The sequence below is a fragment of the Choloepus didactylus genome, chromosome 24 (assembly GCF_015220235.1).
Source record: "Choloepus didactylus isolate mChoDid1 chromosome 24, mChoDid1.pri, whole genome shotgun sequence".
In the NCBI taxonomy this organism is placed as follows: Eukaryota; Metazoa; Chordata; class Mammalia; order Pilosa; family Megalonychidae; genus Choloepus; species Choloepus didactylus.
The window spans coordinates 8,315,364-8,437,259 of record NC_051330.1 but is presented as its reverse complement, the minus strand read 5'-3'; the positions used below and the strand labels follow the sequence as shown (position 1 = coordinate 8,437,259).

The following is a 121,896-nucleotide window of genomic DNA, read 5'->3' as shown; positions in this document are numbered from 1 at the left end:
TGGAGCCCCAGGAGTTGGGGAGGGGAAGGCTGTACCTGGCCCACGCAGGGCAGCTGCTTCTTTGAAGCTGCCCTGACTTTGGAGGGAAAATACTGCCAGGCACTGGAGCAAACGTCCCCAGGCCCCACGGGCCGGCAGCTGTCCTGTCAGGTGGGCCGCCACCTGCTCTGACCTCCCTCTCAGCCTCGGGCCTGGGGTCACCCGGTGCCCAGGCCGCCAGCTTCTCAGTGCAACAACGTGGAGATGTGCCTGCCCGTGAAACCACTATCGGTGTCAGCTACAAAAATTCCACCCCGGCGGGGCAGGTGTCTTGCAACCACCAGCTACGGATGAGGTGATGAATGAGCCAGAGCCTCTCTTGCTTCAGAAATGGGGGGAGAGAAGACGAGGGCTGATGGAGGACAGGGCTCCCAGTGGGGCTGGAGATGGAAACCAGCTCACATCTTCGCCCTCCCCAGCCTCCCACCCACCCTCCCGGCACCACCTGGAGACCCAGCGGCCCTGACCCCTGAGAGGGGTGACGGGCACCAGCTCCGGCTGGGCGCTCCTTCCCCAGCCCCCTGGCAGGGCCCATGCCCATGGTGACGACAGGTCACAGCTGGCTCCCCTCTCGTGCCCTGATGCCCTTCGGGCTGCATAGCTGGGGGAGGAGGTAGGAAAAGGGAGAGGATATAGCTCCTCTTTCCAGAAACTTGATTTGTGATTTTTTTTTTTTTTTTTTTTAAAAAGAAACCTTGAATCCCCACCCAAGTTCTCCATCCTTTGTCTCGGGGGCTTTCTTTTGGCCACAGGCAAGATGTGCTCATCACCTCACTAGCTGGCAGACGCTGCCTTCTCGGACAGCAGCCAACTTCCGTGGCGAGACTCGAAAAGTGGGAGACCGGATTTCACCAAGCTGGGGCGGTGGCTTCAGGGCCCACATCCCCCTGGGGTGTCAGACCCCCGGATGACGGACAGGGTGGGATCCCTGACGGGGCCTGGGGATGTCACAGGAAGCATGCTCAGAAGCTTCTGGGGACGCGGGACCATTCTGAACGGTGGTTTGTGAGCAGCTGGGGTTGCAAAGAAGGTGGGCTGGAAGCCAGGGCCGGGGCAGTGACACAGACAGGCGAGCTGGACGCCGGGGACTCGCAGAGGCCTGTGCACCATCTCGCCCTCAGGGAGACCATCTCCCAAGGGGTCGGCGGCCGAGAGAATCCAGGGCTCTCTCTCCAATGTCTGGGCCCAAGGAAGACATTCCCGTCCAAACGAGAATGAATGAAGTGTAGCTGACAGCTCCTGATTTTCCCGGGAGACTGGACGGGGAAAGCCTTGCTCCGTGCCTTCTGGCCAGTCCTCCCAGAAAGGTCTAGGTGGACACATGAAGGTGGGACGCACTCAACCCTCCGGGGCCAGAGAGGCCCAAGAAGCCAAGCTGCCCTGCCGAGAGAGAGTGGGGGGCACCGAGGCCTCGTGGGCAGCAGGCGGGAAGCTGGGAGTGTCGTGGACAGCAGGGCAAATGCCACCTGGGAGCCGTGAGACCCTGGCACGGGCCTCCGCCTTCCACTGGGCCCGAGGTGCCCAGTCTACACCACAAATTCCTCCGGGAGCCCGTCTCCCCCCAGGAGGTCTAGGGACACACAGTTCATGGACCTCTTGCCGGAGAAGGCAGACTTGGTCTTGCCGTCGGCCGTGGAGAGATCGCAGCCGCAGGCCACCCGGCCATCCTCCAGGGAGCAGCCGAAAGTGTAGCTGTGGGCGGCGGGTGAGGACAGCGTGGCAGCCGGTGGGAGCTTTCTGTGCCGCGGCAGCCGCACGTCGTCCACACTCTGGCTGTGCCGGGCCGCATCCTCCCTGGCTCTGACCTCACTCAGCTTACAGGACCGGTCGGGAAAGCACAGGGTGAAGAGAGCCCGTGAGGATGGTTTTACCCAAGCCGCCTCTGCCTCCTGCCCACGCCCGGAGCGCCCACTTAACTCAGTTCAGGTGTCACTGAGCTGCCTGGTGGCTGCCTTCCTGCTGAGTGTAGACACCACCCTAACCCTTGGCAGGTGAGCCCCTGACAGGCTTCCCCTGCTCCACCCGGGCCCAACCCCAGGGCCTTTGCACGGCTGTTGTCCCCTGGGCTGGGAACGCCGGCCCTCAGATATCTGCAAGGCCCCCGCCCTCGACTCCTTGGGGCTGCAGCTTGAAAGCTGCCTTAGCCTGGAAGTTCTTCCTGTCCTTCTGGTGAAACCGTGCTGCGCTCAGCCCCACCCGGCCCCCTACTTTATGTCTCTTACCAACACTCTCCCACCTGACACGCTACTTGTTATCCGCCACCCCACGCTGGTGGGCGAGCTCCCCGGGAGCGGGGCCTCCATGAGTTTGGCTCATCGTTCTCTCGCCCACATCCGGGGCAGCACCCAGCACCTGACACGTGCACCGTAAATACCGGTGTGTGTGCCAGGGCCTCGCCCGTCCCCTCCTGACCGTTCACGGAGTGGCTCCGGGGAGCAGCTGAAGCGCCCGTGGCACCCACCAAGTGCTGCTAAGTAAACCAGCCGCCTGGCTGCTCCGGGGCTTCTCTGGGCCGTGTGCCCACCCCTATTCCGAGTGGCTCTCAGAGTCCTCCAGGAACAGGAGGTGGGCTCGGTATGTGTGGGAGATGGTGGTGCCCCCACTGGGTTTCCCGAAATGCATCCAGTTACCAGGTGACCCCACTTACAGGAGCACTTTGCAGCCGCCACAAACCCTTTGCCCTCAGCTGTCAATCTGGTGCTAGACGCCGAGAGAGGGACAGAGCGAGGGAAAGGGGGGACGGCAGGGGAGGGACGGGGTCCCCTGGGGGAAGGAGGGAGGCCGTCAGAGGGACAAACCGCCAAAAGGAAGGTCGGCCGCAGTTAGTGGGGAGACGGCGGCTTCGGTGCCCCTGGGGGTTCTGAGCCCAGAGACCCTGTCCCGGAAAGGGGACCCGGCACTCCCAGGGGCCTGCTCCCCCGCGGGGCCCTCCCTGCGGCACCACCTGACACGACACGGCCCACAGGTTCCGGGGCCCCTGATGGCTGGCAAGGGCTGGGGAGGGGTGCGGCAGGGGCTCGGGAGCCCCCCGGCTGGTTCCCGGTCTGGACAGGGCTTGGCTGGGACAGGTGTCCTCGCAGGTAGAATAAGGCGGCTGCCCCTGGCTCCTGAGGCATTTCCAGGGCTGTTCTACGGAGCCACAGTCGGAGTTGAGTCTCAACACAGATCCAATAACAATAATCAAAGTCCAGTGATGACGGCGACGATGGTGAGGAAGAAGAGGAGGAGGAGGAGGAAGAGGAAGAGGAGGAAGAAGAGGAGGAAGAAGAGGAGGAGGAAGAGGAAGAGGAGGAGGAAGAGGAAGAGGAGGAAGAGGAGGAGGAGGAAGAGGAAGAGGAGGAGGAGGAAGAGGAAGAGGAGGAGGAGGAAGAGGAGGAGGAGGAAGAGGAAGAGGAGGAGGAGGAAGAAGAGGAGGAAGAGGAGGAAGGGGAAGAAGAGAGAGAGGAAGAAGAAGAGGAAGAAGAGGAAGAGGAAGAAGAGGAGGAAGAAAAGGAAGAGGAAGAAAAGGAAGAGGAAGAGAAGGAAGAAGAGGAAGAGGAAGAAGAGGAAGAGGAGGAGGAAGATGAGGAGGAAGAGGAAGAAGAGGAAGAGGAAGAGGAAGAGGAAGACGAGGAAGAGGAAGAGGAAGAGGAAGACGAGGAAGAGGAGGAAGAAGAGGAAGAAGAGGAAGAGGAAGAAGGAAAAAAACCACCTTGCTTTGTTTCAAGGACTGTCTCTGGGCCCGGAGCCCCCGTGGTGCCGGAAGGCGCGTCTCCCACACTAACGGGGGCTGACCCCCATCCTGCGGTCTGTCCGCTCTCCACACCCCGTGGACCCCAGGCCTTTGTGTCCCCCCCTCTTTGCTCTAGCTCTATCCCTCTCTTTTGGAGTCTACTATCAGATTTATGGGTCACAGCACACCCCGATATTCTTTCTTTTTCAGGGGTTTCCTTGGCAGGGATAACTCGGGAGGGAACGACCACCCCGGGCCTGGGTCCCCACGTCAACACCCAGCCGTGCCCGGGAGACCCAGGCCCATCCCACTGGCCCCACTCGCCGTCCTGGAATCACCAGCTCTGGGCCTCAGCTGCAGCCCCTTGGGGAAGCCCCGACAGGGTTTGGGGAGACCCTGAGGTGGCCCCGGCACAGCCCACCTGGACCCTAAAACTGCTCGCTGCTCACCCCGAGAACGGAGGAGGCCGCTGAGGGGAAAGGAAGGGGGCACTGCCACGGGCCTGACGCCAAGGGCACCACCAACACCCCACTGCCTCCTCCCTTCCCAGCCACACGCTCCCGGCCTGCCCTGAGCTTCTAGAACCTTCTGGAGGACCCAGGGCGGGGGTGGTGGTGGCTGGGAGTCCGCGCGGGCTCAGGAAGGCTCGATGGCCGCCGGGAGGGGCCTACCTGGTGCAGGGCCTCGTCGCTCCGGCCCCGCGTCTTGACCAGCGCGATGTGCACCACGGCCAGGGGCTGCCGGGGGGAGGCTGCGGAGGAGGAGAGCGGGTGCCGTCGGGGAAGGGACGGAGCGGCCACCCCAGCCCCCATCCTGGGTGCCCCCTGGGCCTGGGTGCGAGAAGACCCAGGCCTGGGAGACTGGGGACGCGCCCCTGGGGAGACGAGGGGGCTCTCGGGTCGTGTCCAGACGCCTCCACTCCATCCGCAGCCTGGGCCACTCCAGCCTTCCAACCCCGCAGTGCTCCGAGGGACGGGCACGTGGGGAGGATCTAATCTGCGTGACGCCCCATCTAACCCATGATGGCCGAGCGCCGTAAGCCTGCCCGTCCTCTGGGCCTCCGGGAAACGTGCCCCCTCCCAGGCTGCCCTGGAAAGCACGGCCCTTCCCCAGCTGTGGGAAGCAGGTGGCAGCCTGCAGGGGCTCCCCCTTCCCAGCGGACTGCAAGTGGGGGTGCTGGCGAGGGCCACCGGCCTGGCGGGACATGGGGCACGGCCCTGACGTGCTGGGCCCAGCTCTGGCCGTCCCAGGAGCTTTCTGCACCGCGACTGCCTTCCTTGTTGGCACCGTCGCCCTGTGGCCATGCTGGAGCCCCCCGGCCTGCCCACCGAGGCTGTCCCCAGGCCCCCCAGGGGGAGAAAAGGTGGGCAGGGCGGCCGGGGTGGCATGGCCGCTGTCTGGCACCTTCTGGACACCTGGTCACCGCGGCTCTGTGGGGGTGGAGGGCAGGGGCTTCCCTCCTGTTCACCGCTCCATCAGGGACCGCCTGGAATAGGCGAGCAAAAGGATTGGGGGACAAGAGTTGGTCCTGCTTTCACCTATTTTAAGGCTAGCGGCACCTTTAGTGCTAAAATCGCCTCTTGGAAGGTAACAGCCGCCATTTACCCAGCCCTTTTCGCGTGCCACGCACTGTGCTGAAAGCAGCAAGTCATAGCTGCATCTCGAAGGGACGCCACTGACAGGAGCGGAGACGGGGAGAGGCAGGGCGAGGCCACCTGTCCAAGGCGGCACAGGGCTGTGGCTTGAACGTGCCCACCTGAGCCCTGCGCACAGGTTGCCAAGGCCCCGCCGGCCCCACAGCCCGTCGTCCCCGGGCAGGGGCCCTCCTGCCTCATCACCATCCCTGGCAGGCACGAGCCCCTCAGTCTCCCAACTGTGCAAGGCATGACTGAGCAGCCGCTCTGCTCCCCCAGACCTGAGAGGCCCTCAGGGAGCTCCCCGCACACCCCCATCCTGCTGGGGCCCCTCTCCGCTGGCCCCCAGCCCATGAGGGGCCCCTCAGCCAAGGACCGGATGTGGGATGGAGGTGAAGTGCTTCTGGAAGGGAAGGGAGTGCTACTTCCAGTTGCTCTGGAGAACAGACGTGAACTGGGGCCCCCGGGGGTGGTCAGTCTCGTGGGAAGAGCCCCCTCGGGTTCTCCAGATCCTCTGGGTGGGCTTTGGGCGTGGGTCGGGGGAGGCAGAACCACCGACAGCTACTCTCTTCGGTTGTCTATGAGCAGGTGTTGTCCTGGGGTGAGGACTCGGGGTTCTATCATGGGTATCTCCAAAAGAGTCGGTTGACCCAACAAACCAAGCCCCAAGGGCCACTCGTCGGGGACCCCAGACCCTCTCCAGGGCCGCAGTGTGGAAGGAATCTCAGGACACTTCAGGGGAAAGCCCACCCACCATGAGGGCCCCAGGATGCACAAGGAGGGGACCGCCATCGGCCCAGGGTCCTCACGGAGCAGACCGAGCCCAGGGCGAGCCGGCTCGGTGATCACCCCAGCTTTCTAACTGGTGGCTGGCCCCAGCCCTCTCAAAAGGCTCGCGAGCCTCTCCGGACCCCACAGTGGCCCCCAGAGCTCCTGATGGGTTTGCCCTGTCACACCCAGGCCCAAGAGCAGAACCAGTCAGATGGAAGCATCTGGAAAGACGCTGGGCTGACTTGGGGAGCCCTCACGGCCATCTGCTCCAACCACCACTTCCATCCATGCCGCTGAAGCCAGCGCTCCCCTGCAGGAAGGGGGTCCCCGAGCGAGACCACACAGGGACAGGAGCTGAGGCCAGCGCTGGCTGCGGCTTCTGGCCGGGGCTCCATGGAGAGAGTCCTGGTGAGCCACCTCTGCCGTGGGGGGCGAGAGGGAGGGACGGAGGGGCAGAGAACATGGCCCTGCCCTCCTTCAGTGCAGCCTGTGTCCTGTGGCCTCGGACGCCACCAGGGCCCCGTCTGCCCCATGAGGTGCCCACACATGGGGATACATGGACATAGAGACAACCTCACTCGCGGCCCGGCAAACCCGGGCCTGGCACCAGGCGTATCCAACCAGCCCCAGTGGCAGGAGCTGTTCTTATCTTGGCACATGAAAGAGTGTTCACCCAGAGTCCCCAGGGAACGGCAGTTTTGGCTAACGGAATGCGCTGAAGTCCAAGCCCACCCGACTCACGCTGCGTATCCTAATTCGCCGCGGATCTGTAGGGGAGACGGCCGACCAACCCGTTCCTGGTGGACCTGACACTCGGGGTGTGTCCCCACCCCACGATCGCCCCTGTCCACCATCAAGGATGGAGCAGCTCCTGGGGTGACAGCAGGGCCTACGTGAGCCTTTCTCGGGGTGGGGGTGGGGGATGCATTCAGGGCCCCTGAACCCCAGGAGCAGAAGGAGGTGCAGCGCTCAAGAGGAGGAGCTGCAGACGGAGCCCAGGACAAGCTGGAAAGTGCTTCTTTGGAGACACACGCGTGCCATAAGCTGGCTCCTGGTCACCTGGCTTTTCCTAAGCCTCAGTGTAAGAAGGAAAAATACCTAACGGATCAGCTCTCTGGTGCCTTGGATTATAAACCAGGGAAGCTGATGAGGCTGGGCACGCCGAGATCCTAAGGCGCCTCCGGCGACGGCTGCAGGGGAGGCTTCAAGAGAACCCACACAGAGGGGGGCCTGTGGACCCCCGTCTCTCTGACTCCAGGGAGAAGGGCGTTCCCTGGCACGCCCTACTGGGAATCCCGGCTCCACGGACCCTGCCGCTGCCTCCCAGCCACCCACACTGAGAAGGAAGACGTGGGCCCCCGTGGAGCTCACACTCAGCCCGCATTGGCACTCGGCACACTCACCGTCACCCCGGCCCGGGGCGGCCCCCTCGGTGCTGCCGGAGCTGCCGAGGCTGCCAGTGGAGCTGTCCGACTGCCCCTGGCCGGTGGCCACCTCCATCCCGAAGGGCTCGTCCACGGACATCTCCACGCACACGGGGTGCCGCGCGTCGGCCTCGATGCCCGAGGTGTGGGAGCTGCCGTGGGCTCCCGGCGGAAGCGCTGGGAGGTCCGGCTGGGGTCGGCTTCCGGCCGCTGCCCGGGCTTGCTGCCACTGCCGTGGGACTGCTTGTCGGCCGGGTCCAGGTCCACATCCAGCGCGTCGCTGACGTAGGACTCGCGGTAGCGCTTCTTCTCTTTGTGGGAGAAGAGGGAGGGAGGGAAGAAGTAAGAACGGGTGTGGGGAGGTGGACGGAGAACCCCCTGGTTTCCTGCCCCCCACCCTGGGCGGCACAGAATGTTCCGGAAGAGGATGCAGGAGAACCAGGCAGCCCGGCGAGGCCTCCACTGTCCATACTTTCCACCACTGAAACAGGCCACTGTTTCAATGGAACCTTCCACCAGTAGCCAGTAAACCCCTGACCTGTTGAAGAAACACATGCCCTCGGTAAAGATGAACTTCTAGGGCTCTCGTCATCCCCAATTTCCAGGTGAAGGGAGAGAGGGACGTGGGCTCCACAGCCACGCCCTGGTCCTATCTGCCCGGGTGCCCTGGCCTAGAGCAAAGGCTGGGCGGGGGGCTTCTGAGCTGCCCCCATGGGAGAAATCACCCACAGAGGGAGCACATGCTTGGAGAGTCAAAGAAGGCGCAATATTATAGAGCTTGATCTGCCATGCCCCCTTCTCCCTTGGCCACTGGGGGGCCCCCATGTTTAAACACCTGCTCCAACAGAGCTGGAGAAAGGGGGAGACTGCCACGCCTTTGGCATGGACACCTCAAAACCCAAAATGGGGGAGAAGAAAAGGTGTTAACTGGCTGGAGAGCCCCGGGCAGCCCTGCAGACTGGGAGCCAGCCGATATCCCCTCCCACACTGCACCATCTGGGCGGGGGGTGTTGCCCCCCGTACCCCACCTTCCCACCCACCTTCCGCCTCCTCCAGCTGCTGGAGGCTGCCGGAGCAGGGGCTGGACGCTGAGGTAGAGCCGGTGGCTGCTGCTCAGCAGCCGCAGCAGGTGCTGGGAGCGGAACGGGCAGCCGGTGTAGTAAACCAGCTTCCGGGCAGATGGTAAGCCACTGGGCTGGATCTCAAACTTCTTCCCCTGGACCAAAAGAAGAAAAAACAAAAACAAAAACAAAAACATAACTTCCTGTGCCGGTCTGGATATATTATGTTCCCCAAAACGCCATGTTCTTTAATGCAATCTCCTGGGGACAGATGTATTAGTGTTGATTAGGTTGGAACCTACTGATTCAGTGTTTCCATGGAGATGTGACTCAATCAACTGTGGGTGAGGCCTTTGATTGGATAATTTCCATGGAGGTGTTATGTCACCCATTCAGGGTGGGTCTTAATTGAATCACTGGAGCCATATAAAAGAGCTCACAGACAGAAGGAAGTGCTACAGACAAGAGAGAGATTTTGAAGACGGCCATTGAAAACTGATGCAGACATTTTGGAGAACGCCATTTTGAAACGTAACCTGGGAGCAAGCAGGTGCCAGCCACATGCCTTCCCAGCTAACAGAGGTTTTCCGGACACCATTGGCCATCCTCCAGTGAAGGTACCTGATTGTTGATGCATTACCTTGGACACTTTATGGCCTTAAGACTGTAACTTTGCAACCAAATAAACCCCCTTTATAAAAGCCAATCCACTTCTGGTGCTTTGCAAAACAGCAGCATTAGCAAACTGGAACATTTCTTCCCACTTTAACAATTGCAACTCTATTTAAGAAACATGAAAGGAGTATTTTCGAAACCAGCTACAACCACCGCTGGAAAGCAGCCATTATTTTCGTTTGGCAAATTTAATTCCCCCATGCCCCAAAATTTTACAGTTACTATTATCAGGGCACATGCTACCTTGGACTTGGTTGTGTATTTAACTACGAGTAAAAAGATGTTAAAAGGTAGGCCCTTCATGTCTGAGAAGCAGCAGCCCTTCTGGGCTGGGAACGTCTCCTGGGCCTGAGCCTATAGTTCCTTCATGGGGGTGCTGCAAATCTGGGATGGGAGAGTGAAGTTTCTGGTTTCACTCTTCAAGAGAAACAGCCCACAGTGAGGCCCGCCTGCTCACCACCCTCGCTGTCTGCTGCACTCCCTTCAGGAGCACAAGCTAAAATCTGGGGTGCCGACAGCCAGGCAGCTGCTCGGGGACTTTTCCATGGCCCCCACACAGGAGACAGGTCATCTGCTAATTAAAGCAGCTGCCGGAATCCCAAGCCTGGCAACTCGATGGACTAACAGTGTAGACAGACTGCAATGTGCCAGCACAGGGCTCCCGGAGCCAGTCCCCAACCAGGGGACATCCCCCACAGCGTCCTGTATTTTGTAGCATTTACAAGACCTGGAGGGCAGGGACAGCCTGAGTGCACCTCGTGGGACGGTGTCACGCACTAGATCGATGTGCCGTGCCACCCGGGCTCCGTGGGCTCTGTGTGGCACTGAGCCTCTCACCCACCCAGCACTCACCAGAAACGCCAGCTTCCCCACGTGGGACCAGGGGAAGTCGTAGAGCAGCCGCCGAGTGTGGTTCACCTCCTGGAAAGCAACACACAGAGATGGGGCGACTGTCCCCGGAGGACAAGTGTGGGCCATGCCCAGCCCAGGATCCTGGGGTAGGGGGCTGGGCTGGGCATCTCCATCCCATCACCTGGTAGATGTGGATTCCTTTAAGGGTTAGCCCCAGGACAACCGAGGGTCGCTCTTCCTTCTTATCCTAAAAGACAGAGAGTCAGAGACGTCAAGAATTGCACGCCTGCGTGTGGGGTGAGGCTTCTTGTCAAAGGGCCGAGTGTGCGATGGGTTGAGCTTGAGGGTCTTCAAAGCCACCATCCCTCCCCCACCTTCCCGTCTTTCAGCACCCTCCTCCCTGCCATGTTTACCTTCCCAAACCCTAAACCAATTTGTCAACCAGATTTCGGCTCCTTGAACGTCAGTCTCCAATGTCCCTGTCGGGAGGGCCTCCCCCAAAAGGACAGAAGCCAGATTGGGTGTGGACAGATGGTCAGAAAAGCAGGAGGGGCCAAGCCCTTCGCACACGTTGATTCATGCCCAAAATCAGACATGAAGCACCTTGTCTCGTAGAAAAGACTGAATGGGTTCTGGGGTCCCAGGTCAGTCATGAAGATTTAACTTGTAACCCACTGAAGGACCATGGCCAGCCTATTTCCATGAGAAAACCCAACTCTGCACAGTCCCAGGCACCAAGAAAACACTAGTGAATAAGACAAAACTCCGACCCCTGGGAGATTCCACTCCAGCAGGAGAGGGGTTGGTTGTTGCTAAGGCGGCTGGATGAGTGGCGAGAGACCAGAAACCATCCGAGGCCACTCGGGCAGCCACAGAGGACATCGAAGAGTCAACCCAATCCACGTGGACTCCACCCAACCCACAGGGAGCTCGGGCAACAGATCGCATTTGGGAAGGGGGAATCACCCAGATCAGGGCCCGCTGGCAGGTGCCAAAAAGGACCAAATCCACTCAGCTGGGGGAACAGCACCCTCTGCTCACACCTGCTCAGCCTCTGAGAGGCAGAAACCACCCACAACCCACCTGAGCCCCTCTACAAGAGACCCCAAGAAAGAAGCACGCACCTGCTCTGCCACATCACCACCCGGAAAGTTCTAACATCAGTTCTAACCTCCTCGGCGGCCCCCCGCAGTCCGATCCTGCCTTGCTACCATTTAAAGGACAAAAATGACCCTGCTGCTCAGCGAGTGGGGCCCTCTTTTGTACATTATTGGGGAAACTGAGGCTACGAATGCACAGGACTCAGCCTGGCAATGAGGAGAACTGGGCTCTCCTTCCTGGGGAGCCTGCACCCTGAGATCTTAGCAAGCCCCTGCAGAAGTCAAATGGGCAGGAGACGTGGGAGGAGAGGAGCTGGGGGGGACAGGCACGAGGCCAGGGAGATGGCAGGGCTGGCCTCGGGCTCAGAGCCGGAACCAAAACCGCCTGCCCCGACTCGCCCTCGGTGCTCAGCGTCACCAGAGACACCGCTGGGGAGTTTGGAGGGATGAAGAGATGCGTCTTTTAGCTGTAGCTCCTGGCTGGCTGTTTCCAAATCCATAATCCTTGTCCCACACAATAAGGAGATGTGGAAAAACCAGCTGGGGCTGTGACCGTCCCAACAGCTCATGGCCCAAGCCAGCTTGGACTCGGGTTCAGGATCCCCGAGGTTCCCCGAGGACTAAGGCCTTTTACCTGCTCCCCCCGAAGGCTCATCTCTCCGTCAACTAGACACCAGCCTCCTGCACCCCCTCAACCCTGACCCTGGTTTTTCGGAAACTTAGAGAAACAGGAAATTCCCCCAGAATCACTGTGAGCTAGAAAGGACACCATTGATCATCTCCTTTACAAGTGGGTCCTTCTGAATTAACGCCACGCTTTACTTGGGACCGTGCTGAAACTAACACTTTAGGTCCTACGATCGTGTGTGGACATCACCAGCTCAACATGGATAATACTCCAGGAGCTGGGGTGTGAGACTCGGACAGATCTGGCTCTGCAACTTGGTTCTGCTGCTTCCTTGCTGTGTGACCTCCATCCACCTGCCTAACCTCTCTGAGCCTTGGTTTCCTCTTTAGAAATGTAGGGGGAAATAACAGCCCTCCCACGGGTTGGACGGGGAGGATGCACACAGAGCGGTCCACAGCCATCGCCTCTGGACGTCCACCCCGGGGTGCCTGACCTGTGCCTGTCCTGCAGGCAGGGAGCCTGGCCTGTCCACAAACACAGCTGCTCCTGGGCCCATGGCCGGGCCTGGATCCCCTCCAACGGCAGCAACCGAGAGTCAGGGCCCCCACCCCCGTGGCCCGCGCTGGGCTTGACCTTCTGCAGCCGGAAGAAGTGGACAGGCACGTCCTCCAGCCGGCAGGCCTCCCTGATGAACCGGAGCACGGCCTCCTTGGGGTTCAGGCCCCGCTGCTCACGGTGCATGGCCGGCGCGTGCCGGAGGATGTAATTGCTGCCCCTCTTGGCGATGATCTGCGGAAGGAGCCAGAAAGTCAGGTCAGCCTCTGCTCTACCTTCCCCAGTCTTCTGCCCACATGGTCACCCCCTTCCTGCACGAGGCTCCCCCAGGGCCTCCTCCTAGGGGGTGCAGATGGTTCCGGGCAGGAGTCTGTCTCTCCGGTGGGGAGGGGGCTGAGGACGGGGCCTGGAAGCCCCCAAGGAGGCCAGCCGCTGGGAACAAACCCCCTGGCATCTCGAGCTGCTGCCCCTCGCCACTTGTCTTCTACGTCTCATGTGCAGCTCCCCTCCCCACCAGGCAGCCAGCACAGAGACCTACGGACAATGAGCCCTTGACCAATGTCTGCAGGTGGGAACTTTATGCCCAGGAAGCCAGGGGCTGCTCAAAAACAGCTCCCTGCAGGGACGGGCTGGAGCCACAGCTTGTGCGCCAGGCTGCAAATCAGAGAGGAAGTGAATCATGGGGAAAAAAAGAGTGCCCAGAGGCAGGACAGACTGCCTGGCATTGACAGAGCTTTAAGAAATGTTGATTTCCAACAAGCCCCGGGTACCTGGGTGGAAAATTACCCAAAGAACCAATGCCAAAGAGATGCAATGGAACAGGGAAAGGGTTTGGAAAAAAGAGGAGGAAAAGGATGGAAGATGTGTGCGCTTCCTTCCTTCTCCCTCTTTCTGCAGCCGCAGACGTCTTCAGCCTGCTGGAAGGCAAAGTGGAGACAGAGGCTCCAGCAGCCACGTCCATGCAACTAGGATTGATACTTTCCAACTCGGTCACTGTGTCCTGGGGGGAGCCCAAGTCTCCACAGCTGGGGCTCCCTGGGCTTTACCCACAGATGAGAAGTGGGGGGCAAGGAAGAGCCCCCCAGGTGAGAAATTTATGACCTTGCCCCAGTAGCAGGGGACCCTGGGATCTCCCCTGGGTCAGTGGCAACGATGACCCTTTGCATTTGCTCCCGTTAGACTGGACACGGAGCTTCGTGTGCACGGAGCAATTGAATCACCCCCACCCTCCAAGGACAATGCCACTCCATATGTTTTTACAGATTGGGAAACTAAGGCATGGAGAGGTCAGATGTTTTGCCAAAAGTTATGCTGCTAGTGCAGTGACAGAACTACAGACCCAGGGCTTTATGGCTTCTTAAAGGATCCTTGGGAGAGCTAGAGAGAACCGTGAGGGTCTGAGCCTGGCTTCCGAGAGGGGATGGGATTTACTGGTCAAGGGCACTGTTAGGTTCAGAAAGACCCAAAAGCCCTTGTCCACCGTCAGCTCTTCCCCAGGCCTCACTGCTAACCCTCTGCACGACAGAAGGGCAGTGTCCTTGTGCCTTTATGGCAGAAAGGAGACTTTATTTATGTGTCCTGCAGTTTCCCTCCCAGCTCCTCAGCCGCCCCACTCTGCTCCCCATGGGATTCCTCTTGGAAACCCCCAACAGTGCCGAGGCAGGGAACTGGACTTCCCAGGTGAGCCAGCAGGTGACCCCCCACCTGGAGGGTGCGGAGCCAAGGGGCCTGTAGCGGTTTGAATGTATTATGTCCCCCAAAATGCCATTATCTTTGATGTAACCTTGTGTGGGAAGACCTATCAGTATTGATTAGATTGTAATTCTTTGAGTGTTTCCATGGAGATGTGCCCCACCCAACAGTGGGTGATGACTCGGATTGGATAATTTCCATGGAGGTGTGGCCCTGCCCATCCAGGGTGGGTCTAAATTAAATCACTGGAGCCATATAAATGAGCTGACAAACAGAAGGAACTCAGTGCAGCTGAGAGTGATGTTTTGAAGAGGAGCTACAGCCAAGAGGGACACTTTGAAGAAATCACAGGAGCTGCAGATGAGAGACATTTTGAAGTTGGCCGTTGAATGCAGACTCTTGGTCCGGAGAAGCTGAGAGAGGACAAATGCCCCAAGAGCAAGTAAGAGTGACATTTTTGAGGAACTGCAGCCTAGAGAGGAACGTCCTGGGAGAAAGCCATTCTGAAACCAGAACTTTGGAGGAGACACCAGCCACGTGCCTTCCCAGCTAACAGAGGTTTTCCGGACACCATTGGCCATTCTCCAGTGAAGGTTCCTGATTGCTGATGTGTTACCTTGGATACTTTATGGCCTTAAGGCTGTCTGTAACCAAATAAACCCCCTTTATAAAAGCCAGTCCATCTCTGGTGTTTTGCATCCCGGCAGCATTAGCAAACCAGAACAGGGCCTTACCCACTGCGGGAAGTAGGTGTAGGGCTCGAAGTACTTCCCCACGTGGGCAGCCTCTCGGTGGTTCCCCAGGTCGGCCTGGAGCCCGTAGGCGGCCAGCAGGAAGTAGCTCTCCTCCTGGTGGACACACTCGGACCTCAGCACCTTCTCCTTGAGATGGTGGTAGTACAGGAGCCGGGCGATCTTGTCACTGGAAGGCGGCAAGAGGGACCCCGCAGCCTGGTGAGACTCAGCAGGAGCACTGCCCTCGGCTCCCGGGACCCCGGGGCCCCTCCTTGCACCCTGGCTGGTCACCCACGGTCTTATCTCACCCTCTGAGTGTCCATTCCTGAGGCCGGGATGGATTTTAACTCCCACAGCACCCAGCATGATACATTTTTCTGGAACGGAGGGGGAATGGACCCCCATGCCACCACACCAGCCGCTGACGCTTTAGGGGTGTCAGCTCTCCACACTTCAGGTGTTGGACACTCCTGTTCTCCAAGCTCAGGCAGAAATCCCAACGCCAAGGCCTTGTTCACCCGTTGGGAGCTGGAAGGTTCTCTGGGATCCACTGAGCAAGGCAGGCTCGGTTTAAATAAGCCAATTTCCTAACAGACGGGCCTCTCCGTTTCTTTTTATTTAATTTTCCAACCTGCCTCAGAAGGAGGGAGACCTGGCCCCGGAGAGCCTTAGACTTGAGGATCTTGACCTAACTCTCCGGGAATCCTTGGCCGGCACAGCCCAGAGGAGTGACCCCCACTCCCCACTCCCACATTCCGGGGCTCCCCTCCATCGCTTCCTCACAAGGCCCCTAGCCCGTGGCCCCACACCCCACCACCTCCGGCTCGGCCTCGGTCCTTCCACCTCTCTACGGGTGACCAGGGGCTGAGCTCAGTTCTTACACCTCTCCCCTCCTCCCCTCATGTTATATACACACACACACACACATATATATATATATATATATATATATATATTTTTTTTTTTTTTCAGTTTTTTTTCCTCTCCTCCTCTCCTTATACCTGACGGTGTTTCCCCTGCTCCAGGTTCAGCTGGGCCTGTGGCCGTCTCCCCCATGGAGAGCTGTGGGGCTCTCATCTACCTGCACCTTCTTGGGGAACTCAAGGGAAGACAGAAGCCCTGCTCACCGTCCCCCAGAGGCTCGGGCCTCGGTGTAAACCCCAGTTCCTTGCCTGGTGCCACAGGAGCTCTTTTGTGAGGCTACACGTGCTCAGGGAGGATCGGGTAAGAAAGCCGCTCCTATTAGTCGGGAATGAAGCCCACTCAGGCCTACAATAAGCCATCCTCTGGCCGAAGAAATGTTTCCTTCCCGGCCCAGGCCCCAGCCACGGGGACAGTTAGCCAAGAAACAAACCCTGCCATGCTCTCTAGAAAGCAGAGCCCCAGAGTAAAATAGAAATCCTCCACATCCCCCCGATACCTACCACAGAGAACAGAAAGCACTTGTGTTTGAAGAAACTCTTTATCTTCATAAAGCAACCTCTACATATTTCAACGAAAGGAATTACGCCCCCTCCCAGCCCCCCAAAAAAGCAAGCAAGCAAGAGAATGTTGTTTTTATAAAATAAACAATTCTAAATGTTTGACAGTCACAGAACTTATGTTTCACCTTGGTAGATCTTCCCTGTTCCAGGCAATGCCCCTTAAAATCAATCCATAATTACCTTATAACCCTTCCGTTTTCCACGTAGTACTGTACCCTGAGGAAGGCAACAAAAGGGGCACTGGATTTCTCGTTTCCCTGTCAGGCAAAAGAGTAAAGAAAAAAGGCCACAGAAATGAACCGGCCGATCGCTGACAACTGTCACCAAGGCACCGTCCACCTCCAATTATTTCATACCCAGCCCTAAACCAAAGCGCAGGTTGTAACAGCTATGGCTGTGATGTTTCATTATTTTTTTCTTTTTCTTTTTAAGGGGAAAGAAAACAAACACAGGGACTGGGACGTGTTATCGATAGCACTCCCGAGCGTCCATGTATGAGGACACGGTTAACCTGCCACTCCGGGCTTCGTCGCCCAGGACACGCGGCATCTGAAACCACGGTGGGGTTCGGTGAGGGTGTCACCGGGCAGGGTGAGCCGTGTTTCTCCGACGGCCAACTCCATGGCACGGGCAGAGCACGGGGGAGCTGTGGCCGCTACAAGGAGCAGCCCGGACTCGAGCACGTCTCGGACAGGCCAGCGGTACCCACTTCAAGGCAGAAAGGAGGGGCCCTGCCAACGGGGCCTGGACCCCAAAACTTCCTATCCAGGCCTCCTAACCTACAACCCCATGACTTTACACTTACCATATAGCCTTCTTTCTTCCAGTCCTTTGAGAAGTATTTGCTGAGCTTCTGATCCAAGTCCATAAACAGATATTCATTGTCTGAAAAGAAAACAAGAGAGGCCACGGTTATGGCCACGTCCTGTGGTTTGTTAAAAGCTGACTTGGGCTTAGCACTAAGGTAGGTACAAAAGAAACCCACGCAAAGTAACGTGGCTTGTGGTTGCTTTCTTGGGGTGACACGCTGAAAAAAAAGCACGTTGAGAGACAACCAGATGACACCTACTGCTTGTTTTACTGAGATGATTTTCAAAAGTGTAGGGATATTATGAAATGCCTTTGAAACTGACAAGTGCTCCTAGGCACACCTTTGGGAAAAAATTTGTCAGCAGGCGTCCAAATGATCTCATCCGTCTCCCAGCTACAGAAAAAGCCATTTAAAAATAAAAATATTTACACAGCTGAAGCCTAATGTTAAGCCATTAATGCAGTCACTCTGGGGACCGGAGTACAGGAGAGGCTAGTTTCTAAACTGCATTTCTACATTTCTAGAATGTTCCAACCATGTGTTTCCTGTATAAGCTGGGGAAAAATAAACAATCATCCTAGAAAGAAATATAAAGCCTAGACAGATTCGGGTTATTGTAAAGGTTGAATGGTTCGAACTGAGGATGCACACGTTCCCCTGAATAAACAAACTTGCAAGGTGATCAGTCACAAAGATCTTCAGAGGTAAAGAATCCCCCGGGAAAGCTGGAGCAGTATTACCTGTGGGATTAGCTGGAGTCTAAATCTGCTAAGCATGAGTGAGGAGGGGTCTTGCAAACAAGGCTAGCATTCCAAGTGTCCCTTTTGAGTCCAGTCTCTCTCACCTTCTTCTGTGGCCACTACAACCCCTAATCCCAGCTGCCACCTTGTAGACACATCGCTGGTAACAAGTAGAAGGACGGAAGCAAAACAACTGAAAATCACCATCCCTGACTCCAGGAGCAGATGTTCTGATGCACAAAATGAGCACGGGGACCCCTAAGCAGGACCCCTGGGATTTTGATCCAGGGGCTAGAAGAGCTAAACCTGCCCTTGTTACTTCCAGAGCCTACGAGACGGGAGGTGCGACAGGAAAGCCCCACTGTGTTTCCCAATCCTCATAGGCAGACGTGTTCCCTGCTTCTAGAAGGGTTCGGCTGTCATGGCCCATTTCAAGCATGACTTGCAAGGTCCGTACGACATCAGCACTGCATGCCACTGGACCCTTCTGGAAAGCGTCTGGCTCCAAGCTGTTATTTCAGAGACCTGGGCTGCCTTCCCCAGGGCTGCAGAGGGTGGCTGGACTCGAGGCCAGCTCGGACGTGGTTAACCGGCTCACCGTGCCCGGCACGGCCACGTGCCCCTGGAGACCCAACAGTGCCCTCTCCTTCCCCTGGTTTTAGCTGTTTCCAGTGACTGAAAGACAAACAGAGCCTTAAAGGGGTGACAGAAAAAGGAAACCACTGTCGAGATCATTCCTTTAGAACTTAGCCCGAGAGAAACAAAAACTCCATCCTGGGCTATGACCTTGGCCAGGTGACCTCTTCTGGGGCCTTACAGCCTTGCATACAGAAGACAGATACTAGATTAAAAAATCCTCAGTGCAGGAGACAGATACTGGATTAAAAAGTCCTCAATGCCCCTTCCAAGTCTAAAGGAACAAGACAAACTTGCAATGCCATCGGTCACAAAGATCTTCAGTAACTGCTTTCCAATGACTTCTGCACAATGAAGACATTGCCTCTAATATTTATGACGTGTCACTCTATTTTTTTTAAAAAAAATAACTTGTCTCAGAAAAAAAAGCACGGCTATTTCCCATTTATTCCTTGCAACTGTCAAGATAGCTGGGAAAGGCCTTGAAAAGACAAGAGAACTCCTCTATAGGTATAAAAAAAACAAAACAACCCTCCTGCCACCCTCCTGGCCCTGGAGAGACAGCAGGCCTGAGGGCTGCACCTGGGGAGGGGAGGTGTCACCCACTGCCACTCCCTCGTGTCCCAGGGGCGGTGGGGATGGGACACCAGGTCAGGCCCCTCCGGATTCCTGGCACCTCCCCTAAGGAATGCAGCCCCACATTCCAGATGTAATGGAATTAACAGAGCCAGGGAAGGCCAGCGGGCTGTGTAACCCTGGGCTGGGGAAACAAAGCCCCTCCTGTGTCCCCTCTGCGGGGATGTCTGGTTGGCGGCTCTCTGATCTGCCCAAGGTATGGCCTGGCCTCCTCCGGTTAAAATGGGGGGACGCCCAGGCAGGTCCTCTGAGCAAAGCGAAAAACAGATCCCGAGTCAGGGCCGCTGTGGTGTCCACCCTCCTGCCCGCTGCGTTGACTCGTGTGCCAACAGCCAGGCCATGGGGACACGCCCGGGTCCTGGAGCCCCAGCCAGCGAGCCTCACATGCTGGAGCTTGGCTCTTCACCCTTCCCGAGAGCAGCGGGGACAAGGGCTGCAAAGCGGGTCCAGATGGGGTAGAGGGGCGGGGCCTGGGGTGGGACGAAGAATGACTTCTGCTCAAACACTCCTTTCAAAATCTTACCCTGTCTGTGCTCTAGTTTCAATATTTTTTAACTAGCTGATTAAGAAAAAATTACTCGGAATGACCAGGCTGAATGAGAGGATGAATTAAATGGGCTTGGGAAGGGGGTAATAAAAGAGTTGGAGAAAGAAGAAAGAAGCAGTGGGAACAGTCAGCAGGGTCTGGCACCAGGTAGAAAAAGAAGAAAGTGCCCTGTTCCAGGTATGGGATGCTGCAAAGCCCCCCGGCCCCCAGCCTGAGAACTGAGAACACTGAAGAGGTTCTGGAGCCTTCTTTACAGCCCCCCCCCCACAACCTTCTTATCCCCTGAGAGCTGCTCTGTGTACAGCTCAGCCTTCACTTCCATACTGAAAAAAGATAACTCAAGATTCTCAACCACCCTGGTAATAATGAGTATAAATAAAAATACGAGAGATCTTTCCGGCTGGATTGAAAATAGCTAATGAAATCCAGCACGTGTGGGGCACACTCCCACCAGTGTGTCTGAGCGTCTAAGACTGTTCTTCATTTCTGCCAGGCAATGTGGTGATAGCAACCAAAATGTAAAATGTATATTTTGTTGAATATGTTAAGTCCACTTCAACAATTTTGATATCAGGATATAATCTCATGAGTGAGGAAAAAAATGAACTATATAAAGACATTCATCAGCACATTTTTCCTGGTAGAGAAACTGGAAACAGTCTGAGGGTCCAGCTGTGAGAAATAGCTACAGAGAAACAAGGACGTTCTCAGTAGCCTGTATAAGTGAGTGTTCCAGTTTGCTAATGCTGCCAGAATGCAAAATACCAGAAATGGATTGGCTTTTATAAAGGCGGTTACTTGATTACAAAGTTATAGTCTGTAGGTGATAAAGTGTCCAAGGTAAGGCATCAACAGTAGGGTACCTTCACTGGAGAAAGGCCATTGGCATCTGGAAAACCTCTGTTAGCTGGGAAGGCACGTGGCTGGCGTCTGCTTGCTCCCAGGTTGCATTTCAAAATGGTGTTCTCCAAAATGCCTGCATCAGCTTTCAACGGCCGTCTTCAAAATGTCAGTCTAAGCTGCTCTGAGTTCCTTCTGTTTGTCTGATCTTTTACATGGCTCCAGGGATTCAATTAAGACCCACTCTGAATGGGTGGGGCAACACCTCCATGGAAATTATCCAATCAAAGGTCTTGCCCATAGCTGACCGAGTCGTATCTCCATGGAAACACTCAAAGGACTCCATCCTAATCAACACTAATACGTCCACCACCACAAGACTGCATTAAAGAGCATGGCGTCTGGGGGGCATAATACATCCAAACTGGCACAGTGAGGATGGATAAACTTCTGGCTCCCGGACGACCAGCACATGTACTTGTCCCTCCCCCTTTCCTGAAATTCTACTGAAACAACCTAGGGCAGAAAGCAGGCAAGATTTTGGAAATGGAACAAAATGGAGCAGGAAGTTTAGCATAATCCAAGGGGAGGGGGCAGCTCCAAATTCACAGTGGGCAGGTCCCGTAAAGGCGGGAGAGGGAAATGAGGCTGGACACTCCACGGCCCCTTAACGAACCCAACAACAATTCTAAAATTGCTGTGGAATGGCGACGATGACACAGGCTGTACTCCCAAGAGCTAAGAGCACCCACCTGAAACGTGGATGGTTTGGGGAAAGGAAAGGTGGTCTTCCTCAAACAGCCCCATCAGCGGCCTCGGGACCCAGGGACAAGAGGTGGGTGGTGGGCAACCGAGGGGCCACACTTGGGCATCACGGGCACAATCCCCCTTGGTGCTGGGGTCCACAGCTTGTGAGTTGCCCGGAACCACCCATGTCCCAAGCTGCCGTTCTGTGATTTCTTCTTGGTGGCAGGATGGGTGGGCCCGTGGGGCTGCCTCGGGGACTGCGAGTCGAGTGTCATGTGCAGACCCCGCACAACACAGGCTCCAGGACTGGGGACGGCCACCCTCATGGCAACATCCCCATTCCCGGCAGAACCTGGCCCGGGACGTGCTCTTCGTCAGCCACGGCCACAGAAATGGACAATGGGTACAGCAGGTACTAAATTGTAAGTATGTGCTCCAATCTCTCAGGTGCCTTGACAAAAAAAAAGTATGCTCTTATTTATACGATTAAACTTCATTGTCCAGAAGATGCCACCATGAGACAAACTAAGAACCACAGATCGCCGGCAGCCAGCCCCAGAACGTCAGCCTTCAGGAAGAAAGCATCGCATTGATGACTCCTTTATTTGGACTTTCTTTTACCCTAAAAAACCTTGAGCAAATAAATTCCCATTGTTCAACCTGACCCATTTCATGATGTTTGTTTGAGCAGCCCAGGAAACTAAAACACATTCTAATAATATTTTGGATATATTGGTTAAATTAAATGTAGTATTAAAGTTAAAAAAAAAAAAAAATGATTGTCCAGAGAATACAATTTAGCCACAGTGAACTCCCAGATAATGCAAAATTCCCTTAAATGCACCAAATCACAGGAAAAGATATCAAGTCACCAAGAGGAGAGCTGGAGAGAAGAATGCTAAGAATTTTGCTCTCTTGGACGGGGAAGGTCCTGAAGCCAGAAGAGCAATTAAGAGCAATAAAGAGCTTAAGGAGTGACGGGGTGGGGACGGAGACCCTCAGAAACTCCCACCAGTGTTAATTAACCGGTTCTCTTGCTTTCCTTCCTCCCTAAGCTCATCTGCTAACCCCTCAGTTTCTTTCTGAGCCAAAGCAGGTACTGGTGTGTTCTGGAGATAAATTTAAGAAAAGTGATGGGGAAGATCCTCACCTCAGAATCTGACCTGGTCAAAACCACCTGCCCGGCTTTGGTCCCGCCTTGCCTGGCTCTCAAATCCTCAAAATCAGGCTCCTCTAAGCCACCTTTAGGCTCCAAGGCTGTGGCGGCTTGGGTGTCTTCGAGCTCCATCTTCTGTGTGTAAAAGGAGGCTGTACACCCGGGTACATCCATGACAACCACGATGACATCCCCACACCCTTGTCAGGCTCTGTGCTAAGGGCTCAGAGCTATTCCTTGTGTCTCTAACAATCTGTCCCCATTTCACAGACGGACAGATGGGGGCTTGGAGAGGTTAGATGACATGCTCATCACACAGCTAATAACGTCCCAGAAGGGTCCCTAGGGGAACCCCCCATCCCTGCCCCCATCCCCAGAATCTGGAAGCCAAGGGATGGCAAATCCAGCTGCACCTGCTTAAGTAAGTAAAGTTTTATTAGAACACAGCCACATTCATTTGTTCACCTATTGTCTGTGGCTGCTTTCGTGCTACAAAGAAAAAATATTTATTCCCTGGTCCTCTGCAAGAAAAAAAAAAAAAAGCTTGCTGATCCCTGATCTAAGCAAACACCCTTTTTGTCTAAATCACCTTGTTTGGCTGCCGCTTCCCTGAAGTGGTTAAAGTCTGTGGAACCTCAACTTCGCAACCTCTTTGTAATCCTGAGTGAGAATTCGGACATCACGCCATGTTTGAAAGTGAGGGATTAAATCTTAGCGATGCTGTTGGTGGATCTGGGAGCCAGCTTTGCCTCGGGAGCCCCCTCCTGGGTTGTGAGCCCTCACACCATGAGACTGCCCGGCCTCAGCAAGGTCTGCAGACGACCCTTTATTCGTACGTATTCACCTGCCCTCTGGCTCTTTAAATTGTCCTCCCACCTTATTGCAACCCCAGTCCCCCTCAAATCCACTGTGAGGGGAGAGAGAAGCAACAGCCTCTGGCCTTCTCTTCCCCTCATGCTCTATAAGAAAAATTCTTACAGTGTCACTAATCTACAAGACAAAGCCACAAGAGATGGATCGGACGCTGTATGGTGTCTGAAATCTAGTCCTGTCCCCTACACCCAAGGACCAACCCTAACATCATGGAAAGTGGGATGGCCATTGTGGATGTGTCTTGATGGAGCACAACAGGAAGTCCCCAACCGTGTTAAATAATTGTAGCAGGAAAGGGACACGGCAGAGGGTGGGACACCCTACAGGACAAAGGGTACATGTTCTACAACACGTCAGTGGCACAGAAAAAAGGGAGGGGGTGACAAAGCTGATCAAGAGAAACTTAAGAACAAAAGAACAAATAGACAACGTGTGGACCTTAATTTGGGTTCTGATTCATATAAAATAGCTACAAAGGCACTTTTTAAAATCAAACTGGGGAAATCTGAATATGGGTTAACTATGAAATGATAGTAAAAAACTATCAACTGTTAGGTATATAAATGACTTTGCAATTATATAAGAAGATATTCTTGTCTTTTTTTTTTTTTAAGCAGTGATGAAATCTTTTAAGGCTAAATTATCATGATGACTGGAGTTTATTTTAAATAATCAGCAAAATATCCAGGGATAGATGGAGCAAATACGGCAAAAGGTTGGTAATCTTTTGAATCTGGGTGAGTGGTTTGGGTTCTATTATACTGCTCTCGCTTCCTTTGTGTACGTCTGAAACATTTTCAGAGCACATTTTCAATGAAATAAGCACTGCATCTCTCCTCTGAGATGGCTTCAGGAGTTTGCTGAACCAAAACCCAGGTGAGCTGGTCTACCCAGGACACGGGGGACGACACTGTCCCCTTCCTCCCCATCCTAGGCCACATGCAGACAAAGAATGGGGCTCCCAACTCCACTGTCTCCCTTGTTCCGTCTTCCGGACAGCCACTCCAGAGAGCCAGCCTGCCCACCCCTCCATCCTTCCTTCCTTCTTTCTGTTGTTTTATTCAACAAATATTTATTAGATGTCCACTGTGGGTCAGACAGGCAGAGCCTGGGTGAATACACTTGGTCGAATGGTGAACCCCCACCTCACCCCCCAAAGTTCATGTTCATGTGGAACCTCAGAATGTGAAATTATTTGGAAAGAGGGTCTTGTTCTGGTTTGCTAGAGCTGTCATTATGCCAAATACCAGAAATGGATTGGCTTTTATAAAGGGGATTTATTAGGTTTCAAATTTACAGTTCGAAGGCCAAAAAGTGTCCAAACTAAGGCATCAACAAGAGGATACCTCCACTGAAGAAAGGCTGATGGTGTCCAGAACACCTCTGTCAGCTGGGAAGGCACATGGCTGGTGTCTGCTGGTCCTTTGCTCCCAGGTTGTGTATCAAAATGGCTTTCTCCAAAATGTCTCTGGGCTTCTGTCTTAGCTCTCCTCTCCCAGCTCCTGTGCATCCTTGCTTCTTTCTCCCAGGGCATTTCTCTAAGCATCTGGGGGTCCTCTCTTAGCTTCTCTAGGGCAAACTCTGGGCTTCATCTCTTAGCTTAGCATCTCCAAACATCCTTCTGTCTGCATCTCCAAGCATCTCTAAGCATCTCTGTTGGCTCCGGCTCCTCTCTCTTCCTGAGCCTCTTAAAGGACTCCAGTGAACTAATTAAGACCCACCTTGAATGGGCAGGGTCACATCTCCATGGAAACAAACTAATCAAAAGGTTACACCTAAATCAAAAGACTAATCAGTCTGCCCCCACAAGATTGCATTAAAGAACATGGCTTTTCTGGGGGACCTAATAGATCCAAACTGGCACAGGTCTTTGGAGATATAATTAGGCAAATGAAGATGAGGTCACACCAGATCGGGGTGAGCCCGAAAGCCAACATGAGCAGTGCCCTTATAAGAAGAGGGAAATTAGGACACAGAGACACAAAGGAGAAGGCCACCTGAGGATGGAGAAGAGTTGGAGTGAGGCCACGACAAGCTGAGGAACACCCACCACCTCCCAAGCTGGCCCTTTCCCTGGAGCCTTTGGAGACCGCATGGCCCTGTCCACACCTTGATTTCAGACTTCGGGCTTCCAGAACTGTGAGAGAATAAATGTCTGTGGTTTTTAGCCACCCAGTTTGTGGAACGTGGTTATGGCCCTGCCCTCAAGGTGCTTACGTTCTCTTGGAGAAAGACAAACGGATCACTGTGGAGTTATGATGACAACTACTGATGCCAACAGACCAGGTCCGAGGATGGTGAGTGACGGTGAGGACAGTGAGTTGTGGGGCGGGGGTGGCCCACGTTCAACAAGGAGCCCCAGAAGGAAGAGCTGGCTGAGTTCCCAGCTGAGGATGACGTGTCTTCTGGGAACTGCTAAAGGACCAGCATGATCTGGGGAAAGGAGAGGGGGCGGCTGGGGAGACAGAAGGACTGGAGAGAACCGTGTCAAGGGTTGGACTGCTCTTCTGAGGGGAGCGGTGAATCCCTTCTGGATGCCACGTCGGTCTGAGGACAAGATCCCTCAGCTGGGAGAAGGGGAGGACTGGCCACCCCAGCTGGGGGTCACCAGGCCCACCTCACACAGGGTGGTGGGGATGGCATCCCGCCCCCCACATGCCTCCCCAACTCTCTCCCCTTCTCAGCCTCATGTGGTCAAACCAGGCACATGAGGAGCCCCATGAATGTCTGCTGACTGCACAAAAGGCCAAAAACCCCTCCACTGAGTCCGTGTAGCCATTTAAACTACTACTGAGGGCATGAAAGCCTGCGGGCACCAAGGGGCTGGCCAGGGGGGCATCGGACTCCAGGGTGACTCAGTTTACCATCACAAGAGCAAACCAACCTCCATGTATGCCGTGCTCACCTAAGGCCGGACGAGGCGGAGCTGTCTTTTGTTGTTGTTTTTAAGCAGCTCATCTTTTGCCTTCCCTCTATATTCAAGCCCCACGTTGCATACTGAAGTCTCAGCCTTTGCATTTTGCCATAGAACTTTGTCCCCCCAATTTGCAAAAACTAAAAGTTATGAGATGACCAAAGCAAGGGATCCAAGACTTTCCTACTTAAAAAGGCCAGATCTCCAAAGTAAGGGCTCTAGCCACAAAGCTGAGAGGGAGATTTCAATTTCCCAGGATGAGCTGGGAGGGATGGACAAGCTGGGAGTGGTGACCCACAGCTTTGCGTCTCTCTTTCCTCCTAGAGAAGGGACAGTCCTGGGTTCACCCTGGGAGTCACAGTAACCCAAGATTCCTTTCTTGAACTTGCCCTGCCCACTTGCGCTCTGAGTTCAGCTAGCTCGGCCACAAGCCATCTCAGATGTCCGGGGTAAAAGGAGGTGGCAAGAAATGACTGGCTGACATGAGGCTGGGAGTCCACCCACTGGGGAACTTCCCCCGCAGAGTAAACACACCTTCTCCAGGAAAACATCAGCTGCTGATAAACCCAACAATCCCCCCTTTGTGTGCCCTCACCTTGCCTGGCTCCCGCCCGACAGTGCTGGCAAGGCTGAGCTATTCACTGGCGAGAATTCACTGGCGAGCTCTCAGCAGCCCATTTCCCCGCCTGCCTGGCAGACACCCCAGTCTGAAGCGGCACCCACGGGCTCCAGGGCTGCCCCAGCTCCTTTCCCGCCACCTTCTGGGTACCCTCTGTGCCAGACAAACCAAACTGCCCACTGTTTTCCACCACGCACCAGGCCACTCGGCCTCAGTGTCCAGGAAGAAGAGCACCAAGTCGCTAACCCAGCTGGGGTGACGTGGGTGTGCATGAGTGTAAAAGATCCCAGAGTGGGGCACTTGGGTCTCAGGCAGCTTGTCTATCTAAATTACACTTTAATAAGAAGTAGATTTTAAAACAAACAGAATAGCACAACTAGGAAAACGTTCTTGCATGAATTGTAAAAAAGGCACCAAGTTAATGGAAGAGGTTAATAATAGGGTGGAGTGTCATGGGTGATGTTTCTGTAAACTCACAACCCTGCCCTCCGTCTGAGAAGGTCCCGACCAGCCTCTCTGGGCCTCGGCTGCCCTGCTCACCCCCCGTGCCCTCTCCACCCGGGCCCAGCTTTGTCTCCGCCGCAGCCGCCAGTTCCTACAGGCAAGGAGAACACTCTTTTGGCTTTCCCCCCAATTATGAAAATCATGCAGAAAACTTGGAATGTAAAGAAAGCAGAAAGGAAGATGAAAACTGAGTGCTCCATCCTGCGAAAATAAGCGTTTTCAACACTTTGGCATCCATCCCTTTACTATTTGTAAGAATGCTTTTTGATCCACACAAAAGTGCTAGATCTATCTCCCCAGATTGTCCAGGATGTTCCCTAGACTTCTCTCCTGATTTTTATTTTTTTGTTATTGTTAAAGACACTTTAAACCCTCAAAAGGTTTAAAGGATCCCAAAGAAGACGGCTGAGGCGGCTTGACTTTCTCCCTTGCGGTTAATTTTCTTTTCATGACTAAAATCATGGGATGACACCAACCACAAAATCAAAGTACAAAAACCAACTCCCTAAAGTAAAACACCCTGCTACTGTTTAAGTGAATTTCACTGCTATTTAAAAGTGAGAGAGCCCTGGCACATTTTGCTTACCCAGAAAAACAGGTATAACAAGATGCAGTGGTAGCTCCCCTGCCCCCCCTTCCCCCTACACACACACAGAATGACTCGACTTCCCCTGGGGGCTGCTGGGTCCTGGAGATCCAGAAGCCCTGGGCTGGGGGACCTGCAGAGAACGGACAAACACGAGCTCGGCTGTGGCCCTGACAAACAAAGCTTCTGGTATTTCTTCATTCCAGAAGAATGAGCCTCTTTCCGGGGTCCAAGAAGGGGTTTGCTGCAAAAACACACTAACCCGCTTCACCTGTGATGGGAAATGTCACCTCGGTCTTAGATGCACCCCACTTCGGGCCCTTCTGCATGCCCTCAGCACCCAGAAGTTCCAGGGGGCTGTGCAGCCAACAAGCTCAGTGGCTGCTGAGATCACGCAGCACTTTAATCTCAACCCCGAGACAGGTCTAACACAAGAGCCCAAGAGCCAACTCTGCTGGACAAAAGATGGGGCCCCAGGAGTGGCAAACCGCTCCACCAAGCCACTTCACGGGTGGCCCCAAGAGACACACGCTCTCCGAGTTTTCAAGTCCTAAAGCTCTGGGAGGAGGATGGCATCAAGCCGCCAAGACTCAGAGAGAGACGGAGGGTCCCCAAATCTGCTTTGCATCTAAACTAGGTTCCAAACATGAATTCGCCAAATATTCACCGCATCCCCCTCTCTAGAAGGCGTGTTTATGACAGAGGCGTTCTGGGCTGCATAAGATAGAGGGTTGGTGAAGCGCGTAGGGGTCACCATCGAATGGCCGTATCTATCGTGTCCCTGCTGACCCCTCCCAACTCAGCCCTCAATCCTGTGGTTCTCAGACACGCTGGAGCGGCAAAGGGCTCTGGGAAGCCAGGCGCTCTCTCTGCGGCACTGCCAAATATCGAGATATTTATCAGTCAAATATAAATATCTTGGCATCTGTCCCTCTACTATTTTTAAGAATGCTTTTTTTTTTAATTAAATTCAATTTAACTGAGATATATTCACATACCATACAATCATCCATGGTGTACAATCAACTGTTCACAGTACCATCATATAGTTGTGCATTCATCACCCTAATATATTTTTGAACATTTTCCTTACACCAGAAAGAATCAGAATAAGAATAAAATATAAAAATTAAAAAAAGAACACCCAAATTATCCCCCTATCCCACCTTACTTTTCATTTAGGTTTTGTCCCCATTTTTCTACTCATCCATCCATACACTGGATAAAGGGAGTGCGATCCATAGGGTTTTCACAATCACACTGTCACCCCTTGTAATCTACATAGTTATACAATCGTCTTCAAGAGTCAAGGCTACTGGGTTGGAGTTTGATAGTTTCAGGAATTTAGTTCTAGCTATTCCAGTGCATTAAAACCTAAAAAGTGTTATCTCTAAGGTGCATAAGAATGTCCACCAGGGTGACCTCTCGACTCCATTTGAAATCTCTCAGCCACTGAAGCTTTATTTGTAAGAATGCTTTTTGATCCATGACAAAAGCCCTGGACTCATCTCCCCAGATTTTCCAGTGCATCCCCTAGATTTCCCTCCTGATTTTTGTTGTTGTTAAAGAACAAGTTTAGAATGAGAACACTTATCAAGAAGATGTCTATAAAGTATAAAACTCAACACTAGCACACACACCCCAGAATCAAGTTTCTGTATCAATATTTACTTGCTACTAGTTCTGGCAATTTGTTATCTATACAGTGACAGGCATCAAATGGTTAAAAACAAAAATCTGTTGTGGAGCAAAATTACAAATCTGGATAAAGCTATCCATTAACCGAGGTTTTCCGGCAAACTGGGAAAGGTCCGCCAATATTAAAATTTAACAGCAAACCCAAAGACATAAACTGAACATGGGGAATCAGGCCTCTCTCTCTAAAGCATCTTCTTTCTGTAATTCCCAAGGACCTGAGTAGCCCGGAAATTCTTCTGGGAAAGAAACAGAGCAGCTGCTGCCTAGCAAATCCAACAGAAAAGGGAGTTTACATGCAAACTCTCCAATCTCCTTGGCCAGCCCGGCTTGGAGAGCCTCTTGCATGGAAAACTCGAACATTCCACTAGCCCTATACAGCCTCAAGGCCCAGAACTTGGTATAACTGGCTCAGTGTCTTTTGTGGAATCAATGAATCAACCTAAATGAATGAATTCAAATTAATATGGGCTGACCCTCTAGACTCCTATTTCGTTCTTTCTTTTCTCCCCTTGAAGTTTTTCCTTCCCTGCAGCCCTCGTTCCAGCATTAGCCCCAAGTTGATCCTGAAATTCCCCAGGCTCTGCTATGGTAACTGTGCTGGTTTGGATGCATTATGTCTCCCAAAACGCCATGTTCTTTGATGCAATCTTGTGGGGGCAGACGTATTAGTGTTGATTAGGTTGGAACCTCTTGATTGAGTGTTTCCATGGAGATGTGACTCAATCACCTGTGGGTAAGACCTTTGATTGGATAATTTCCGTGGAGGTGTTACCCCACCCATTCAGGGTGGGTTTTAGTTAAGTCACTGGAGTCCTATTAAAGAGCTCACAAACAGAAGGAACTCAGAGCAGCTGAGAGAGACATTTTGGAGACGGCCGTCGAAAGCAGACTTTTGCTGACACTTTGGAGAGGCTAGCCCAGAGTTTGCTCCAGAGAAACTAAGAGAGGACAAAACACCCTGAGAACAACATTCTGAAGAACACACAGGAGCTGAGAGAGGAGCTAGAATGCAACCCAGGATCAGCAGATGCCAGCCACGTGCCTTTCAAGCTAACAGAGGTTTCCGGATGCCAATGGTCTTTATCCAATGAGGGTACCCTACTGCTGTTGCCTTAATTTGGACCTTTCTGTGGCCTGCAGACTATAACTTTGTAACCATATAAACCCCCTTTATAAAAGCCAATCCATTTCTGGTATTTTGCGTAACGGCAGCATTAGCAAACCGCAACAGTTACCCTCTCTGGGCCGGTCCATGAAGCAGAATTAAAGGACCTCTTACTCAAAGATTTGGAGATCTGGAGAGCGAGAGGACACACTGGTGACAACCATGCACAATCTGCCTCTGGCCTCTGCCCTTACAACACAGACGGCGTCAGGAGCCCCAGATCCACACGGAACCTGCCTCTGCCCACGTCGCGAGGCCTTCCAACCACCGGCTGCACCTGGAGTGTGCTCAGCGTGTGGAAACTGTGGGGATAAAACCAGAAGCCTTTGTGTGGTAAGTTCTCAGCAAGGCTTTTTCATTCGAAAGACATGTTTTAAACTCTTACTGACTATTACAACTCGGGACAGAGCTGCTAAACATCTCTGTGAGGTGGGGACATTTTATTCCCCAGCCGTCAGGTTTCTGCATGGAGGGATTTTACCCAGAGGGACAGCCCGGGCCTTTTTCCCACTCCTGGGTCACTCTACCTTTAGGAAGACAGCTCGTTCTGACTGGAGAGTTTAGGGAAGAAAGTGAGCTCAGCCTCCTGAGGTGTAAAGCCTAAAATTAACTGTACATGCCATCTCCACACAGGCCCTGAGTGGCCCACGGGCAAGTGTCCGTGGCACGCTCTGCTCCTGAGGATAAGTCCTCCAGCCAAGCAACGATCCTTATACTAGAACCAGGCTTGGTTCTTGCTTATTCCTGCCAGCTGCAGAATTATTCAAGTATGCCCACTACACCCTCCCCAGGAACCAGGGGTCACCGCACCCTCTTGTTACTACAGAGCCTGCCTCCCGCAGCCCCTGCTGGTTTGCTCTGCTCCCAAGAGCAGCCCCCCCACCTTGGCCCCATGTGGCTGGGTGTCCTCCCCTGGGCTGTGAGCATATGGGACTAATAAATTGCCCTTGAACACATCTCTCCAGCATTGGGTGTCATGCGTTGGGCCATCCCCATAACCCTGGGGCACGGCTCCTTATCGACAGAGATGCAGAGGAGCTGATTGAAAGACTTCCCAGCTCCCTTTTCCAATCTGCAGAGCACTGTCAGGGCAGATTCTCTGCTCATGGGGCAGCCTGCAGGTGACCTGAGCTGCCTGGGGCTGGGGGGATAAGCCCACCTTATTCAGGCCGAGACGTCATCTCCAGTCAAGTTTATCAGTGATAAGGCTGACATTTTTTCACTCCATTTGCCCATCTCCTCTGCAGCCTTCTTTCTCAACTTGGTTGGGGAAGAGTGGGCACTATACTGAATAACCCCCAAAGCCCCACGATTACTGATGAGCCTTACTCCTAGTTATTTAAAGGATTATAATTCAAGCCATGCCATGTATTTCTTTGAGCACAGCTACATCCTCAATCTGAGGTCAGCTAAAAGTTAGCAAGCTGCAGGAGGGCATGTCCACACGTGAGAACGTAGACTCGCACGAACTTGTGATTCTCTCTGTGCACAGGAATTGCCCCCCAACTTTTCCCACGTGAAGTTCTCCCATTGGGCTGCAAAGATTCTGCAGAGACCTTGAGAGCTGGGGTCTCTGCAGAAGGAACCCCCATCCTGCCAAGGAGAACAGATGGGGCTCCAGCCCCCACATCCTTCAACCCGCACACTCCACTTTTATGGCTTAATACATTAGAATTCCAGGTAAGAGAGCATTTGGACAAAGGTATGTGCAGCTGGAAAAATGTTTACAGAAACCACCGGTGCACACAGGCCTCAGGAAACAGCAGACCCCGAAGGGGTGACCTCCACCAAGACTGGGGTTTGGGTTCACCGCTTTCTCCAGCAAGAACAAGAGAGTAAAAGAAGAAGGCTGGGGGCGAGTGTGCGTGAGTGTGCACGGGCTTACGATACTGCCAGCAAACAGCCTGCTATCTAACACTTGTAACACATGGCCTCCCCAGGCCAGGCAGTCCTTTAACAAGCTAAGGCGAGCAGGGAACTACAGGGCCTGGGTTTCTCATTCAAGCACAGCCCAGGCCCCTGCTGCCCGGGAGAGGCAGGCTGGGTGGTGAGTGATGGGTCCCGGGGGCAGGTTGGCCCGGGCAGGGGTCCCGAGGCCATACTCACTTCTGACGACGCTGAGGCCAAAGAAGTGGGCTTCTTTCATGCTCATCAACTCACACACTTGCTGGAAAAGCTCCCGACCCGTGGCCTTCACCTGCAAAAGAGGTGGGGAGAGGAGGCTTAGAGAGAAGCAGGGCCACGTCCGCCCCGACAGACCCGTGCAGAGCAAGCCATCGTTTTGGGCAGTGAGAACATATAAAGGAACGAGCCAGGGGTCCACCAAGTGGACTGTAGGGTCCTGGCTCACACTCGAGCATGTCCGCCGAAGCGGTGGTTGGGTCTGAGAGCCTTCTGGATCTCCGCAAAGGATGCTGAAGGACTCTGTGGGATCGGTGACGCCCCGTCTTAGCTCTCACACTTGAGCAGAGTGGTGAAGGCAAGTTGTCTTTGGCTGCAGACAGATTCCAGGGCTCTACAGAGGTTTAAGGCCCCCTCCATTCCATGGCCACAGCCCACCATGCCAACCCGGGGATACAGATGTCCCAAGCTCTACCTGGTGGAGCCCTGTGCGCTGCTCAGAGCACCTTCACAGGGCAGTTTCAGACGAAATGCACGATGCCTAGGCCACTCCTTCAAGTGGGGTTCAAGTTCTGGGAGCCCCTAAAATTGGACTTAAAGGTTGTTTGTGGGTGATGAGCATTTTTTCTGGAGAGAGGAGCCACAGTTTTCGGAACCCTGAGGGCCCCCTGACCCATAATGGGTTAATGATATTTTCCTAGGGACACATCACTCCCCTCCCAGTCATCCTAGGAGGTCTGAGAACCAGGTAAAGCCCACGTGTCTTAGTCCAGCCTTCGGCGTCAGCCCTGGTGACCGTGTCTCCAACAAGCCATCCTACAGGCCACGCTGCCTGCTACTTTGGCTCACAGTCCCTCTGTGAGGTGACATTTACTACCCTAACATACACTTCCAGGGCTGTGTCACACGTCCGTCTGTCAGAAACATTTCTGACCCCTTCACCACCCATCATCTCCTCTCTTCTCCCTGTCAGTCTCCCACCCCTACCCCCATAGTCATATCTCACACTTGGTATCTATATTCTAAATTATTATGTATTTGTGCACTTGTTATTGCCCCAGTAAGTATTTTTCTTCATCTGCACCTGTCCATATAGAGATAAGGCCTCTTTTCATAACTCATCACCCATCTACTTTATGCTCTCCAAACAATCCTGTCACATCTAAGAAACTAACAATAATTCCTTAATATCAAACATCTGACAAGTGTGCAGATTGTCAATTGGCTCATTCCTGTCCATGTTTTTACACTTTATTTATTTGAACCAGGATCCAAGGTCTACAGATTGTGATTGGTTGATGGCCATAGTTTTATCCTCGCCACGTGTTTCTCCCTTGCAATTCAGCTGTTGAAGAAACTGGGTTATTTATCCCGTAGTTTCCCACAGTCTGGATTTTGCGGATTGCACCTCCGAGGGGTCATGTCATGTATTCCTCTGAGTTGCTGGCTGGTCCCAGCAGACTTGAAGGTCCCTGGTGGTAGCGCCCGTGTCTTAGGCATCTATGTGTGAGCCTGCCTTGTGGAAGTTCAGTCAGCATTTGCTGAATGAAAATTATCAGTTTACCACCTGGAAAGTCATTACTCAACTGTAAAGGAAGAGACTAAGCATTCTCAGATAAAACTGCTGTGTTCTAGAGTGGGGATGTACACAGAACACAGAGCACACAGACCAGTGGCTCTCCAAGGATGGCCTGCCAAGGGTCCGCGATGGGCTTCAAATGCAGTCCCTTGTTGGCTCTTAGGAGCAAGCAACAGGCAGCTTTATAAAAGCCCATCATGTCTCCCCCCCGAGTGCCTCTCTGTTGCTCAGACGTGGCCTCTCTCTCTCTAACTAAGCCACCTTGGCAGGTGATCTCACTACCCTCCCCTCTATGTGGGACCTGACTCCCAGGGGTGTAAATCTTCTGGCAATGCAGGATATGACTCCCGGGGATGAATCTGGACCTGACATCGTGGAACTGAGAACATCTTCTTGACCAAAAGGGGGATGTGAAATGAAATGAAATAAAGCTTCAGTGGCTGAGAGATTCCAAACGGAGTCGAGAGGTCACTCTGATGGACATTCTTATGCACTATATAGATAACACCTCTTAGGTTTTAATGCATTGGCATAGCTAGAAGTAAATACCTGAAACTACCAAACTGCAGCCCAGTAGCCTTGAGTCTTGAAGACGATTGTATAACAATGTAGATTACAAGGGGTGACAGTGTGATTGTGAAAACCCTGTGTATCACACTCCCTTTATTCAGTGTATGGATGGATGAGTAGAAAAATGGGGGCAAAAAAAACTAAATGAAAAACAGAGTAGGATGGGGGAACGACTTGGGTGTTTTTTTTTACTTTTATTTTATATTCTCATTCTTTCTGGTGTAAGAAAAATGTTCAAAAATAGATTGCAGTGATGAATACATAACTAGACGATGGTACTCTGAACAGCTGATTGCATACCGTGGATGATTACATGGTGTGTGAATATATCTCAATAAAACTGAAATTTAAAAAAGAAAAAACCCATCATGAGGACATGGGGGGCTGTGTACCAGTGGTCTACACACGTTCCCAAAATTTGGTACTTCCAGTAGAAAATTAGCATGCTATTAGACTCTCGGGAGAACACTGACTTAGTATTCCATTAGGAGTGGGACGTACCAGAAAATAGTTGGAGTGACTGTGATTTGAGAGAAGGCAGTTTCAAATTATTGAATCTGTATCATCTCAAGTCAAATGATGTTTTCTTGCTTTCTAATTTAAGATTACTGTAAGATTGGCTTTTTTACTATTGATTTAATTTGGTGAGAGTTATTTAGTCACCTCTAAGACAAGAGTGATGCATATTTGCAGCAGTGGTATTTTTCAGTCTATAGTTTTCTAACAGCTGGATTTGAAGACATGTACAAGGTTAAACAGGGGCAATTCCTCCCTCACTGCTCATTGCCCAATGAGGAAACAGAGATGGGGAGATTGTGTCACTAACATAAATGCTGGCATTTATTTAAATACAGAAACATATCCTTAAGCAGCTAAGAGACTCCCAAAGGACCTAAACTAAGACACTACTGGCAAGTTGTATTTCATTTCAGATCGTATTCAACCCTGTCCAAAAGGTAACCTGATAAATTAACCATGCAAAACACCATTTTTCTCTGCCAAACCACTACCATCATAATTACCATATTTCTGTAAGTCTCGCTTATTCTTAAAATGAAAATACTGTCTCAAGTACCAGCCAACTTTTTATCAGTTTTTCCGCCCCTTGAAACTCAGCTAAAGCAGGGAGTTAAAATGAGTAGACAGGAAAGAAACAGAGAAACACAAAGAGATTCCATCTGCCCTCAGAATTGGACTGAAGACAGCAGGAGCAGTCAATGATATTTGAACATACGAGATAGGCATTTCCATTTAGAAATCTGTTTCCTTAGTTTTCCCATCAGTGTTCCCAGAAAGGAGATGTTGAAACTATAGATTTATTTCTAACAGTCAGCAATGTTCAGTAAGAATTTTCCTTTCATGGGCCAAAAGAAAAAAACTTACCCCTTCCCACGCCCCTTCCTTCTTAGCCCATTTATACCACTGTAAACATGTTTAATGCAGTGAGGAGGAAGGAAAACGTCATCTGCAGAAGAGGGGAAGCTTCTCCATCAAGTACAGGCCACCTTTTCACGTTTGTAAGGGACACACAGCGTTGTACGGGACAATCCTGGTGTTTTACACGGATGAAGTTTCATGAGGTTGGGTGGCGAAGGGCTCACCGCTCCCCAGCCCCACGGGGCTCCGCTGTTGCAGTTTCCCACAGTTGGTCAAGGCCGTACATAGGGGAAAGGGCTTCACAGTCAGAAGCTCTTGGCCTTAAATCCCAATTTGCCACTTGCCCAGGGCAATGCAGACATGCAATCACTTAACTTCTGTAAAATAAGACTAATAAGAACTAATAAGAACCACCCAGCTGAGTTACGGAAAGATAAATGTATACGAAATACCCAGCAGTGGTCAAAATAGTTTAGCCACCAAGGTAAGAAAGGGAGAAACTTCTTAAGGAATTGACAGATGAAAAGGGAATTGGCTGGAGGTACACTGAAGGCCGCAGGCTTTAGAAAATCCCAAGAGAGAAACAGACATCATTTATGGACACTAGAGAATGACTGGATTAGGAGATCTTAAAAGTCACTCCACTGTCACTCAAAAAAATTGATGAGAAGAACCTATAGTCTAAGTTTCCAAATGGTGCATAGATAAATAGAGGGATCAATAATTAGAATGGTCTATAAGAAAAATCAACAGAAGTTAGTCATGTTCCCAGTTCTTGGATTATTAGTTCAAGGGTAAAAAGTAACCGCTCGCCCATCTCCATCTAAATTAAAAAAAAAAAAAAAAGAAACCCTAGCAGGTAACTGATTTATTCTTTTAATAAATCATTAAAATGACCCCAGAGTAGAGCATGTCAAATGGCCCAGCCCTGCCTCCCAGCTCTTGCTGCCCCTCCCAGGACTTGCAGCTGGGAGGGAGGTGACCCCAGCTGTGGAAAGCCCCCTGCATGGCCACAGTGGGTTTCAAGGTCAAGCTCAGTACGAGACGGCAATGAATGCCACCACCCGTCTTTCACCAAACATGCCCCCACTGTGTCTTGGCCTCAGACCACTCCCCAAGCACACAAGAACCGACTTACCCCTCATCCCCTGTCTGGGGGGGTCTTTTCCTTACTAACAACCAACTCCTTTCCTTCTCAGCACCTCCAACTTCTCGCAAAGCCTGATCCATTTTCCTCCTGGGGGGCACGTCTTAGCCAAGGAAGGGGAGAAGGAAGGAAAAACTGAGTGTTGCAGCAGGATTACATGCTGGGCTGACATTCCCTGGGGACACCCTGAAAATAACTGCTTGGGAATCTCTCTGTCCCTGGGGTAACTGCTAGCACAGGCAAAGAACGTCCATCGTCAGAAGGCAAACTTCATGAAGAGGTCAAGACTGCACACACGTGGCAGGATGGGTGATGTTTCCTTGGATGCGTTACTCCTAATAGAAGTGGAATGTGCAAAGTCTAGGTACACAGTGAAAGACTGTTCTGTGATAGGATAGACAAATCGCAACTTCTTAGTTCTCTATCTCGGATTCTATGACAACTGGATTATCTGATAGAAGTTTCTAGAAGGGCTATAGAAAGCTCCACAAAGAGGGCTTTGGTAGACTCATTCTTCATACCTTTTGCTTAGATGCTGTGCTCCAAAGAAACGTTACCATTTGATTTTTAATGTACATATTAAAAAAGGGTTTTGTGGAGGCTAATAGTTGAGGCAAATGGGACTGAGCTGTGCAAAAATCAATACTAAGACTCTACCTGGTGGCCCCTTCCGGCGTCTATAATATGTGCTCAGTAAGAATGCTTAGTAAGTGTTTGTTGAATAAATAAACGAACTGATATTTCCCAACAAAGGAAAACCTAAGTAATGATAGGCAGGTAAAGGCCCAATAGAGACTTCATACTAGTAATTATTAAGGAGAATCCAAATCATTCTCTGCATCTTTTGGTGTAACACATGGCACTTCAAATGGGGAGGTACACAGGCCCTGGGAACTTACTCGCCCTGTGATGGATTTAAGTTTCTCAGCTGTGTGGGGAGGTGAGATGATGGGGCTTCCCATTAGCCCCCTAGTAGCTGTCTCTGCTGACACGCCAGAGAGTGGCTGGCCCTGGAGCCACGTACAGAGGACACTGCTGGCGCAGTGCTAGGGTGAAGGACACTCAAAATAGTGCTATGTAAACGTTATGTCCTGGGCCAGTCAGACCCCTAGGGACCCAGAGAGAAAATATACTCTTCCAGTGGGCCATTTAGAGAAGATGAGTGTGGATTTTCAGCCAAAATACAGTTTGGTGGATAGTGGCAGAAGAAAAGGAAAGGACCGATGAGCAACATTTGAATTGGGTGGTGATCTTTTTGAACGTCATGAAAGCTTTGGTATTTTTTGGACAGAATGCACGTCAGAAATACAATGCCTTACTTTCTAACAATCTTCTATTGTTTTCCAAGCAGTGCAAAAAATTTATTGCCCTTCCCTAACTAGTCAGTACATCCTCCTATGAGCACAGACATGCTCTCCTCATTTTTCCATCTGGGCTAGTGGCACCCCAGATGTGTCCACACCATCATCCTCAGAGTGGAAAACGATCTGGATTTCTTGTTTCCTGGTTCAGAATCTGATTCTCCAAAACACATTTCTCAGTGTTCATTCCAGGGCTGGCGACGCAGCCAGGCTGCCAACCAACACATCACCCGAGATCAAAGGGGAGTTTTCCAGAGATCAAATCATCCCCTTGGGACGAGATGGCCCAGGGAGTCCCGGCGGGATGAGAGAAGAGGCTGGGGTGAAGGGGCAGCCCTGGAATCTGGCCAGGCCTTGGGGCCAGCGTCTTGTTTGAAAACAGGCACGGGCTAGAGAGGGCAAGGGAACCAAATGGTGTTCTAAAGGGGCGCAGAGCCACAGACAGATGTTAGCTTTCTCTACCTCGTAGACATGGCCAACGGCGCAATGAAAGGAAAATTAATGACAGTCCTGTGGACCGAGGGAAGAGCCAGTGAACTGAGGGGGGGCTCCATTTCTCTCCATTTCCCCGTCACCCTCCCCAGGGAACCAGCCCACTCCATGTGCCTCCTGGAAGGGGGACCCAGGTGGGACTCGACGGTCCCCGCTCACCCCCAAGGCCAGTCCTCAGTGCAGCCCCCATCCCCAGGACTCAGGGACCCCCTCACCCCATCCCCTGTACCCCTATCCCACTCACCCTCCCCGGACCCCCGCCCCACTCACCCCCAAACCCTGGACCCCCTTGGCTCCCACTCACCCTCCCCGGACCCCCGCCCCACTCACCCCCACGGCCAGCCGCAGCTGGTCCCGGTTAGGCAGCAGCACCACCACGTTCCGCCACTCGGCGGCCATCTCTCCTCGCCCGCTGTCCACTCCGAGCTGCGCCGGGGCCACCAGCCCAGGGCTCCTCAGGGCCCTCGCCACGTGGCCTCCATCACCCCCCTGCTGGGAGACAAAGAGCTTCAGTGTCAAGTCCGGGGCACGGGAAGGAAGAAGCCGGTGGCAGCACCCGGCAGCCCACATGGGGCCCAGGGAGGGCGAGGGTGCTGTCCCCTCGGCGGTGGCATTCCCGAGTGGCCGTCACCAGGCGCCGGTAGCCCGGGCCAGCCCTCCCTGCTCGGCCACTGACCCGGGAGTCCTGAGCGCCCGGCTCGGAAAGGGACGGAAGGACAAGCCCAGGAAGGCAGCCTGCGGGTCTGCAGCCGGGAGCAAGGTCCAGTTTCATAAACAGCTGCGACGTGGGGAGCACAGACTGGAATGCAAATAAACAGTCCCAAGCGGGGCACCCCAGCCTCGCCCCGTGCACCCCGCTGCACCTGCCAGCCCGGGCAGCACCACCGGCTGCCCAGAGAGGCCTCCCAGTCCTCCCCGCCTCGGCCATCCCAATGCCCCCCTAAACAGTCTCAGGGGCTCCGAGGAGCATGGTAGCTTCTTGGCTCTTCTCCTTCTTTTCTAGGGGGGGTGGAGAGAGGGGGCCATCAGAAAGCTCCAGAGTGAGCCACCACCCTCAACTGAAAGTAAGTCTGGGGCGGGGCAGTGGCTGGGGTGGGGGCACCCAGGTTACCAGTTTCATTCAATCATGACTAGACCTGTGACAGCCACAAAGAAAGTCAGACAGAGGGGTAATAAGGCAGTTCTTAAAAACACAGATTCTGCTCAAATGGCCATTCCCTTCAGTAGCCCGAAACAGACTATAATTTTTGGGGGGCCCTGGGCATGGTTAATCATTGTACATCTGCTACTAGGAGGGCAAGGACAGTGAAGGGGGCCACTGAGGAAGAGAGAGTAGGATCCCACATGGCCCTCATCTTTTATGATCAGAAAGGGGGCTCGGACCCTTCTACGAAGATTCAGTGGGCTCTGTGCTTGATACTTAAAATCCAGAGAGGAAGGGACCCCAGAAAGGCCATTTAAACCTGAGAACATGCAAAACCCCTGGAGGAGTGTTTGAGCTTCAGGAACACATTGGTTCCTACAGGCACGATCTGTAGATTAAGTGCCAGCTCCATTCTCGGCCAGTGTCACTGAATATGTTTCCTGTTACTTAGTAAACCCAGGGAAATTCTCAGAAACATTTCTTTTAGAGAAAGAAAACACTGAAAGGCTTTTATTTGATAAATATCGGAGGCTCTGGAGATGGGCAGTTAGTCAAATCTTACGAAATTCGCATGCCAGCCGCCCCTCTAAAACCTCTGGCGCGTCTTGGCTTTAGAAGATTATTTAGAATGCAAATAAGGAAAGGAAAATCTGCCTTCTGAATGGTGGCCAACTGAGACTTTATCTTCCCTGGGTCCCTGGTTTCCCCATTTATCTTCCCTTCTCTTACTCTGCTCGGATTTGAGGCCATTCTCCAAGCTGTACCAGCTTACACGTGAATCTGAAGTGAAGACGGTTGTCTCTATTTCTCTCCAGAGTAAATGCAAAGCTCTTCATCATTTGGGCTTATGTATATCCTTTTAAGCCAGCAACTTAATTATTTTAAAATGGCAAGACAACCCTGGAAAACAGAAGCCGGCTTCTACTATTTACTACACTTACATTCTTAATTGGCTGCTTAATTCACTGGCTTTGATATCCTGTGGTTCATTAATTAAAGGTCACAAACTTCAAAATTATAGTGAAGAACAGAAGTCACTGCTCTTTTCCGAGAATATCTGAGAAAGGAGAAAGGACACTACCTGTGAGGTAGCACGTGCCCCTCCACAAAGCATAGCACAAAGCCAGTTTAAAAACAGTCATTAAGAATCACCTGAATTCATGAAAAAGTGAGGGAAACAAAAGTGGAAAGTTACCCCCAAGAAGTGAGACTGAAGAACTCCACTATTAGTATCCTGTTAAGCATGTTGTTAAAGATCAAAAGCAATGATTCATTGGGCTTCTCTGACCCTCAGTTTTCTCCTCTGTCAGATGGGGATGACAGCTCCACCCACTTGCTTCCATGGGGGTACTGGCCTTGTGAGGTGTAATAAGATCTGGCAAATGAGTTTCAAACATCTCTAATGAAAAACACCAAAGGACAGGAAAAGAAACAACTGTGTTCTTATTGATAAACACAATAAATACATTCTTGTGAAATCAAGAAGTCTCTTTTTTCATATCCTTCTTTCCACTCCCAAGAGAACCACAAGACTATATACGATTGTGGTTTAAATCTTTTAGCGAAGGCTAAAGTCCATCCTACAAGTTTGGGAAGTGACTTCACCTCTGCATTCACCGGAGAATGAGGTCATTTCCTGAAAATGTCTAAGTGGCTCCAGTCCAAGCCATGTGTGACTCAGGTGCTTGACGCACCTCAGCCAACCCTGAGAGCCACCTTCGCGCCCCTCCCTCCACCACAGCTTCATGCCTGGAGCCTGAGGGGTCACGGGTCAAGGACCATTGTCCTCTGCTTAATCAAGAAGATAAAACCTTTCCATCCTTTGGGAAAACGGAAAAGAAATGTGGCAAGGTCCCCCAAAATAAACACCACTTCTAAATACTCATTTTCTTCTGCACTGGCTTGGCCAGGTCAGAAACAGGCTAATCCACCCAACTGACAAGGCTGTGATTTCAAATCTCAAGGGGGAAGGAGGCAGAAGGACACCATGAGAAATGATATAAAGCCACTAACTACTCTAAATTCCAGGTAGTCCTAAATGTCCATTGCCTGGGTCTCTTCTAAATTTCTCTGTCCAGTTCCCCTTCTTTCTGGATATTTGGTGTTCATCTTCCATCATTAGATGGGGCTACTAAGAATGTTCTCGAATTAAAGTTTCTAAAATATAAGACTATAAAACACAAGTTTCAAAAAACAATGCAGGAATACTATTCAACAATAAAAAGGAATGCAGTACTGATACACAGGTAAATCTTAAAATATCACGCTAAAAGAGAATTCCAACACAAAAGACCAGTTTACATGATTCCATTATATGAAATGTTCAGAAAAGGTAACATCTCTAGAGACAGAAAGCAGACTGTGGTTGCACAGGGCTGGAGGTGGGAAAATTGCAAATGGGCATGATGTTTCTTTTTGGTTTGAGGGAAATGGTCTACAATTAGATTGTGCCGATGGCTGTGCAATTGTTAAATTTACTCAAATTTATTTGAGTTGTTCACTTAAAATGAATGTCTCTGGTATGTAAGTTATACCTCAATAAAGTGATTAAAACACCTAAGAAGTTATAAAATAGTAGAACACAGATAGTCATTCAACACAGATAGTCATTCAGTGTCTGTCCTGAAATGCAACCTTTTGCCACAGAAGCCACCTTTTCGATGCGTGTGTGTGTGTGCATGTGACAAGGGCCACTGGGGCTTCCAAAACTCTCACCTCAATTCTCTCCACTCCACAAATAGTAGCAAGTATTAATCCTTCCCTATGTGCCGTGTAACTATACTAGAACCCTTTAAAGAACTGCTTTCTTGTGGTCACAATAAGCCATTTTATGGAGGAGAAATCCGAGTTCAGAGGCCAAACTGCTTAGGGGCAGTGACAGGACCCAACTGTGGGGTCTCCCTTCAAATTCCATGTTTGCTGCCTGCCCCCCGCCCCACTCCTGCCCAAGTGTATTTTACTCTCTCCCTTTTGCCCCCGATTCATCTGTCCACTTGGATTGAAATCCAAAAAGAAACATCATATATACTGAAAAAAAGTGTAAATAGGGCCCATTTCTGATCCTCAACCCAGTGCAGGTTTTTCTATCCCATACCATCGTGCTTCCTGAAGTGCGTCGTACAGCATATCTTTTATTCTCCCATTATTCCTGAGAAGGAATGTGTTGGCCAAATGCAACATATTTTTGCTCATTTTCCAAGTAGGGAAATCAAGGCACAGAGGAGCTAAGTGATTCACTCAGGCCCCCGGCTATACATTCCTAATACCCAAAGCTCTCCCTAAACCTATGGAACCCCCTTCCCAAATAGCATTAACAAAACTCCTTCATTGACAATCCCCAGTAGTGATTCCCCTATTCCAGAACGAGAGGACAGTTGTTTGGGGGCAAGTGCAAAGACTTTGACTTTTGCTACAAGGAATACAACGACCTGTAAGCCCACCAAGGGCAGACAGGGTTTGCAAATACTTGGGCACCGGGGCTGCTGGGGAGCAGCAGCTTTGCAAATCCACGCCTGGTTCATACAATGTGGCACGCAACAGAAAGCTCTTGGGGTCACTGGCCTGCATGTGTCCAGTTTCATGTTTACATTTGGAGACCAGAGAAGAATTTGCCAAAAAAAAAAAAGGCAGCTGGGAGAGATGTTCTTTGCTGACAATGCAGAGGCTGTGTTTTTGTTTACCACCTGCTCGGACTTCTTAACCTCAATTAAAACCCCAAAGGCCAACAAACAGAGCATGGAAGGATTAATAAAGGAAAAAGTCAATCATCCTGTCTCTCTGCAGCATGAACTGTGTTCTCCTTTTTATCTGACTTGTGGTGACAGATTCCAAAGGGACACTTTTCAGAAGTAACTGCTGTCTTGAACAAAGTGGCTAATGGCACTATAATTTTATCCATTCCGTATTTATTGAAACGGCAACTTTAACTGCAGCTCGATCGTCCCTGCTATGTGGAAGCTGCCGTGTGGATGGCTGTTGGGATGACTTCCCCACTGAACTTCTCAAACTCGCGGCTGCTCATTCCAACAACCAACCATGCACTCGGCAGATGCCCAAGCACCTCTGGGTGCAAATAGTGGGCTATGGGCCAGGGACATGATGGTGAAAGAATGAAGACGGAAACAGGACCTGGGAGTCCAGTGGGAGATGGGAGAAGCCAGTGGGGGAGCAGAGCTCGGGAGGCCAATGCACAGCTGGTTACGATGCCCCAGACTGAGGGTCGTGAACAGGGATTTCCAGGGACATAGGCGTGCAAGCAGCCAAGGCTCCCTGGGGCCCTGGACCTGCAAAATAAGGGTTTGCCTGGCAGCATGGGCAGCAGGTTCCAGCGGTGGTGGGGGAAGGGGAACAGCCGGGGGCCCATTAGACACCCCCAGCCCCACCCCACGGCGTGCACGAATGCCACCGCACGCGGCTCCTCCCTGTGCAGCACCATAAAACCAAGCCCACTTTCCTGGTAAAGCATCCTGGGTGGACTTTTGCCCCCAGCTCAACCTCGAGACAGACCTGCCCTGCTGGCTTTCTGCCCCTGAGTCGGAGCAAACTGATGAAGAAACTCCAGGTGGTGGAAGATGCTCTAAGGAAAGGGGATTTTTATCCGCTCTCACCCAGAGTCTTCGTTAATCGCCCACTCGTGTGCAACTTGCCTTTTCAGTGCTCAAGTATCTTTCAGAAAAGGGGAAAAGCAAAAAGAAAAATCAGGGAAAGCTTGTAATTGTAAGAAGTGAGTTTTACCTTCATGACTTCTTGTGTGTGTATTCTCATAGAACAGTTTATATTTCAGAGGAAGTTATCACAACGATCAGAATTTCATGCAATCTGAAAAAGTATGCAATCTGTCTGAATAAAAGGTTAAGCTACCTAATTAAATGGAACAAGGAAAAGACCCGAGAAGCACTACCGATGTTAAAATTACAATACGTGAATAATGTGTGATGGCTGGCCCAGCCTTTTAAGAAAAAAACAGATGTCTTCACCCTTCCAAGCCCCAGGTTCAAAACTGGATTTGAACGAATTCACTACTGTGTGTAAAATGGACAAAACAGGGACACTCAGGGTGGCCCCGACCAGATGGTGCTAAGAGCCAGACTTCGGCTGGGCTCGGACCCTAAATCTTTAGGGGAGGCCAATCCTCACTCACACACACCCCAGACAAAGATTCTGGGGGTTTTGAAATGGTTTGGAAGAAAGGGAAATCCATTCATTCCTTGTTTCATGAGAAGACAGCAGAATGAACCAATTTCTTTCACTTTTGTGTAAGGTGGGACAAGACACATCCCCTCTCTGGGTTTTAATGAAAATCAGTTTATTTGTTGCAAAGTGCCAGGCTCCTTGGGCAAAGGTCCCCCATGTTTTCCTCCACTAGGGGGTGTGGAGGCACGGGCATGCCCAGACACGGGCAAAGAACTGCCTGTCGCTTCTAGCACCTTCTAGAACCTTCTACCACCTTCTGGCACCTCCTCCTCCAAGTCCCAGGGGGCTCCGAGGTGAGAGAGAGAGGGCCTAGCAGCTTGGAGCCTGTTTCTGGTAAGACAGTGAGTTCAACTTACTTATTGGAAAGCTGAATTTGCCTAGCAAGACTAGAAGGAAAACCTAACTCTTAGGGTCTCAGCTTCTTCACGTCTGAAATAACCTGTCCGCTACCACTGTAACCAGTTTCTACAAAGATGAGGACAAAACAGTGCTTCTCAAGCCACAGCTTGCTTCCCGTTCCCATGTGGAATCAGCGAAGTTGGTCAGAGATGCACATTTTCTAAAAAGCAAAATAGAACAGAAAAACGTCAGAGCAGACTGCACGTCGTAAGGGTAAGTTATTTCTTCAAACTAAATGTCTGTGCATCTGTGCATATTGGGTTATTTCGTACCATGATTTCAAAAAACCTTTTTTAAATTACTGGATTAAAAAAGCCAGGGGAAAAGGGCAGGGTGGGTGGGTTGGGGACAACTACAAAATGCCCCTGTTGTCCGTTTTACTTAGTTAGAGAAAGGAAAATCACATAAGAAAAAAGGGGGGATGCAGTTTGGGGGGTCTGGCTGGCACCATCTACATCAATAGTGTCTCCCAGAACCACACAACAGGCATTTCCCGGTCCTAGTGGAAAGCCCCGAGCCCCAACTCCTTCAACTGCAGGGGCAAGTCTGAACCGGGTTTCTGCAGCCTCTCCCCTGGTTGCGCCAGGCCACTCGAAAACAAATGCACATTGATATTCTGCATAAGATCCCAGACTCATCTCCTAAAGAGACCTTCAGCAGCTCTCACTTATTAGGATTTTTCAATGGGCAACCCTTCCAGCTCAAGTGATTGCCCTTTACAAGTAGGATTATGCAGGGGTTTAGAGGAACAAATCAAAACCAAACACTGTCACCCCTCTATATTATTCTCCTACAACCCAGTCCTGCAAGACAGAGAGCCAGAAAGCACCCATCTGAGGTCTGGCTTGCCCCAGGGAGCCTTGTAAGGACCAGGGACAGGGGGTTAGAGGGTCAGAAGGCTCCTTTCTCATCTGACTGTGGAGATACGGGATGTCCAGCAATGGCTGGAGGAAAGCCCTGGGGCTCAGGCAGGATATGGGGAAGAAGGGGCCTTTGAGTTGAGCCTTCAAGGAGAGGTACTGGATAACCAGAGACAGGGAACCCCGTGGGCATCCCAACCTAAAGGAGTGTGCCGCTTCCTAATGACCCCCACACTCAAAACCTCCGGAAATTACCGGGGCATGCTTGATGCAACGTATAGGAAATGCAAACCTGAACTGGACTTTCTAGAAGTCAAGAGAGCCTGCAATTTGAAAAGTATGATCCGGAGGACACAATTGCATCTTTGAGGTCAGACGGACCCCAGTTTGCATCCAGCTCTGCCAGCTTACTGTGATTTGGGCCAGGCAGCTCTCCACTCAGCCACAGTGCCTGGCACCCAGTAAGCTGGCAATACAGGGTGGCCGTCCACACCCCCCCTGGGGTCTCAGGATGCCCTCCCTGTCCTCCCCTCTGAACTTGGATTCAGAAAGCATGAAGAGAGAATGTCCTTGCCAGGAGCGGGCGATGTTTATGTACAATCATTAGATTAGCTAAGCGAAGGGGCTGGTGCCTTGTACCTTGTATCTTTCTGCAAACAAAGAAAAACTGCAGCAACAATTTCCCATGGATTTCCAACCTCTTGAAAGATCCAAATTGTTGTTTTTCATGGCAAAGTTATCAAACATAATTTAAAGTACATTGGAGTGTTTTATCAACAGCATCAGGTTACATTAAACACACACACACACACACACACACACACACACCCCACCATTCATGAAATTCTGCCATGTTTAACTGACAACAAAGGCAACCGATGGGGTGGGGGTGGGCAGGTTCAAGAACCGTCATCCGGAGGCCAAGTCACATTTCAGAGGGCTCAGTGGGGTTTCCTCAAACACCCAACGTTTGCTGACCACCCGTGGCATCCTTGGCAGTTTGCAAAGCACCACCAGGACGCAGGGCCTCGATCTGAGTGCCCAATGCGTCCTCTTTCTAGAACCTACGTTTCTAAAAGAACCAGGAGGAAGAATCAAGATGGCAAGCTGCTTTCTGGAATCTAAGAATCACTTACAAAGGAGCACCTGGACAGAGGTGGGCCTGTTACCTGTCAGCGCTGTCTGCTACCTTGATCTACCGGAGGACCAAGACGGGAAGGCAAGGCAAGGCAAGCCTCAGGGAGAGAAGAGGGCCCCAGAAGGCTGATGGAGGCACCAGGAAAGGCCAGGGCCTCTGCCTCCCTCCTCCTGCTCCTGCTATTTACAAATGCTCTGGGAGGGGAAGCACATGGAGCTAGAATCAGTCCTTAACCAATTACCAAGGATTGGTTTATCAGATTAACCAAGGAGACCTCAGGGAGTGGAGCAGAGAAGGGATGAGAGAAGCCAATGCGGTCAGAACCAAGGGGGCCGGGCCCCTCCACGGGGACCCCAGGAAACATGGGGTGTGCCAGCGTGGCAGCCCCTTTAAAAGTTCCAGTCGCCTGCGGCCGCTGCACCAACCCCAAGGGCTGGTCCTGTTTGCCAAAAGGGGGCCTGGCTCTTTCTGGGGCCCAGCAGGTGCAGCTCTGCTCTGTGCACCCGGGACAGAGGAGAAAGACACAGCCTCGGCTTGCGGGGCTCCTGGAATTGATCGGGGAATGCCTGCCAGACTGCCTGAAGCCTCGTTATTTTTTAAGACGGCTTCCACTCTCTTCCCCTCCCCCCTCCAAATCCCTTAGAATAAAACAGCTACTGAAGTTCAAAAAAAAGAAAAAGAATGCAGCTCCCTTCCTCACTGGGGGACAGGGGGTATTGCAATGGGGGAATGGAGGGGGCTGCTTCTGCCCATTACACGGATTCTGCTAACAGGGTGGGGAGAGATTTCCCAGCATCTCTGCCCAGACCCTGGGGGGCAACCACAAAGCAGCTGTAAGCTCCCACCCAACACCCTGGGAGCTGTCTGGTCTTTAACTTGTTCACTCACAAAGTCTGGCCTCTTAGGCATCAGGATTTTTCCAGGCTTGGGGTCCAAGGGTAAACGGGGAGAGGAGGAGTCAATGTTAGATTTCAAGGGGAGCAGCAACCTTCTCCAGGCCTGGGGGGAGGAGTGGGGGGTTAAGGGAAACCTCCCAGAGTGGAGGCTTTTAGCCAGGAAAGACCCCTACCCATCCCCAACCAGGTGTCTCAATGACCATGTCTTTTTTTTTATTATTTAAAAATAATATTGAATACTTAATTTATCAAATAAAAAAACATTTCCAAGCAGAACAAAGCAAAGCAATGGGAAAAACAAATATCCTGAAATAACGTCATTCCTTCCAACATACTCCTACCATTCCAAAAGAATATTAAAGAACTGCAGTCACACCTGAGCATTCCCATATCATTCTATCTTGTCTGTTCTTATCAGATTATTGTTCTCCCTTCACTAGCTGCTATCTCTAGGTCCCCTAATTTCTACAATATGGCACTTATTTTACATTTTTTACAGAGTCTTTTGCATCTACCTTTGCACTTCTGAGAAGCTGGGGGGGCACCTTACAGATATGGTTTCTGATTCCTACCTGCAAAGTACATCACCCCTGATTTGCAGCTGAGCAGAGTGAAGCCTGAAGCTTTAGGAAAGTGCCCGGGGGTCACACCACCGGGAAGCCTGAGCTGGGTTCCAGAGACCCTCACCCCTCAATGCCAGTTTGTTCCAACTTCTTTGATCACTGCCATTAGTGGAAAATACTTGATATCGATACTCAGGACACACATACATGTAAGTTGCTCAATCATTAAAAAAAAAAAAAAGCCACCCGTCTACACTCGCCTTTATCTCGTACAAGGCACTGACGCTACCGGCTCTGATTAAGTGCTGAGCAGCACTGACCCACTTGGTCAAATGCGTGGCTGCGGGTGGGTCAGCACAGCACGTCCCAGGGCACCCGAGCCACCTGGCATCCCCAGACCCAGCCGCAGACACCAGTGTAGTCACAGTAAGTACCCGCTCATGAAATTGCTCCACAGAGCTTTTGTTTTTGTCTGATGTGTGCTCTGGATCACGAGGTCAAACTTCAATTCTTAGGGGTTCTGCGGGAAAAAGCTAGCGCCCCTCAGGCTCTGCTCCCCCAGCACCTTCAGAGAGCTGGCGGGGATGAGGGTGGGGGGCCCAGGCCCTGCTGGGTCTTTGCTTGGCTCCCAGATACTTACCCTGCTTTTAAGCCAAATATATAGTCCTGCGCACTCGGGGAACGGCCAGTGGGGAGCACGTAAGGGGAAGGCACACTGCAGTCCTCTGTCCTCCTTCCAGGACAAAGAACCTGGCTAAGGAGAAAGCAGAGTCCCCTCCAGAAATGCTCTGCCCCCTTCTCTCCCCAGATACCTCGCTGTTTGTTCCTTCCATGTCCTGGGGCCTGCCCTGCATCCTCCCCTCGGCTTCCCCAGCAAAGCCCTCTCTGCCCATTTTGCTGTCACCCCCTGACCTGTAACGCCCCCTTGCTGGGCCACCGAGGCAGCCTCCCCCACTCTGGGCTCACTCCGCAGCAGCCCACAGAGCTCGAAAACACAACCAAACAGTATTTCCTATTTAAAAGTTTAACGGCTCCAACTGCACACCAGATTTAGTTCTAGCCTCTGACCACAATCGAGAGTCCGTCAGAAATCTGGCCCTGCCTTCATCTCCTGTCACCCTCCCTCTCCCTTCTCATTGATCCTGGAATTAACCAAGTTTATCCCGCCTCTGGGCCATCCCATGTGCTATTCCCGCTGCCTGGAATTCAATGTCCTCAAGTCTCAGGGCCACTGGCCCCTCCCTGTGGTGAGCCTGGAAACAGCCTCCCTCCCCTCAGCCCCCACCCACTGTAATTCACCCCAAAGGGCTCTGTCACTAAACATCAGGCCAGTATCTTGTCCCTTTGGGTTTTCTTACCTATGAGCTCCCCACCCCCCCAAACTGGAATGTACACTTCATGAGGCTGATTTGCATATGATTTATCCAATATCCCCAGGGCACATAGTAGCTGCTCAATAAACCTGTAAACCAAATGCTTTTTCAGAGCATCTGTCGCAATTGCAATTTTACTTATAGTTGGATGTGGCAAACGTCTCCCACTAGACTGAGGGCTTTATGGATTTGTTTCTGCATACCCGGCTTAATTCCTGCTCCGCAACAGGTGAAGTTGAAAAGAAATAGTTTACTTTCAAACTTCCAGGGTGCCTTTCAAATGACACTCTCCCCACATTTCCAAGCGTGTGCCTAAGCCTCTCCCCGCTCCCCAGGAGGGGACAAGGGTTGTGCAGTCACAGGGTCAAGTCCTGGCTAGGAAGCTGCACAGTCCGGGACTTATGTTCCTTTCACTCGCCCTTCAGAGTCCAGAGCTCAGAGCACAGCAGGAAGACATACAGAGGATAACGACATTTAGCCTCAAAAGCAGACAGACCCAAGTTCAACAGGGGCAGATCCCTCAGCCTTGCAGACCCTCAGCTCCCCTTCTCCTTGTGGGTGCAGCTATGCCTCACGGTGGCTAATGTCGGGGTTGCACACTGCCCTGTCCATGGGGCTGGAGCTCAGAATCCACCGTGGCAAACCCTGCGCCTTCCGCCTTCAGCAAAACGTCTTTGGAAGTAAGCCGGGCAGCGTTCCCTGGGTGGTCACAGGAAACTGGCCCCAGTCCAGACCTCACGGGTCCCGGGGCCAAAGGAAATGCAGGTGCTGGACTTGCCAGGGTCCCTGGCTCAGACAAAACCCAGAGTACCCCAAGCATCTATGGGTTTCAACGCCAATCCACATGGCCATTATCAACCGGTGGCCTTCCACGGGCTCTTGGGCCACCTGCCAAAATGCTGGCGCTATCACCGTCACAGCCAGATTTGGCACCAAAGGGCTGCCACAAGCTTGAGAAACGTAGGGCTGTCCTTGTAGTTGTTGAATTAAAGGAGCTCACTGGGGAAGGGCTCACACCAACACGTGGCCACAGCACCCACCGTCCACCAGGATCAGCTGCCATCATCAAAACGTGTGTGTGCACAAGAAGGCTATTTACTCCGACCAATTCTCAGCCGTCTTTCTCCTGTCAACTCAACCAAGTCATGAGCAAGCTGCAGTGACAGGAGCAATCGGTGGCTGAGCAGGGGCCTGGGGCAGCAGGGGCGACGGCTGGGAAGTGAGGGGGAGCTTTGCAGTGAGATACTCGTGGGGTAGCAGCCCCTAGACTCACCCTGCTCTTAGTCACCCCACAAATGGTGGAGGTGAGAAACATCCCCACGTGGCTGGGAGGAGGGACAGATTGGAGGAGGCCGTTTTTCACTTTGCAAACTCCCCCAAACCTCCACCCCCAGCTGGGTGCCTGTGTTCCCCTGCTCCCTTGTCCCCAGGCTGGGAGCAGAGCTCAAGCTGGGTGGCTGCAGTGCAATGTGTCTGAGAGCCACACCTGCCCCGGGAAAACAGGGGTGACCGGAGAATGTTCCCATAAGACATGGGCCCTGCTCTGCCATTCAAACTTCATCGCCAAATACAACATGCCCCGTCTGCATCTTAAGAACACTTCACACAGAATTTAAGGAAACATTTCTTGCTGTTTGGGAAACCGGTGTCTATGTCAGAATATTGAGACTTGAAACAAATGTGACAAAAACGACTCACCTCTTTGGTTTCTGAACTGTGTTTGCCAAATGACTCATTCCCCACTGATCTGATCTGACCGCCCCCCTGCCCCTACCTCGCAGTGGGATTGAATAAATACGCACGTGAATGTGCTTTGTAGTGCTTTGTAGGCTTTGAAACGCAGTTCACATCTTCCTTCTTTCAGATGACTTATCTGTCCTGAGAGCTTAACTGTTTGCAAGAGCCAAACCCCACCTCAGAAATCGCAGCTGATGAAAACTCCTCAGGAGTTACGGGAACTGTTTTGTATCTCGGTGTTTAGGATTTCTTCTCTGCAGGGCAGACTCCCTCCCTGTCTTTGTTACGAGAAAGGAGCATATGGCTAAGGGGGTGGCACTGGAGACAGCCCTGAAGTTCCTGTCTTCCTCCATCTCTGAGGGGCCTAGGATTTCCTCGGGTTCAAGTTCATGTCTCTTGTTCTCTTAAGGGGTCTGGTAGGTGCTAGATTGGGATTCCGGAGGATTCAGAGCAGATGACAAGTGTGCTGTCTCTGGAAAGTTCTCAGTGGGGCCTGGATAGTCTCTCCACCCAGGCCTCCCCATTCAAGTCCCAACCTCTTGGGGCGACCCACAGTCCAGGAAAGCCCTGGTCCTCAGACAGGCTGCATCCTGAACCACGAAGCTCATGCCCAGAGGCAGGAGTGAACCCTACAAAATGCCCACCCAAGCCACAAGAGGACTCCAGGTTCATCTGAACAAACCCAAGTCTACAGGTGGCCAGCGAACATCTGACAGTCTGAGAATTTCTTGTGCCTCCACATCACTGGAGTCCCACCTGTACAAAAGGTGACCTGCCATTTCCATCAGATTCCAGGGTGAGGGCAAGATGGGCTAAAGCCCCAGTGAAAAGGGAGGGGATGAGGGCTTGAACCCCTCCTCCCTGTATCTCAAGGGAGGGTCACTGTTCAACTTACTGCAGGGCCTAGTAAGGTGGGGAAAGGGAGGTGTGAGCCCCACCTGGTGACAAGCACATAGACGGGTTGGTTGGGGGCATCCTTAGAGCCTGAGCACCCCCCTACATTGGCCATACCTGCTGCTGCCAATATGGGGCACATCAGAGTGAGATGGGGCTTGGGCCCCTTTTAAGGCCAGGGGAGCCCCCCCCAACCCCCTCATGGGAGCCAGAGGGAAGAGGGGAGGAACAAAAAGAGGCCCCAAACCAGGAGCCCAGACAGTAATGTCCCCACCCCCAAGGGAGTGGGGACCCGGCAGGCGTAGGGTATGGCCAAGTGGAACATTAGCCTTGTCCAGGAGAGCATGTGTGTACGTGTGTGTGTACGTGTTGTGTGTGTGTGTGTGTGTGGGCAGAAGGGTGGCTGGGAACCAAAACCTAAGGAAAACTTTCCCACTGGGCCAACGGGCCAGTCCCCCAAATCCTGGCCACCAGAAAATCCTAGCAAAGCCCAAGGTGAAGGAGCTAGACCCACACACTTATCGCACCTCCTTCTGTCAAACAGGGGGCTGACCCACCTGCCCCCTGCTCTGGGAGGTAAAGCAGAAGAGCCTGTGACTGGCGTTTGCCATTTCAACAAGTGACAGGAGACTGGGCTCAGGCAGGGGCCACTCTCCCACAGCTTCCTTTGGGCATCTACTTCTTCTAATGACTGGATTTGCTCCTGTCCTCCCCCCACACCGCAACCCCGTTGGAATTTGTCGGGCAGGTGCAGGCACAGTTCACTTTTTGTCTCCAGAAACCTTCCTGTTAGTACTTCACGGCGGGGAAGGAGGTGTGCAAGGCGAGCAGGTGCCACAGAAAAAGGCCGAAAGTTCTGCCACTTTAACCGAGGAGGAGGGGGGCAGCCGGAGCTCCCCTGAGCGGCCGCTGGAAGGGCTCGGGTAGATTTCCCTGATAAGTCCAGTTAAACCGAGACAAACTCAAACACACGTAGATACCGAGCGGGGCACCAAAACAACACCTCCAGCCTCAAAAGCCCTTCCTAAGTTCCCCAATTACGCTTTCACCTGCTTTCCACTCCAGTCTTGTTTCTAGGGAAGCCTAATTTTCAAGGATGGAAGGAAGAGCTTTAGAAGACCTTAATGAACAAATGAAATGTTGCCCTCAGTTTTTAATTAAATGCTAAGATCTCATTTTTTTCTCACCTTATTTCAATTATCCACCCACACACATAAACAACGCCCCCCAAACCACAAAAACTTGCCAACTTGACAGTGAGTCACATGCATCTGAGAATTCATTAAATTAATATTCCTAATCACTTCTTAGGCTGTTTTCATTTCCATAGGAGAACATATGCTTTTTGTAGAAACAAGGCAGCTCCCAAAACAGCTGGAAACGTGAACTAAAATCCTCTATTACCTAAGACTTCCAGATCCTCTGGAGCCACGGAGCAGACGTAATCGCAAGAGAAGTGAAAGACCTCGGCTTCACGTTTAGTAAATTTTTAAAACAGTCTAAAAACCTCTTTGGAAACATGCACGCGATTTCAGGGCCCACCCGACCCGGGGTGGCGGGATGGGGGATACAGCTGGGTGGGACCAGGGCTCCAAGCATAAAAGCAATCAGGAGGGGACCCCAGGACAGGTCGCCGGGGGAAGCAAAGCGGTAACCCGCGCCCGGCCGGACAACGGGACACCTGAGCGCCACCAGACCTGGAAGTAAGAAGGCCCAGCGAGGGCGGCCGGACGGAGACCCGCGCTCCCCCGCAGCTCCGGGAGGGCCGGGGCCGCCAGGCGCGACGGGCGCGGGGACGACGAGATGGTGACAGCCGCGTCCCGGCCGGGCTCCCGCTTTCCCCAGCGCCCGAGCGCAGAGCCCCCGCTTCGCACTTGGGCGGCGACCCCCGCGCCCCTGTGCGTCCCCCGGCCCGCGGCGTCCCTGTGCGCCCCCCGCGCCCCTGTCCGCCCCCGCGCCCCTCTCCTCTCCCCGCGCCCCTCTCCGCGCCCCGGCGCCCCTGTCCGCCCCCCGCGCCCCTCTCCGCGCCCCGGCGCCCCTCTCCGCCCCCCGCGCCCCTCTCCGCGCCCCGGCGCTCCTGTCCACCCCCCCGCGCCCCTGTCCGCCCCCGCGCCCCTCTCCTCTCCCCGCGCCCCTCTCCGCGCCCCTCTCCGCGCCCCGGCGCCCCTGTCCACCCCCCTGCGCCCCTGCCCGGCCCGCGGAGACGCGCGCGTACCTCGGGCTGGACCCGGGTTCCGAACCGGCCCCGCCCGCCACGGGAACCCACTCGCCCCGGGCGGCGACGGGCGGTGTAAACACGGCGCCGGGCGGCTCTGTCGCCCTCGGGATGGCCCCACGTGGAGCGGCGGCGGCTGCGGGTAATTCCCCGGAGGGTGACTCATCCCGGGGCTCGGGATTGGCCGGCGCCGCCCGCGCCCCTCCCCGCCCCCCCCAACCCCTCCTGGGCCGCGACGGGGCGGGCGCCGCCGGGTTTGCGCCGTCCCCGGGTCGCGACGTCCCAGGCCCCTGCGGGGGGACCCTCCGCTGGCGCACCCCGCTGCATGCCCGGAGCTGCGGGGGGTGGGCGCACGCTGCGGGCTGCGGGCTGGACCCCGCTGGCGGGGCCCCCGAGTTCTCACCCGCTGACCTCACCTTGGAAGCCAGTTTCAAACGTCCCACCGCGGGCGACCAGACCCGCGCGTCCATCTGCGCTGGGGACTGTCGTGGACGCTGGGAACACAGCAGTGGGCAGCACAGGCGGAGTTATGCCCTCGGGGAGGTTATATTCTCCCGCGAGGAGACGACGAGCACACTTGGGCAGCATACGGGGACGGAGGAGTGAGAGTCTAACATTTTATATTTGTATGGTGTGAGCTGCAGGGCATACAGATCACGCAGTTGTGGGGGCCTCTGCGAAAGGAGGGGATGCTTTTATGGATACAAAATTAGCTACATCGTCTTGGAAGGGGCGGTGGAAGTTTCGTTGGCTTCAGGATTAATCCACCTCTGGGAGTGACGAGAGAAGATTCCTGATCTGATGACATTTGATCAGAAACTTTGTGGCTATTGGGGGAGGTGGGGGAGGGAGAGACGTCTCAGACCATAAAACAGCCAATGCAAATGTCCTGAGGCTTGTGGAGCCCTGGAGAAAAGGCAGCCAGGGCGGCTGAGGGATGAGCCTGTGCAAATCTGAGCCTTGTTTCTATTCATAGGCATGACAGGGCACCTGGTGCTGAACCCTGCAGACTCCTTTCCTAACCAGACTAGGGCATCTACCAGCTTCTCCTGGTAAGGAAGGTGTAAATATGTAGGTGGTGCAGTCCTAGCGATTGCATTACTTCACAGTGAAGCTGAAACTGCAAGCTCTGGATTTAAGGATGGCATCCTCAGTAGAGCCAACCCTTTCGTTAGGAAGGTTTTTATTTCCCACAGTGCTTTATTCTGGTGGTTAGTAAGGATGGTCTAGCCTATGACTGGAAAACTGTCATCTCAGAACCTGAGCCTGTGTGCTCCTAGGTGGATTTCCTTAGCATTCCCTCACTGTGGTGGATTACATTATGTCCCCAACAAAGGCATGTTCTTAACCTTAATCTGCATTCCTCTGGGTGTGGACTCATTGGAAATAGGACTTCGTGAAGCTGTTACTTTTAGTTAAGGGGTGACCAACCGAATTAGGGTGGGCCTTAACCCATGTTAATGGAGGCCCTGTAAGAGACCCCGGAAATAACAGAGGCCAGACAGGAGAGCAAAGTGTTGTGTGACAGGAGGCAGAGATGCAAGCCAAACATTGCTGGCAGCCAGAACCAGAATGTGTAGATTCCGGGAGAAACAAAGCCTTGCCAAAAACTTGATTTTAGACTTCTTGTAGCTTCAAAACTGTGAGCCATTAAGTGCTTGTTACTTAAGCCAACTCATGGTGTTGTAGTTGCCATGGCAGCCTGGCAAACAAAGATAGTTTTTGGTATCGAGGGTGGGGTACTTCTATTAGAAATACCTAAAAATGTGGATGTGGCTTTGGAATGAGGTTTTGGGAAGAGGCTGGAAGTATTGGGAAGTGCTTAGTAGAAAAAGCCTGGATTGCTTTGAAGAGACTGTCGGTAGAGATCTGGGCGTTAAAGGCCTTTCTGGTGAGAGCTCAGTAAGAAGTGAGAGCTGTAGAAAAAGTTTCTATCATCTTAGAGACAACATGATTTATCGTGAGCAAAATGATTGGTAGGAAAAGGGACCTCAGAGGCACTTCCAATGAGGCCTTAGGAGGAAATGATGACTGTGTTGTTGGAAACTGGAGGAAAGGAGATCCTTGTTATAAAGTGGCAGAGAACTTGGTGGAAATATGTTCTCATATTGGGTGGAAGGCAGAACTTGGAAGTGGTCAACTTGGATATTTCGCTGAGGAGATTTCCAAGCTAAATGTGGAAGGTGAAGCCTGGTTTCTCCTTGCCACTTATAGTGAAATGAGAGAGCAAAGAGATAAACCGAGGACTGAACTTCTAAACATCAAGGAACGAGCAATTGATGATTTAGAAAATTCTCAGCCTATCCAGGTAGCATGCTCTGAGTCTTGGGCTAGAAGCAGCTCTTGCAGGGCCCTCTGTGAGCTTCCAGAAAGCGAGTCCCCAGAGAACAGGGCTCTGCCCAAGGATTTAGCTGAACCACTCTTTGCTAAAGAGGGTGCAGCTGAATGTGGATCCAGTCAGCCATCTCAACGGAAGTCTGGATCAGAAACGTATTTGTCTGGGATGGATCTGTGGAAAATCTTTCTGTCTGATAGTCTGGACAGTACACAAAACCAATGAGGTTTTTGAGGTTTCTGTAGGAACAGAAGCACTACCATCCTGGACTGAAGGGACAGAGGTAGAAGAAAATGAAGAAAAAACGACTTCAAGGACAGAACTGTGGATGCACGGTCTGGACTGAAGGGTCTCCTCAGGGTGAGAGAGAGGGATACTTCCACCCAAGAGGTTGGTAGGGAGGATTTCTGGCTTCCTCCTCCCCTGTTCTTGGGAAGGCTTGGCCTTCTGCCCCATTTGGGGAGGGCTCTGCCAACACCCCGATGCTTGGAGAGGTTGGGGCCTAAGCCCTGGCATATGGGGGAGCACGTAGCTGCCCCAATGGTTAGAAAGGCAGGGCTGCCACTCCAGCAGGCCCAGGGGACAAAGCAGCCACCCACAGACGACTCCAGACCTTGGGATCTGTGCCAGTTTGAATGTATTGTGCCCCCCCAACACCATTATCTTTGATGTAATCTTGTGTGGGCAGATGTTATCAGTTTTGATTAGACTTGAGTGTTTCTTTGGAGCTGCGCCCCACCCAGCTGTGCATGATGACTGGTGAGATATTTCCATGGAGGCGTGGCCCCGCCCATTCAGGGTGGGCCTTGATCAGTGGAGCCATCTAAATGAGCTGACGGGCAGAAGGAACTCAGTGCAGCTGAGAGTGATGTGTTGCAGAGGAGCTACAGCCAAAAGGGACACTTTGAAGAAAGCACAGGAGCTGCAGATGAGAGACAGTTTAAAGACGGCCGTTGAAAGCAGACTCTTGCTCCAGAGAAGTTGAGAGAGGACAAATGTCCCAAGTGCAACTAACAGTGACATTTCTGGGGAACTGCAGCCTAGAGAGGAACGTCCTGGGAGGGAGCCATTTTGAAGCCAGAGCTTGGAGCGGACGCCAACTACGTGCCTTCCGAGCTGGCGGAGGTTTTCTGGACACCATTGGCCATCCTCCAGTGAAGGTACCCGATTGCTGATGTGTTACCTTGGACACTTTATGGCCTTAAGACTGTAACTGTGTAACCAAATAAACCCCTTTTTATAAAAGCCAATCCGTCTCTGGTGTTTTGCATTCTGGCAGCACTAGCAAACTAGAACAGGATCTAATGGAGTTTGTCCTGCTGGGTTTCAATCCTGCTTGGAAACTGTGATCTCTGTTTTAGTTCCAATTTTTCCCTTTCTGGAATGGAAATGTCTATCCTGTGTCTGTCCCACTATTGTATTTTGGAAGCAGATAACTTGTTTTCTAGCTTCCACAGGCTCAAAGAGGGAAAGGAATTTTGCCCTGGGATGGACTACACAGCTTAAGGCTTTGGGGATGTTGTGATGGAATGAATGGATTTTGCATGTGGAATGAACAGGTCTTTTTTCTTGTTGTTGTTGTTTTGTTTAGCAGTTTTATTCCCACACCATACAATCTATCCAAACTGTACAATCACTGGCTCTTGGTATAATCAGAGTTGTGCATTCATCACCACAGTCAATTTGAGAACATTCTCATTGCTCCAAAAAGAAAAATCCCATACCCCTTATACCCCCCACCTCCATTATTGACACTTAGCATTGGTGTGGTACTTTTGTTACAATTGATGGCAGACTATTGCAATCTCACTGTTACCCAGAGTCCATAGTTTGCATTAGTTGCATTTTTTCCCGTATACCACCCTATCATTAACACCTTGTAATAGTGACGTACATTTGTCCTAGCTCATGGAGGAACATTCTTATATTTGTACAATTAACCGCAGTCATTGTCCGCTACAGGGTTCACTATGTTATACAGTCCCACGAACATGTCTTTTTCAATCACGTCCCCTGAGCATGTGCTTTAATGCAGGCCAAACTGAGATAGTGGAATTACTAGAATCAGGAGAGGATTAAAACATGCCTGTGTGACACACACACACACACACACACACACACACACGAAGAGGCCCCTGGAATTTCCTTGACCAGGGGTGGACCGGACACTTAAAAGCAGGAGGGGATGGGGTTTGGGGGTGTGTGGTGGTGGTGCAGTTTTGAACTTGTGTGCTCAAAGCACCTTATGTTTGGGAAAAAAAAATGAAAATTGACCATCCCAAAGAATGAAGTAGAGGGGAACTGAGGGGGGTGCTGGGGAGGGGTCTACAGCCCCATCCAGGTCCCCAGCCCATTTGGTACCAGCTCTGGATTAATTGTTGCAGAGTCTTGGACAAGAGTGGCCCACAGAGGCCTGTCCAGCCCCGTCAGTGTCAGGAGAAAAGTCACCAATTCAAGGTAGACCCATCCTCTAAGGTTTATTGAAATAGAAAGCTAGAGGGCGAGCCACAATTTCTAGAGATTTTAAAATAAAGTTATGTGTTCCTATTGACAGCGTCTGTTCTGGAAAGCTTTCTTTTCTCCCACAGTCTGGCTCCAATTTATCCCTCCAGCCTTAAAGTCACCTTTCAATTTTCTTTTCCCCGCTCCTTACCTCTTTCCTATACGCCCCCCAGTTCCCTTCCCACCCTTCCTTTCTTGCCCCTTCCTCCCACCTCCAAATCTCTGCAACCCCCTCCCCACCATCCTCATTCTCAGCTTCTGACCTCACAGAGAAATTGGAAGCAATCAGAGGAAACTTCACCAGCTCCCACCTTGCACGGGCTCCCACCTTTCTGCATGAGCCGGCTGCCACCCAGCTTTCCCTGCTGTTACCCCAGGGACAGGCCGAGCCCCTCTCTGAGGCCAGCACCTCCACCCTCCATCTGTGCACTGGATCTGCCCCCCACCCCGCCCCTTGCCTAATCAAAGACATTGCTCAAAACGTCTCTCGTTCCTGCATCCATCATCCTCCCTCCCACCGTGGACCTGGTTACATTAGGACACTGGAATTATTTCCCCATCCACTGCCCCATTTCTCTGCTCCCTTCCACAGCGTCTGTGCTCCCCTGGAAACTCCTTAAAAGAGTTTCCTGTGCTCTCTGTCTTTTTTGAACATACCACCCCGTGAAATTGCCCCCAGTGGGGTCCCGGTTGACCTTGTGTTACTAAACCCAATGGTCGGTTCTCAGGCCTCACCTTGTGTGGCTGGTGGGCTCCTTCCACACAGCTGTTCTCCCCTCCTGGGGGCACGTTCTCCACTTGGCTTCAGGACACCACATCCTCTCGGTTTTCCTTCTCCCTCCTGTTTGCTCCTTCTTGGTCTCCTCAGCTGGTTTTGCCTTGGGCCTCCCCATTTCCTTAGCATGGCAGGGCCCCAGGCCCACCCTGAGAGGACTGTTCCGGTTTGCTAATATTGCCATTTTGCAAAACACCAGAAATGGATTGGCTTTTATAAAGGGGGTTTATTTGGTTACAAAGTTACAGTCTTAAGGCCATAAAGCGTGCAAGGTAAGGCATTAACAACAGGGTTCCTTCACTGGAGGATGGCCAGTGGTGTCCGGAAAACCTCTTTTAGCTGGGAAGGCACGTGGCTGGTGTCTGCTTGCTCCCAGGTTGCGTTTCAAAATGGCGTTTTCCAAAATGTCAATGTCAGCTTCCAACGGCCACCTTCAAAATGTCTGTCTCAGGTGCAGCTAGCTGTGAGCTCCTGTGTGAGCTCTTATGGTGCTCAGGTAAACTAATCAAGACCCAGGCTGCTGGGTGGGGCCACACCTCCATGGAAACATTAAATCAAGAGGTCGCACCCTAATCAAAGGTGTCACTCACGGTTGGGTGGGTCACATCTCCATGGAAACAACCTAATCCCAATACCCCACAAGATTGGATTAGAAGATCATGGCTTTTCCTGGGGGGACGTAATCTGTATAAACCAGCACAAGGACCTTCTGTTTCCTATCAGAATCTCAACTTGCATATCCTTGTCCAGTTTCTTAAGCATAACTCAGGGTGGGGTCTCCAGCCCAGACCTTGCTCCAGACCCCCAGACTCACCCAACGGCGTGTGGAGTGACCACCTCAGCCCTCCTTTACCCATGGTGTCTCCTCTCCCAGCTAACAGCGGGGCATGCTTCCAGCTCCGCAGGCCAGCAATGTGGTTTCTACTTGGCTCTTCTCTCTCTGGCTCTCACCCCACATCCAACCCTTCGGCAAATTCTGTTGACGCTTCTTTCACATCGTACTCAGAATCCAACCACTTACCACCTCCACCAGGACCACCCGAGCCAAGCCATCGTTGCCTTGCCTTGGCCCATTTGCTGACCTCTGCCTCATACCTGCCCTTCTGCCGTCCACACCAGCAACCAGTATGGCCTTTTAAAACGTGAGGCAGATCGTGTCTCTCTTCTGCTGAAATCCTCCAAAGGCTCCGTGTCTCTCCTAGAGTAAGAGCCTGTGGGTTTTCAGGAGCAGTGAAGCCCTTCCTCTCTGACTTCTCCCCTCCTTCCCTCCTTCCCAGTCTTCCAGCCGCCCTGCTTCCCAGCTGTCCCTTATACACATGGGCCTCAGGACATTTGCACTGCTGTTTCCTCCATCGGGAACACATTTCCCCAGGTAGCCACGTGACCTGCTTCCTCTCCAACTTCAACCCCATACCTGCTTTCTCCAGCCTTCTCAGACTCTTCTTTTTAAAACTTCCCCTTGCTCCCACCTGTCCCCACGCATCTACACCCAGCTTTGTGTTTCTCCGCAGCATTCACCATTAAATATTATTTATTCATCTATTTTTTTATACTGACTGCTCCAGTATAAATATAAGCACCCCCAGGTGCTTATACTTGTGTCTGTCTTGTTTCCGACTGAAACACAAGCACTGCAGATGCATTTGTTGGGTGACTATGTTCATGTATCAGGGCCAAGCTCAAATGCAACAACTCGGGTGACGTTTTCCCAACTCCACTTGGATGCATCTTTCTCTGGATTCTCCCAGAACTCAGTTCAGACCCCCATCGTGCCACAGATTCATTGGCAGTTTAATTACTTACTTTTCTTTCTCCCCCCATTCAATGGTGAGAGCCTCATTGCTGGGTAAAAGCCATAGTCTATTAATGCAACTCTTGGCATTTCAGAGGAGGACGGTGAGATTCAGAGAGGATCAGAACCTTGGTGGGTGATAATGATGATATTATGAACAATTGATTGTACACCTTGGATGGCTTTATGGTATGTGACCATATCTCAATAAAATTTCAAGGAAAAAAACAAACAAAAACAACCATTGTGGGGGTCACATGGCTAAACAAGCAGGGACCCAGACTTTTACCTGTTCCAAAGCTGGATGACGTCTGCCACATCCTGCCATCTCACGTTTGTTATTCAGTATTGCAGACTCAACGTTCAGTTAGTGAGTCTCAGAAGGTCAGCAGGCAGTAAAAATTGTTAAATAAGTGAATTTATTAATAAACCATTTTAAATTATGCCATTATATTTATTTTACATGTATAACCTTTCAAATGCTATTATCTGTTATCTCATTTGATCTGTCCAGAGTAAACACTGACAAAGGAAAAATTATGCAGTGGTTAATCTGCAGCCTGACTTCCTGGCTTAGAATCCTGGTTCTATCTCTTTCTTGCCAGGTAACTTTGGACAGGTTGCTTAAACACACTTTGCCTCAGTTTCTGTATCTGTAAAATGGGGTTAATAATAGTAGTTACTTCTAGGGGTACCTGAGGACTAATTGAGCTAATAGATGTAAAACGTTCAGAAACACGGGACAGAACGAGAGCTCAGCAACATTCAGCCTTCCTGCATTTTTCTGTGCAAAAAACAATAGGCAACGATACAAATTAACATCATAAAACATAAGCAAAACTTCTGGTTCCTTTCCTCGAATACAGGAGCTCTTATCTGGTTTTAATTTTCTTCTCCCTTTCCTCTTCCTTTTTAGCTACCATAGTAATGAAGTAATGAATTCATTTCAACAAAGATGGTCCATGTGATCCAAGATTTGTCCACAATCAGGACAAAATGCATGATAAAGACCTTTTTTGCTGCATATAGGAAGACAGAACCAGCAGAGACCTCTGGGTTTCAGGATGCCTGGATGTTTTATCCATCCTAGTGTTCTCTGGCTGCCTCTTAGCTTGTAGAAGAGATTCGACAACTTCCTTATTTACCCACCCTCACTGCCTGAAAGTACTGCTTTCCTGTCTTGTCATCTAAGTCTCTCTAAGTCACACTGATTTCCAGGAGGCCCTCAAATCAATTTATTTCCTTTGATTCTGTCGTTTAGATGATGCCCTACCTGTATTTGAAGTTGGCCATGATTTCTCTTCTTAGAATTAACTAACTTAATGTTTCCTCCTTTCCTCTTAGATCTTTTTATTCTCTGAACTGTCCCAAAATGCCCCTCCTGCAACAATTATATATCAGTTTGTTTTATGAAAGCTGTCATAAAATGCCAAGGACTGATGTTAATGTATGAAAAAGAGTTACTATACACAGCAACAGGTACTTTACCTGGAGAAGGTAAGTTAAGTTTTATTTATGACCCTTTTCAGTGTCAGAATAATTGAGAAACAGTTGATCTACTTGGTCTGATTTACAAGATGCACAGTTTCATCCATCCTCACTTCATTAGGAGGTGCTAAAAAAGCAAATGTGGACGCTATTTTGAAACACTTTGTCTCTTTACTGTTCTGCTAACCCGGAGATGCAGCTCCTTGCCGTCAACAGTTTTTTTGTGTGACATTTATGTGGTAAAATAGCAAATGCTTCTCATTCTTTTTAGTTGGCAGTTGATGATTCTCACCTCCTCAAAAAGATCTATAACATTTCCTTGCTTGGAGAAGAGGGAGAGAGCAGACAAAAATCACTGCAGATTTCATTGGCGAAGGCATTGAAGTTGATTAAGAATATATGTATTTACCGAGAAAAATGTCTGGATGAAATACATTAAAATGTTAAAAGTTATTTCTGTGTAGTAAGACTCAGATTTTTTTTTTTTTTTTTTTTGATGTTGATACTTTGGGGAAAAATTGAAGTTATTTGTGGAATAAGTATTAATAATAAAGAGGTTGAAAAAATAACCTTGTTGAAATGGGAATATTCAGCTCCGGGAAAGAAGACAAATGGCTGATCGATTTCCCTGTTTTCATTTTGTTGGCTGCAAAAATAGAGTTTGAAAAGGATAACCACACTGCAGGTTTGCCTGAGGATGGTGTTGAAAAGTGACCAGTTTGTTATCAGTAAGGTCTTCAGTCAAATTTGGTGACCACGTATTTTTGTTGCCTTTTGTTTTGTTCTTAAATGAAACTTCCCATTCTTTTCTCTGGATGCAAGATTTTCTGTTTGGACCCTTGTTTGTCCCTTGCCCACCAGAAATTCAGATTCTGGATACTCGAATCTTCTGTGTCTGAGTTGCCAACTGAATTTTCCTTTTTTTAATGCAATTTTATTGAGATATAGTCACATACCCTATAATCATCCACAGTGTACAATCAATTGTTCACAGTATCTTCATATAGTGGTGCATTCATCACCACAATCAATTTTGAACATTTTCATTTGAATTTTCCTCTTAAAGAGAACAACTGTCAAGAAAATGCTTAAAAAAAAAAAGCAGGAAGGGAGTGTACTTTGGGAATATGTCCTTGTAAATAAGCATTAAAAAGGGAGAAGCATAAAACAGAGTATTTAGAAATCCCAGAATTAAAAAAAAAAAAAAAATCATTGGGACTAGTTGAGGGAACTGGGGTGTCCGGGGAGACTTCTCTGAGTGGTTGCTTCCAGGACTGTGTTCCCACCCGGACAGAGGGAGGGGCGGGAGGGACAGAGGTGTGGAAACGTGTTGTATTTTACCCTTAAAGTTCGGAGTCCTGCTTTGGGACATTGCTTGGGAGCTCCTTCTAGCTCTCAGTCCAGTTCCAGGCTGTTTCCAATGCATCAGCATCTCTCTTTTCCATCTTTTTCTTACCCAATTTCCCTACACAGCACCAAGAGTGCATATTACAAGTGCTTTGTGTTTGTAGGGTCATTTGCAAAAGCACAAGGGAGTTATTTCCTCAATGGTTTGCAAATGTCAAAATTGTCGTATCTTCATTTGTTTGTAAGGAATCTTTTCCCTTCTCATTTGCAGACTGTTTATGTGGGTGATAGAGAGGCAAGCAGCATATGATGGAGTGAGTTCTGTTTAAATTGCTTCGCACCATTTAAAGGACAAGGTAAGTGGGGGGGGGGGAGGAGGGGGAGGGGCACAGGGCAAGCCGTGGGAAATGAGCCTATCTGTCGGCAAACCTGTCGCGCTGTGACTCCAGCTAGTTCTCTACTGTGGCTCAGCCCAAAGAATCTGAGCTTTCTTCCTATCAAAGTGAGTAACTGCAATGTGTGTCTAAGGGTGGCATCTTTCTAGAAGGTTGTGTACAAGTGTCTGATGTCTGGATGAACATAGCTCATCTTCTGGAGCATTTCTTGGAGCATGAACAGTCTTATGCACAAGTGTTGGGGTGCCCTGGGACCGAGAGTTGCCTACAGCCAGGCCAGGACTCCCCACGGTGGGGGAGGCTACAGGCTACGATGGGGCAGCTTCTGCCCAGCCTGGTCCAGATGCCCAGGGCCGTGGATGGGCTCACAAGTGACACCATCCTGGTTTCACCACAGCACGTAGCCTCTGGATTCTGGCCGAGGTTGGCACAGATCTGTAGATTGGCAAGCATATTTTATATGTGTGAGCTACCTCAGGGATCAACTGCTGGATTCAGCTGTTAAAGAGGTCAGAATTCATTGTGAACATTTGCAAATAGAAGCAAACACAAATGCACTTTCCGTATTTAGTGAAATATTTTCTGTGAGGAAGGGGAAACAAGGAAGATGTGTTTGTGTGGTGAACATAAGGTCACTTGCCCCAAATTCTGTGTGACAAAAGCAATTCTTTGCCTAATAAAAATCCATGAGAACATTTTATAGTGACTTTTCTTATAAATAAATGCTAGAAGTTGGCAGGGACTTTGGAAGGAATTCTTCATGGCTTTGACAGGGTTCTGAGGCATTGAGCTCATTCAACCAGATATTTCTATTCCTGAGAAATACATACCAGTGGTATTTCATTTATTCATTGCATTAGGTTTGGAAAATTAAAATTTGGGGTGAGTTTAAAAAATTAGTAACAGAATGTGATTAACTACTCCCCCCACAACTACTAGTCTGTCAATCTCACCCCCAATTTTAAATGTTTGCCAAACATTTGAAATGTTTAGCTTTTCAATGAAGCAGATGTTCAAAAACTTTTAATTTTGATTAGTAAAGTCAAAGCATTTTGGTTAACTGGAGAAGTCTTCTTGAGTTTTTCGCAAATGTATTGAAAAGTGGAGGCGTTTCTCTAGGAAATTCCATGAAGACAATTTTTGATGGAGCTCTAACTTTTAAAAGCCACTAGCACTTACATATGTGTTCCTGAGAAGCAAAGAGTGAGAGAGAAAGAGAAATTGAGCAGCTCTGGGGGACCACTGGGGACACGGATTTGGCTCAGGGACTGGTCCTTCACTTTGCCTATATATGTGATCTCCAGATGCCCAGATCCTACCTGGAACAGGGGGGAAGAGGCTGTGGTCTGTAGTGGGTCCAGGATGCCTGGAGAGCTGAATGCTAGCAAGATGGCAGGGAGCTTGGCCAGCCTTGGGTGGTTGATTAGGGTGTGAGCAAGGGAGGTAGTTATGGTTTCAGTTGTAGCAACCCCATAAAAATGTCCCATTCTTTAAATTATCATTCCAGGAGATGGCCGGTGTGGTAGTTTAGAACTATATGCACCCCAGAAAAACGTGTTCTGACAGTTAATCCATTCCAAGGAGTGTGAACCCATTTAAATAGGATGTTTCAATGAAGTTGCTTCAGTTAAGGTGTGGCCCACCTCAACCAGGATGGGTCTTAATCCTCGTAGTGGAGTCCTTTATAAGTAGAATGAAATTCAGGCAAAGAACAGAAGCCAGGAAGTAGAGCAGCCAGTGCTGAACATCAGTAGAACCCAGAAGAGAAAGGAGACAGCAGGAGATGCTGCCATGTGCCTTATCATGTGACAAGCTAAGGACCAAGGATCACCAGCAGCCAGCCCCAGAATGCCACAGTCCTAGGGAGAAAGCATCACTTTGATGATTCCTTGATTTGGACTTTCTTTGGCCTCAAAACTGTAGGCTAATAAATTCCCATTGTTTAAGTCGACTGATTTCATAGTATTTGCTTGAGCAGCCCAGGAAACTAAAACAGTATTGAAGACATTTGCTTTAGACCTCACAAGATACAAACTGCAGCTAGTTGAACACTTAAAAGGGGAGAAGGGATGGTCATTAAAGACTTTGAGTGTCTTACTTAAGGGGTGTTATCTCTAGGACAATGGTGAAAAGTGAGGAAGGGCAGAAAAAAAAAAAGAAAAAAAGATGTTTTCTAGGCTTATTTGATTTATTCTAAGAGAACAGACATTTTTAGACCTAAAGCCGGAGTGTGCAATGTTACTGCCATGAATTGGATGCTGATTTTTCATAAACCAAATTGCCTTTGGGGCAGTACTTTCTAAGCACAGACCTGGCTTCTGACCCAGTTGAGCTGAGAGATTGCCTGTAAGTGGATTTAATTGCCTTTTGATGGTACTTAAGCTTAAGAAGGAGCTAAGTTGGCTGCTTGCCTTGCATTAATGAAAAGGGGTACCCAACTTTTCCCTTTTCAATTTGCTCCACCAGAAGCATAGGGTAACACTTCCAGCTCAGAAACAAAATGACGTTATCAACACCATCAAATACAAATGCTGTCCTTCCAATGGAAAGAGTTCAAAGTGAAATTTAAGTATCCATTACTGAGATGAAGTCCAGTTTTCAACATCTCCAGTATGGAGAGTGACAACAAAGCACAAAGAGTTCCATTTGATTGTCTTCTCATTAAACAAAGCATAACATTAAATTAGGGGTGTGATCTGAGGTTTCATTGAATGCAGAAAACAAAGGAGATGGAGCTAACTACTATCCTCAAATCTAGAGTTTAGGAGATTACGGTAAGACATCCCGGGGAAGTTGGATATTCTGCGTGAGCAAAATGTCGAGGTAATAGATATTTAGTCACTTAAAACTCAAAACTTTAAGAATACTATCCATTATAGATGGGTATCTTTGCAAAATACATGGTATAGCTTCCTGGCAACCTAAAGAGTATATTAACCCTATTGCACATTTTTCCTTGATTAATTAGGCTAATTCTTAAAAACTTGCTGTGTTGCCCAGTGATGCCTTTAGAGAACCATAAATTGCCATGAACTAACTGTACCTGTTGCAATGGCCCCAGGCTGTTACGTTACTTAAAAAAAATATATTTTGTCTTTTATTTTAACTTTTCTTTCTCTATTATTGGCCTGCCAGTTATCATTTCTTCATGCAATCACTGTATCTTCTGTGGCCCTTTCACTCCCCTTTTCTAATCTGCTGTGGCATGAAAAACCAACACAATAAAGAATGTTAGAACTGGACCTTAAATAATAGCAAATTGGCCTTGTGTAAATAGCCCAGCCTTTCTGTGGTAAGTAAAATGAATTACCTTTGTGACTTTTTAAGAAATCATTCACAGAGATCTTTTCAGCCAGTTTCTTAGTTCTTGGTTTTGTTTGGTCAGAGGTGAGCTTATCAAATAAATGAACTTCAGATAAGTTTGAGGTCATTGTACATAGTAAAAACAAGGTAGTGCTTTGTTACTATCAACAGAAAGGGGGAAAGGGTGCAATTTTGGATGATTTCGAGCATTCTCCACTTGACTCACATGTCAAGATTAAGATTGATTTGGTTCCATCAACAATTAATTACAGAACGCTCACTGCCTGCCTTGTGACTCCAGAGAAAGAGGCAAACAGTGTCCCTGACCTTGTGAGCTTTTACCCTTTAATAAGGAAAGTTGATAAATAAACTAACAAAGTCACCATAGATGAAGTATGGGTTAGGAGGGAAAATGGTGGGATGTTATGATAGAAGTAACCCAGGGGATTTACTTAGATTTGTGGTAGAAAATGGAATTGCTTCTCTCTGGTCTGTAAATGAATTCACCAGCCTTAGTTAATGAATATAAAGTTACAAACTGTTCTGTTAGTTAGAGAACCTCAGATCCCGGAGTCCATGTTTCTTCCAGTAGCCTCTAGCAGACATAACTGCAACCTTAGGAGCAGCCGGTTTCTTTGATTAGGGCTAAAAACCAACAGACCTGCTGATGGATCTCATGTAAGGTGAGAAAGGGGTGGATTCCAGAATGACTCAGTTTTCTAAGTTCAGCAGCTGGTGAGGAGTGGGCTGCCATTTGCTGAGATGGGAAAGACTTGGGGAGGTCCAGGTGGATGAGGGTGGCAAGATTTGGGTTAATTTGGGCATCTGTTATGTTTAAGATGCCTGTGAGACATATAGACATTAGGATATATGAAACTGAAGTTCTGAGAAGGGGACTGGGTAAAGGACATACAGAGATGTACACATGGATATATCCAGTTCTGAAAATCATTGAGATCGCATAGGGAGAGAGTACTTACACTAGAAAAAGGCCAAGAATCAAATCCTACAGCATCCAAACTTCATAGATCAGGTGCAGGAAGACTGAAAAGGCTCCCAGTCTCTGTCTTGGTAGTGAACTAACATGGGCTGCTGGGACTTTCAGCCAAAATCAACCCCGGATTCCCAGAACTGAAAGCAGGGACTCAAATCTACTTGTATATTGTGTTCATGACATCAGTATTCACAATAGCCAAAAGGTGGAAAAACCCCAAGTGTCTCTCAGCTGATGAATGGATAAACAAAATTTAGAATATTATTCAGCCATGAAAAGGAATGAAGTTCTGATACATGTTACAACCTGAATGATCCTTGAAAGCATTATGCTAAATGGAATAAGTTAGACACAAAAGGACACACATTGTATGATTCCACTTAAAAGAAGTATCTAGAATAGACAAATTCATGGAGACAGAAGGTAGATTGGAGGTTATCGGGGGTAAGGGAGAGGAAATGGGGAGTTATTGCTGAATGGGTGCAGAGTTTCTGTTTTAGTGTGTGGAGGTGATGGCAGCACATCATGAACGTAATTAATGCCATTGAATTGTACACTTAAAAGTGATTAAAAAGGCAAATTTTATGTTATATATGTTGCTACAATTTAAAAAAAATAAACCCTGAAGAAACCATAGCAGCAAGCATGGATTACTGGAACTAAAAACCAAAACAAAAAAGCAAAGCAAAACAAAACAAAAAAATCTGGGAGAAACCCATGGGAAGAGGGAAGGTTGACTGAAACGGAGGTGAGGTGGAGCTGGTGGCAGCGTCTGTCTGAAGGGGCAGAGTGGGCACCTGGGGGTTGCAGTCAGTGTAGACAGGTGAGAAGAAGGCCTTCTGAGTTCTCTTCTCGTTTCCTCTCAGTGGTGGTTTCAAAACATAGCCACAGATTCTCAGGTGTTCCTTCCATCAAGCATCAGGGTGTATTTCCTCCCCTTGAATCTGGGCTGGCCCCTGTGTTGCTTTGAACCTTAGAAGACCAAGGCCAGGCCTGGTCTTTCAGAGGCCTGGTGATTTCTGCCTTGGTTTCTTGGAGCTCTGAGTTGCCATATGCAAATTCCACTTAGCCATGGAGAGGCTCTGAGACTACACGGAGAGGGAGCCCACCTTCCAGCCGTCCCCTCCAAGGCACTAGGTATTTGAATGAAAGTATTCCTGGGTGCTCCAAACCAGACCAGCCCCCAGCTGAGTAACTGAGAAATCCCAGATGACACCACATGGAGCAGAAGAATTGCACAGCTGATGAGCCCTGTCCAAATGCCCTATCCACACAATCATGACACAGGGTGAAATGGCTGTTTGCTTATAAGTTGTGTTATAAGTTGTGTGGGTATTCTGTTACTCAGCCGCAGACCACCAGAACACCCCTCCCTATTAATTTGTGACAGTCAGTGACGGCCTTTATATGGCACAAATCAGCAGTGAAAAACTCGGTTCCCCCAGACTATTACACCCAGTTGTAATTAGGTGAGTGCAATAGTCCTGAAAGGGGGAAGGCTTCCCTGGAGCTTTCATTTCTTCCCTGGGACTTTCATTCATTCCCTCGTTGCAGGCTCCCAGGGCCTCTGGGGGAGGCAGCCTCCTCCAAGCCCGCTTCTCTCGAAGGGTTTCTTGGGTTTACAGCTGCGGACAAGAGGGCGGCCGGCTGTGGACTGTACGTGGGAATGATCCATTGGCTGTGGGGTTCCCCAGCCCTTGTCGCAGGACTTGTCCTCCCTCCCTTCCCCACACAGGTGACCAAGCGGACCCCTGAACCCCCATGGGAACAAAATCCAGAAGCCAAAATTACTAGATGCCCAAGGGGTGTTCCTACTTTAAAAAGGAAGATAGACAGCAAACTGGAGCAGGGCCCCTGAACTTTCTTTTCAGGGTGAACACTCCCCAAGGTACCATATGTGAGGGGTAACTAGTTACATTGTAGAAATCTGCAATCTTTGAACAATATATTTTTTTGTATTTTATTATAATTCTGTTGGATCCAAAGAGGAGCAATTTGTTTATTTATTATTATGAAAAACAGAAGCAAAATATCTTGTTCTTTCAAGATCAGTATATTTCTTTCTACTTCAACTTAAAAGGAAGGGTGATTTTGAAAACTAAAGATCTTTTTTGGTCTAACATCTAAAATTACCTGTGCTTCTGAACAAGGAGTGCTGTTCCAATTTGCATATGGATTGGTGAGTAGCTTCATCTTAAAATAAAAAATGAAATTCACTTAGTATTTGCCATTTTATTGCTGTTAAAATTTAGTGGCTTCTATACGTATTATATACAAATGTTAAAATTTTGTATTAAGCAAAAGTAATGAATTATTATATTATATCTCTCCAGGTATCAGAGAAATGAAAAAAAATTGATGAGAATCAGAAAACAAAAATCAGGAAGTCAATAGAGAAGAAAATAAAAGAATATTACTTGGAACACTGACAAAACCTTTGGAGAAAATAGTTGGAATGACGAAAAAACAAAACAAGAAAAAAAAATCTGGAAAAGACATCAGTGCTACTTAGTAATAGCAGAATCACCCTGTTCCATCACTGGTGGAGCAGATATAAATATAAATTCTTCCTCCAGTTCAGCCTTAAGTGATAAACTTCAAGGAAAACTGGAAAAGAGAAAAACAAAATGAAACAAAACTCAAGAATCCATTAAATTCAATGTCCTTTTGGGTAATCGAGGTCTGGCAAGCAATTTGAATATTAAGTGATAGGATATTTTATTGAAAATTACCTTCATCAATTAAGAAATCTTTGCTTTCTAAGAGATAATAGAGATAGGAGGTTTGTGGGTGCTTATTATACATATTCTTACAGATAGCTAAAAAAATCACTGAAATTCTAATTATTTTATTCCACTGAAACAAGTTTGTATTTTGTCTGTATTGCAAACTCTGGGTATGGAAAAAAAAAATCATCTGAAGAATTAGAATAGTGCAAAGATGATCACATATTTTCACTAAAAGTGAAGAAAGTAAATGTACATCAGTGATCATGTCTTGTACTCAAAACCAAAGTCTGATCTGTAATATCTATATCAGGAAAAGAGAAAAGTCATTGATATTAATATTGATATCATTATAGCTAACAATGCTGCAGAATGGGAACTGTAGAAAAATGGGAAATAAATATTGTTATTGTGGGCAAGTGCGTTATTTACACATTTTAGTTTTTGTCCAGTGCTGAGAGATCACCCAAGAAACTTTATGAGGATCAGAATGGGAATTTCGTTTGAGTGGAGGAACCATAAAACAACTGATAACTTTATAGCAGAATATTTACACAGAATACAAGCGTCAATACCAGACAAATATATTACAGCAGAGATCATGAATAAAATCATTTTAAATAATGAAAGTGATGCTAAGTATTATTTTAGACATATTTCCTGATATAATCCATGTAGGAATTATATCACTGGATAAAGGGAGTGTGATACACAAGGTTTTCACAATCACACTGTCACCCCTTGTAAACTACATTGTTATACAATCGTCTTCAAGAGTCAAGGCTACTGGGTTGCAGTTTGATAGTTTCAGGTATTTACTTCTAGCTATTCCAATGCATTAAAACCTAAAAAGTGTTATCTATCTAGTGCATAAGAATGTCCACCAGAGTGACCTCTCAACTCCATTTGAAATCTCTCAGCCACTGAAGCTTTACTTCATTTCATTTCGCATCCCCCTTTTGGTCAAGAAGATGTTCTCCATCCCACGATGCTGGGTCCAGATTCATCCCTGAGAGTCATATCCTGCATTGCCAGGGAGATTTACACCCCTGGGAGTCAGGTCCCACATAGGAGGGAGGGCAGTGAGATCACCTGCCAGATAGTTCTCTCCTGAGACCAAACGCCCCTCTCTGGGAAGCCCGGGTCTCGCTCAGCGCCCGCTGCAAAGGCGGGCATTCCCGACCCAGAGGAAGTTTCCCAGACAGAAGAAAAGAGCCCGTTTGGAAACTCTGGTTGGTAAAATCGCATGTGTGAACAGGAGACTCACCAGATTCTGAAACGTCCGGTGTCAGCTGTCCAGAGCCTAATGATGGCACCGTCCCCAAGCACAGTGAGTCCCAAGGGCAGCTGTGTCCAAGGAAAAACTCTGAGTGGTCCCTGGAAAATTAGAAAAAATTAGTGAGTTTTTAAAAAAACAAACTAAATGTGTCTAATTTAAAAACATATCCCTCATTCTGAGATTGTTTCTTTTCATTTGAAATTTGGTCTAAGAAATGTTTGTGGTAGTAAATGACAGTCTCTTTTAACATTTATTTTTAAAAATTTATTATTTTCTGTAGGTGTACAGAAAAATCATGCAGAAAATACAGAGTTCCCATATACCCTCCCCTCCACACACACAGTTTTTCCTATTATTAATACTTAGTGTGGAACCCTTGTTACAATTGATGAAATAATAATATTATGATTGCGCTATTAACTGTAGCCCATAGTTCACGTTAGAGTTCACTGTTTGTATTATACAGTCCTATGGTTTTTAATTTTATTTTAATTAATCTAGGGGTTGCGTCTTTTTAATGTCCTTGTTTACTAAAATAAGATGTTGACAATCTTCTGTTGTCCCTCTTCCTGTGCCACCCCAGCTCCTTTTACTGGCCTGTGAAATGACAAAGTCTGGGAAACACTGGGTTGCAGGGACTGAAAGCCTTGTACATGGGGAACAGAATCATTTTTAAAAATCCCCTCACACGTCAAAATATTTGGCAAATTCCCCTTTAGAAACAGGCAGCCCACGTGGCGGGCCTTGCCCAGTTTGCAGCCATCGCGTTACATCATCCCACAAAGCATCTCTCCTTAGGACCCACACAATAGAGAGGGGTTGGCCGTGTTCCCCAGGGGTGAGTAGTTGTCATGGGGACACTGCATTCCATTCTCAGCTGCTCCTGTGCAAAGCCCACTGCTGAACCTGGTCGGGAGCAGATCTTGGGAAAACGCTTGCATACTTTATGAGACTGGAACAAACCCGCTTGCAAAACACAACGAAGAAACGTAAAGAGGGGGAAGAAAAGGAAAAGAAGAAAGTATGCAACATGTATCTTTCAATGATCAGATTTCGTTTTTGGATTCGAGTTCTCTTTGGGAGGGAACAATGTTGGAAAGTCAGTTTGCAATGAGCACTCAGCCTTAGTTAGTTTGTTTTTAAGCCTTAAGCATCCTATCAGCCCACCTGTGAGGAGGAGGGCACCACTAACTGCAGAAATCTCCATACCTCCCTTTCTAGCATTTCTTTTCTGTGCAGAGCCCCGCCCTGAGAACCACACTTAAAGCCGTGACTTCTCCCTCTGCTGTTTGTAGTCGCCAAGGCCAAGTCTTCCGAAGCTACAAGATGGAAGCAAAGATGTCAAACCATACATTCTGTGTGGCCAAAAGAAATGGAGAGATGAAATAGCAGTGCACCCTGTGGGCTCTCACATCAGCCCAAGAAGTCCATGGAAGGGGTTCAAAATTCTGGCCATTTCGTCAGCCTTTCGGGAGGCTTACTCAGTTCTGCCGAAGGCAACTATATTAGGTCAAAAGCACGGTGGCTTTAAAATGTCTTAGCAATAATGACTTGCTTTGGAGACTCCAGACTCTGGAATTCAACATCTCCTGAGGTTTTGACCCCAGATCCGGTGTCAGTTGAGATCTGGGAACAGGGATGGGAAGTTTGTGGCTAATATTGTGAAATATGTGGTCAGACTATTACTTCTTTTAAAAGTGTGTTTCAGCCTCTGGCTGGAGTTACCCAAGAGATCTGCAGGGCACCTCGAGGGTCAGACAGACAGCTCGGCATCCTCAGATTTGAGAATCTATCTGATATTCCCCAGAGGACTCAAGATAACTTAGAGTTGCTAATCTGACCTTCCGGGAAGGACTTATCTAAATAACTGCTGTCCTCTTTCTTAACTTGAAGCTTTGGGAAAGACAATGAGGTAGAAGGTGGGTCTGCTGAAACTGGGGTTGGCAGATAATCGGAGATTAGAAATTTATTTTTCATATCAGTTCAATTCTTTTGCTGCCTACGGTTTGTGGACACAGATTTTCACAAAAATGTCTTCCTTTTCAAACTCTCAGATGCATATCAATGTGCTCAAAATAGAGAATTCTAAGATAAAGAAGCTTGGTAGCACTCTTTCAAATATTTGAAAATTATTTTTTAACCTAAGTATCCATAGACAACACAAAAGAATAACAAAGTAAAAAAAAAAAAAATCACTCTTATATCACCCAACAATAATCACTACTAATATCTTCTAGATCCTTGTAGTCCTTTCTGTGTGCATATGTACAAATAATTATAGAGAGTATGTATATATAAACATGATTTTTGTTTCAAAAATGGGATCGTACTATTATACAACTTACTTTCCCACTTACCAATAAATTATAAACATCTTTTTGATTAGCACAAGTAGAATAATATTATAATGGCTACAAAATATTCTGTAGAATATAAAGAATGTATGTCAGTCTATAGTTTAGCTAACTGATTCTCCATTTTTGGATGTGCAGGTAATATCTAACATTTTTCTATCCAAAACAATTCAATTTTCAATATTTCTGCATTTAAGTCTTTGTGCAGTTGTGTTATCATTCTTAGCCTTTAACCAACAAATAGAATTCCTAGCCAAATACATATTTTTAAAGCTTTTGATACATATTTCCAGACTGGCTTCCAAAAATGTGCTAATTTGTCATTTCCTCACCTTCTCAGCAGTATTGACCATGCATAATTTTAAAAATATGCATATTGCTCTAATAGGTAAAGAATCGACTCATTTTGAAAATGTTTCTTTGGTTACTAAAGAGATGAAATTCTTAAGCATGTTTATTGTCACTTACATTTCTTTGTTTGTAAGTGGCTTGTATCGTTTGCCTCTTTCTCTCTTGGAGTATTAGCAGCCCTATTGTGTAGCATTCAAAGCATCGGCTAGAAGGAGACTCCCAAGAATGGGAAAAAGTCCAGGCAGCTCTTGGCACTTCAGAGGAACAGTTATAGAAACACTCATCACACAACTCCAAGGCTGGCTCAAAGATTTTATGAGAGGTGACCCTATCATCAAGTTAATGAAGCTTGTGCTTGAAGTGGACCTGTCTATAGCTCTGCAAAGGATCCTTGCATGTGATCATATGGTTTTGTAGCAAAAATAAGACATTCTAACAAAAATGCAGTCTAGTGTCTTTTCACTCTGACTTCCTCTTCTTCCTACTTCCTTTCATGGCCAATGGCATGACATCTGCTAAGGGAAAGTTGAGTTGAAGGTCCATGTAGCTTGAGATAATGTGTGTAGTCTGCAGTCATGCCCGTATACAGTTAAGTTTCCACCAGCTGTCCTGGTGCAGAAATGGCTTCCCAAAATTCTCTTTACCCCCTTTGTGCTGGTGCTTCTCGGTCAGGGCCAGGGGTTGATGCTCCGTGTCCTACAGTGCTCAGCACCAGAGGCATGTGGGTGGTAGAGGAGAAACAAGGCTGGAATTTTCTAGAGAGAATTCTTCCAATTCTTATAGATCATATTTAAAAGAAAGTTGATAGGGGTTTGCCAACCTTGACAACAATTCTTGAAATGTAAACATTGTACCAATAATGATTTCCAAAGCTGAAGGAAACTTTTCTAAACTATTAGTAATAACATACATCTTAAGGAAAGATGGTTTTATCATTTTATAGTTTTTATAGAAAACTTTGCAAACAATCATTGCCATAAGAAGAAGTGATCAAAGAGCAGGCAGTCAAAAAATGTAGGGAAAAAAGTATTTTAAAGGTGTATCAGGCAGTTAATTAATAGACATAGGATGCCATTTTTCTGGATTTGTGGTAGTTGTTGGTGTTTTCCTTTCCTGACTGCTAAATTACCATACAATGGGTTGGCCTAGCAATAGGAATTTTTTGATGTTAGAAGCTACAAGTCTTGCTTCCTCCCGGGGACAGAATCTTCTGGCTGACCATCAATCTTTAGGGTTCTTTGGCTTGTCCATCAAATGGCAATGGACATGGTTGTCTTCTTTCTCTTCTGAGTTCTGTTGGCTTCTGGTTTCTTGCTCTTCCCATGGCTTCTCTTCATGTGTCCAATTTCCTTTGCTTATAAAGTCTTCAACCATATTGGATTAAGGCCATCCTCATCTGATTTGGCCACACCTTAACTAATAACATCTTCAAAGTTTCTGTTTACAGATGGTTCACACCCACAGGACCAGGGGTTGGGACCTGAACATGCCTTTTGTGGGGGACATGATCAATCCCCAACAGTTGTCTTTTAAAAATGTGTCATTTGTTTTGATTTCTTTACCTATTCTAAAAAAAATTTATTTCCATACCTAATTTTCTACACTTGTAATTTTGTGCTCTTTTTCTTAAAGAAGACCTCCAATTGTATGAACCTTAGACCCCACAAAACTTGTGCCTTCCCCTGGCACTCATGAAGGTGTTCAAGTGATGAGGGATCGTGATATCAGAAGCCTGGAGATGGGCTGTCCAGCTCCTGGACCCCTTTCTTCCTCCTCTTGCCAATGAAGCCGCATCCCCATGCTCTTTTCTGCACCCGGGGTCCCTGTGCTGGCAGGCAAGGTTTGACTCGGTACTCTAGGTAGATTTTCTTTGGGTGCTATTTCAATTTTCAAAATACCTTTCATCTTCTCTATAGTTCCAGCTAACTCCCTCTCTGCCATCATGTTAGTTGGCTTGCAGAGGTTCAATTATGGTAAATACATCTGGACTAATAATGTCCCAATTAATAATCTTCATTGTACAACCCATGCATATACATATTTTTAAAGGCTTTATGAACTGGTGATGAAATCATTATAAAGAGTTGGATAACTGGGGAGCATGTGGGTTTGGCAGAGGTGTGTGGAGGTGGCAGGGGTCCAATAAATAAAGCCCCCTCCAAAAATAATCCTCTTGCACAGGGATATGATTTGTCCCATTATGTAGTTAAATCTGTGGTATAGGAAGCCATATACCAGCACAGATTGCTGGTGGGGTCTTGTAGCTTGAATGTCTCCAGGCTGCCTCATTTTTGCTCCCCATCAGGGGTCTTACATGAGAATTTTCTGGGCAGCTTTGCTAGTGACTGATTCTGTCCCAGCTATAAATGGGAGGAAATAATGAAGCTCACACTGCCATTTCTCTAGAAGATGACAGTTAACCTTCAAGACTTGTGGTTCCTGAGCTTGGGTGGGAATTCCAAGAGGCAAATCCCACAGCCAAACATGATTTAAAAAAAAAAATTGTAGTCAAAATTTGTAGTTTGGGGTAAAAATAGTCTCAAGAGATTTCCTTTTCTTCTCAGAACTGCAAATGTCAGCAAATTAGAAAGCCAATTCTTACATTCCTTTATTTAACCCAATGAATTTATTTCTTTAGTCTTACCATTTAACAGCAAAATTTTATTCCTTATGAGGGAAAGTAATGCTGGCTTTTGAGAGGTTGAAGGAAATGAGTGGAATTTGTGCTAATTGTGTCTTTCCAAATGAATCTTGAGAGAACATCCAGTTGAGTCACCTGGGATTTTGGATATTGAGGCAGATGGAATTTTCCAAAGATGGTGGCATCTCCCATCCCACAGGCTCTGCTGCAGTGTGAACTTGCCACTCCCCCTTCAAGAGGTAGAATCTGTGTCTTCACCCCTTGAATCTCGGTGGGCTTGGGACTGCTTCAACCTGTAGAACATGGAGGAAGTGACTCTAGTGGTTCCAGGTGTATCTTCAAGTATCCTGGCAGCTTCTGATTCCTGCCTTCTGAGGTCCGGGGTCACCATGTTGGAAGTCCAGGCTAGTCTGCTAGAGACTCCTCAGTGGAGGAGCACTGAGGGGCCGGACGTGTGAGGAGGAAGCCATCTTGGAAATCCAGCCCCGTTGCTCCTCCAGAGGACTCCAACCCCAGCTTTCATGAGATGCAACCTCATGAGAGATCTCAGATGAAAACCTCCCAGCATAGCCTAGCCAATTCACAGAACTATGAAAGATAATAGTAAATTGTTGTCAGCCTCCAAATTTTGGGGTGCTTTGTTATGTAGAAATTGATGTCTAGAAACAGGTGTGAAGCCAAATAATTTTATTAACATCCTGTGCAGCTTGGAACTAGCAGCATATATATATTTATTTAATCTTTTCATGAATTGTACTCGTTGTTTTCTATTGTGTTCTATTGTAATCTATTGTTTCCACATTATAGAAGATAAAACCAGATTTAGGAACATGGAGCCTTTTGCCTAAACTCACACAGCCAGTAAATGGAAGAGCTCGGATTTTTCCATTACGCCATGCTTCCTCCGCAGATAGAAAGTAATTTGACTCCATTATTTCTAGAAACTGTGAGATTGAAATAATCCTTACTATATCTGAAAGTAAAGTGATAGCACCAAATGGCAAAGAAGCCTGATCCATCTCCTAAGGTCAGATGCCAAAGGTCAACTATTTGGAGGCAGGACAGACACGGGCAGGCATGGCCGATGGGCAGAATCTGTAAGTCAGAACTCTTTAAAGTCCCTTCAAAGCAAACGGAAATATTCTGATTTTGAAACTGCATACAGATTTTAAATGAATTGGGACAATTTATTTAAACTTCTTCCCTGTTTTCCCTACTCTTTGCTTTCCAATTGTCTGTTGAGGATTCAACTTTACACTTAGCTCCCCCATTTCCTAAAAATTGAAAGAGGAGCCTACAGTTCTATTCCCTCCTCCCTCAGCATTGCATCTGATAGTGATGTTGGCTACAACCAGAATCCCGTTATTACTGAATTTCAAGTCTCTGTTTAGGCTGTTATTTGAAGCCTAAACAAACTACTGCCAAGCCTAAGGGCATTGCTTTCTTGCTTAGCCAGCTTGTCTGGCAATTGCTGACAGTTTCATATTCTGTTTCCCAAACAGGATTAGTGTGGCAGAACTAGAAGTCATCTCCACAGGCTAAAACCAGGTTATTCTCAAAATGAGCATTTCCAGCCCAGGGCAGAAGCCATCGTCTTGAGTAGGGGTTAAGTCACTATTCCTGACTTTACCAAGCATATTTGATTTTTAGTGTATTTTGCTGTTGATGCTGAATATGGCAATCTATAAATTGAAATGAAGACTGATTGTGAATGCGAAAGAGAGATTGACTGAAAGTAAACTACAGATAGCAATGGACCAAAAATCACAGATTAATGAGTTAAGGCATATATTGATCTAGGTGACAAAGTATGTCTTTTTTTTTTTTTTTAATCAGCCCTACCTTCTGCAATTATTGGATTTTAATACAAAGTTACATTATATTGGGTTCAAACAACTGAGTTGTGAACACCCAGTTACACAAAAGAATAACATTTTAATTTCTTCAATTATCTAGAGCAACCAAACTAGTTGAGTTCATTGTGCCCTCTAGTGGTAGCACGTGGAACTACTTGATGGGTTTTTTCATGTACATTTATTTACATGTGTAGGAACCCTCTTTTCCTTCTTTCTACAATTCACAGTTGCATCATTTCCTGTCGGGTAATAGCATTGTTCTCCCCCTTGGGCAGAACATCTGAACCGAGAGAAAAGAAAATAGCTTTGAAAAAAAACGAGTGATTAAAAAAGTCAATGCAACGACTTTCTGAGGCCTTGAAATGCCTCATGCCCCCTTCAAGACATCCCCTTTTCTTGTTACACTTGTGTCCTTTCAAAGCCTGCAAAGCAAATAGCCATTTGCTTATTTATTTATGTTTTTACTTTTTACATAGCCTTTTAAATTTATTACAGAAGTAATTTGTGTTCATTGTGGAACGTTTAGAAAATTCCAGAACTATAAAGAACATTAAGAACTTCCATAATCCTAACCCCTGGGGAATACATATTATAATCTTCAATTTGTACAGTTGTTTTCCCATGCACACACGTATACACATACACATTCGTTCACGATAATGAGTTCCTACTGTATACTGCTCTGTAACCTGCTTTTTTTTTTTTAAATAAAGAAGTTGTCGGTTTACAGAAAAGCCACATAGAAAATACAGGGTTCCCATATACCACCCTGTTACTAATCATTTTGATATATATGTATGTATTTTTTCTCTTTTCAATACTAATATTTCTATAGTAGCCTGAACTTTTATTTTTTATTATTTTTTTAAATTCATTTTTGTTGAGATATATTCACATACCATGCAGTCGTACAAAGTGTACATTCAATTGTTCACAGTACCATTATATAGTTGTGCATTCATCACCAAAATTAATTTTTGAATATTTTCATTACCACACAAACAAAAAATAAGAAGAATAAAAATTAAAATGAAAAAGAACAAATAAAGTAAAAAAGAATACTGGGTGCCCTTTTTTTTTTTTGTCCCACATTGTTCTACTCATTCATCCATACACTGGACAAAGGGGAGTGTGGTCCATATGACTTTCCCAATCACATGGTCACCCCTCATAAGCTACATTTTTATACAATCGTCTTCAAGATTCATAGGTTCAGGATTGTAGTTTGACAGTTTCAGGTATCTACTGCCAGGTATCCCAATTCACTAGAACCTAAAAAGGGTTGTCTATATTGTGCATAAGAGTGCCCACCAGAGTGACCTCTCGGCTCCTTTTGGATTCTCTCTGCCACTGAAGCTTATTTCATTTCCTTTCACATCCCCCTTTTGGTCAAGAAGATGTTCTCCGTCCCACGATGCCGGGTCTACATTCCTCCCTGGGAGTCATATTCCACGTTGCCAGGGAGATTCACTCCCCTGGGTGTCTGATCCCACGTAGCGGGGAGAATAGCCTGAACTTTTAATTTCACTATGTACTCAATAAGTAAATTAGCTTAGGACTATATTGATTTTATAGGAACACATTTTAAACACAGCTTTATTTTTCATATGCATAGTGATTTGGGCACTCGTCTAACAGCCTTGCAGTTTTCTAAGGAAGATTCGCTGTCTTTTTTGCCCTCCATCAGCCCGGGAATATTTTCTCCCACCATTACGAGCTCATCTGGGAAGATCCAAGTATGCAATCTCTTGGTCAAACAATTATCCAGAATTGAGCAAATTGGCCTCCGTAATTAGGGCGGGCTTTCAGGTGCATGAAGCCCACGGGCTGTGACTTTAGATGGTGGGATAAACAAGTCTGGCTGCCGTGAGAACTGTCCCACTGTCTGCCTTGCTTCTCACCGGCAAAGTCCAGTTCTCCGAAATTTCAAAAGTGCCCTCTAATGCATTTCTTTGCTTTGTTTTCCCTGCTTTTCACTGTGCAACTAACTTTACATTCCAGCACTAATCCAGAGAGCTCTGTATTTCTGGTCCAGATATTTTTCTTTCCTATGATTTCATTTTGTTTTGACTCTTCAAAACAAAATATTAATGTTCTGGAGCATGTGGACAAAGTCAGTCTACCCAGCTTAAGATGTCTGCCTACAATCCCTTGCTTCCACTTCACAGTTGTGCCATCGTATCATCACTGTCATCATCATCACCGTCATCATCATCACCATCATCATCATCACCATTGTCACATTGACTACTCTGGCTAAGGTCCAAAAGCTGATGAGCAATAGAGTTTGGATTTAAACTCTGATTGTGACATCAGGGTATACACTCTTTATCACTGCGCTATCACTTTTACCTGCCTCCATTTCTTCATCTGTAAAATGAAGATCAAACAGTACCTCCCAAATGAAGTATTTGTGCTGACGAAATGATACAATGTATGTAAAATGCTTAGCATCATGCCTGGCGTAATACACACCCAATACATGCTCATTAAGGGACCCGACAAAGTGGCTGGTAAACTTTCTACGCAGCAGTGACATACTGGCAAAAGTTAGGTCTCTTCATGCATATATTTCAACCTTTCATTTGATATTTTACATTCATTTAGTGCATGGCATTCTTGTTAATCTGAATCAAAGAGATGAGGATTGTGGAAGAGAAGGAGCACTGGACCGGGAGTTTGGAGACTTGGGTTCTCAGCCCTCTTTGCCTCCAAATCGGTGATTTGCCAGAGAGCTCCGAGGGTTGGGCCCAGCAGCCTGGGCTTTAGCAAGCCCTCCAGGTGAGTCTTGCCCCGTGGCTCATCTTGTGACTTTGTCAAGTTAACCTCCATGAACCTGTTTGATCATCTATCAGATGCAGGGCTTGGATGGAGAAGGTTAGTCCCGTCCTCTCCTACTCTGTCCCTCCCTCATCACTTTTTCAAATCCTGTTCTGAGAAATCCTGGATCTTGCATCTGGTGCTGAGCGTGCTGGGGACGGACCCAGGGGACAGAGTTGGCATCTCAGGGCTGCTACCACACTTTGACGGAGCAGCTTTCCTTGAATGTGTGTTTTTTTTAAATGCAATTTTATTGAGATACATTCACACATCATATAATCCATCCAAAATATACAATCAATGGCTCACAGTATCATCATACAGTTGTGCATTCATCATCTCAAATGTGTTTTACACTTTGGATTTCATTTGAAAAAAAATGAAAGGAATCCTTCTACTTACCAAAGTTGATCAACTATTGGACGAGGCAATGTCTAAGGCTTCTTCTAGGGTTTTAGTGTCCACAACACTAAGAATGGCAATGCTGCACATCAGATGAGTGAAAGCCCAGAATAAATTAGGTGGGGGGTGACAGATTGCCATTTTCTGGGCACATGTGCAGTGGGTCTTTAAAGTATTAAGACTATTTGATTCTGCTATGGAAAATGGGAGACATAAACAAAAAAGGAGGAGACTTAAACCTAAGTATGAAAACAAGTAGTCACGTAGGAAGCGTCTCTGTGATGTGTGCTGACCGTAGGTACAAAAAGATGCCCAGGAGACTCTCGATTTTCACTAGACACACGAATCGCCAGATATTCAGGAAGCACCAACTCTTTGTGGAGCTCCTGTATCAGGAGGTCTCACACCGGCCCCCCATTGGTGACATTCACTCTAGCCCACTTGTGTTCTGCCCAAGAACTGCAAGTGAGATCAAGAGCTGCTGCTCTGTCTAGTTGGCGAGGTACAGCTGGGACGGATGTGGACTTGGCCCTGCCTCTCTCCAATGGAGAAGACAGGTGCTGTGTACCCCAGGTACCTTCCCTCTGCTGAGCCCCCTGACTCAACTCTCCATCCTGGTCCTTGTGGAACTACACCATCAGTAGGGAAGGCTGACCCCATGCAAGTTAAGCTACCTCACCTTTTTGTTTTGTTTTGTTTTATTGACAAATAATTCACATACCATACAAATTGACCCATTTAAAATGTACAGTTGAATAACTTCTAGTATATTCACTGAGTTGTGTGTCCATCACCACAGTCAATTTTAGAATATTTTCAGTACCCCATAAAGAAACCCTGCACCTCTTAGCTGTCCTTCCCCAATCCCCATGTTTTCCCAGGCCCTGGCAACCACTATTCTACTTTCTGTCACTAAGGACTTGACCATTCTGGACATTTAAGATAAATGGAATCAAAATCATACAGTACATGGTCTTTTGTGCCTGGCTTCTTTCACTTAGTCTTCAAGTTTCATCCATGTTGTAGCATGTAACAGTACTTTGTTTCTTTTTACTGCCAAATAATATGCCGTTGTATGGGTATACCACATTTTGTTTATCCATTCATCAGCTGATGGACTTTTGGGTTGATTCCATTTGGGACTATTATGAATAATACTGCTGTGACTGCTCATGTGCAAGTTTTTGCATGAATATACATTTTCATTTTTCTTTGTCATACAACTAGGAGTGGAATTGCTGGGTTATGTGGTAACTCTGTGTTTAACCATTTGAGGAACCTGTAGAATGTTTTCCAAAGCAGATGCACCATTTTATCTTCCCACAAGCAGTGTATGAGGATTCCGATTCTCCACATCCTTGTTGCCACTTCTTATTATCTGTCCTTTTGGTTCTAGCCATCCTAGTGGGTGTGAAGTGATATCTCAATGTGGTTTTAATTTGCATTTCTTTGATGGCTATTGATGAGCATCTTTTCATGTGTTTATTGGCCATTTGTATATTTTCTTTGGGCAGATCTTTTGTCCATTTTTCAATTGGGTTATTTGTCCTATTACCTACCTCATCTTTCCCCTCCTTGTTCCTTGCTGTGGGTTCCCTTTTCTGTTAACTGCTGCAAGGAAGGGGATCAAGACATGTTGAAAGAGGAATGTGGTAAGAAAGATTTCAAAAGGCCTCAGTGCCACCAGAGACAAATAAAGGCTCCAAGTTTGACTCAGCCTCTGAAAATTAAAATATCTCTTAGGAAGAGAAGTGTTTACATCAAACATAGCTTTATCCTGTGGTCAATGCTGTATCCATGCATTACAACTGCTATTGCCTGTCAAGACTCTGCAATTTTGAGCCACACTTGTTTCAGAAGTGTTTGCGTTCAAATTAATATTCTCATTTTGAGGGTCATCAACAGTTTCATGTACATTAAAGAGGGGCAGGTCAGGCTGGAAACAGGGTTAGGTTGGGAGAGAATTACACAAATCTTCCATTCCTCTTTGTTTGGAGGACTTTGTCCTTAGACCTAGTACTCTCAGAAGGATTTTCTAAGCTTAACATTGAAACATTATCTTGCATTTATGGAAATAGCCCAGGACTGAAATCCAGGAGACATGGATTCCTGTCTAGTTTCTGGTTCTAATTCACCCACTCAAGGTCTCACTCACTTGCTCATTCAAACGTCACTCATGACAGCAGTGTGCATTCAGCACGTTCGCTGACATCTCTGAGTTTCAGCTCACTCGCCACTGGGTGGTTTCTGGATCTCTTATAGCCCTAACGAATGTAGCTCTGTGCTTATTGAATTTCCAAATGTGTAGTCCTTGAAGGGGATATGGAACCTAATCAATTAATAATGACAGTTGCCTTCAGGAGCATTTGTTTTGTGCCAGGCATGTGTTGAGCTTGTCACGTGCACTGTCTCATTTTGTTCCTCCAGAGCAACCCTACGAGGTAGGTGATCTTTTCATTTCAATTTTTCAGATAGGAAAACTGTCTTAGAGAGGGCAAGCCATCTGAAGTTGGACTTGAGAGTTGTTTGCTCTCCAGGAAGCCCACAGCCAAAACTCACCCGATGTGGAGAGAAGAGTAAGAAGACCTGGGCAAATCTGTACACTACTGACGGATGCTAAAATACAATGCAAATCAGGTAGCCAATGGGCTTTCAACCTGGGCTCACTTGGCAGTAGGTTTTAGAACAAGATATTTCTGCTCACCACATTATATATTTGATCTTCCAAATATAAACATTTGCAGGATTACAAACAATTTATGTGCAGATTCAAGCTTCTATCGTGATTCTAAAGCACTGGCCAAGCTGCTTTGGCACAAATATTACAAAGTGAATGTGTAACAGTGACTTTTAAAATATAACCTAAAACTAAGCAAGCAGAAAATTGTAAATTAACCTTAAAATGTAACCTAAAGCAGCTTCTAAATGTAATCTTAAAATGGGAAGTAAGCAGGGGATGAAAACCTTTAGTCTCACAAAAGAGCAAGATGTAAATGTAAAGTTTGCAGCTAAAACCTAAATAAGCTTTCATCTATGGTTCCTAGACCTCCCAGGTATGAATAAAGCCTTTTCATCTATCTCCCTAGACAGCTGGGGGACAACTTTCACAGGTGTTACCTAGTTCCTAAAGGAAATAGGAAATAACTAAATTACTGAAATTCTCCAAACCTTGGTTACATGTTAACTAAAATAATTAACTCTCTTTGTCCAGCTCTAATGTGTTTAGCCAATTAAAAATTCACTTCCAGGGAGACTGGCCCAAACCTCCCAGGTATAGATAAGCCTGTCTTCTATCACCCTTGTCACATGTTAAATGATCATCTCTCTTTGTCTCTGAACCTGCATAAAAACCAATTGAAGAATCACTCTGGGGAGGCAGATTTGGGAAAGCTTCCCCCTGTCCTCCTGCCGGCGTAAATAAACCCTCTTTTCCTCTTCAGTCTAGTTTGGTGTGACATATTGGCTGTGCTGAGCCTCGAACCCAGATTGGGGAGAGCCCCTTCTACAAACGAAGTGACCAGGGTCTTAAAGGTAGATTCCCCCCAACTTCCTCAAGAAATTAAAAATAAAAACAGATGATTAAATAAGCAAAACAATGAAATACATCCACCCCCAACTCTTCACTAAAAACAGACAAGCACACTAAACATTGAAGAGCAGATCAAGTGATTGTTTAGAGCAAGCTCTTAAAAACTGAATTCCTGAGGGTAGATGTTTCAATGGAGGACCCGTTGCCGGGCTGGGGCATTATCAGAAATTCCCCACTGCTTGAATACTAAGAGGCCTTGCAGGTGGCAGGTAGCTCTCTGAATTCACCATGTTCCAGGTACTGACTCTTTAGATCCAAAGCTGGACTTTGCTCAGTGTAATGAGACAGTTCATCTCTGTGTGCAAGCTGCCAGAAGCAAAGGTGTATCTCCAACGGCCATAAGAGCTGTAATTTTCACAGGGCTTGGGATCTCTCAGGCACACCGAATTTATTTTTCCTTGTTAGCAAAACCATGTGGGAAATCAAATGGTGAGAAGCATGGTTTTTGACAAGCACAAAGGTGGTTGGGTGATTTGAGAGTTTAAGGGCGTATCCTGCCTACTCTGTCTTCATATGGGGCATACATTTGATGCAGGAGCAAGAAAGCCTCCTTTGATCACTGTGCAGATATCCAGATCCCGATTCTGGGTCCCCCTTTCCTATGCTTTAAGCGGACCAATATCCTTCGTTTCTCTATCAGAGGGTACAAATATTGATTTGATTACTGATTACAGCCACAGTCTGTGACCTTCTAGAGACTACACTGGTTTTCCTGGGATGTGTTTGGGGAGGCTCCCCAACTGTTCAATTACACACCAGGACCTCCTAACCCTTTTCACATCATGGCATGTGTAGAAAATGAAGTCTGAGCCAGATCCATGCAGTATATGGAGCACGAGGGCTTGGGCATCCCCACCTCCTCACCGTTCCCTCCATACACTACCAGTCGTTCATTCTATCCCTTAATTGGAGGTGACAGGAACTTAACCTAACACTAGTTTTCACCTCAATCTGAATTCATTCAAGAGATCAAATTCTTCTGCAGATTATAGATGGATTTTTAGTACTCTTAGGTCTTAAGAACATATACCTTCTTAGAACTTCAAGCCACACTGTTCCAGCTTCATTCTAGTGATGGTTTTTATCACTAATCATTGGCAACGTCATTCCTTAGAGTCTTGCAAAGTGTGGCTCGAGGACCAGCAGGGATGGCATCACCTGGGAGCTCATGAGCAGGTCGCATCTTGGCCGCCCCCAGACCTACTGAATCAGAACCTGCAGTTTACCTTGCAGGTGATGCCTATGCAGGTTAACATTTGTCCAGTATTGCTGTAAAGTAGAGCAGTGGTTCTCAAACTTTAACTTGCAGAAGAATTACCTGCAAGGCTTATAAAGACAGATTACTGAGCCCCACCCCCAGAGTTGCTCATTCATGAGTCTGGGGTGGGGCCTGAGAATCTGCATTTCTAGCATCTTCTCAGGTGATGGAGATGCATTGACAACCCTTTGCATTCTTAAAAAATACCGAGAACCTCCAAGAGCTTTTGTTTATGTGGATTATATCTGCTGAGATTTGCCATACTAGAAAAGTGAACTGAGGAATTTTTAGAATATTAATTAATTAATGCAGGAGGCAATAAACCCATTACATGTCAACATAAATAACTGTTTTTATGAAAAATATCTCTCATTTCCAGAACAAAAACATTTAGTGAGAAGAGTGGCATTGCATTGTTTTACCTTTTTGCAAATCTCTTACTAAAAGACAGATGAATTCTCATATCTTGTATCTCAAGAACAACTTCTAGGGTTTGGCCTCCCCATCCATCCACTTGGGTTAAATGAGGTCTTCTGTGCAAAGGGCTGATGCATTGTGATGCAGTATGTTCCATAATCTGAGTTTCTTTCTTTTCTCCATTTTCTCCCAGTTAGTCTTCGAGATCTCCATATAAGCTATTCCTATAGGGGATTTACCTATAGGAGCTTGATGGGAAAGAAGGCTGCCTGTGAGATCTGACCACTTCTCCATGCCAAGCCTTTGCCATCCCATTTCCTCTGCTGTAAATGCTCCAAGCCACAGGGGCTGAAATGCCAGTCTTGGCTAGAGCAGTAAAGGGGGTCCTTGCTTGTCTTGTATCTCAGGAGAGCCCCCCAGGAGTTTGCTGCACAACTTGCATTGTGTATTGTTCCAACAGGAGGCAGGGCTGGGAGGCCCCTAAGCAACTGTTGGGTGCTGTGTCTCTGCCCGGAGCCGGCTACTGAGGTGGCTGTACCCTGGCTGTGGCCGCTCAGGCTTCTGCCTTCTGCGTTGGGCAAGCAAAGCTATTGTCCTTTCTTTCCTAGGATACCCAGGGCTGGGAGGGGTGAGGAATTTCCCATCAGCTCATCCTTTCTTGCCCCTGGGACTGGGCTGCTAATGAGCCCCAGTTAGCCTCTGGCTTTGCCCATGAGCTATGCCTGGTCCCTGGAGTCCTCTCCCTGGATGCCCTTTGGGTGCAGAAAGCAGTGGGTGCACCACAGCTTGGAAATCCTCCGTTCTGGTTTGCTAATGCTGCCAGAATGCAAAACACCAGAAATGGATTGGCTTTTTTAAAGGGGGTTTATTTGGTTACACAGCTACAGTCTTAAGGCCATAAAGTTTCCAAGAAAATGCATCAATAATCGAGTACCTTCACTGGAGGATGGCCAATGGCGTCTGGAAAACCTCTGTTAGCTGGGAAGGCATGTGGCTGGTGTCTGCTCCAGAGTTCTGTTTTCAAAATGGCTTTCTCCCAGGATTTTCCTCTCCAGGCTGCAGCTCCTCAAAAATGTCACTCTTAGTTGCTCTTGGGGCATTTGTCCTCTCTTAGCTTCTCTGGAGCAAGAGTCTGCTTTCAACAGCCATCTTCAAACTGTCTCTCATCTGCAGCTCCTCTCTCAGCTCCTGTCATTCTTCAAAGTGTCCCTCTTGGCTGTGGCAAGCTCGCTCCTTCTGTCTGAGCTTATATAGTGCTCCAGTAAACCAATCAAGACCCATGCTGAATGGGCGGGGCCACACCTCCATGGAAATTATCCAATCAGAGTTATCATCTACAGCTGGGTGAGTCACATCTCCATGGAAACACTCAATCAAAGAATTACAATCTAATCAACACTAATACGTCTGCCCACACAAGATTGCATCAAAGATAATGGCATTTTGGGGGACATAATACATTTAAACTGGCTCACCCTCCCATGGTGGTCCATGGAAATCCTGGTGTCCACACACAAACTCGTTTTCTCATCAGAGTGACACGGTCCCCAAAGAACATGGTGTTCTGGGGCTGGCTGCTGGTGATCCTGGTCTCCTCCGTCCCATGGCAAGGCACGTGGCCATTCTCCCGGTCCTTCCCTTCTCTTCTGCGTTCCTGATGTTCAGCTGCTGGCCACTTCCTCTGTGGCTTTTTTGCTCTCTCTGTATTCATTCTGTTTATAAAGGACTCAAGAAATAGGATCAGGACCCCTCATGATTGGGCTGGGTCACACTTTAACTGACGTAGCCTCATAAAAATCCTACTTACAATGGGTTCACAACCTCGGGAATGGATTAAGTTGAAGAACATGGTTTTCTGGGGGTGCATACAGCTCCAGATCACCACAACGGGCACTGGACTGGGAGTCACAACCACCAGTTGTCAGTCTGCCTTCACTGAGGCTCCGTGGAGTGATGACTCTACTGGGGTTTATCCCCTGGAAGTTTGTTTGCCAGTGGCCTTATCAAGGAAGTATTCCCCTGGCATTTCATATCCATGCTGGAATATCTGGTTATCATTTGTTACAAAAACATGTTTTTCTCAGTCTGTTTACATTCTAATTGTAGTCAACATGCTTACAATATTTTTGGGATTCAAGATCATTGATAATCATTTCAATACACAACTCTGAGAAGCTGAGAGACAAAAGTGCACACTAATTCCGCCCTTAAATCCTTGTTCCTCTGGAGGTCTTGGAGAACCTCTGGTCTGACCCTATGGTGGACAAGGAACCGACACCCAGTGAGGGGTGTCAGCCTCCCCCCAACATTTTTTTAACAGTGCTACAATTCTCACTGGGTTTTATCCAAAACTCTAGAAGGTTTAAGGTGGCAGACATGGATACTTAAGACTCTATATGTTCTTTTAGGGGCAGGGTTTCATTTCTAGGAGTGATTCCAGAAGTTTTCCAACAGATGTGCAAAGACATTCATGGAGAGAAGTTCTGTAGCATGAACCTCAAGTGTGAGAACAGAGAGGGCGGGGATTAGAATCTTCCTGAGTGGAAGTCTTCATTGCTGAGAAATCCCACAGCTGTAGGGTTGAGAGGCAAACGCTGGCTCTCTCCCCTGGGGAAGGAAGCGAGATTGAACTTGTTGAGTCCAGAAAGGTAACGGGAGGTGGTTCTCACTGCCCGTGAGCCACACTTATTGCTCTCCACTCCGGATTTTGGCCAGGCCTCCTCTCTCTCAACTGTGGGCTCATTCACTAGAGGAAGCCATAACTGGTGCCAGCACTGAAGGTGAGCGTGTGCAGACAAGCACAGTCCATTGTTCCTCGGGTTGGCTTTTCTCCGTCTCCACTCCTTGAGGTGTGGGGCCTGGGGCCTTTGGAGCGGAAGGGTAGACAGACAGCAAAAGAACACAGAGCTGAAGGATGCAGAGTGGAATCAAAGGATGGGCATGGGGACCCCTGAGATGAAAACAAAGACTTCCTTTTCTCTATGTGACTTCTTCAGGTAGAGGAGGCTCTCTGGGCTGGGGGATGGAGGCAGTGGACCGAGTTTTGATTCTGGCTCCATCATGTAAATTGGCCTCATAAGTTGTGTAGTCTTTCTGAAATTTGCTTGTTCAATTGTAGATGGAGGTAATTGTATCAACTGCATAGATTGTATGAGAATTGGAAATAATATATTTAAAAGTGGTGTATGTTGATATACATAGTTTTTTCTTAATATGTAAATATTATATTGAGAATCTTGCTGGGAGTAGAAGCAAGGGAGAGTTTTGAAGAAAAGAAAGCTAATTTGGAGATCCTCTGGTGTGCTTATTTTGGAGGGGAAATCTGACATATTGGCCTGAGAAGAATTAAATGGAGAGTTTTGGTTAATTTGGGTAGATATAATACCTATTTTAAGAAAGCTTTGTTTTGGGTTAATGCCAGGAATTGGCCAGCTGTGGGTGAAGTAACAAATTCTCTTACTGGAGCATGCCTTCTCTTTTTAAAAAAAAAAAATTAAATTTTTTTTTTTATGAGAGCAGTTGTCGGTTTACAGAAAAATCATACAGAAAATACAGAACTCCCATGAACTCTATTCTCTCACACACAGTTTTCCCTATTATTAACATTTTGCATTAGAGCCACACCTTTGTTACAATTGAAGAAACCATTACGATAACTATACTATTGACTATAGCCCATAGTTTACATTAGGGTTCATACTTTGTCTTATACAGTTGTATGGCTTTTTTTTTTTTTTTAATTCTGATAGCTTATTTCCCATGCTATATACTTTTAAATATACCGTTCAGTGGTGCTAATTACATTCAGAAAGTTGTGCCTCCATCACAACCATCCATTGCCAAAATTTTCCCATCACCCCAAATTGAAACTCTGTGCCAATTAAGCATTAACCCCTCATTCCCCACCCCCACACAGCCCTGGGTAATCTGTATTCTAGTATCTGACTTTATGGATTTACATATTCTACTTATTTCATATCAGTGAGATCATACAATATTTGTCCTTTTGTGTCTGGCTTACTTCACTCAACATGATGTCTTCAAAGTTCATCGATGTTGTAGCATGCATCATAACTTCATTCCTTAATATATCTGAATAATATTCCACCGTATGAATATTTTCTTTATCCATTCACTTGGATTGCTTCTACCTTTTGGCAATTGTGAATAATGCCCCTATGAACCTCAGTGTGCAAATATCTGTTTGAGTCCCTGCTTTCAATTGTTTTGGGTGTATACCTGGTAGTGGGATTGTCAAGTCATATTTTAATTCTACACTTAACTTCCTGAGGAACTGCCAAACCATCTTCCACAGCAGCTGCACCATTTTACATTCCCACAAGCACAGAATGAGTGTACCTATTTCTCTACCTGTTTCTCTACCTCTTTTCCAACACATGAGATTTTATTTTTTTAATAGTAGCCCTTCTAGTGAGTATAAGATGGAATCTCATAGTAAGTTTTGATTTGCATTTCCCTATTAGCTAATGATGTTGAGCATCTTTTCATTTGCTTTTTAGCCATTTGTGTATCTTCTTTGGAGAAATGTCTATTCAAGTCTTTAGCTCATTTTTAAATTGGGTTGTCTTTTTGTCACTGAGTTGTAGAAGTTCTTTATATATTCTGGATAGTAAACCCTTACCAGATATGTGGTTTCAAATATTTTCTCCCATTCTAAGGTTTGTCTTTTTCTTTCTTGATAACGTCCTTTGGTGCACAAAAGTTTTAAATTTTGATGAGGTCCCATTTATCTACTTTCTCTTTTGTTGCTTGTGCTTTGGGTATAAAGTCTAAGAAACCATTGCCTAACACAAGGTCTTGAATATTTCCCTATGTTTTTTCTAAGATTTTTTTTTATAGCTTGGTTCTTATGCTTAGGTTTTTGACACATTTTGGATCAAGTTTTGTATATGGTATCTACCTCACCTCTGCATGTGAATATACCGTTCTCCCAGCAACATTTATTGAATGTTCTTTCCTAATTGAGTGAATTTTATACCTTTGTCAGAAATCAGTGGCATAGATGTGGAGGGCTATTTCTGATCTCTCAGTTCAATGCCACAGTCCATTTGTCTGACCTTGTGCCAATATAGAGGACACCTTCTTTTACAAGGAAGAATTTGAGGTGTATCTTCATGCATATGTAGAAGTGGATTGATAAAGTGAAGGGTATTTATGAGGGGACATAGAAATAGTTACAGTCAGGACTTCTAAAGAGGCTGAAATTAAATGTATTTGACTATTTTTAGTACCTCGATGAAGAGAGGACCTGGAGGAAGTTTTAAAAAGTAAGTCCCTATCTCCTATGAAAGTTCTACATGCTCACTATAATACATTGGGAAAATATAAATAATATATAAATTAGTTGTCTATAACCTCCCACCACCCTCACCAAATAGTATCTATCATTAACAATTTGGTGCACTTCTCTTCCGGGATCTGAAGAACTTGGGATGGTCTTTTCTACTTCTCAGTCTTTTGATTCATTTGATTTCAGTAAGATAACCAATGAATAAGGGTAATTCCTACCTTTCTCTTCTTTTTATTCTTTTTCCCTTTCCTAGGGCAGAGATTGTGGGATCACGGTAAGATCCACCAACAACTTCCTCATTGCCATATACAGGATTGACTTCTGCCTAATGTATTAGATAGGTATGTCAAAAAGACCAAGCAAGCAAGATGTGTAAAGGGGCTTTAAGCAGGGAATTAGTAGCTCTTGCTTGTTTTTCATCAGGGCAGATGTGCAGGCTATGCTTCAGAAAAGCAACCTTGTCATTCCTTATTTAAGAAAATGTTCATAATCTAGTGGTCTCATTATAAGAAGAGGCATTGGTTGGCAGTGCCATGTTCCCAAGATTCCATTTGGGGATTTCCTTAAGTTGCCCTATAGCAGTTTCTATAGTGCCTTTTTAAATGCATATATATTTAACATATTAAGATTGGGCTGAATATAAAAGTCTGCATCATGCTTTTATGAAACAAAATTATTTCTTGTATATGTTTCTGTGTCACGAAACTTCCTTAAAAGATATTTTTACTGACTGCAAGATCATAATATGGATGCATCATAACATGTTAAACATAATTTATATTGAAGATGATAAATTGTAAAGAGAACAGTCAAGTAGGAAAGGAGGAGGAGCATTGAAGGTGAGGAAAGGTATGCATAATTAATTTTTGTAAAATGAGGACACTTGTGAAATAGAACATTACAGAGCCCCAGAAACACCACCCGTGGCCTGTCCCGATCACTGGTTTTTGAGAAGAAGGCTGTATTCTGACTGCAGTGTTAGGGGAGAGCCCATTATCAAAAGCCATTTGGGAAGCATATTTCTAAATAACTCTTTGCCTGCATCTTTCATCGTTTGCTAAGAGAGATTCCTTAGGCCAAATGGAATGAATTCACAGGCCAAATGGAATGAATATTTTTAGAGCTCTTCTTACATGTGGTCAAATTTGCTTTGCACAAAGACTGTGTCTACTTACATTCTTACCAGAACACAACAAGAGCAAGGGGTAGGAAGGCTCAAAGTCAAGGCTAAGGCAAGTAGACAAGTGGAACGCGATTTGAAGACAGAAGCGATTCTCAAGGAAGGCAGTGACAAGATCGTAGTGCTTTCAAAGTAATTGAATTCCAGTAGCAATAGTGGTTGATTGATTGAGAGGGACACGGAGGGAGAAGGTTGGAGTCATTCTGTAGTGACAAGGGCTAAAGGAACAAAATCCCAGAGCACATGCAAATGCAGAAATAGGAATGAAAGAATAATTTGAGAAAACAAGAGTTGGGAAATATTGTCAAAACCAATCGAAATTCGGTAGGATTATTTGGTTGAGGTTATGGGTGTTGGGACAAAGGCTTACCCATTTCACATATTGCTTACCATTCATGCTGTTTTTGTACATCAGATGCAGGAGGTTGACTGAACATAACCTCAGTCCACAACATACCGTTATCGTTGATCCATGCAAAGCCCCTCTTCTTTGATTTTATTTTTCACCTTCATCCTCAATCTCTATCCGTTTCCTTCCTTCTACAGGCACACATCACTGTCCTTGTTATATAACACAAGCATTTTGTGTTCTTTTGTAGTTGTACTGTTGTTTTCAGTGGGTGTCGTTTCTCATATTTTTCACTCAACACTATGTTCTTAAGTTCTGTTCCTGTCTGTTTATATACACACACACACACACAGAGTTTGTGGCTTCTGACTACTGTGTAGTGTTCCACTGTATGAATTCACTCGCCTTGTCCTCTGGTGATAAGCTTGGTTCTAAGTGTCCAGCCAACTGACAGGAAAAATGGTACAACTAGAGGGTCAGGAAGTTGGCCAAGAAAGACACAATAAGACAAACTGTTGGAGCAGTAGAGGGGAACAAGGTAGCAGTAGATCAGAGGTCATGTTTGTAACCCTGAACCAAAAACGAACAATGGGTTGACTCAGAAGTCAAGGAATAAAAATTAAGAATGGAAGCTTCTTAGAATTACTTTTAAGGAACTGCATTGGATGTGAGCGGGCTTAGCTTGGGAACTGGATTCATTACTCTCTTCTAAATGGCACCGGCTCAAGGCTAACTACCTAGCCTGTTTTCTTTCAAGTAACACTGAGCGTACAGATGCCATATGTGTCTGGGCCTCATCCTTCCAGCTGGGTCAAGGAAAGCAACTCTTTCTCGTTTTCATTTCTTGGCACCTCACCTTCCATGTATGAGCACTAATAGATGTTTAAAGCCCTTTGAGGATGACTAATTGGGCCAACTACTATGGTGACCAACTTCTAAGAGGTGTAGGTCGAAGAGCTGGTAAATTGGCAGATACATTCTGTAATGTTCTAGCCTGGGAGTGTACTTTGAAAGAAGAGAGTAGAGAAATAATGAGCAATGATACTCTTGAAGGTTTAGCCCCTATCGTGTGATCTCATCGGCGTTCACCAATCAGGTCATGTTTGGCTGTGGGGCTTTTGAGATGGGAAACAGTCCAGACAAACCCAGATTGGTACGGGTAGCCATGTTACTAATCCTCGGGCTGGTTTACATGGATTTGGAACTCATAAAGAATGGAACCTCAAAATTGGTGTGTTTGATTTGGGTCGCTACAGTCAAAGCTAGCAAGTATTAAAATACTTCATGTGAAGGCGCACAGGAAGATGGTTCATGATTCTCGGAAGCCTTGTCCTACTTCCCCCCCAAAGTATAACATGAGTGGAAATTATGAAGCACTTTGAGCAAATATTAACTCTGGCCCTTGGGTGACACAAGGGGGCTGCGACAGGTATACACTGCAGCACTGAAGGAGGGTCTGGGGAACTCTGCCTTCTCAGTGTCAGCAGAGAGGAAACCCACTCTTCTAACAAAGACATACAGCCATCCAGCACAGGGAGTTGAGACTCATTTTTCCACTCACTGGATCAACTCTACTCCTCCTTGGTGAGAGATAGAGATTGCATCCTTCTCAACAGGACATACAGCTCTCCTTACTCAGGGCATGCTCTCATCTCTGACTCTGTTTAGACTGGGATGGTGACTTAACCTCTATTTCTTCATCTGAGATGTCTTAGCTTGAGAAGATTAAATTATAAGACAAATATAGAGAGTATTGGGCACACAGTAGGCTGCCAAAAAATGTTAGCTCTCTCATCAGCATTCTCCTTTTTGCAAAGGATTTCTCTGGGAGATTTTGGAACTGCAGGCTTTTCATTTAGACACTCAGAACTGTCAACGTCTTTGAAGTACTCCATTTGCCATTGAAGGTATGCAATAAGTATATCCTGGGCATGGGAAGAAACGGCCTTAGAATGGGGTCTCTTTATTTGTACTGGTGGCAAAAACAACGGGTCTACCAGGAATTCCTTTTGGAAGCCTCTGCCCTAGAGGATGGCTCAGATGGAGTCGTGGGTACACATACCCTCTGTTCTTCACAGCAAGAACACTCTTCTCTTCTTTGCCCAGGTGCTTGAGCCTTCAAACTAAGGGCTGTCTGTGATCAGGAAACCAGAATCAACAAAATGAAGTAGAGAGGTACAGAAAAAATTAGGCAAGGTGGGTGTACCAGTTTGTATATATTATGTCCCCCAGAAAAAGCCATGTTCTTTGATGCAATCTTGTGGGGGCAGACATATTAGTGGGGATTAAGTTGGAAAGTTTGGATTAGGTTGCTTCCGTGGAGATGCACCTCACTCAACTGTAGGTGATAACTCTGGATGGTTTCCATGGGGACGTGGCCCCGCCCATTCAGCATGGGTCTTGATTAGTTTACTGGTGCACTATATAAGCTCAGACATAAGGAGCGAGCTTGCTACAGCCAAGAGGGACACTTGGAAGAATGCACAGGAGCTGAGAAGAGGAGCTGCAGATGAGACACAGTTTGAAATGGCTGTTGAAAGCAGACTTGTGCTCCAGAGAAGCCAAGGGAGAAGAATGCCCCAAGAGCAACTAAGATTGATGTTTTTGAGGAACTGCAGCCTAGAGAGGAACATCCTGGGAGAAAGCCATTTTGAAACCAGAACTTGGAGCAGACACCAGCCACATGCCTTCAGAGCTAACAGAGGTTTTCCGGACACCATTGGCCATCCTCCAGTGAAGGTACCCGATTGTTGATGCCTTACCTTGGACACTTTATGACCTTAAGACTGTAAATTTGTAACCAAATAAATCCCCTTTATAAAAGCCAATCCATCTCTGGTGTTTTGCATCCCAGAAGCATTAGCAAACCAGAACAGTGTGTCTCTTGAAGTGTGAAATCCAAAGAAGAAAAGGGCAGGGGGCTCAGACAGCACAGTTTCAGAACATAAGTTCTGAAGACTCTAGCTCTAGCCGCTTGGGCCTGTTTGCTTTGAGAGAAAAATGGGAGGAAAAGCCAAGTGGATTAGTTTTCCAACTGTGATGTGGACACAGGGAAGTTTGCTGAAGATCAGCTTCATCTGTGGACAAAAGATCCTGGGCACAAGTGAGCAAGCCTTTGTCACTGCTTGTCCCTGTTTTATAATCCTCACTTCACCTCAGAGACAAAAAGACTGGAAAGGACAGGCTAAGGGAAGCTTTTTTCTGTTTGCAAACAGTGAAGGACAAATGTCTCCATATTTTCAAGTGTGAAAGGTGAGGGTCTCTCTAAGGACAGGGTTTTCATTCATCGTGCCTGCTGGGGAGCTCAGAGCCCCGGCCAGTGGCATTCAAGTTTGTAGGCAGATGCTTTCTACTTCTCCAGCCTCCCAGCAGCCCATTGCTCCACAGGTGGTGGAAGAAGGGGGTTTGGTTTGGTTTGTTTGCTTTCCCACTCTTGCCCTCCTTCTCTTGCTTTGGGATAAAGACTAAAGATGGGCTCTCTGGGTCCTGGGGAGCGTTTCTGTTTGCCTGGTATGGCCATCCCCCTCTTTGTCCACCTTGGGGGTCCTGTTTGCTTTCCTTCTTCTCCAGCCTCCTTTCTTTCATGTTTTGTGCACCTGCCTGCACCTGGCTGGTTCAGTGCACTAAAAACAATGCCGGGACTTGGGGTGGATATTGAGATGGGATATTCCTTAGGGGAAGAAGTGTGTCCACCAGGAGGGAGATGCAACCCTGGAGAACTGCGGGTGGGCAGTGAGAGGAAAGGAATTACCAGTTATGTGATGGTGAGGGGGATTTAGAGACCCAGATTTTTTTTTTAATTCAGTTTTATTGAGATATATTCACATACCATACAATCATCTATGGTGTATAATCAACTGTTCACAGTACCATTGTATAGTTGTACATGCACCACCACAATCAATTTTTGAACATTTTCCTCACACCAGAAAGAATAAAAAATAAAAGCAAAAAAAGAACACACAAATCATTCCCCACATCCACCCTATTTTTCATTTAGTTTTGGTCCCTATTTTTCTACTCATCCATCCATACACTGGATAAAGGGAGTGTGAGCCACAAGGTTTTCACAATCACACAGTCACACTGTGTAAGCTACGTTGTTATACAATCATCTTCAAGAGTCAAGGCTACTGGGTTGCAGTTTGATAGTTTCAGGTATTTACTTCTAGCTATTCCAATACACTAAAACCTAAAAAGGTTTATCTATATAGTGCATAAGAATGTCCATCAGAATGACCTCTTGACTTCATTTGGAATCTCTCAGCCACTGAAACTTCACTTGGTTTCATTTTGCATCCCCCTTTTGGTCAAGATTGAGAGACCCAGGTTTAATGCATTCCTAAATGCTGAGAACTCTTGTGGCTTTAAGCCATTTTCCTCCACTTGTCTGACTCTGGAAAACACTCAAGGACAACCTGTGTGATGGCTACATCTAATATTTTAAGAATTTCACAAAGTTTAAACCCATTTGCTGTGCAGAAGGAACTGTAAAAAAAAAAAAAATGGGTAAACTGTAACTAGGAGCAAGGGATGTGTGGGTTTAGTTTTATGAATATCCTATTTACCAGAGTAATTTGCAGTGCCATGAAGGCCAGTGGTGGGGTTTAAAAATTTTAAGCAGCTCTGGTGGGCCATTCATAATGCTGTATCGAATGAAAAAAAAAAGTGAAACACAAGAGGGCAGAGTGTTTAAGTTTCTTGTTTTAATTCATATGTCAACCAGCAGAAACACTGTGACTTGCTTTCTCCGAGAGCTTTTTCACTAAATGAAAGATTCTTCTCCAGAAAAAGCCAACAGACCATGCTTAAAAAAACCCACTCTCTTAATCATAGGATCTCATATGCCTTGGTTAGAAATAAAATAATTTGACTGGGAGTCATTCTCTCAAGAGCAAGAACAAAACTTAGTTTAGCTAAAATAAAGGCTAGTGGCCTAGGTTAAAAAAAAAAAAAATCTGAAGTGATAACTAATCTGATTTACTCATTTTATTCAAACTAGGGTTACAACTCCGAATGGGGAGACTGCAGATACAAATCTTTCCCCTACTGTTCTTGGGAGACATATTTGCCTCCAGTCAGAGACTCTTCTCTGTCCTCTACAAACCCACTACCCTTTGCTGGGTGAACTCTCCTTTTTAAATTTTTCTCAGTTCTATCGCTTCTTTTCATTCTCACCACTGTCACTCTAGTCCACCATCTTACTGTCTCACCTGGATTACTGGTTTAAAAATCCTAAAAGATCTCTCGGCTACACTCCACTTTCTATGGCTCCAATCCACTCTTCAGGATGATCTTAGATTATTCTTTTTAAAACATTAATAGTTCACACAGAACATATATTATATACCAGGCATTTTACTAAGTACCTTAAATAATAATTAGTGATCCCAATAATCCTATAATGTAGTATTATTGTTATCTTTATATTAGCTTCATTTTTACAAATGAGGAAACTGAGGCCTAGAGAAGTAACGTTAATTAATGAGCAGATTTAAATGCTAAGGGTTGGAGTGATAGATGGCATGTCTGAAATAAACCTCAATAAGCTTCTTTTCTGAAACAAGCTTAGCTTTCTACCTTCCACTCTCTGTCAAAGGCATCAGGAGCCTTTCATGGTTATATTTGCCTTCTCTTATCCAAATGGTCATGGACTGTGATGGATTCTTCCTCCAAAACTTTCTGATGCAACCTTCTTCCCCCAATTCTTCTACATTCTTCCAGGCTTTGCTAGACATCCCTTCCTGCTTATTGAATACAGAAGTGAAGGGGTTTCTGGATTGCTTGCCCTAGTTTGATCCATTACTGTACAAACCATTGACCTTAAAATTCAGTCAATTTAAGAAATGACCTGTACATTTTAGTTATTTTCTCCCACCGTAATGCATCCTTAGATCATGGGTCCCAGTGAGACTGGACTTCTCACTTTTCCGCATTTGTGACGCTCATTTATTTCTTGCTGTCCCCCCACTGAAAGCATCCACTTCTTTCTTTTTTTAAAGTTGAGACCCAACTCCTTAATGAAATATTCTCCTACTCGTCACAACTCAGGATGATGGTTCCCTCAGGTGTGCACCTGTGACAGCACCTCACAGTTAATTGGCGTTGAAAATTCTGTCCAAACCCAGAGCTAATTAGAGGCTTTGATTTCAAGGTCCAGAGATTCTGGACTCTGCGTCTTAGTACATCAGTTTGCCATCTTCCTGCCTCCTCCTGCCCCTGGGGAAGACGAAGTTCCCAGTTGTCACACCCTGGGGTGTACTCACGGGTAAATTATGTGTAATTCTTGATGCAGTGACCTCCTCACTAGTACATTAATTCAAATGAATGAGAACACTATTACACAAATAAGCTTGAAGTCTTTTGTTGTTCCAGTTACAATTTCTGCAAAACAAATTACTCCCCCAAACTGGTGGTATTAAACACTATCAATTATCGTGTATGTTCAAGGATGTGTGCAGCTAGCTCTCATATGTTCAGAAGACAGAGCAATAGATGATGGATGATAGACAGGGAGGGAAAGAAATAACGATGGGACAGCATGTTAAAGTTGGTGGATTGAGCTATTGGGGGAGGGGGGTCAGGGTATGATGGAATTCTGTGTCTGGGGTTAGTATTGTTTTTGCAACTGTTCATAAAACTTTGAATTTATTTCAAAATAAAAAAATAAAAAAATACTATTATCATAAAAAAACACTTTATTTAATTTTTTAATTTTTATTTTACTTATTTTATTATTTTTTTTAAATCACTTTATTTTGTGCCTGATTTGGGGGATCGTGAAACCAGGAAGGGCTCAGCTGGGTGGATCTCACCCTGGCTGTCTCCTGCAGTTGCAGCTAGGCGTAGGCTGGGGTGGCAGTCATCTGGGGGCTTCACCAGGCCCACCCACATGGCACAACTGATCCAAGCACCTCTCGATGTAGGGAGATTTCCCTGGAAGCTGACTTCCCCAGAGCTAGTGTCTGGAGCAAACCAGGTGCAGGTGGCACAGCCTTTTCTGATGTAGCCTCAGAAGTCACAGTGCATCACTTCTGCTGTATCCTGTTAGTCACAGACAAGTTCCTAAGGTCTGTCCAGATTCAAGGAGAGGGGACAGAGATCAGAGTCATGAGGGAAGGCTGTTTCAGCTGTGCCGTGTTCCTCTGATTTTAGGAAAGCACATCCACCACTGTTCTGGTTACTTATTGCTGCTCAACAAACTGCTACGACACCCAGAAGCTTAAAACCACAATTTAATATTAGCGCCCATGTTTCCCGGTTTGCCTAGACTCAACTGGGCAGTCTTGGGGTCTTTCACAAGATGCCCGGATGGCTCTGCAAACAATTAAACAGAGGGTGTTGCTATGTTGTCTTAGAGCATCAGTGAGGGCAGGAAGTATTACGCTTGGTTTGTTGATTTTTAGGAGAATGTAAAATCCAAGATGATGTCAATCATTCCACAACCAGAGCTATGGGATCTACCCACCTTGAAGCCAGCTTTATGGATCACAGATCGGAGAGGCTGAAAGAACGTGGGTGTTTGGTGCCATCCCTGAAGATGATGGCAGGTCAGCTGGGATGGCCGGGTCAGCTGGGGACAGGCTGGGCACTTCCCTCTCGCCGTGAAGTCTCTCCACCTGGCCAGCTTGGGCTCCTCAGGTATGGTGGCCTCAGCTCAATTGGTCTTACATGGCAACTGGCTTCTTCCAGAGCAAGCAGTTTGAAAGGCTTGGAGCAAAAGTTGCAAGGCCTCTTATAATTTTGACTCCAGAAGCCATTTTTTTGCAGTTGGCTTTTAATCAAAAAGCACATCACAAGTTTAGTGCAGCTTCAAGGGGAAGGAATTGCACAAGGGTACACCATTGAGGGGAGGAGCTGGGGGACTGTTTGGGGGAGGGGCGGAGAGGGGTTGGAGGAGGGGCTGGGGAGGGGGAAACATAACCTTGAAGATTAACAATGACAATTAAAAAAAACCCAACTCTTATCAGTTACAGATTATTTGTGAAGCATAGTTATAAACTGACACAGAAGTTGAGAAAACTGCTACTCTAGAAAATTCCTAGAAAAGAATTCTTGAAATCAAGTGGATATTTATTTGGTCAACTATGGCAACACAACATACTTTTTGTTACCTTGAGAAAGGTAATACTTTTGGGAAATAAAGTTCATCATTTGATTAAAAGGGAAACCTTAGATCATGGTTTCAAAGAATGAGCGCATCAGATATCATGAATCAAGAAAATGTATAGATTGAGTAGTGCAGGAGCTACAGCTCCAGAATGTCGAATGGATAGGGTTTGGGGTGTCGAACAGTGCACTTTAAATTAAGAACTAATGTAGCTTTTTTGGCTTTGCCCACTTCCAGCCCCTCACTTCCAGGTATACTCCACAAGGATAAGGTGGAAGACAGACAATGCTAGGGCTTCCTGGATAACTTCACCAAGGGGAAGAAAGAAAGCCAATGCCAGGGTGACTCAGTTCCCAAGAAGCTACTTCCAGGGACAAAAGCTCCTACAGGTTTCTTTTCAGTTAGAATGTTTGGGTTGCAAGTGACAGAAAACTTCACTTCAACTGGCTTGAGGATATTTTTTAGCCCACATAAGGGGAAGTCTAGAGATGAGGTCACCTTCAGGGATGGCATCAAAAACCCAAGTTCTTTCAGCCTCTCCGCTTAGTTGCCCATAAAATTGGCATCAATGTAGGTAAGTCCCGTAGCTCTGGTTGTGGAATGACTGATAATTTAATCTAATAATTCCTCATACACATCTGACAGGAGAGAAAGATTCCCTCTCTCCCTCTCTCTGTCTCTCTCCTTCCTTCCCTTCCTCCCTCTTTCTGAGAGAGAAACAGACAATGAAGAACTTACCCAGATATCTCCAGCAACTCTTTCCTTACATCCATTTCAAATGATTTTTGCTTGTGTATTCTTGCTCGTATGACTTCTGGTCTCATATTCTTTTAAAAATTTCTTTTTAAAAGAATTTTGACCCTACCACTTTATGCCTTTCTAAGATTATAACTAATTAACTGAAATGCAGACCCCACTACATCAACTCACATATATTAGAATTGGTCTCTAGCACTTTTACATCTCCAGGGGTATGTAGTTGCACCTGGGTTCTAAGTCTATGCTGAACGTCCTCGGGCAAAGCGTTTAAACATGATCTCAGGTTTCACATCTATAAATTGGGCACAGAACTGCCCAGTTCCTACTTCCCCAGGTGGTTGTGAAGATTAAAAGGGATAAAGCATATAAAGCCTGGTACAGAGAGAGTGCTCAGTTAACTGTTAGCTGGATGTCTTAGCTACATTTTCTCTCCTTGGCAGGCAGGTCAGCACATAGCAAACTAACCCTTGCTCTTTGCTCAGTGCCAAATGAAGATATTAACCAGAAAAGAAAACATTTCACAAATGTTAGTGCTTCGCGTGTTTTATGTTAGATACACACATTTCCCAAGTCGATACCCGAGGTGGTTGAATGATAAATCTTTCCTAAATGCAATTCACTTACATTGTGGTTTTTAGAAGGATCTAGTCTTAAGCGGGGATTTAAGAAGTAAATTGGCAATAAGGAGAAACATTTAGAATTTTACCAAGTGCATTAACTATCAGATGAGGCAGGGATCTTCTAGCACTTTTCTTCCCTCTCTAAATCACTCAGATTCAAGACTCTGTTCTTTGGCTTTCAAACCATTAAATGAAAGAGAAAGCAGGGTCCTTTCTCTTCTCAGGGACTGTAGTAAAGACAATGTGTTTCTTCCTTTCATCCTTGCAGTTAAGACGTATGACTTTTCATCCCCAGATTTCTGAAGAACAGTGGTGAGCAGCTGTCCTTGGCTGAGGGCCTCACTGTGCTAAGGGCTTTCCATGTGCCGTCCGATGCAATCACCAGATCAGTTCCTTGAGCCAGTAAGAAGGGGCTCAGGTGGTCTTTGTGGGACACTCCTCCCCTGCTCTCTTGCTTCCCATCACTCCCCTGTCCCATAAGTCAGGTGATACTTGAAGGTGACCCAGGAGGGCTGTAGGATCAGAGCTGAGATTTCCCTGGATGAAATGGGATTGCCCTGGAATGCAGAAAGACTAGAGGTCAAGGGCAAGGCTCTCCACCCAAAACAGAGAACTCAAAGGAATATGGACATTTTGTCATAGTGGGAACTATTCTTTCCCGGAAGACAAATTTATAGCTTCTGCTAGGTTTGGGGAGAGGGGATGATTTGACCATGGAAAGACCACTCATTGGTAAAGCATATGGCACTGACTTCTGGTGATCATGCCCCATATACTGGCTGCTGCCCATGGTTGGGATGATCCAGTGGCTTGGAAGCAGCGGATCTGAACTGAAGAGAAATACGTGTCCATCTGTGTCCGCCCAAGGCCAGTGGCTGTTAAGCTGTGCATTGGTTTCTTTCTTCTTTTGGCCATAGACCTTGGCTTTTTCTCCTCCCAGGAACCCTGGAGTCCTTAATCTGGCCATCTGGCAATGCTCCCAGCAGGTAATTGCAAACGGGCATGACTAACTCTGGTTCACAGCAGAAGGCCTGCTCAGCATGCCCCAACTTCAAAGCCTGTAACACACACAGAGTAATTAACCCCCATGGGAAGGTATGAGGCACCAGGGTTAGAAGGGAGAAGCAGGCAGGGGCTTGCTCTGCCCAGCTCTGCCCCAGCCGGTTCTGCCTCCCTCCAAGTTAGGACTCAGCAGTCTGGGGCTGTCCAAAGGCTCTAGCTGGTTCCTTCAGCCATGCTGTGGGCCGGTGGGCACGTCTGTGGGAGCTTTCTAATGTTGTGCCAATACAGCTTCCCCACAGGTCTCCACAATTACCTGGATTGCTCATTCATTCGTCAATTATCGAACATCTACGATGTGCCAGACACTGGATGCTTTGGGAACACTAAGATGATCAAGTAAAACTAAGGTCTAGTTCACAGTGGAGAAGGAGCCCAGGCTTGGAGGCCCCATAAACTCAGGAGAGATGGATGGGGGTGAACCGTGATATATTGACAATAATGGCTGGCATATATTGAGTATGAAATTTGTGCTTCACATAAACTATATTGTACATCGTCTATATGCAAAATGTACTCCCATTTAAATATTAGTCCCAACCCTGTTCATAGACTGACCCCAGTCAGATTCTTGCTGCTAAAGGGGATCTTATAAATCAGCTTCCAGGATGAAGTTCAAACGAGCACCTGGATCTGACCTCTGTTCTCCTTTCTAAGCCCATCTCCTAGTTCTTTTTCATGTGCCTCTGTTCTAGTTTGCTAATGCTGCTGGGATGCAAAACACTAGAAATGGATTGGCTTTTATAAAGGGGGTTTATTTGGTTACAAAGTTACAGTCTTAAGGCCATAAAGTGTCCATCAACAAAGGATACCTTCACTGGAGAAAGGCCATTGGCATCCGGAAAACCTCTGTTAGCTGGGAAGGCAGGTGGCTGGTGTCTGCTTGCCCCCAGGTTGCATTTCAAAATGGCGTTCTCCAAAATGTCTGCATCAGCTTCCAACGGCTGTCTTCAAAATGTCTGTCTCAGCTCCAGCTTGCTATGAGCTCCTTCTGTCTGAGCTTATATAGTGCTGCAGTAAACTAAACAAGGCCCACGCTGAATGGGCGGGGCTACACCTCCATGGAAACTATCCAATCAGAGTCATCACCCACAGTTGGGTGGGTCACATCTCCATGGACACTGAACCAGTAGGTTCCAACCCAATCCACACTAATACATCTGCCCCCACAAGAATGCATTAAAGAATATGGCTTTTTCTGGGGGACATAATATGTACAAACTGGCACAGCCTCTCATGCCAATTTACCAAATTGCTTGTATAACCGACACATATGATATAATTTCATACCTCTGGATCTGCCAATGCCATGTCTTCTTTCCCACTCCTCCTCCTGTAAGTAGCAAACTCTTACACAGCCTTTAAATCCCTTCCCAGCAACCCTTCCCATACTGATTTGATTTGGATGTCCTTGTTCTGGGCCCATCACACTGTCTTGAAATTGTTTTCTTAATTCCTGTCTCTCCATCAGTAGGTAAGCTCACTCATAGCCGTAAATATGTTGTATTTGCATTTGTTTACCAGAATCTTTCTTTGTGTCCATCTCATAATAGATGTTGCAAACCCTCATCATCACCACCACCAGGAGGCCCTCATCTGATAGATGAAGGAATTCAAACTTAAAGGAGCATTTACATAGGTGACTCATTGAGGTGCAGTGGTATAAATGGCAGATGGAGAATGACAGTTCAGGTTGTCTGATGCAGGTGACTGCTGTCTTTGCCATGTGAACAGGACGCTAAGTGTAAGAGACCAAGAGCAGACTCAAAGTGGATCAGATCTCAGGAACTCCATGATCCATCAGTGTGCCAGTTTAGATGTGTTATGTCCCCCCAAACACCATGTTCTTTGATGCAATCTTGTGGGGGCAGATGTATTAGTGTTGATTAGGTTGGAATCCTTTGAGTGTTTCCATGGAGATGTGACTCAATCAACTGTGGCTGAAACGTTCGATTAAATTATTTCCATGGAGATGTGGACACTGCCCATTTAGTGTGGGTCTTGATTTAATCAATGGAGTCCTATAAGAGAGCTCATAAACAGAAGGAGCTCAGAGCAGCAGCTGAGCAGGATATTTGGAGATGGCTGTTGAAAGCAGACTTTTGCTGACACTTTGGAGATGCTAGCCCAGTGTTTGCTCCAGAGAAGCTAAGAGAGGACAAAATGCCCCAAGAGATACATTTTGAAGAACACACAGGAGCTCAGAGAGGAGCTGGAATGCAACCCGGGATCAGCAAATGCCAGCCACGTGCCTTACCAGCTAACAGAGGTTTTCTGGACACCACTGGCCTTCCTTTGGTGAAGGTATACTTGTGTTGATGCCTTAATTTGGACACTTTATGGCCTTCAGACTGTAAATTTGTAAACAAACAAAAAAGCCCTTTATAAAAAGGCTTTATAAAAGCCAGTCCATTTCTGGTGTTTTGCATGACGGCAGCTCTAGCAAACGGGAACACTGAGGAAGAAGGTCCAGCTCACCTGACTATTGACGTACAAACTGCAGTGTGCAATCAAGGATGTTTAAAGACCGGGGGGATGTCTGCATATGAAAATGAGTGGACATGGCTTCATGGAGAAATTGGTAGGGGTGCTGAGGCCAGACTGAAACAGGCTGGGGAGAAGGTGAGAGTGGAGAGAAGGTAGGAAACTGTTGTCTCAGAGAAAGAGACTGTGTGTTTGCTAGAGAAACATCAGTGGTGTACAGCCCCCGCCATTGTCTACAGGCCCTGTCCCCATGTCCGACCTCCTGCTACCCTTTTCCTCATCCACTAAGCTCCAGCCAAGGCAGATTCCTTTCAGCCCCTGGCGGGCTCATTGGGGTCTGGGGTCTGCGGGTCGGTGCCTCCTGGCTGCCTAAGGGGTGTCCCCTCCAGTTGTCTTCCACCACTGCCTCCTGTTTCCTTCAAGGAACTTATCACAATCCAAAGTTAAGTATTTGCTTACTGTCTGTCTCATCCTTTCCATGATCTCCATCTGGTAGGATTCATGGCTGTTTGGGTTGCCATTACAACCCCAGCACCAAGGACAGCGCCTCGCAAACAAGAGGCGCTCGATAAAGGTTATGTTGAAGAAACTGGATGGCTAGAGAATTGTTTACCTAAATTGGGCAATTTGACGACTCTGCTCCTTTCCATTATGAATACAATCTTGCTCCTGGTGTCAGAATTTCTCCTTTAGAACCAGAAAAGGGATGGGCATGTCAGTCTAAATCCACAGAAGATTTCTAAGGTTTTTACGTCAACTCAGTTTTTGCATCACAGTGGGTGGTTTGCCAATTTACACCTTGAAACATTTCATTCAGCTCACAGGGCTGTGAAATTTTCCCCCAGCCCTTCACCCAATTGGGCTTATTATTTTGGAGGTCTGTAGAAACTTTACATGTTCAAATTGTGGCCTATCCCTTTTAAAATCAAATTGTCCTGCATTTGATTCAAAACAGCTGGCTGGCACCTTAGCCATGTTTTGCAGCTCGTATTCAAACAGCAAACAAACTTCAGGGCACAGGGCTTGAAAGGGAACTGGGAGGCTTTTCTGAGACCTGCACAAAATGAATCATCGCCTGGCCTTAGGTGACATTTGGAGCTGCCCTTACAATAAAACTTATCACAGTGAGAGCAAGGAGCCCAGACACCGTGGCCTGGAGAGGGTGCAGAGACCCAGGACTCACTCTGGGTGCAGTGTGTCCAGCGGAAGGTCTCTGAGCACATCCACTGCTGCTACTTTGGGTGGACTCGATATCACCATCCTGTGGCTCCCTAGCGTTCTGCCTGGCTTTGTGTGCTTTCATTGGTTCCCCGGAACCACCTTCAGGTTTGCGTGAGATAAGCAAGAACAACCTGGAAATGTAGCTAGGGACAGCTTTCTGAATTGATGGAGGAGTGATTAAGAACAGAGGATCTTAAAAAAATTAATTTAAAAATAAACAAAAATACAATCACCCTGATTTGCAGTTGATCTTAAAGATCAACCCAAAGGCTGCATGGCTACTGAATAAGGAAGAATTAAAGTAAAGAGCAGAAGATATCCATTCAGTGAAATTTACCAGCATATTAACAAAGCATATCACTCCCTGAAAAAAAGACTGTATTAGATTGTCTGATAGCTGAGCTTGGAAGAAATAAAAGATCTGCTTGCCACTCTGCAGAATATCAACATCTGCCTCACCTGGGAGCTTGTCAGAAATACCCTCTCCAGCTCCACTCCAGTCCCACTCAGTCAGAATCTGCACTTATCAAGATGCCCTAAACACATATTAGAATTGGAGAAGCCCTATGCCTCAGAAATGGGTTCTGCAGACCAAAGCTGCTGCTATGATTTCCATCACCAGGGTATTGAAAACACTTGGGGGAAAAAAAAGTTGCAAGAATCAGAAAATTGCAAATATTTTCATTTGTTATAGGAATATTATTTATCCACTAGTAAAAAATTTTAAAATAGCTCACATATGTAAAATAGCTTCTGCTTGCATTCTTTAACATCTGCACTCTGCTTGCGTTCTTTAACATATGGAGAGAAAAATCATTTGGACTTGAATCAACATTGTTGCTGGGGATACTTGCTCACATATTTAGGCAGAGAAGATGAACGTGGCTGCAGAGGACCTTCCCTTTGGCTCATGATGGATTATACAGTTACAGGGCTGAGTCCAGCAGGGTTTATAGTTCCACTTCCTAAATCAGCCTGCAAGGCATCTGCTCAAGTAGTCTGATGGCAGTTTCCTTCCCAGCTACTCCCACGCACGGTAGACTTTTGGGGGGCTGACGTCTTCCTAGTGTTTGTCCCCTGTCCTCTTGCCAGTAGACACTTCCTTGGTGTGAGCTCCCTCTTTGCTTGGCTCTTGGAATTCTGCTTGCCAACCATTTGGCACAAGTATAGGCTAGTCACGAATATTATTACCTTGCTGGTGAATACTGGATTCCCAGATTTAAGTGTTGATGCCTTTAGGGTGAAATACATGGCTGGCACATTGGGAGGCAATGCTGGGGTCCATGGATGAGGCAGACTGCCTTAGGGTGGGAATCCAGATATACGTTGGTTCCAGCTTGAGTCTACATGAGGTTAGACTCACGTCACGTGTGTCAGGTGGAGAAGTGCACTTGGGTGAGGACTGAGTTGCTTCCTGGGATCACACACACTGAGGCCCAGTGAACTTGGACCCTGAGAAAGCTTCCGTCAATGGAGGGGGTAAGGGACAGGAGAGCTCGAGGCTGTCGGAGGAATCCTCTCCCCATCTGGGCTCTGGACAGATGTGTGGGGGATTAAGCAGATACATGGCGAAGGAAAAAAAAAAGTCCAACTTTCGGAAATTCTCTAAAATCTTGAAGAACAAGCAGCTCTGCCTTAGAATCTCTCTAGAAGAGCACAATGCAAAGGCAGAAGAGGACCACACGTCTCCCCTGCCTCCCACACTTTTTAAAAAATGCAGCTTAATTGAGATATAGTCACACACCTTGCAAACCATCCAAAGTATACAATCGCTGGCTCACAGTATCATGATACAGTTGTGTATACTACCCCATGATCAATTTAAGGACATTTTTATTAAGCTATAACAGAAATGAAAATAAAAAAGAAAACCCAAATCCTCTCATACCCCTCATCCCCCCTATTATTGACCCATAGTATTGGTGTGGTACATTTGTTACTGTTGATGAAAGAACATTAGAATATTCCTGTTAAGTATAGTCCACAGTTTGAGATAGGTACATTTTCCCCATATACCCCTCTTTTATTATCCCACACTTTCTGATAGACTGACATATAATGGTGGCCCCTTTGGGGCTGCTGGTGAGAGTGAACATGGCAGCCCCAGGGGAGAGGCCAACATGTTTGGGGAAGTCACCAACCAGCAGTGATTTGTACACAAGCTCATTTGACATATCCTTGAAACTTTCAGGAACGTTGATGGAGCCTTGGCATTTTTTTGGGTGATGGTCTTCCTGTTGATGCAACCTTATTTATCTCCAAAGATCAGTGAAGCTTGAAAAATTATGGGTTTTAGAAGAACAAAAATCGGCTTATAGAATACACTCAAGCAAAGGAACCAACCTGTTTCATTCATGGGCTGTAGTGGCGCTGACTCATCAGAACAATTCCTGCATAGTTTCTGGTTTCATCCTCAGTTTCACCTTTCCAGTAAGGTGGTTAATGTCCTTATGGAAATCAAATTGGAGTTATGGGGGTGGGATAGCAGGGCCGTGGGAGGATGGGCAAGACAAATTGGAAGGAGAGAGATGTCCTTCCACATTGGTGATAACTTTCCAACAGTTAGATATATTCATTAATTGATCGGGCTGGAGATATTTATGCTCGTGGTAACCAGAGGGTTTCCTTATGGATTGAATGTTGATGGAGTAGAGCCCTAAGATTCTGGGATTTTCTGACTCTGGCTCAACATGGAGAGCAGGTCATGGCCCATCAATCAAGCAGGTGCAGGGGTGGGGCTAGTTGTACTGGTTGTTATGCTTAGTGAGTACCATAAATTTTACTTTTAATAACGAATGCCAGGTGAGTTTACACATACCTAAATTTCTCCCCATATCAATCCTGAGAGTTATGTAATCGTGAAAATATTAGCACCTGCCTTTCACCCCTTCCCTCATGGGTAGTAACAAAAATAGCTAACATTTCTTGGGTGCTTACCAAGTGCCAGGCATTAAACAACATACTCCATAAATACTATTTTTTGTTCTATTTGAGAGATAAGAAAATGGAGGGGCAGAAATATTAAGCAATTTGATCAAGATCTCATAACTAGGCACTCTGATTCCAGAAACTTCACTGCCTCGCATTTAACAGACAAGAAAGCTGACAAGCGGAAAGTTCAGTAGATTGCCCAACATTGCTAATCTAGGAGTGGGAGTTGATTAACAAAAGGTCTAATGCTTTGTTAGTCAAAGGAGAAGGGCGAAAATGGGCTTGCCACAATCTCTCTCACTTCCATGCAACACTGTCCATGGTTTCAAGTGGCTGGAAGGAGTGACAGCCTGTGCCAGCCTCTCTTCCTACAGAGCTAGCAGGAAGAGTTATTAAATTTCTCCCTGGCAATTCTACCACAAATCCACTTGGATTATCTTATCAATCAGGATAAATTGTGGGCACCGGGTACCCCACCTGCAAGAGAAGAGAGGGCACTGAGCACCTGGTGCCTCAGGGATCAGGACACAGTCTGGAAGGGAAACAGGATGCCAGTGTGGTGGGAGTGGATTTTCTGCTACCTTCAGGTGAGCTCTAGGAGGGCTCTTTATATAATAAGAATGAAATTAGGACGGTAATATGAACTTTTGTCATTTTAATGGTGTTTTTACTTTCTCTTGTCACTGAATGTTATCTGGCTTTCTTTCAGGGAAGGAATTTTTCTTTTAGGAAAGGAACCCTGATTGAGGGTTTATTTGGATTTGTTGTTACCATGTTAGCTTCTTTGTCCCATGTTCCGCACACAGCTATAAGACAAATCAACATGTTTTTATCTTTCTGATAAATCAGAAAATTGTCTTTATAGAAATGAAATGGGTTAGAGTCACATGGGTGGGATGGAGGGGCTGTGGGCAGAAGTGAAGACTGATGGGTCAATTATTTTAAGGAGGTGGGTGCACTTTAGCCTCAGTGTTATCCTCCTGACCTTTCAAGCCTCTGATATCCAGGATCCCAGAACCCCTTTTATCACTTCTGGGGAAAAAAATCTTCCAAAGCAGTTCTTCTATGACCTAATCTTGGATCATATTTCATCAACCTTAAAAAGATTCCCACAACATGACTCCCAGGGATGAGTCTGGACCCAGCATCGTGGGACTGAGAACATCTTCTTGACCAAAAGAGGAAAGCGAAATGAAACAAAATAAAGTTTCAGCTGCTGAGAGATTTCAAATGGAGTTGAGAAGTCACTCTGGAGGTTATTCTTATGCATTGTATAGCTATCTCTTTTTAGTTTTTAGTGTATTGGAATAGCTAAGAGGAAATATCTGAAACTGTCAAACTGCAACCCAGTTGCCTTGATTCATGAAGATGATTGTATAACTATGTAGCTTACATGGTGTGACAGTGTGAGTGTGAAAACCTTGTGGATCACACTCCCTTTGTTCAGTGTATGGACAGATGGGTAGAAAAATGGGGACAAAAATTAAATGAATAATAGGGGGTATGGGGGGAATGTTTTAGGTGTTCTTTTTTACTTTTATTTTTATTCCTTTTTTTGAATAATGAAAATGTTCAAAAATTGTGGTAATGAATGCACAATAATATAATGGTACTGTGAACCATTGATTGTACACTATGGATGATTGTATGGTATGTGACTATATCTTAAGAAAACTGAAATTAAAAAAAAAAATTCTGCAGCAATAAGGCAGTGGTCTCTTTTTTTGTAAGCTACTCCTTGGGAGTGCTTGGGATATTTTTACGTGGTGTGTTAACTGAGGTCATGAGGAAAAGTTATATATACAATAAAAGGGATGCTGAAATTTTCCATGCAAGAGATGAGAATGCTGGATGTGCTCATTGACATCAAGCTCAACAAAGCTGCACAGGCCAAAGGAGTAAGGAATGTCCCATACTGCATACATACACGGTTGTCTAGAAACACAATGAGGATGAAGATTCACCAAACAAGCTCTATACATTTGTTACCCATGTACCTGTCACCTCTTTCAAAAACCTACAGAGGGTCAATATGGATGAAAACTAAGAGCTGATTTTCAAATAAAATGATAAAATAAGTTTAAAAAATTGTTGACTGTTTGGCTCTTCTTCTAGTTTGCTAATGCTGCTGGAATGCAAAACACCAGAGATGGACTGGCTCTTATAAAAGGGGGCTTATTTGGTTACACAGTTACAGTCTTAAGGCCATGAAGTGCCCAAGGTAACACATCAACAATCGGGTACTTTCACTAGAGGATGGCCAATGGTGTCTGGAAAACCTCTGTTAACTGAGAAAGCACGTGGCTGGCATCTGCTTCAAACTTCTGGTTTCAAAATGGCTTTCTCCCAGGACATTCTTCTCTAGGCTGCAGTTCCTCAAAAATGTCACTCTTAGTTGCTCTTGGGGTGTTTGTCCTCTCTTAGTTTCTCAGGAGCAAGAGTATGCTTTCAATGGTTATCTTCAAACTGTCTCTCATCTGCAGCTACTCTCTCAGCTCCTGTGCATTCTACAGTGTCCCTCTTGGCTGTAGCTCCTCTTCAAAATGTCACTCTCAGCTGCACTGAGTTCCTTCTGTTTCTCAGCTCATTTATATGGCTCAGTGATTTAATTTAGACCCACCCTGAATGGGTGGGTTAACACCTCCATGGAAATTATCCAATCAGAGTCATCACCCACAGTTGGGTGGGGCATATCTCCATGGAAACACTCAAAGAATTAGAATCTAATCAACACTGATACATCTGCCCACACAAGATTAGATCAAAGATAATGGCATTTTGGGGGACATAATTCATTCAAACCGGCACAGGTAACTTCACTGGAGGATGGCCAATGGTGTCTGGAGAAGCTCTGTTAGCTGGGAAGGCACATGGCTGGCATCTGCTCCAAAGTTCTGGGTTCAAAACGGCTTTCTCCTAGAATATTTCTCTCTAGGCTGCAGTTCCTCAAAAATGTCACTCTCTGTTGTTCTTGGGGTGTTTGTCCTCTCTTAGCTTCTCCAGAGCAAAAGTCTGCTTTCAACAGCTGTCTTCAAACTGTCTCTCATCTGCAGCTACTCTATCAGCTTCTGTGCATTCTTCAAAGTGTCCCTCTTGGCTGTAGCAAGCTTGCTCCTTCTGTCTCAGCTTATATAGTGCTCCAGTAAACTAATCAAGGCCCATACTGAATGGGCGGGGCCACACCTCCATGGAAATTATCTAGAGTTATCACCTACAGTTGCATGGGTTGCATCTCCATGGAGACACTCAAAGAATTACAATGTAATCAACACTGATACATCTGCCCACACAAGATTGCATCAAAGATAATGGCATTTTGGGGGACATAATATATTCAAACTGGCACAGCTCTCATGGCAATAATTTTAAGAAAAAATTCTTTGATTAATTATACTTTCTAGCTATAGTTGATAGTTTGCAAAAATCCAATTGAATTCTACAATTCTCTGCATATATTCTCTCTTCTCACCAAAAATCTTGACAGAAAAACTTAATGCTCATTCTGTAAGAAACATTGTAATCGTGCACAGTAGAGTGTTTGGGGGAATTATTTATGTTTTACTCCAAAGAGATAGCTTGAAAATTCATGAAAAATAATTTTAAAGCAGTAAAGTAGTTTAGCTTTAGCCTTTTCAAACTCACATTATTGCCCCATCAGAAGGTAAATTATGGATTGATTTCTCCCTTTAAATCCTCTAGTCATGCTAAGCAAAGGTTTAAAATAAATCCCTCTCGACCATGTCATTGTGAAAACCCTCTGACTGACACTCCCTTTATCCAGTGTATGGGCAGATGAGTAATAAAATAAAGACAAAAAATGTATAAGTATTAGGTGGGTTAAGGGATATAGGATGTTTTGGGTGTTCTTTTTTATTTTTATTTTTTCTCTATTTTGGAGTAACGAAGATGTTCTAAAATTTTGGCAATGAATGCACAACTATAGGATGATACTGTGAGTCACTGATTGTGTACTTTGGATGGATTATATGGTGTGGGAATAGAGATCAATAAAATTGCATTAAAATTAATAAATCCATCTCATTGGGATTCTCCAATTCCCGGCACAAGGATGTGAAGTCAGAGGATTCTAGGTGACTGGGGGCTCTAGGTGACAGGGTTATTGATGGACTCAGTGAAATGTAATGGACAGATTTTCTTTTTTTTTTTTTTTTTTTTTTTTTTTAATTCAGTTTTATTGAAATATATTCACAAACCATACAGTCATCCATGGTATACAATCAACTGTTCACAGTATGATCATATAGTTATGCGTTCATCACCACAATCTATTTCTGAACATTTTCCTTACATCAGAAAGAATCAGAATAAGAATAAAAAATAAAAGTGAAAAGAGAATACCCAAACCATCCCCCCATCCCACCCTATTTGTCATTTAGTTTTTACTCCCATTTTTCTACTGATTTTTTTTCAATTTTTTAACTTTGTTTATCAAAAAAATTAAAAACAAACAGGCAAACAACAACCAAAAAAAACCCCCACAACATTTCAAACAAAGCAATGGATTAAGGAAAACAAATAACCTAAAATAACTACTTTGCTTCCAATATGTTCCTACCATACCCCAAGAAAATTAATAAACCATGTCCAAACATAGGAGTAAGAAAAACAAATAATCTAAAATAACTACATTGCTTCCAACATGTTCCTACCATACCCCAAGAAAATTAACAACCCCTAAGAAAACAAAGGAATAAGAGAAAAAAAAAACCTAAAATAACTCTATTGCTTCCAACATGATCTTACTATATCCAAGAAAGTTTACAAACCATAATCATTCCTGAGCATTCCCATAACATTGAGATTACCCTCCATAGTTTATCTGTTCTTATTAGATTATCATTCCCCCTCCACTAATTGGTATCTCTAGGTCCCCTACATTCTACAGTATAAAACATTGTACATTTTTCACAGAATTCACATTAGTGGTAACATACAATATCTCTCTTTTTGTGCCTGGCTTATTTTGCTCAGCATTATGTCTTTTTTTTTTTTTTTTTTTTTAATCTTCATTTTATTGAGATATATTCACATACCACGCAGTCATACAAAACAAATCGTACTTTCGATTGTTCACAGTACCATTACATAGTTGTACATTCATCACCCAAATCAATCCCTGACACCTTCATTAGCACACACACAAGAATAACAAGAATAATAATTAGAGTGAAAAAGAGCAATTGAAGTAAAAAAGAACACTGGGTACCTTTGTCTGTTTGTTTCCTTCCCCTATTTTTCTACTCATCCATCCATAAACTAGACAAAGTGGAGTGTGGTCCTTATGGCTTTCCCAATCCCCTTGTCACCCCTCATAAGCTACATTTTTATACAACTGTCTTCGAGATTCATGGGTTCTGGGTTGTAGTTTGATAGTTGCAGGTATCCACCACCAGCTACCCCAATTCTTTAGAACCTAAAAAGGGTTGTCTAAAGTGTGCGTAAGAGTGCCCTCCAGAGTGACCTCTCGGCTCCTTTTGGATTCTCTCTGCCACTGAAGCTTATTTCATTTCCTTTCACATCCCCCTTTTGGTCAAGAAGATGTTCTCCGTCCCACGATGCCAGGTCTACATTCCTCCCCGGGAGTCATATTCCACGTTGCCAGGGAGATTCACTCCCCTGGGTGTCTGATCCCACGTAGGGGGGAGGGCAGTGATTTCACCTTTCAAGTTGGCTTAGTTAGAGAGACAGGGCCACATCTGAGCAACAAAGAGGCATTCGGGAGGAGGCTCTTAGGCACAACCATAGGGAGGCCTAGCCTCTCCTTTGCAGCAACCGTCTTCCCAAGGGTAAAACCTGTGGTAGAGGGCTCAACCCATCAAACCACCAGTCCCCTATGTCTGTGGTCATGTTAGCAACCATGGAGGTGAGGTAGGCGAATACCCCTGCATTCTCCACAGGCTCCTCAAGGGGGCACTGCATCTTTTTTTTTTTCCTTGTTTTTTTTTTTTTTTTTTTTTTAACTTTCCCTTCTTTTTTAAATCAACTGTATGAAAAAAAAGTTAAAAAGAAAACAAACATACAATAAAAGAACATTTCAAAGAGACCATAACAGGGGAGTAAGAAAAAGACAACTAACCTAAGATAACTGCTTAACTTCCAACATGTTCCTATTTTACCCCAAGAAAGTTACCTAATATAGCAATATTTCTGTGAACTTGCTCCTACTATATCCATCAGAAATTAACAGACCATAGTCATTCCTGGGCATCCCCAGAACGTTAAATAGCTTATCTGTTCTTCTTGGATTATTGATCCCCCTTCCTTAATTGCTCTCTATTGCTAGTTCCCCTACATTCTACATTATAAGCCATTTGTTTTACATTTTTCAAAGTTCACATTAGTGGTAGCATATAATATTTCTCTTTTTGTGCCTGGCTTATTTCGCTCAGCATTATGTCTTCAGGGTTCATCCATGTTGTCATATGTTTCACGAGATCGTTCCTTCTTACTGCTGCGTAGTATTCCATCGTGTGTATATACCACATTTTATTTATCCACTCATCTGTTGAAGGACATTTGGGTTGTTTCCATCTCTTGGCAATTGTGAATAATGCTGCTATGAACATTGGCGTGCAGATATCTGTTCGTGTCACTGCTTTCCGATCTTCCGGGTATATACCGAGAAGTGCAATCGCTGGATCGAATGGTAACTCTATATCTAGTTTTCTAAGGAACTGCCAGACTGACTTCCAGAGTGGCTGAACCATTATACAGTCCCACCAACAGTGAATAAGAGTTCCAATTTCTCCACATCCCCTCCAGCATTTGTAGTTTCCTGTTTGTTTAATGGCAGCCATTCTAACCGGTGTTAGATGGTATCTCATTGTGGTCTTAATTTGCATCTCTCTAATAGCTAGTGAAGCTGAACATTTTTTCATGTGTTTCTTGGCCATTTGTATTTCCTCTTCAGAGAACTGTCTTTTCATATCTTTTGCCCATTTTATAATTGGGCCGACTGTACTATTGTCATTGAGTTGTAGGATTTCTTTATATATGCAAGATATCAGTCTTTTGTCAGATACATGGTTTCCAAAAATTTTTTCCCATTGAGTTGGCTGCCTCTTTGCCTTTTTGAGAAATTCCTTTGAGGTGCAGAAACTTCTAAGCTTGAGGAGTTCCCATTTATCTATTTTCTCTTTTGTTGCTTGTGCTTTGGGTGTAAAGTCTAGGAAGTGGCCGCCTAATACAAGGTCTTGAAGATGTTTTCCTACATTATCTTCTAGGAGTTTTATGGTACTTTCTTTTATATTGAGATCTTTGGTCCATTTTGAGTTAATTTTTGTGTAGGGGGTGAGGTAGGGGTCCTCTTTCATTCTTTTGGATATGGATATCCAA

At 47.0% G+C, this 121,896-nt stretch overlaps 1 protein-coding gene across 9 annotated transcripts; it reads right to left on the bottom strand.

Moving 5' to 3' along the window:
* Positions 1-688: 688 nt before the first annotated feature.
* FRMD1 (FERM domain containing 1) lies at positions 689-56,371 on the bottom strand. Of its 9 annotated transcripts, XM_037817726.1 has the most exons (14): positions 41,354-42,240; positions 40,157-40,279; positions 39,811-39,969; positions 32,940-33,030; positions 17,167-17,246; positions 16,542-16,618; positions 14,878-15,064; positions 12,530-12,685; positions 10,350-10,415; positions 10,169-10,237; positions 8,621-8,796; positions 7,560-7,891; positions 4,423-4,502; positions 689-1,853 (listed from the first exon to the last, which is right to left on the bottom strand). In XM_037817726.1, the coding sequence occupies exons 1-14, from the start codon at positions 41,372-41,374 to the stop codon at positions 1,566-1,568; spliced, it is 1,905 nt and encodes a 634-aa protein (XP_037673654.1). In that variant the 5' UTR covers positions 41,375-42,240; the 3' UTR covers positions 689-1,565. The 9 variants fall into 9 exon arrangements, 8 of the variants coding, with proteins under 8 accessions (XP_037673654.1, XP_037673657.1, XP_037673659.1 ...); XM_037817729.1 differs by lacking the exons at positions 40,157-40,279; positions 41,354-42,240 and adding an exon at positions 56,309-56,371; XM_037817731.1 differs by lacking the exons at positions 40,157-40,279; positions 41,354-42,240 and adding an exon at positions 55,893-55,998 and having other exon boundaries at positions 39,811-39,972.
* Positions 56,372-121,896: the final 65,525 nt, after the last annotated feature.

Bases quoted from the DNA above. Each gene is read 5' to 3' on its own strand.
- FRMD1 (XM_037817725.1), bottom strand. From the start codon at position 40,408: ATGGCCGAGGCGGGGAGGACTGGGAGGCCTCTCTGGGCAGCCGGTGGT. The intron at 10,238-10,349 runs GTGATGGGATGG...GTTGCTTTCCAG, and splicing joins AAGGAATCCACATCTACCAG to GAGGTGAACCACACTCGGCG. The intron at 4,503-7,559 runs GTGAGTGTGCCG...CCTCCTCCGCAG, and splicing joins CGCCCCGGGCCGGGGTGACG to CCTCCCCCCGGCAGCCCCTG.